Source organism: Strix uralensis, chromosome 6, assembly GCF_047716275.1.
Source record: "Strix uralensis isolate ZFMK-TIS-50842 chromosome 6, bStrUra1, whole genome shotgun sequence".
NCBI lineage: Eukaryota > Metazoa > Chordata > Aves > Strigiformes > Strigidae > Strix > Strix uralensis.
The window spans coordinates 40,614,972-40,759,150 of NC_133977.1; the positions used below are offsets into that span (position 1 = coordinate 40,614,972).

General features: G+C 38.3%; 2 protein-coding genes across 8 annotated transcripts in view; both read left to right on the forward strand.

Moving 5' to 3' along the window:
* Positions 1–4,563: 4,563 nt before the first annotated feature.
* KYNU (kynureninase) lies at positions 4,564–67,094 on the forward strand. 3 transcript variants are annotated; one of them, XM_074872337.1, is made up of 14 exons: positions 4,564–4,620; positions 12,274–12,463; positions 17,828–17,948; positions 24,703–24,785; positions 30,489–30,550; positions 31,958–32,029; positions 33,418–33,492; positions 34,821–34,967; positions 41,851–41,949; positions 42,725–42,798; positions 60,008–60,060; positions 61,567–61,652; positions 65,020–65,250; positions 66,769–67,094. In XM_074872337.1, exons 1-14 carry the CDS (start codon positions 4,585–4,587, stop codon positions 66,919–66,921), a joined length of 1,482 nt encoding a protein of 493 aa, XP_074728438.1. In that variant the 5' UTR covers positions 4,564–4,584; the 3' UTR covers positions 66,922–67,094. The 3 variants fall into 3 exon arrangements, with proteins under 3 accessions (XP_074728438.1, XP_074728437.1, XP_074728439.1); XM_074872336.1 differs by lacking the exon at positions 4,564–4,620 and adding an exon at positions 6,903–6,921; XM_074872338.1 differs by lacking the exon at positions 4,564–4,620 and adding an exon at positions 7,525–7,614.
* Positions 67,095–83,412: 16,318 nt separating this feature from the next.
* ARHGAP15 (Rho GTPase activating protein 15) overlaps positions 83,413–144,179 on the forward strand; it is a 326,332-nt gene continuing 265,565 nt past the window's right edge. Inside the window, exons 1-7 of one of the 5 annotated variants that reach the window (XM_074873787.1) lie at positions 83,413–83,431; positions 83,783–83,843; positions 100,500–100,679; positions 128,953–129,027; positions 132,791–132,852; positions 135,472–135,559; positions 141,518–141,607. In XM_074873787.1, coding sequence (XP_074729888.1) covers positions 100,515–100,679; positions 128,953–129,027; positions 132,791–132,852; positions 135,472–135,559; positions 141,518–141,607 — 480 coding nt within the window. In that variant the 5' untranslated portion in view covers positions 83,413–83,431; positions 83,783–83,843; positions 100,500–100,514. Of the gene's footprint in view, positions 83,432–83,550; positions 83,621–83,748; positions 83,844–94,240; positions 94,364–100,499; positions 100,680–128,952; positions 129,028–132,790; positions 132,853–135,471; positions 135,560–141,517; positions 141,608–144,179 lie in introns of those variants that run through there. The other 4 variants (XM_074873784.1, XM_074873788.1, XM_074873786.1 and 1 more) reach the window with 4 other exon arrangements.

Here is a 144,179-nt window from a genome sequence, read left to right on the forward strand (position 1 = left end):
TTGAAATAGTGCTTTATAAAACCAAGTTTAGTTTTGCACTAGTTTGTTTAGTCTCTTGAGAAAACCACACCAAGACATGTCACAAACATGATGTGTAACTGTTCAGTTCTAAATTATTTTAGAATTTATATATAAACTGTTTGAGTGTGTTGGACAGAGGGGGTGTAGGAGGATAACTTAATTAAAAATAATGGCACAGGTGCTTTTTGTTCTCTTACTGCAAGTAAACAGGTGATGGATTTGCAATTAAGTGTATGATGTCTAAGTGGTAAAGGTATTTATGCAAAAATTGGAAAACTAAGGAATTTAGGATCTGGTAAAATGTTTGTGATGATAGAAAAATCTGGGTTGTTTCAGAAGGATTTTACCTGGATTTCTAACAAGCTAGGACAGCTAAACATATTTACTTAACTGCTTACCTAATTGAGAGATGAGGCTTCTTCACAGCATAAATTGTTAACTTATTTCTGGAATAAGCTGGGTTTTAATCTTATTATAATTTACTAAGACAAACCCTTTTAACCTGTTGCTTGGCAGGCTTCCTTTTATATAGCTTAAAGAAAATTGGCTAAACTTCTTTGTTTTTTCTACTAGACTTTAAATTAAGTACCCCAAATGTTGGTGTGTGCCTGGTGCTTGACCACAGCATTATAACACCAAAGGCTTGTAATTACCCAGCACATTTTCTGCGTAGCTTGATATTAAAAAAATGCATAAGATACTTGCATGAGCACAGATTTTTATAAATATGTCAAATTAATACAATTTGAAAATGCTTTTACTTCCCTTGCTCCTGAATTTTTCAGTCTTATTTTATTAAAGTGGAATATTTATTCCTGTGCTGCTTTCCCCAATTTTGGCTTAATTGTTTCCAGTCTGTACAGCCCGGCTGTCTAGAGATGTTTATTACTGAGTAAATGTATTCTGGAAGGAGAGAGCCTGGCTAAATTGCTGGAAAGAAAAATTCTACAATCTGACCTTATCAAGACAGGATCCAGAAGGTTCTTATTTTTCATTTTGACTGAGGACTGTTAGCAAGGCAAAAAACAATCCAAAGTAGTTAACTAAAGTCTATCACAACAGTCATTGGAGCTGGGGGGAAAAAAAAAAAAAAACCCAAACAAAAAGAAAAAAAAAAAAAGCACTGTCAAACACTTATAATCCATTCTGCAGAATTGCAGGAAAACTGTTACATATCCTGTAATGATACAAAGCTATTTTCTTCTGGCTTTGAAAAACACAAATCTATTCCACACAAATGTACTTGGTATTTAGGGAACCTTTTAATATACTTTAAGTATATGATAACACAGAATGAGAGTACGACATCAAAGTATTCAATAAAATATTTTGAGTGATCTTTAGCAACTCTCCTGAGCATTTATGACTTGCTAGAGGGAAATGCACTTTTCAAAGATCATGTGCAGTCCCTATGGAGACCTGTAACCTTCCTCAGAGCAATTCACCACAAACTGATAGGTCTGATCACAGCACAAGTGAGACAGTCAGTTGAAAATGCTCCGAGAATGCTAATAGGAGCCCTGCGACTGCTGAGTCACTGCCTGCAACCGGGGGTTCAAGCAAAGGGTTATTTGGGGATTATAAATATCAGCAGGAAGTCAGGTACTGGCAAAAGTTTCATTTAGACCTTGGCCAGTTTGTGGTCTGATTTGCTACATAATCAGTTTATTAGTGAATCAAAGATAAAATCCTCAGTTAAGGAGGGCTGGGAGGTTCAAATCTGGGGATGGGGAGGGGAGGAGTGAGTGTATAGATATTAAAAGGCTCCTCCAAGCAGTTCAAGAACCCATGTTTGTTGTTCTAGAAAGAGTTTGGTACTTACCTGTCGTTCCCACAGAACCTGCTGGGTTTATGAATAAAGGGCAAGGTTCCTCCTCACCTCTGACCCCTTGCAAAAGCAGTGCTGTGGTCTGGTGGCCTTATTGCAGGAGCTTGTTGGTTTTCTTGTGTTATTTGGCATTAAAGTATTTTTCAGGAATTTCAGCTTTGCCAAAATGATCTACCGCTGTTTGACTGTGTGCTGTTAAACCCCCTTGGATAGAAAGCTGCAGAATGAGTTTCTTATCACAGAAGGTGTATGAATATATCCCCTTCCTAAGCCACCGCTGTCGCTTTATGGTGGCCTCGCTCGGGTGTCACACACCACTTTGCTGCCTGTCACAATCCTTTATGTCCTATTGCTTCCTCTACTGCTTTGAGGCCATCCAGAACAGTAGTGTGCTATTTAAATCAAGCATAGCCCGTCTTTATAATTTCAGCTCTTGGAGGGTCCGGATCCACGTGATGCTTCTCATTAATCAGTACTATGCTGTGTGTGACATTCTTTTTTTTTTTTTTTTATACAACACACATGTAGTACAAGATCAGCTTGTTATTGTCTGACCTGTCTTTTCTTCCTTCTTCCCTCCTTGAGTCTTGCTCCAGATGGCAACTGCTGCAAGAGCTTAAAAATAAAAATGAAAGTGTGAAGTATATTCACTTTTATGGAGCTGCAAACAGGGGGCAGGGGAAGGAGAGTAAATGCACCAGTATCGTTTGTCTACCTTGGTTCAATTAATGTCCTTAGCCATTAGTCAACCTGCAGTAGTATGAAGTGCATCATAAAAGACACAGTACACAAATACTCAAGAAAAAAAAGAAAGCTCTGGTATTGTGGGGAGCCTCTCAGTAAGGTCTTGTTATTGTTATCCCATTGCATCTGACCTGTAGCTGATTTCTGATTTCCCCTTTCTCAGAAGCTCTTTGACCACAGGCAGGAAATGTGCTACAAGTAGATGAAGAAGTTGGCAATTGTCCTGTACTGTGAGATTCTGGGCACACAGCTGCTCGTCCTTTTTTTGGGTGAGGACCTTCAGATGAAAAACTGGCTACATAGAAATACATCTGATACACAGACACCTTTACCTGTGTTTGAGAGGAACATGGAGAAAGAGCAGTTGGGAGATTTGCCATAAATCCATTCCCTAAGCACTCACACTTATTTTTGAGAAGGTTATGCAAAACGTAACAAGTAGCTGCCATGAGAAGAGGGGGTGCCAGATCCCCCATTTTGCTTTCAGTCTCAAATGCCCCCTTTGCTGTCATACTACTGCTCCTTCAGGAAGGGATCGATACATCCCCCCTCCAGTCTCTGAGTTTGGTAAAAATGGCTCAGAAAGTCCTCATTGTCCAAAGCAAACTTTAACACCAAAGGGGGGGGGGGGGGGGAAGCTCTTATCCTTTGCAAAACATTAAGATAAACAATAGTGGTAAACCATTCCTTATAGCAAGATGCTTTTAAAACACATGTGTATGTGTATTCCATCTGGAAATGTGGGTGAGGGCATCAGATGTACAGTTATCTTTTATTAGTAACAGCTGACTTGGAGAGATACAAGGAAGTTTCATCTATTCATAATATGTTGTCTTGCTGTTGCAGCTACCACAGAGTTATCAAAGCCAGGGAGAAATACTGTTCTTGTTTTTCTTTACATGGAAATCACTTGGCCCTGATTCCCTTATTGGGTATTACTATTATTAGTGCAATGGTGGAATATTTTGCCCTAAATGTTACTGCAGAGAAGTAAATGATTTCTTATTTCTATTTTTTTTTCAGAAACTCTACTTTAAAAATAGATTTTAAAGGACAAATACTATGTTTAAAGACTTGGAAATGAATGAAAATGATAACTGATACAGAGCTTGAAGAAAAACAATATTAGGAACAGGTCACATAAAAAGGAAAAAAAAAAATCTATATTTAAGGAGATGTGCCTAACAGTCCAGCTGAGAATAGGGAAAAGTTCTTCAGACAACTCTCTATAAGGTAAGTTAACTATAAATTAACTCTCTATAAGGTAAAGCTAAATGGACTGAATGAGTTTTTTCAGTCTTAACCAGAAGACAAAAGTCAGAATCACATAACCAGGATGATACACTGCTGCAAATAGGCCAAATGTGCACATTCCCTTTCAATTACTTAAGAAGCAAAATATAACTCCCTAGGGTCTGGGAGGGAGGAGAACAAGGTAAGTGAGAGCAGGTGTAAGGCATCCTGATCAAGTAGGGCTTAAATGCAACCTGAGGTAAAAGATGAGCTTTTTAGGTAGAGCAGAAGTGTTGATGGGATGGAGAGAAAAGACAAGTGGTAAGAAAGTTGGTGTGGCAAGCTCAGCAGAAAGAAGACCAAAGGGTTTATGCTATTGTTTACCAAATCATTGCTGCTAGGCCTGAGGTGAGATGCATCAAGCCATCATAAGGTACAGATGGTATGCTTTAAAAAATAGCTGTGGGGCTTGCCTTATAAATACAGAAAACCTTAGTTTTTCAAAGCATCTGTGTGCTGAGCAGAGCTCTGCTACTGGTGCAGCATGTGCTGCTTGGACACATCATGGCCTTGCTGCTTCTTTTCAGACTGTAGAAACCACAGTGTTTGCCTGCCTGAGGGTCTTCTAGGCCATCTCATCCTGGGTAAGACCTGCCTTTTTCTGTTAGAGAATCCTTTTTTGTTTGCTGGATCATTTTACCCTCTTGACAGCAAGAGTGCTCTGGGCTAGCAATGCCAAGGCCAGCTTTTGTGACCTGATGAACCAAGTGTCCTGGCATTCCATCTGGCATGAGGTGGGTGTGCTTCAGGGCACCCTTGGTTATTTGTTGTTGAAAAGAAGGCATATGTTTTGTCAAATTAATTTATTACAAGTTTTATTTGTGTTCCTGTGGAAAAGCTCACATAGTTTCTCTCAATCAAGGGACAAGGTTCCCATGGCAAGGGCTTGAATGTGCTCCGGTGAGCCTGGGGCTGGCAGTGACGGATGGCAGACGGGTAGGGTAAGTGGTTAGGGCGAAAGATGAGATGAAGCAGTATCAGCATGTTTGTGGATGTGTCTGGGAGTGTGTGGTGTGGCTTAACATGGTTAAGCACCTCTGAACAACCAGGGGAAGCTGTTAGTATGAGAAATGTGTTGTTTGCCTGTCCAGCCTTTAATTCCTTCTCCACCCCATACAGCCCACAGTTACAGGCGTGCATAGCTGTATTCCTACAAAGCTGCAAATCCTCTTTTTTTTTTTTTTGCTTTTTTTCTTCTCTAAACTGTCTGTCAAATGTCACAGCCTTCCTATCACTCTCCTAACAGCTCCTTTGAGAAGGTGACAGCAGGGTTGACCTCCGTTGCATTTTCTGCCTTCTCTCTGCCACACCAGTGGGTGCCAGCTGGAACTTTGGCCGTCTCATGTGGCCTCACTCCCTTGCATGTTGGTCTCACTGTGGCTTCCAGAGGCTCGTTTTTCTCTTCCTGCCCTCTGGTTACTTCACAGCGTCATAGAGAGACAAAAAAAATACAGACCATTAGAGTAGTTCTGCAGCTAAAAAAGGGACCAAGGAGATAGGTTTGCTGAATTTTGACCCTTGAATTTAAGGGCAAAGGTTTTTGTCTTTCTTTTTCTTTCATTCCATCTGAAGAGTTAAGAAGAATAGCTGGGAAGGAGAGGTCAATATTCCTACTCTCATGAAAGTCTACATACAGCCTTTGCCAGCACAGCTGTTTTCCTGCCACCATTGACAAGGGTAAAACTCAAGATATTTTTTCAAAGGAAAATGCAGTGGGAAAACTTTTGTTCTGCCGTTCATGTAGTCTTATTTTCACAGGCAAAATAAAAAGTTGCAGTGTATTTCAGCTTGATTTGATCTAAATGGCCAACCAAACAAGAAATAAATACCCTTTGGGGTGAGTTTGACATTGGATCCCTCTTGCCTCAGTAGCTGAAGGGCTTCAACCTCCTTCTCCTTCTTGGTCCAAATTCCTGGTGGTACAAAGTTTCTTGAGCAGCAGTCCTGTTGTCTTGCTGGTTGAGTAAACAAGACAAGTTAGTGGGAAGTCCAGAAAACGATTTGACAGTACAAAACAGGGTAAAGATACTGCAAGAACTGAAGGATAGAGGTTAGCTTTATTTTTGGTCAATATTAAGTGCCTTATGTGGTTGTTTTGTTGCTTTTTTTTTTTTTTTTCCTAGCCAAGAAGATGAAATGTTACAGTTCAAGAGTGTCAGATATATTGGTGCTTACTGAAAATGGAAATCCAGATAATAAACGAGCATTACTGCAGGGGTCTGTGCATGCGAAACACCAGGATGGAGTTATATCTCTAAATTACATTGTTAGTACACAGTTCTGACCCCTCTGCTCCTAGATCTCTCCTCATCTTTTGGTTGGGGGAGGGATTCCCCCCCCCTTCTAAAACTTCAGAATTTGATTAGAAACTAGTTTTGTTGCTTCTAGATGACTATGTTCAAGTTATGTGTAGGAATGGGTGTCATTCAAACTTGAACTGAAGGGATTGGGCTAACATGTGGCTGATCTGAGATAACGTTTATAGAGAGTAAAGAGAAATATCAACTCTGTTCTTCTCTAATTTCACCTCTAATTCTTCTTCTGTTTTCTACCCTGGCAAATCCATGTTCCATGTAGATTCCCACCACTCCCTCTACCATATGGCTGTGAACATTGTTGATTTCTAGCTGTTACACCATCGATCTGCTCTTTTGCTAAAGTGAAAGTTTGGCTTAAAACACTTTTCATTGTAATTGTGTGTGTATTCTTGTGCTTGTATGGGAGAAAGGTGCCTTCTTAATTTAATCAGAGTTTTAAATTTTGCCAATGGTGACGGGAAAGAAAAAAAAAATATATACCTGGTTTTTGGTTAACTCTCAGAGGTCACGTGTTGCTGTGTGGGTCAGAGTCTGGAGAAGCAGGCACGTGACTGTGGCTGTTTCTTCATGCAGTGCCGAGTATTTGCACAAGAATTTCATCATCCTTTCTCAGGAACAACTACCAACCGCAGAGTAACGTGGTTTCACTGTGGAGGGGAAAAGATGAGTTTTATATGTAAAATTACTTCTAACACCGTAACACTTCTTGACATGAAGGTCAATATGTGCCTAAATTACTCTAAGTAACTGAGTTTATTATAATTCTTCTCTGTCACATTCCCTTGCTGCAGCTGTGACACTGTGCTGTGTAACTTAATTATACAGTTGTGTTTGCCACTGTGTGTCTGTTGTTGGGTATGCTATGAATATTTAGATATTTTTTTTTTTCTCTGCAGTTCTGTAATTTAAACAAACTCACTGAAGTGTATTTAACCTGAAGTAATCTAGAATATGTGTTGCTTTAGGCTGTGCTTTTTAAGGAACTTCTTTCTGCAAAATTGTATTCACAAAAGTAATTTTGTTCATGCAAAGATGGGGAGGAGAATCAACCCTTATGCACTGTGCGTTTCTGTAGTTTTCTTTGTTTTTAAAGGAACTTCAATCCACAGCGCTATTGGTGCTTTCAGTGGGTGTATTTTGACAGCGTGGACCTGTACTGCAAACTTGCATGTTTATGTCTGTGCACACCCCCAGTTTTCCTTCCAAAGAGTTCATTTGGATGCTAACCTGAAAATGTCAAAGGTCTGTGGGCTGAGCTGCATTCAGCAACCTGGTAAACAGCTATTGGAGGGCAGAAAGTGCAGGACATGTGATTTCCTTGACAAACTCTTTTTCTCTGAGGATATTGATACAGATTTTTAAGTAGGGATTCATTGCATGCCTGTCAGCACTGTGCTGGGTAGAAAGACTGTGAGTAACATCTTAGAATATTTAAAGAAAATGCTTAAGGGGGGTGAGGGGACTTCACGGGTTTTTATAAAAAGTCATCAAGGTATAATTATAGACAGAGGGTAGATCTATAAAAATATCATTAGTAGATCTAAAAATAGGACAAATTATCATTCTTATAATTAAGCCTAATGGACCTTCCTGTGTAAGTTTGATAAGATGACTTAGTAATATTAACACTTTTTTTTTCTATTTAGTCACTAAATTATGCATAAAGGACAAAACAGAAATAATCACCCAGACATTCGCGTCACTTGTGTCTGACTAATTCTCATCCATTGTCTTTTATAGTTTTAAAATGAGAGATGAACTAGCAGGGCTGATATCTGTGCTGATAAAATATGTAATAATGACTGTTTTCTTAATTTAAGTTGCGTATGTTCTTTTTGAAAGTGAAAGATTGCCAGCAGTCATTGGTGAGTTCTTTACATTGAATCAGTATGCAGTACAGGCAAATTCTGTTGAAGAGTCAAAAGAGCAAAGAAAAAGTCAAGAAAGAAAAAAGCTGACTTCGTGTCATCTATACCTATTAAGTCAAAAAGTGTAATAAAGTTTCAAGGAAAGGAAAAAGAAAACACCTGAATGCTTTTTTTCAGAGTAGGTGGTGGAGGCAAGCTGTTTCTTTTAAAATGTTGATTATTTTTACTCTAAGTTGTATGAAAAAAAATCCTGACAAGGAACCATGTTTATCAAGGTGGGAATTGCATTTTGCACTGATGGGTCTGAATTTTAATTTGAAGAGGATACAGAATACAGTTTTCAGTTAAATGAAGATAATTAGACGGAATAAAGGTGTGCTGTTCTTATACAAATGTATTTGCTCTACATGTAGAAAACAGCAAATGACTCATGAATTATTGTAAAATAATTACATGGGACTCCATTCTGCAGTAATTGGAAAATTCAATAATGACAGTCAGAGTTAAAGAACAAACAAAAAAACCCCAAACCCCAAGCAATTCTAGGATTCCTTCTCTATGAAGTCTAAGTCCCATTCGAATGACAAAAGTACTTTCTTATTCTGGTCTTAGAATCAGATCTCTGGGATTTCATTCCTCAATAGGATTTTGATTGATTTTATTTTAGTAGTTTTATCTTATTTCATAATGTTTGTATTAAATCAGATACCTCTAAGCACTTAATCATTTTTAACTTCTAGATCTTTGTATTTAATATTATATTTGCTGTCAAAATTTAATATAAATAAGAATCACAATAAATGGAAGGCATTGATCAGATGCAGCAAACTGCAGCAATGACAGAGAACCAAAAGCATGTTCCAGAAATCTTTGTCTGTAATAGAGACACCTATTGACTTCAGCGGGTTTAGGGTCAGGCCTCAAATGGAAACAAAACCTGTCTATGCTTGCCAGACAGGTCAGCAGATGACCTGGAATATGATAGCCATTAATCCACTGTAATAACTGTGTGTCCTTACTGAAAAATGGTGACTAGTAAGACAAATTATAGGATGCTGCACTGTCTTCACATGGTGTAAATTCTGTAATCTACAGACCAGATGAGAGAGATCTGGTGTATAAAATCAAACTGTCCTTCAATCACCCTTATCATCCATCTCCTGATCATAAATTACAGGGGAATTAGCTGGCGTTGCCTGTGTGGGCCCCAGGAGATAAATGATGGAGTCTCCCAAACCTTCCTCCTAGGCTGTACCTAGGAGAGGATGTAGGGGATGGCAATACCAATGCTGCATGGTCCCCCTCCAAGGGACTGGGGGGGGCTGAACATTGCTGAACAAATATCCCAAACTCAAGGGAGTCGTCTCTTTAGAGACATTAAAAGGCTTCTTCCCTTACTTCAGGAGCTATGTCACTGGGGAGCAGGGAAAAATCCCCAGACATCAACCTGAGTGGGAAGGAAATTGACTGTGTAGGAAAGACTACCCAGACCACATGTGGTCCTTTTATCTGGAAGGAGATAGTCAGGGAGACCTGATTTCCAGCCCCTTCTCCAAGGATTGTTTCCATAATTTGCATTAAGTACTTGTTATTAAAAATAGAGGACTATATTTGGTTATGTGTGTAGTGGACATGCTTTGATAATGCATATGGGATCAGGACACCCATGCTAGTGTTGGAAATCAAAGAAATAAGCCTTTGGAAACAAAAAGTAGTTTTCCTTTCTAAGTGCTGATCCCAATATTGCTTGAAAATAAACCCTGATTTACTGATTAAGCCCTGTTATCTGGAGAAGTGAAACTTAAGTTACCTTACAGTGTCTTTAGACTATAACGAGGTGCCTGTATTAGTGATGCCCACAGCGTCTGTGAGCCTAGCTTGCTTTTTTAGACATTTCACAACATCTACTGGAAGAAATAAAGATCTCTAAACCATCATCCCTGATGTCTGCCAAATGAGGTCCAGAAGGTCAGTGCTATTCTGACCTGTAGAAGAACAAACATGTTGTTACCAATACCCCCTCAGGGGACCTGGCAGAGGTGAGGTCTTGGATCTGCTGTTGAGCTGTGGAGGAACTGAGGAGCAGCTCTCTGGGGAATAGGGAGCCTGGTCAGACATTCTTCAGGGCTTTCAGCAGGGTGGCAACTCTTTGGGGAGGTGGTTGGTTGGGCCAGCTCAGCCACTTTAGCATCACACCCAACTACTTGTCTAGGTGTAGCCCTCTGCTTCCTAGAAGCCTTGAAAAACGCTTGGAGAACCAAGATGTTAACTTATCTTTTTTCAACCACTTTTGCAATTTTATTTTCCTTTTTACCCTCTAAGGGGTGATTAGGATGAATGAGTGGGAATGATAGATTTGGTGACAATGAGGAGGTGTGAACAACCTGTGTGGAGACAGCACAAAAATAGAATATCTCCAATACATCCCAGGAGAGGGCGAACATTAGCTAAATGAAAACTGCTGTCTTAAAGCTCTACTGGCATTTTGGGGTTTTTTTTTGTGGGTTTTTTTTTTTTTTTGTTTTAAATCTATGTGCTGGTGGGAGAGGAAGAATTACTACTGTGTAAAATATCAAGTCTGGAGGGGGAAAAGAAAATGTTCTCATTGTAAACTAAATGATAGCAAATTAAACCAGGTAACTAGCATCATGCTGGCCATTTGGCTAGAGCATAAACAGGTTTGGATTAATTGGCACTAATGAGGATGTGCTGTTTAGGGGTTTATATTTAAATACCAACTGTTGTCCTTCCCATATGTGTTGACGAAGCTCTTCTGGATGGTGTTCAGGGCTTGGCATAAACATTTGATAAAAAACACCAATCTGCATTTATGTATTTGCAGTGAAAAGAATAAAGACAAATGTGTCATAAGGGATTTAATTTAAAAAAAAAATCTAAGACTTGGACTATACCACCACACTGACTCAGAACCCCTCTTCCACAAAAACCAAAGCTAGGTTAAGTGACAATGAGTGTAGTGCTCAGCTGGTTACAGTGCATTTAATTGTCTTGTTCTATCCACAGCTTGTTTCTGGATAACTATATGTAGTATACTATTGGTTTTAAGATAAGAGAGCTGGTAATTATGGAGGATATGTACCTAAAGGGTTTTCTTTCTCAAACAGAGAGAAAAAATGATATTCTCTGGTGGCTCTATGCTGCATATTACGTGCTAATCTATCCTATTTCAACCTATCCCCTAGAGTTTTTCTGTTGGACTAAAACTCTTGGGGATAGTAAAAAGGCACAGATTGTGTGGTCTAACTATACAGTTCCCTAAAGTGGGGCAACCACTAAGCACCTCAGTGAGCCTCTTTACCACCTTCTGTAACAGAATGCAGAAGGCAGCACTGGTAAAGTTTTGCCCTAAAGTACAGAGTAAGTGTCATAAATTTTCTTCCTGTAAAGCCGAGTGCACAAATGCTATCTTGAACACAATGGTGTCTCTGAGCATTACAGTTACAGAACTATTTTTCTTATCGAGATCAATGAGCTTGTAAATTTTGCAGTTACAGTTTTGGATATTCTGTTAGAAACTATGATCTGTCACGTTTGCAGCTTGACTTGGGCTTCTCTCCTTTCCCAGGACAAATGGAGCTAAAAAACCCAGGATATTTCTGTTTAGCTAGAAGGGAATATTAATTCAAGGTCCTGGTCTTGAAAGCTAGATTTCTAACGATGCCTTTGTCTGCCATCTGTATCCTGCCTGCTCTGCCCTTGTACGTGAGCGTGGCTGTACGCAAACACCCCCTCCTACTTTTAAGGCAGAAAAGCTGAAAGAGGCTGAACGTTGCACAGCCTTGGAAACAACTTCAGTGTAGCTGTGCACCTGCTATTTTTAGGAGCACAGACTGCAGAAACAATAATGCTGCCTCTGGCTTTGAGATCTCAAAATTGTGAATGACAGTTCAGCGTTTGTAACTGCTATCGGTCTGGTGGGAGAACTTAGAAGCTGCTGATATAGCTTAAAAAGGGAAGAGCATCGTATCTATAGAGGAAAAAAAAGCCTTTGGGGGTTACAGCAATATGTTGCGTTGGAAATACTTGATGAGTTTTACCGTTCTATTCAAATACTTCACTTTTTAAAAGCTTTAAATCAAGTAAGTTTGGGTCTTGAGTGATGCAGCTTTAGTGGCTGCCTATCAGCCTCTCGTGAATATGCATACTGCAGAAGCTAAACTGTGGCATTTTTCATTTTAAGGTGAAATTGAATGACCTGAAAATGGATCCATCTTCTTCTGTGTTACCAGAAACCATTTTAGAACAAACTGCCTCGCGGCTAGGATGCAGTCCCACAGACAAGAAACTTGCTTTTCACTTAGATGAAGAAGATGAGTTAAAGCATCTTCGTAAATGTTTCTGTATCCCAAAAGTCAAGGATCTGCCTCCAAGTGAGAATTATAATTACAGTGGGGGGGAGGGGGGGGGGGGAAGGGTGGGGCTTCATATCTTCTGCATGTGTTTATCACAAATCTTTGGAAATCACTGTTACTTATGAGATAATTGAGCAATTGCAGTCATATCTGAGCACAGTATGTCCCTGGTGTTGCTAAATCAATCCATCAACTTATTCTAGCACCAAAAGCTTTATGCTCTCATTCCCATCCTGAATAAAATGTGAGGATACAGTACTTAGATGGTGCTTATGCTGTCAGTCAGCTGCTTTTAACAATATAGTGACTGATTGAAAATTATAGGCAGAAGCATTTCTATCTAATGGTTTGAAACGGCAATGTCGCTTACAATAGTTCAGAGCAGTTGCTTCCTTGGTGTAATATAGTTTGGTATTATCTATCTAGTTAAAATTATTTTAGTTAATGAAAGAGATGGTACATATATTAACATTTATTCCTTATTGCTGGTGGTAGAGATTATTTTCTTCCTGAGGCCAAATGAAAGACTGTGTCTTAGAACAAATAATTGATCCGAGCAAATAATTCATAATGAAACCTTTTATTTGAAGATCTTTCCCACTTTCCTCATGAATTGCCCACAAATAGATGGCTGCACATGGATTCAATGTAGCCGTGAAAAATGGTTCTCGAAATTTTTCTGCTTCATTCATGGTCTGTAGGTTGTTTCAAGGAGCCTGGAGAGGACCTGTGCAGGCAGGGAGGCAGGAGGGGTGTGCGGGAGAGCTGGCGAGCTGAGGGGGAAGCATTTGCTTTGGGTCAGCACTCCCAGCCCAGCAAAAGTACAAAACACTTCCATGGTGCTTTTGTACCCACTGCTGCTGCTGTGTCTGGCCAAAGTCATGAAGGGAAACCTGGTGGGAGTACCCACCTACAGAGGCAGTATGGTTCTGGGATCTTCTCCTGCTTCCCAAGACCCATCTGGGTTTATTTTCAGCTCACATGTCAAATACATGGGGAGTAAAAGCTGAGTCTGTTCTGCAGGCCCTGGTCACATATACTGAAAGCTGAAGAAACGACATGTAATTTCCTTAGATGGTGAACATATATAGGCATAGTCACTCTCCTCCTTTTGTGCCTTGGCAGAAAACACCTATTAAAAACTGAAGAAAAAAATATAGAACTGTCTTGCAAAATATTTTCATTTTCTAATAAATGCAGATATAAATTTCTGCAGATTTTTTTTTTCTGAAAAGAACGGTACTGATGGTACTTGAGAAATTACAGGTCCATTCACCAAATTATGTCCAGTAAGGATCTGTTATAGAAAACGGTATCAATTGTCTGAATTCCTGGACATCTTTTGGAACTGTCTTTATCTTCAGTATCTTCCTGCGAAGCAACGGTGAACATTGGGAATGCAACCTGCTGCTGCCCTTAGGACATGGGGATGATAAATTTTAGTTCTCTATGTACTGGTAGTACTGGTTTATCTTTCCCCACATGTAAATCCTTGCGTTTTGCTATTTATATTATTCAGATCAGAACTGGACACTTTACAAATATTTAAACTAGTGCTTCCTCCGCATGGAGGAGATGTTCTCAACCTGTCTGCCAAGAAGCATTTTTTTTTTTTTTTTTTGCCCCCCCCTGGTAGCTTAAGAGGGTTTCCTAAGCCCCATTTGTTTGTTTGGGTATGACTATTCTGTACTCAAAGCCACTTCAGCTGCCACCATGCCATTGCAAAATGTCCCTCTAAAGCTGGAAAGATGCCAGAAGGCAGCTCACGTGGCCATTGTCCTGCTGCTCTTAATCTGGCCGTGCTATTGAAATCCAGCTCAAGTAGGGCACCTGAACTGCAGCCGTGTCTTCGACTGCAGCGTGTCGAATGTCACTCAAGAATATGAGAGGTCACTTTTCAGTGTACTGTCACAGCAGCTTCAGATTAAAAAAAAAAATCTTCTGAGAAGTACATAGAGGTTTTGATACCATTGTGACAGTTTTCATTGCTTCTCTTACAACCCCCATTATTGTTTGTTTTTCAGTTACCATAGTGTTTAGACCCAAAGACTGCTGATGTGGGTTTTTTCTGCAGTTACTATAATATTTAGTCCTGAGACTGTAGATATATATGTTTTAGTGAAGATAAACAGCCTACAAAGTAGTGCCAGTTGAACAGTACAGAGAACCCATCATTCTTGTGCTCCTAAATTGAAGGGTTTTTACCTCCTCTTTTTCCCCTTTCTCTCTTTTCTGTGCTTCAGCTGTCATCAGGAACAGCTTCCTTGCTGAAAAACAGCAGGGGTGTAAATAAATATATATTTACATTGTGTGTCTATACCATAGAGATGGATCTCTCATGACATTTATCTGAGCACAGGCGCGGATCCTAGATAACGTGTTTCTGAAGATAAATGTCATTACAGATATTAGCCATCAAATATTTATATATTTACATAAAACATTACAATGAGGTTTTAAAATAAAGACTTACAAGAAGCAGAGGAGAACATCCATAGAAGACAACTGTAAGATGAAATACATAAAAATATTTAGAAAGTGATGATAATAGTTTAATTTAGTTATCAACTTATAAACTGTCACAACAGTTTATTTGTTATATCAATCAAGTGGAAACCACTAGCAGACTAACTCCCTGGCATATCTTTGAGTTTTTATGTGCAAGAATGAGGGATGAAGCTCAGGTGAGCAAATAGGAAAAGATGACAGCAGAAGATTTAGAGAAATACTTGGATCTCCTTGCTCTCTTGGAGCTGACAACAAAGCCTTTTTAATGCTTTTTTTGTGCACTGCAGGGAGGAGGTAGGAATGACTGAATTGCAGTTGGCAGTCGGGCACCAAATCACCAATCTGATTAAGGCTATGCCTTGTGCTTTGTCATCTTGTGAAGGAAAGGAGCGTCATTTGGGTTTCTTGGGAATAAAAAGATGTCCCAGAGTGAAAGTGTTGAGCTCTATTTCCCTGAAGAGAAGGCTAAAGTTAGTGGTTAATCATATAAATCTGGCTCATTGTTTGGAGGGCTTGTGAGGGGGCTATAGGAAGGTGTGAAAGAGGTGATCTTTTATCCTTCAACAAGGGATAGGACTCAGATATGTAGAAACAGATTTAGTCCTTCTTTCCTGGTTAATAAACACCTTGTATTTTTCCCTTTTAGACTGAATATTTCTGAAAATAAATTTGCTTTTGGTCTGAGGTTTGAAAGCTAGACAAATACATCTTTAAGGTAAAGGAATGGATGTATTTAGTATACAAAATAATGTACGTTATTAGATCTGACCAGTTTGCATGAATCTAGGTGTAAGAATAATTTATAATGTATCCAATTAATCATAATGTAAATTATTGTTCATGTATTTTTTTTTTTTATTCAGGATACTCTAAGGACACATTTTGAGAGACTATCATCTCCTGTTTGTTTAGCACCAGCCTTTGTTTCATCAATTGCGCTTATTTCCTATTTGACTATTTCAATATATATTGCATGACAACTGAAGCTTCTCCAGAAATAAAAGTGGCCAATACTGTAAGAAACGAGGGCAGAGTAATCTGGGGAAAGACAAGTGCTAGTCTTAAGAAAACAAATGCGTTACTCTAAAGAATAGCACAGTGACTGAGGAAATGTTGGAGCACAACGGTGTGCTGGTCAGGACAAGTTGTGAAATGACAAAGATGCTGCAAAAACCAAGCCTAGTTTGGGAAGCAGCAGTGGTCCAAAATGAGTCTTTTAATGATGTCAGAGAGGGGGAAGTAAACTGCTTTTTGTGAAAAGGAAAAAAGGTACAGCCCAATACAGAGTTGATAACATGCCAAGAAAAGAATATCTGAAGTAACAGACGTAAAAGTAGAAAAATACACTTTGTCAAAGTGGTAAGGCCACCTCTCTCCAACAGTGACCCAAGAGGTGTTTTTATTTAGAAAGGACTGTGGTGCAAGAAAAACTAACTTGTTTGTAATTTGTCACCTGTTCAAATACTTAATTGGAGTATAAAAAGTATTAGTGAGATCGAGCTCCAAATTCTTGAGCAAAGATACTTCTCTCTATTTCTAATGAGAGAGTATTACTGTATTTCTTGATAGGAAAAGAACTGTTAATAGAACCAATTTAGGAGCATGGATAATATTTATGCCTCTCTGTTTTCATTAGTATTAGAATAGAGATGAAAAACAGACATTGTATCTGTAAAACAGATTAGGCTGAAATTGCTCTCTGACTTACGCTTTTTAAAAGCTTCCAAAGCTTTAATTAAGAAATTACCCAAGCTGTCTATACTTCTGAAAAATGCGTTTCTGGTGAAGTTCAATGAAGTTAGTGCAAAAGTTTGTAAGAGACCTTTTCCAGGCATCTAATCTGTTTTTCTACAGCCCTAACGTAATATTTTCACAGACAGAAATGCAATCTTATAATTTTTTTCAGCATGTATCTTAACATATTTGTTCATTTGATCTCTTTTCTGAGGTATATTGACTATATTTAACAAAAATACACGTAATGTTAGCTTTTGTGGTATTGTAAGTATATGTATAGATGAATGCAAATTACTTCCTACTTCTAGAAGGTCACCATCACTTGCCCCTCCAAGAATCTCTAACATAAGAAATAATAGAAAAAGGCAGTGTTTGAATTGATAGATGATGACATGGGGTAATTAGATTGTTCAGAACCTCACTAGAGCTATTATTTATAAATTTGTACCGCCTTGCTTTTCTCCTAATCATTGAAAGGCTTTGTCATCATAGATTTCCTCCTCCTCAGATGATGATGACATGAAGTGCAGCCCACAGTATATGCTGACAAGACAAGAACTTTTGAGACTGCCTTAAGATATTCTGTGCAATGACTACGTTTTTCTAAATAGTGATTTAATCGTGCAGGGAGAATTTACATGAAAGACACAGACTTACCTAGTCTTAACTCTTATTAAATTCAGGTAGTTTCACAACTTGGTGTAGAAATATATTAATGATGGAAGAAAAGTGGATAGTCTGGTCAGGTAGATGCTCCCTCTTCACTCACCGTTGGTTACAGAGCTGATAAAATCTGTGCCCACACAGCCCCAGAGACCTGGGGATTTAATGCTGCCTTAACCCACATTAGCTCCAGAACAGGTATAGATGGACTCAGCCAAAAATTGCAGGAGAATGAGGGGAATAACTGCTATTATCCTTCTCCTTGGACCACTTTATGGAGTCACCTGAGTGGTGTCCTGGGAGGAAGATCAGGATGTGACACCTCCATTCACGTGTGAGAACCATGATGTGCCAGGGAGATGTGGAATGGGCAGAGCTCAGGGTGGTGGCGTGTGTGTGTGTGTGTGTGCACGTGTGCTGTTCCTCTTGTGCTCACTCCCATGTGCGTGTGGTTTCTGTGGTTTCCCTGTGCAGCGGATCTGAGCCTGGCGAACGGAGAGGAGAGCTGTGTATACTTTGCTGGGAATTCTCTCGGGCTCCAACCCAGAAACGTTAAAACTTACTTGGATGAAGAACTGGACAAGTGGGCTCGAATGTGAGTACACCGCAGGGTATGTGAGATGCTAACCTGTGCTTCAGACGAGTACTTTATTTTAGGATCTGCCTTGGAAATGCTCAAATAGAAGAATAGTGTGTTAAAACCACTACAGCCCAGGAATAAAACATGTTCAGTGTTTCCCCAGCACTATTTATATCTCCTTTAAAGATATGAGCAGTAAAACAGGCCAAGAGAAACTTCCAGCTGTGATAACCTATGCTGTGCGTGGTGGATCTGCTTTGGCTTATCTGGAGGACCTGCACAGTTTAACCATCCCCATCCAATTCCTATGTGTGTTTATACACAAAACACACAAAGTCATTTGGTTACTTCTGCTGGCTGGTGAACATGATTCAGTTTCAGGCCCTGTGATTTTCTAATTAGTACTTTTGACTGCGTGTGATTCACCCTGCAGGCCTTGCAATGGGCAGTTCCCCTTGAAATAACACCAAGCACAGGTGGTGCTGCTGCCAGTGCTGGCAGGTTTTTGGCTTCTCTTAAACCAGGTCTCTGCCTGACAAGTTCATTTTATTTAGAAAAAAGCATTCCTGTCCTCTCAGTAGCATCTCGGCGAGCAGCTGAGGGTGGATTGCAACAAGCTCTGTCGAACAAAGCTGATGTAAGAGACAGGAGGACAAAAGAGGGACATGTTTCAGCATTGCAGGAAAGGAGCATTGTCATCATAACAAATAGGGAAATTTTTAATCTATGGGGGGAAGATTGATTGATTTATTAATATTATACTTTGTTTCCATGGAGAGTCTGTGCTTTGAGGTGTCCAGCACCTGCCTGAGTGGCTGGAGCAGGGACAAGTAAGGAAAGAGATAAGTAAAAACCAGGGAGCTGAAGGCAGGAAAGGAAAATAACATCCAGATGAATGACTGAGCTGGGACAGAGATGAACACTTTCTGAGGGTGTGGGATATGAGTGGAACAGATGTGATTTCATAGTGAGAGAGCAGCGAAAATATGGGAAAGCAGATGAGGAAAAACTAATTCTGCTAACTGGGCAGCCTTGTTTCAGTAGAAACAGTCTAGATGGAGGCTTCACAATGTAAATGTGAAAAGTCTGTAGCTGCTCTTTCACTTGTTAATATATGAATGCTGTGGGTTAATAAAAATGGTTTACTGTTTTCTATTTATTACTTGTATTCTTATAAGTGAGAAGAAAGTTGAGAATGAATGGGAATGAATGTGAACTTTGGAAGCACTCGCTCCTCCTGGTTATTCATTCAGTACAGCACTGCAGTTTCTCCAGTCATTTGAAAAAATTGCAACCCTGTCCATTTCTGTATGATTATCCTACTTTATCAGGGAAACAGCTGAGCTCTTTCAAAAGCTAAAAGTCAGATAGCGCTCTTATCTGTTAGAGTGATGCACTGGGAGTGCAAACATATTTCAGCTCCTTCACTGTATCTTTTCACTGGTTCACCTCCATTCTTATGTTTGTCTTCGCTACAGTGAAGGATTTTTTTTTTTCCTTGGTGATTATAAAATCCTGAAAGAAAAGGGTAAGCAACATGTTTCTCCAGAACATCAAAAGTGCCTTCAGCAGCTGTATCTAAGGGGGAAATATGACTGAACATGATTTCAAGCCATCAGAGGAGAGGGAGAAAATCTAGAAAGGTTGTTTGCTAAAAATACAACTTAACCCCAAACACCTTACCCAGAATAGATCAGGAAGTTCAAAAAAACCCACCCTAAAACCAAACACAAGCTAAACCAACAAAACCAACAACAAAATCCTGCTAATTGCAGATGCATCTAATGCAACTGAGGAAGTCAGGGTGAGATCAAGCTAAATTTGAACAGAGCAATTTATGCTTAAAGAAGCTGACTGGTGGTATTGGGTGCTGGAGGCTGCAAAGGGGAAAAGGTGGTTGGAGATGTACACATGGATGCTTTTATTCCAGTCACCAAGGACAGCTCAGCAAAATCCAGTCTAAGGTAGTAGCTGTTACCAGCCAAAGCCTGTTCAATAGCTTGTGTGTTGGCAGTGTGGAATTTAGTGGCTGTAGCTTAGATAAATAAGTAGTGAGAATCTAAGAAATGGCATGCAAATTAGGTACATCCTTCAAGTCAGCAATGATATAGATTGTGGCTCTCTTATAAATTGGTTTATCGCGTTTTCTGTTTGTTGTGTCTTGGGACTCATCTCAAATAGCTACTATGCTTGTCTATTTAAATGGTTTTCACTGCTTATAGCTGATGGCAAGAGTGAAAAGGAAGATTACCTGGTAGCTGTTGTCAAGGGCAGGGAAGCTCATATAGCTCTGCGTGGTGATGGCAACTCATTAGAGTAAGGCCTGGAGAGAAAGAGACCTTTTCATGCATTTCTTTCTTGTTGTGTTCTCTTTTTCTTACAGTGTCACTGTCCCTTTTTTCTCTCCCCGCCTTTAAATGGTGGGTTATAGCTCTCTTCTCTTACATCTGCCTCCCACATACCTGTTCTGGTTTTGTATTCTTTCTTTCCACATTCCTCAGTCCTATTTTTTATGCTAATGCATAAAGACTACAAATCCAAGCCACTGGCATTCTTAGTATGGATTTAAAAAGAGCCTTTGAAACTTCATCTGTCTTTCTGTTTTGATTTCAGCTAAATCCAAGATTTATTGAATGAGGGGCAAAAAGGAATGAGAGTTGTCTCTTCCATGCTTAGTCTAGAGTAGCCAATAATCCAGTTTTTTGAAATCTAAAAGACCACAGTTTGACTTCTTTGAAAGGCCAATAGGTGTTTTGCAGTGTCTTGTTTTCCCTTTCCTCTGCCACAACTGTTTAAGCAAGGTATTTTATAGAATCATTATTGCATGTGAGCATACTCGCTGCAGCGGGCGACGTCTCTCACGTCCAAGTAACTCATTAAAGTGGAACAGTTAAAACAAGGGAGTCTGACGTAGCCAGTTGTTATGCTCTTGTAAAGGGCTGGTAGGGTGATTGGGGAGTAGACAACCTGCTGAATGGAAGTCTTGAGGATTAGAGGTGTTTAGCTGAGCAAAATAAAGACTGAAAGGAAAAATGATTGTTCTCTGTGAATGTATCAGTAAGCATAGGAGGGAAAAAAGGAGCCTCTTCTGTGAAATAACATGCTGGCACAGTAAATATAAACTAGTACTTAATAAATTTAGGCTAGAAACTAAATATGTATATATACTTCTAAGCATTGAAGTAGTCTGGCAACAGGCTTCTGACATGAGTATAGTAGACAAAAAGTACAAGTCTGTGGAGGACTTTATAATATAGCACCTGCAGTAACAAAGGACTCTTTTTGGTGAGTCAAAAGGTATCTTTGTGCTGAAGGTTCTATGTGCTGAACTAATCCTGCAAGGTAGAACAGACCTGCAAGCAGGAGTGTAGCTTGGTAGGGCTTGGTCATATTCTGTTTGACAAACTCACTTCTGCCATTTGGTGGCAGGAGTCGTGTCTGCATTGTACCTTTCAACAGGTTGTATGTTAGAGCTGTAAACACCGGGTTTAATGCCCTGGGATTTTTAGTTTTGCCTTCAATCTACTGCTCCATACAGTTCTTTTTCTTTGGATATGTTTTGTTTTCTTCTGGCTATTTCTTTGCTTGAAATCATCATCAAACTTAAGAGTCTGTATTGGCTCATTAAATGCCTTGCATCATTTTTGGCAAAGAAGCAAGAAGGAAATTTTCACTTGAACAAGATCTGGATGAGCGTAGAAGATTCCTGAAGCTGGCAATTAATTTAAATCCCTTTTGTTACCTCCTTTGAAACCCTGGGATCATATCAGAAAATGTGTTTCTAGCTCCCCTAGCGAGCTTTAAATCAACCAGACCTCAGCGAATAAAACGTGGTGTTGTGATTTCTTGCCAAATTGAAAATAAAATGGTAACCGACTAAAAATTAATTTGCACAATGAGGAACTCTCACAGTAGTTTAAGAAATAATTCTGTTTGTATGATGCTTTATGATTTAATGGGCCACGTTTTGTATTCATTAATTTGGGTACCTCAATTTAAATCTCTCTCTTGCTACCCAGGGTGCAGAGGAAACAAAATGAGACGTAGGCTATCCATGGCTGAGGGGAATGCCAGCAGCACTGCAGTTGTGTCCTTAAAGATTATTACCCCCAGTGCCTACCAGAGCTGAGAGAGGGGTGGCATAATATACAGAGATATAAATTCTCTGAGGCAGAGCATAGAATTTTACAACCTAAGTGTAATAGGATGTATTGTGCCATCAGCAAAGGCTACAGAGTTTCATGTGATTAAAATAAAAAAAGGGTCCAAGAATATGCCTTTAACTACCATTTTAGCTGCAATATTTTTTGTCTCTTGGCATTTATATGGGCCATCAAGAGGGAGCCAAGCTGTAAGCTGTGCTGTAATAATAATAATAATATGAATAATAATTAATGTTGCCTCTCCCCTCTTTCAATATACTTAAATTTCCATGTTTTCTTCTCAAAAGAAAATATTCCTATGCCCAAAATCTCATATTTGTTTTCATGATAACCTGGAAATTTATTCTGAAATTTTGTTAGTCCTATGTGCTGGTAGAGAGAGCTTTCATCAGTAAATTCCCATTAGAAGGACACTAATGGCTATAAAATCAGAGAAAGCTAATGAAAGAGAATCCCATAGGTAGTTAGGGCTTCTTTTTCCCATCTTATTGTGTTCGCTATTCTCTTTCAGAAATACGGATCCCCTCGGGCTGAGAGCCACTGAAAATCTTTGGGTTTTTATTTTAACAGTCCGTATTGCCTCAAAGTCCCTTGATTACAATATTACAGTTAAGAATAAGAAGGGAAATTAGCAATAACTGTCATGCTGTTTGTGAAACACATACCACTGTCTTCAGGGAAAGCAGCTGCGTTATGGTCTGATAGAAGGGAAGAACTTTTAGCACTAATCCTGCCCCTTACCACATTTTTTCCCCTACCCACCTACTGCCTTTATTCCTCATCGATGAAATGTTCTTGTAAATGAGTGTTATTTCACACTGTCCGCTTTCTGCTATCAAGTTATCATCAGAGACCAATTCTAAAACGGAGAAGAGCGGTCAGCTAGTGTACCATGACCTTGTCCAAATTAGGGATCAGGGTCCTCCTCGTCATCTGTGTAGGGCTGGACTTGTTGAACGTAGGGAGGTTATTTTAGCTGTAAGAAATAGTCAGTTGTACCTGTGCCATCCTTCACCCTTGGACATAAACTAGTCCAAAAGCAAATGGTTTTTTGCAAGGATGAGATTCATGAAATGGTTAACACAAATTGTGCTTTTTGCAGCAGTTCTTCTTTTCTTTAGGACTGTGGTTTTTTTGAAATATCCCTAGGAGGTGTGAATTAGACTCAAGTCAATCAGTAAGGGTCTAACTGTAAAACATCCAGGTAATTTGTGTGGGAGACAGAACAAAATTCTACCTGAGAAGAGGAAGTAGGAGGTGGATAGGGAAAACCAATCTTTTAAATAGCCTTAGGCATGGGGGACTAGCTGGTAGCGTCTCATACACCCTCCTTTCTCATGTCTTAATCACCCAGATGTCTTATGATTTTGAGTGAACATTGTGGACCTGTTCTTTAAAAGGTTTATTACTTGTTCTTTTCTTCTTTTCTTTCTCTCATCATTTTAGGACTTTTTTTTTTTTTTGCTCTCTACTCAGTTTCCTCCTGCTTTTGTCCCTGTTTTGAAACAGCTTTATACTTGGTTTCCCTCAGCCGCATGCAGCCTGGCATTTCTGACTCCACAAGTACCCCGTGGTGCTCAGCAAATATGAAAATCATCCAGTGTGAGATGGAAGCCCAGAGCAATGTTCCCCTGGATTAGCACCATTATTACTTTTCTCAATCTGCTTTCATTTGCATTTAAATCTGTAAGCTACATCCTGAATGTTTAAGAAACTTTGCAACTTTTTATTTATATATGCATGGTGGCTACCTTAGAAGTTTAGTTCTCTGTCACATTTGAAGCAAAAATTATTTCAGAGCACTTAATCCAGAACTGAATGTACATATCCGTCGCTCCAGAGTAGTGATGCGTTCAGGTTTAAGGTGACCATATGATCCACTGCAGACAGGAACAGTTTGCGACATAAAGTTGTTTTTTTTTTTTAATGTCCTCTGTCAAATCAAAAAGCTTTACGCAAGCTTAGATCTAGAACAATATGGCAGGGAGAAGAGAAGCAATAAAAATTAGCAAGCACTCTGTTTGGGCAGGCGCTTCCCTGCATATACATTAAGTACCTGCTGGTTTATGCAGAAGGGTCAGTTCAGACAGGAGATTCAGGAGGATAGAAGTTGTTTTTGACAAGAAATATTTCTGTCTAAGAGCAAGGCAGTATTCAAGTCTACCATTCTCTGCACCATACAACATTCAGCTAGAAATGCAGGTGAAGTAACTCTGCAGGGTGATCTCTGCTCTCTGTGTAGGTTGTGTGAGCTGGAGTTCCAGCACCACTGTACCCTTTCCCAGCATGCCGGTTCCCAGAGGGTTCTTGTACCCGTGCAGCCACTTCCAGAGGGCTTGTGAAAAAACTATCATCTTTAATTTTAATGGATTTATAGAGGAGTTTTGAGGGCCAAAATAAATAGTTTTCAAGCAGTTGAAAACTTGTCAGGAACCAACAAACGAATTGTGTTTGCTAAGAGCTTTAATGACATAATAGAAATGTTGTGCTCAGCTTAGGCAAGTCTTCTCCTCCTCCAGGTGTGGAATCTCCACATCAGGTACGTTTCTTAGGACTGATCCAAAGGGAACAGCATATGTTTTCATTGTTTGCCTCTTCCTTTTCAGAGGTGTTCACGGCCATTTTAACGGTCAGCGCCCGTGGGCTTTGGCAGACGAGTGCATCCTGGACCTGATGGCTGAGCTGGTTGGTAGGTGTGAACTACAGGGAAAATCTTTCTCTAGAAAAGAAAACTAATTTGGTTTCTTTTAAGATTGAAAGTCCTGAAACTCTAACCAGAATTTAGTTCCTTGCATTCTTTTGCTTTAAAGCAGTTTTTCTGACTGCCTTGTGCATGGACTAACATTTTGTTTTAAGGCTGCAAGTGATTTAAGAGATGAATGTATGTGATAATATATGAGCATATGTATATCATGAAACTAATTGCAGCAAAGGGTTTCTTAGAACATCGTAAACCACTTGGTCTAACACGTGAAGCCCTTTTAAAGGGCACTTGGCATTACAGATTCTCAGACTCTCTCCTAGAAGTGAATCAATGAACTTTCCCCTTTGAAAAATTATTTCTATCTAGACATTTTCTGCTTTTCCTCCTTTCTCTGCCACTAAATCCTGTCTCATATTTGAGAACTGCTTATGTCAATGAAGCAGATAATTGGGGCAGGACCTGCTATTTGTAAGTTCCCATTACCCCACTGTACCCCTTGTGGAGTCTGCAGTGCTGCAGGACTTTGGCAGTAAATGCTTCTGGTTAGTCTAGAGATTGAGAAGGAGCCCTGGAGACTTCTGGTGAGTTTGCCAGCCATGAAAGCAGTCGTCTGAGTCCGAATGCAAATCTCCTCTGCCTTCTCTTTGCGCTAACCTGTGTGTAATTGCTGAAATAACTTTCACTGGGATTTCCTTCAGAGCTGTTGCTGTCAGAAGGGGGAAGAGAAATGATCTTGGCAGGGTTTCTCACAGACCCTTTTTCTCCACAACCCTTGCAGCCATTGCCAAGGCTGGGTTAGTAGATTTTAGTGAGATTTCGCCAGTATTTCAATTTAGCTGTTGAAGGCAACTGTCAATACTGATTGTCTGAACTGAATTATCATGTGTTCATTTGTGCCTTCACTAAGGAAAAATATTATGGTTAAGTTGATTTACTATATGCTAGATACTGTTTCTTAATTTCTCCTCCACCTATAGACAAGTGTTCAATGAGAAAGTTATGGTTTTTCTCCTTCAAGAGAAGCAAATGGAGTCTGAACAACTGGAAACAGAGACATTAGGAATTTAATGACAAGTTTATTTATATATTTATACATAAAATAATTTCCTGACTTTATGAAGTTTCAAAATAGCTAAAATACCGGAAATTATTATTGAAGCAGAACAAATATAACAAAATATTGTTATAGTTGATCTATCCATGATGTAAGCACTAAGATAACATAAATATGAATGTGGCTACTGGGCATCACTGGGCTATGCAGAGCGATCCCATCTGCAGAAGGAAATAAAAAGCAAAATGCAGATTGGTTGTTCTGATTTTGGAAGTTGCTACCGTAGTACCTGATATTGTTTGGGAGGTTAAGAAATTACTTCTCTTACTTCCATTACATTCAAGGACAAGATCAGTACATTCATCTGTTAATGAATATAGAACATAAAAATGTGAGAATATAAAGTGGGGGAGGTTGCTGAAATGCTGAATGCAGCTGATTTAGGGATTTCACTAGTTTGACTGATCTTGCCTGGCAAGTGGATGTTCTTGTTCTGGTAGGGTACCACTGGGAAGCTGTGGGCAAGTGGCAAAATGTGACCCATCACACAACTAGCCCAATGCGTAGTAAGGCCTTTTAAATTGGAAGCCTTGAATTTAATTAACTGGAGGGTGAAGAATTTATCTGACATCTTATGAGAAAGGGAGAGCAGTCACACTGCATACTTCCAGACACTTACATTGGTAAAGTACCAAGGTAGACCATCAATGCTCTCCACATAACCAGGAGAGAGAGCCAAGATCACCCAAAAGGCAGCCTGAAGCACCTGAATTATCATCCTTCTTTGCATCACCACCTGTGAATGTTTGCCACTGCTCTGTCTGCAAAATGTGGGCCCCCATGAACTCCCTGCAGGGTGTCGGGGCAGGCTGAGCACCGGCCTCCTGCTGGTGCCGGGGTCAGTTTGGCCTCAGCTTTAGGTTAAGAGTCACTGCAGAAAGCAAGGATTCAGGCTGGGATTTTTTTCCCCTTAGCCATCTGTTTTGTAGAGGCTGCCAGCTCAGTGTGCATTATAATATTTGTTTAACTAAAAGACATATTCTGGGTGTAAGGAGAGGGAAATGAGAGCTTTGCTTAAACTTGTAATTGCTTGTCAGTCTCTTTTTTTTTTTTTTTTTTTATTTTCCAAACTTTAAATGACACTAGTGTTTTTTTATCACAACGGCCAGACTACACTGAACTTATTACAATTTTATTAATTTTAAAAGTATATGTTAAAGTTTTCTATAAAAATTATGACTGAGGTCACCCTATCGTTAACCTATTTTTGTGTTTAGAATTCTTTGCTGGGAAGTGTTTCTTAGTCCTGTTTTCCTCAGCAGTAAAGGGCATGTCAGCATTATAAGCTTGGATTTTGTTCTCCAGGATTTTTTGGACTTTGGTTAATCGAACCCTAAAGTATGGTTTGGTCTGAAATCTGGCCTTCAGATTCACGTGCCAGCAGGGTTTTATTTTTTTCAGGATCTAGGTGAGTGATTCTTAGAATGCAAATGGATTAGTATTTTCCAAATAATGAATGCACTGTGACAAGTTCCAATTTTTAAAATTTTAGGTAATAATGAAAAGGCTGAGAGAATAAATGCAGGAAAAATGTTATATTAAAATGCTCTCTTCCATTACAATTGGGGACTGTTTTCCAAAAAGGTGTAATACCAAGTATGTATGAGTTGAGTGAATTCCGAATTTAGTTTTTTAGTGAATTTAATGTAAGAATATAAACAAAATTTTACCTTGTGTTTTATTCAATATTTAATATGTTATGGAGGAGGAGGAATTGTCATTTCTCACTCTAAGTAGTAGTAGTAAGTAAAAATTATTTGGTGAGATTTATTCAGGAATGGACTAAAGATTGTAAAATATCTTTAATGGTTTATAGTGCTATAACACCTTGCTTATTAAATGCAGTCACATTTTCTTGTTCAGTGAAAGTTACAGTAGTAAATACATTGTGAAATGCAGAGTCAAGGTCAATGGATGCCAAAGCTTTTTTTCTATGCTCACGCCGAGTGGCATAACGCGGTAACGGTAATCTCTGCTTCTCCTACCAGACTTTATTAAAACATTACAACCTTGGCAGGATCACCTTCTGATGGAACAAGATTAACTGTATGGCTGCTGCCGTACAACGTGCTCAGGCAGGTCTCTGTTGAGGGAAGACTGAACGCTTAGCAGATCTGTAGTGACTTTGAGTGATAAGGATTATTTGAAATAACCAAACTGTTTTCAGAATTGGGGCCCTTAGGCTTTTTTCAATCATTTTACAAAATGCTTTTTACTTACTCTGGTGAGGATCAGGCTCCCACTGCAGTCAGAGAGGAGAAGGATGGCAGTGTCTGCCTAACGCAATCATAATTGTCTCTGAAGTTGTACTTTGCAAATGCTGCTTCCTTTTATTAAAGAGGCGATTTATCAAGCAGAACATACGGGGTTTAGCCTGTCTTGGAGATATGGTATAAAGTTAGGAAATAAAGAAAGCAAACATAATTTTGTCTCCCATGTGCGGGGTCTTTGAATATTGTAATAGGTTAATTGGATCATAGAAAGGTTGTTTTCTGAAACGCAGCACAGGTTATAAAGGATAACAGTTTTCCAATGACACGGATGAGGTTTGTTTTGTGGGCATGAAATTCAATAATGGAAAGCTTTTAATAAATATATAATTTACAGAAGACCAAGACTTACATGACAAATGTAGTGTCATATTTAATTTGGGATGCTAGCATGCAGCTACAAGTGATCTACAGATTAACCATTGGTTTTATATGGAAACAGTACAGCAGGCAAAGGATTGCTTATGCAGAATTTGATGTGAAAGCCACAGATTTCATGGAAGGAGCAAAGGGAGAAAAAAGAGCAATACCACTTCTTGATGCTATCCCTTTATTCAGCCTCAAGAGTTCCATAGAAATATTAAGACTGCAAATAATACTGTTTTGAGCTGCAATCACTCTTTCTAGCCATCTTCTATATCTGCAGTAGAACAGCCACAAGGTGACCTCTTCCAGCAGCATGGAGCCTGCAGATGCAATGCTATCAGAGGGAAGACAAGAAAGCAAAGGAGAGGAGTAAAAGTGAGGAAAAGACCTTATTTTTCCCTATGAAGATCTAGGTCTACCTATATTTCTTTCTACAAACTTGATGATGTTCCTGGTGTCTAAAGGAGGGAACTTACTCGTGACATCTCTTTTAACTCCTGGCTCATTCCCTGGACAGGTCCTCCAGAGTCCCTGACAACTGCTGACAAATCCTTTTGTCTAATATTTGGAGTTTTTAGCAGCACAAAGAAAGGCCCTTGAATACCTCAACCTTGATCAGAATGATTCCTGGCTTTTCCTGGGGTGGCAGAAGCTGAGGCCGCCTTGGCAAAGATTTATGAATTATAGATTTCCATGTTCTTTGCCTATATTTTCTTGTATTGTTTTCAATATTATGAAATGGTTATGTCTTTTTCTTAGGCTGACAAAGTATAACTACTCCACGAACCTAAACTCTGTGGGATATGGTGGGAGTGTCTTGGTGTTCTTGCTGTCTTTCCCCTGTGTTGGTTGGGACCTTGTGTGCCCTCCAAGGCAGGGACAGGAGAAACCCAGGATTCACCTGTTCGTGTCTTGTGACTCTTCTTAACCCTTTTTACCCCAATATCATGTTTTTCTTTCCTCTTTATCAATCCTAAGGGTGGCTGTTGCCCTCTCTGCCTGCTTATACTTCATCCCTCCCTTTCCTCTTTCCACCTTTGGTGAACTCTACTGCTGGGCCGATGACTACAGGAAAGCACGCGAGCCCATCTTCCAGCTGAAGAAGACTCTCAAAGCACTGACTTGTGTCAAGGGTGAATTACTTCTTTTCAACAACAGACATCAGGCAAAACGGAAAGAACCAGGAATTGATTTTCTCCATATCTCAGTGGTGCCCTGCTCAATGCACAGTCCCTCATCCCGCCTGAAACCTCTCACCAGTAGTTGATAAGAGTTCAAGAACTTGTTACTAAATACTTTGTAATAACAATTAGTTTTTACTCCATTAGCTCTGCCTGTGATTAGCTACAGCCAAAAGGCATGTGTTATTAACCTCCTTGGAGCTATGTGGGTATGGCTGCTTCTTGCTAAGTTGCTGCATTAATCATGGTCTGTTATATTCAATAGGCCAATTTTGCTTGGTTTTTGTATTGGGGATGAGATGATTTAGCTTGACATTACAGTAACCACTTACAATAGACGATTGTCTCAATATGTTTTCTGACTTGCTTTACATATAAACTTATGACAAAAATAAGCCTGCATATCTTGTTTTACGTTTAGTCTTCTGACCTGATTTTTGTCTGAGGTATTAATGATAATAAATCCACTGGTGGTTTGCCAGGAAATGGAAATACTTAATTGGTTTTTGTTTTCTGTGGCTGACCTGAAAAAAATAAATATTTTCCTGCCAGTGTGGTGTAGTGAGTCAGGCAAGAAATCTTTTTACTGCACTGTGATGACACCTCAAAGGTGGGTTTTTTTTTTTTTTTTACTTTCCAGTCTTTAGAGAGACATTGACTGAAAACATACTCTTGCTTTCTCAACTCTGTACTAGATTTCTCTGAAACAATAAAGAAAACCCCTAAGCAGGTGTTGGTTTTTTTGTTATTATTTCAGGGGCCCAAAGACATGAAGTAGCCTTAATGAATGGGCTGACTGTTAACTTGCACCTCCAGATGGTATGTCCTTACAATGTTTATTTGATGTTGTGTTGAAAAATATTTTTTTCCTTTCTTTGTCAATGTAAACAAAGTGTTTCTGAGGACCTCACAAAGTCAGCACTGGATGATAGCCTAACTTTTTGTAAGCCTTGGGAGATGTATCTTGGATGATGGTTTGGCTTGTGCAAGACCTGTCTCCACTTAATATTAAGCAGAAAAGTTGAATAGAGAAGTATTTTCAGGGAGTCTATAGCAGAAGTTTGAACTGTTTTCGTATGTGTCGCATGTCAGTCTTCAGAGAAGAGAGCTTATTATTTAAGAAACATTTACAAATAGCTTCTCAAATTTTAATTTCATACCATATTTCAGAGTTTAAGAAACAAGAGCTCAACTGTGAGCAAGATAAAGCTGTAATTTCAGTCAGGCTTAAAATTCAGTTGCATACATGAGATGGCATTTTGAGTTGTGCTGGTTCATATACACCTAAAATGTGATAAAGCATCTGATTTTTATTTTTATGACGTAGTGGCCATAAATGTGGTTTCCTCATGCGCAGGTGTCTCTGTGGTTACATACAGCCTGTTTCTGGTTCTGTAGTATTTCCAAAGATTTGGTTCAACTGAATGAAAACTTGAAGATTCATTTTGTGTGGTTCACACAAAAAGATACATTACTCGGATCCACTCCTCTGTAACATGTCTCTGACCTTTGTTAAAATAAGAAACCTGAGGCAGGGAAGGATGGGGCTAAGTACAAGACAATTTACCTGGCTGCTGTGTGCTGAATGAGGTGCAATGCAGCCAGACTTGTGCTAAACTGCTCTGGGTATGCAGCTCATGCTGAACTCAGAGTAACCACTGCTAGCAGGAGGGCTTGTAAGTCTTTTCCTAAACTTCTCAGCATGGTGGCAAGCCCAGCTTGCCTCCACGAGAGGAGCTGAGAAGGAAAGACCGTTTACCTACAGGTACTGAGATGGATGAGAATGAGATCTTTGCAGAAGGCTTAGTTCTTTGGTTGGGCTTGTTTCAGAGGGGCAGATGATTTAATAACTAATGTTTTAGGGCAGGAATGGAAATCAATTCCTTTTCACTGTTTGCTCCTCTTCAGCCGCCGCTTTTGCTTGCGGGATGGAGCTGGGTGAAATCCCAGCTTCCCTGGCCGCAGTCAAAGCTTTGACATCGATTCCTGTAAGTGCAAGTTTTCACTGCTGGATTTTTGAGGCCTTTGTTATGGATATATGAAATACAGTATTGTAACACTTTCCTACTTTGATAAATGTTATATGGACAAAGAAATATTTGTAATTTCTAGGGGATTCTCTGTAGTCTGCATGAAAGTAAAACAGTCTTTATTAAGTTACATGCTGGGAGCATCTCTCATCTCTGCTTAGATACATTTTAACATTTTTTTTTTTGTTCTTAACAGCTATCTTTCTTTAAGCCTACTCCAAGACGCTGTAAAATTCTTCTAGAAGCCAGAGCCTTTCCCTCTGACCATGTAAGAAATTAATATTTCACCATATTTGTATTATTAATCATATTTTTCCAAAGAATATCTGTAGCCTGATTTGAATATTTATTAGCTCATCTTGTCCAAGTAACATTACAATAAAAAAATCTGTCAGAAGCTTTTGAGTTCAGCATATTTTACAGATTGTAGCTTTATTCCTTTTGTTCAAATAAAAAATGTTACAAGAGGAAAAGATTGAATGGGTACATTGATTTATTAGTCTTTTTAAAGACATTGAGCAAACTACTGGCCTAAATCAACTGAAGTTGTAAATGTTTTATTAATTCTTGTTGCTGTTTTACTTTATGAAACCAAATCAATACAAACTGACAACATTAACGCTTATATATCCCCAGACAGAGATGGAAATGTTTGTTCTTAGCACTTTAGATTACTAGTTCAAACATAATTTGTCTGCTGTGAAATAGGAGACAATAGCCCGTGCATCACAGCTTAGAGCAAATTAATCTTTGGGTTTGTGGCCCACTGCTACTTTATCATCAACTCCGTAAACTCATGGAAATTGATAACAAATTTGATCTCTAAGGTGAGATAAAAATGACTCAAGCTACTAACAGGTTTATTTGTAATGAAGATGGCGGCACAGATGTATAAACTTCAAATTGCCTTTATTCTAAGTAATGTTCATATTAATCCCATGTTTGTTCCAGGTACATTTGTACATTTGGACTCCATTTTCTAAATTTCTATGGCACTTCAGTAATAACCTGTGCAACCACTATCACTTCAGTCCCTGTTATGTAATTTTAAGATAGTTTATAGTATTATCCAATGATTTTTATGCTATCTCCAGAACCATTATTTATTGATAAAATCAGTGGGTAGGATTTTAAAAAGTAGCCTGAGAGTTGAGAGCTCGCATTTCCTCCCAGCTGTGCATCAAATCTAAGAGGTGAGATAGCATGGGACAGCATATATGTGCTGGCCAAACCTCGTTTGCGTTGGCAGACGTGCATATGTGACAGCCTGGGATTTAACATGTGTTACCAAGAAAATTGGGTACCCAGGGCTCCTGGAGAGGCAATGTTCAGCCTTCTCTGTGGCTGTGATCCAGGTGGACTTTGCTCACTGGAATCTGGTGAAGCACATCCACCACCACATTTCCACCCTCATTCTACTCCATGAACTTATCCTGTAGGATTTAGACTTTGACTTTATCCTTGCTGTCTGGCATCTTTTTCAAACCAAAGGAAATCCAGACAGTTTTCAGTGAAGTTGTATTAGGCTTTCAGGTGTTAATTTTAGTGAAAGGCAGGCAGCTGAATCCCTTTTCTGAAGTTCTGACGTGTCTTTTTTCTTTTAGTTGTTTTATTATGTAATTGTGCTAACAAGTTCTGCATGGAAATCTCTTCCAGTATGCTGTTGAGTCCCAACTTCGACTTCACAGACTTGATGTGGAGAAATGCATGCTCATGATGCAGCCACGGGAGGTTGGTGAGAAATATGTTCAGTTCTGCTTGCTATTGTTAAGGGCAGAAACGTATTTCATACGTTCTCAAACATTCTAGTGTCTGTCTGCAGAAGTTATAATCTGTTTCTACCAATACTTTTAGGTAAAATTGATGAATCATGTGTTCTGTTTCTGTTTATATTTTTTGGTATAAGACCCCATTTTATAATTGTCTGGTTCAACTAGTACGTTTGCCTTATAGAACAAAAAAATGTTTTCTCTGTTTTTCCTGTTTGCAAAGCAACAATGACAGCATCCTAAGAGAACTGCAAAACATAGTAGCTCATTGAGAAACCCCAATGTCCTTTTAATGTCCTAAGGTAAAAGATTGCTATAACATGAACAGCAGCAGTCTGTATCAGCACAGGCTAAGGAAAAGGTCTGCTTTGAGTAATATGCAATTCAGATTAATTTGAAAGACTGCCTTGCTTCACTTTTGCAGTACTAAGAACTTTGCCACCTGACTATAAACTGATGGTGACCTTTTGTTTCTGAAATCTGAGTCATCTTGTGAGTAAAGAGCCCACTCTTGAACGCTTGATAGATTTGCAAAGATTGTTGAGATAATAACAGTTACTTGCAATTCAACAGTCTTGCCCAAGCTCTTTTCAGTAACAATTCTAATTTAATTCTAGGTTTTCTCTGCCTAATTGATCCCTAGGTGGTGGTATATTTTACATGATCCCTTGCTAGGAAAATGAGAAGAGGATGGGGCAGTAATTTTCGCATAAAGAATCAAGAATGAGGGGTTTTATTTTGGTTGAGATTCCTCTGTATTTAATGACCCCAGGTTTGGGGATTTTTGTACTTTTGATGATGTGAGACTTATTGTTTTTGAAATATAAATATGGCAGGTTTATAATAGCTTCCTGTGGGATACAAAGTTTATCAGAAAAGTACAGAATGAACCTGATAGACAACTTTCAAGTCTTGTCGGTGCCACAAATTTCAGATGCCACATAAAAATCATTATATATGCTGTTAGCACCAGGATTTTTTTTTACTGTAAATTAAAACTGTCTGGAATATTAAAGAGTATGAAGCATGATAGAATACGAAGTGAATAGACTTTTTATAACTGGCACCTTCAAGATAAGTTTGCTAATGATTTTTTTTTTTTTTTAGGTAACTTACTCATAGGCTACCTCATAGCACTACCTTTGTATATCATTACCATGTTAAGGATTTGCTTTTGATCTCCTTATGCAAGCAGCACAGCTCATGGTAAAATATAGATTATGAAATAAGAAATGACAGTTTCATTACTGCCAGAGTTAATGTGAAATGTGTGCTTTAACTTTGTTTTAGGGGGAGGAGACCTTGAGGACTGAAGATATCCTTGCTGTAATTGAGAAGGAAGGGGACTCTATTGCTGTCATTCTGTTCAGTGGGGTGCAGTACTACACAGGACAGTTGTTTGACATCCCTAGAATAACAAAGGCTGGCCAAGAAAAGGTAGGATTGCTTCAGACCTGTCCTTTTAACATCAATTTTAGATCAATTTTCCTCATGAAATATTTTTAATTTCAACTTTTTGTGGAACAAAAGAGATCACACATAGAAACCTGTGGGTCTCTGATAAAAAGTAAAAGCATTCTGTGCCTAGATCCTTTGGGGGCTGTGTGATGCATGAAGAAATAGCCCTGTGAGAGCAATCTTGCACATGTGACTTAAATGTATGGAGAGATAATTCGTTACTCTTAACTTCTACAGGGCTTTTCCTGAAGGACAGAATTTCAAGAGGTTCAATGGAGAGAGAGGAAGTAATCACAGCTTGATTCATAGAATCATAGGATGGTTTGGGTTGGAAGGGACCTTAAAGACCATCTAGTCCCAACCCCCCTGCCATGGGCAGGGACACCTTCCACTAGCCCAGGTTGCTCAAAGCCCCGTCCAACCTGGCCTTGAACCCTTTAGGGAGGGGGCAGCCACAGCTTCTCTGGGCAACCTGTGTCAGTGTCTCACCACCCTCACAGTAAAGAATTTCCTACTTATATCTAGCCTAAATCTACCCTCTTTCAGTTTAAAACCGTTACCCCTTGTCCTATCCCTACACCCCTGATAAAGAGTCCCTCTCCAGCTTTCCTGTAGCCCCCTTGAAGTACTGGGAGGCCACTATAAGGTCTCCCTGAAGCCTTCTCTTCTCCAGGCTGAACACCCCTAACTCTCTCAGCCTGTCCTCACAGGGGGGTGCTCCAGCCCCCTGAACATATTTGTGGCCTCCTCTGGACCTGCTCAAGCAGGTCTGTGTCTTTCTGATGTTGGTGCCCCCAGAGCTGGACCCAGCACTGCAGGGGGATCTTACAGGAGCGGAGTAGAGGGGGAGAATCCCCTCCCTCGCCCTGCTGCCCACACTGCTCTGGGTACAGCCCAGGACACGGTTGGCTTTCTGGGCTGCGAGCGCACATTTCTGCCTCACAGTCAGTTTTCCGTCCACTTCTCCGCAGGGCTGCTCTCAGTACATCCTTATCCCAGCCTTGTTGAATTCCATGAGTTTTGCACAGTCCCACCTCTCCAGCCTGTTTAGGTCCCTCTGGATGGCACGTCCCTTCCCTCTGGGGTTTTGACCACACCACGCAGCTTGGTGTCGTCATTGAACTTGCTGAGGGTGCACTCAATAATCTCTTTAAAAGTTAGTTTGTATTAGATTTCTGCTTTTTTTTGGCAGACTTTAATGATGTTCTTCCTTTCCCACAGTCATGCTGTGGCAGTTCTTGCCCCCAGTGAGCAGGGAGGTGAGCTCCCCATGGAGTCAGCAGTGTTCAGACTCAGCTGATCAGTTTTCTGGAGACAGGCACAATGTGGAGCATATCAACGTCACAAGATGACTGTATTTTAATGATGACTCAGCCTTCAGAGCTTGCAGGCTCTGTAGACATAGCTGTAAAACTTCTTTAACCATCTGAATTGCTTTAGGAATCCAGGAGAAAATAGTTTTTAATTAAGTCTTCTTATCAATAGGAGGTCACTAGACTTTCTGTAGGGGCAGTCTTTTACTGGATGTAACTTATCTCATATGAGATTAAACCACTCAAGGATAAACTTATTTAGTATTACTGGATTTTGGCAAAACAGCTAACTATTTATATTTGATGTTTTAACTGTCTGGAGAGGTTCCTGGCTCACAACAGGCTGTACATCTTCTGTTGCTGTAGGTTTGGCAGTGGAAATTTTTCTGGAGGTCAGGGAGTAAGTTATGCTGCTGGAAAGTGATGGTAAAGTCTCCCCTGGGAGAGCAGAGCAGGTGTGAGAGCTAGTGCAGGGCCCGTGGGATATGAAATGGGAATGTTGTCACAGAGCAGCACCTGGCAACAAAATTGGTCCTGAACACAGTACAAAACAAGACCGACTTCTGACATGGATGCAGAAAACCAAGGAAAAAGGAAATGGGGGGAGTCAGCTGCAGGGGAAAACGGGTCTGTGTATTAGCTTCACGCAGCTCTAAGAGCAACACCTTTGTGGGGTCTTCCTTGAGGGTCTTCCAGTACTCTTTGTTCACCACAAATAATCAAAAGGCTATACTGAAATGTTTGAAAGAGAAGATAGGTTATTAATAAGATGATGCCACCCACTGATCTACTAGTTCTCACTCTTGGTGGCAGCAAAGCTTTTGTCCAGCCACCGATGCCTATAATGCTTGTTCCTCGAAATCTGCTCTGTGATGTGTCTGAGAGAGAGAAATATTTTTTCTCTACTGTAAATATCAACAACTTGGGAAAAGCCTGTCATCTTACCACCTCTCTAAAGATGCTCTCTGGACTGTGAGACGCAGGCTTAGATGAGTGGAGGTGATGCAGTTTCACTGAAAACTATAAACTACCCCAAAGTGGCTGAGAACCTGTGTTCTGGGGAAAATCAGTCACTGATAGTTCATTATATAGAGCTAAATGGATTTGCTGTTTATATTATCTGAGGAGATAACCAGGACTTGGTGGAGACAGCTTAAAATGTCTATTAAGTAGTGCAAATAATAATATTAACTCAGGGGTATGTGCTTCCACATAGATATACACAAAGACACCACATACTTATACAGAGACTGTATGATGTTACTGAAGAGGAGAGCAATTTCTGACGGCAGTTCAGTACTCCAGCAGGCTCAGATAGACGTCAAAGGCCTGTTTCCACCTGCATGCCTGTTTGAAAGGCCATAATGTAGAAGTTAATCTCTTCTAGAAATTTTTAAAAAGGGGAGAAAAACCCCCAACAATTTAATTGCCAGCCCCTTTGTGGTTAGAGCATGTAGGACTGGGATCCAGGTAGATTCATGATCTAAAATGTCATCAGTGTCTTTAAAAAGCAATTCAGCCTGAAGAACTGCTTGAGTACCCATGAAGCTTGAAAAGCATGAGTTAGCCCTGGTTTTATTTCCCTGCTGTTACACTCAGCTCAATGTCTTTACAAATCCTGTCCCCTGGGTTAAGTGATGTTTATATGTTTCTACAAACCACTATGCAACATACTGTTACACCACACTTAAACATCTGCATATGGCAAATATTTGCTTGAACAGCTACTAAATCAGCGATTCATGAAGAGTTTGCTGTCTTAATATTGGTAAAGAAGTAGTCCTGCATCATGCTGCTTCTCTTGGTCTCAGGGCTTCTAGTTACCAAAAAGCCCAAAATGTTGGATGCTCAAAACCAATTGGTCCCTCTCCTCTTTTCCCGGGTCGGAGCTGATGTTGGGACCTGCCTTTGGGTTAGAGGAGAACAAGAAAACAACTGTTGAACAAGAATCATTAGCATCTATGTAACATGTATGGGCTTAATTTTTGTTTGGTGGCATTCAACGAGTCCCTGTCCCCAGGCTGAGAAGCTTTCAGGACAGTAGGTGTGTGGACTTAAAGACCATACCTCCTTCCAGAGCTTCTGGACCTGATGAAACCAACAGTGGTTAGAACAATTGTCTTATACATGACATATTATCACAAAAAACTGGAAGTCCTTTAAAATTTATATTAAAAGAGTATAAGCCTGAGAAGTCATGTTCATAGCAAAAATGCAAGGCTCCTCTTCCTGGTGATGAAAGGTGGTGATTGACCCCATGCTTATGAACAGAAAATAGGGTGGGGAGAGCTGACAAGCAAGAAAGTCAGAAGGGGAAAATACAAGGTGGAAGTGTCATTTGAGAAGGAAAAAAATGACTTGTCAGCCAGTGTAGCAGAGAGAAAAGTCCTACACAGATGGTCTTAATAATTCTTTTAATGTACAATTGAAATAAAATCTGCAATATTGTGCCCTATCAGGGCTTGGCTAGAGATTTGAGCTGCGAGCTCAGGAGGTCTGGAAAATATCCTAGGATTCTTGAGGTCAATCATTTATGAATTAAGTTACTGATTCCCTTTTACATTTTTTAAGCCAATTTCCTAAGTTCTCTACATACGTTAAGATTCCTCCCAGAGTGAAAGCTCTGCACATAGACAGCTTCATTAAGTCATTAAATATTAAATGAACTAAATTAAGCTTGAAAAATTACCTCAGGCTATTTTTCCATCTTAGGTCTCTCAGATAAATCAAAATTACTACGTATTGTGCAAGAGACTCATCAGCAGGCTGAAGGGGATGTAACAGTTTTCCTTGTTTCATACTTTTGAGCTTGCTCTAGAGGATGGAGGGAGTTGAGTCATTTTATTCTTCAAGTGAAGAAATGGCTGACTTCTAGGACACTCTAGCTTTCAAATATAATTTTCATTTCATAAGTTATATTGTACTTTCTACTGACTCTGTACCGTATGTAAAGTATTTTAATCTCTTGAGTCCCAGTAGGAAGAGCTTTAAGATCCTTCATCTTCATTTCTTTTCCTGTCTCTCTTTCTAAATGTCCCAGCTTTGCTGGTGTGAAGCTGTCATTTCTCTTCCTCTCTCCAAATGTCATTGTCCATGCTGAGTTGTTACCTGCTGGTTATCAGCAGCTACCCAGACACTTTGCAGAAATGACTTTTAGATGTTAGAATAAAACGGAAGAGGCAGGGGAGAGCACATGTCCTCTTCTTCGCCCAGAGCAGATGGAGAGCTCTGTTTTCCCCCGAGTCTAGGGAAGCAACATTCCCACGCAGTCCTTGTTCTGCGTGGCTTGTGCAGGGAGAGCTGTTTCAGTTTGTTTTACTTTTTCCATGCAATCTGTGTGGCTAAACATTTGCTGTTTGTGCTACTCGAGTGCCAGACGCCTTCCCGGGAAAGCAAACCAGCACCACCCATCTTGCAGATGATGACTTGAACAAAATGGTACGAGTGGGTGTTTCTGAGGCGATGCAGGAAACCTGTCAGCACTGAACCCAGATTTTCAGGCTATGTCTTGTAGTAAGTTAAATAGTGCCCAGTAGGATTTACCAACCAATTTCAAAGTGTTGGGAAGCAGTTAAAGCAGTCAGGAAGACAACCTATGGGTGGTATGTTGGTGGCTGTTCTGTTTGAGGGCTACAAACCCACAGTGTGGGTGCAAGATGATCTATTCCAGCCAGTGTCAGTGCCCAAGAAAGTTTGTGTGTGTTGAGGTTACAGGTACGTAGGTTACAGGTTATAGACATGGCTACGGAGGCTTGTTACACTATCCTGACTGCGAGGACATCCAACCTGCTGGTGTCCTAAGGAGTCTTGTCTTACCTCCCATCTACTGTATTTTCCTAACTTGTCATCTTGTGCTTGAGCGTGTTTTTTAATAGAGTTTATCCTTTACTGACAGGGAAAGGGCAACTAATTTTAACACAAGACTTAGCATAGAATTAAATTCCTTACAGGCTTTTTCTTATGAACAACTACCATTTTTTGTTTGTTTGTTAATGTACTGCCAGACACATGTGTTCTGCAAGACTCTAAGCATATCATGTTTTTCCTGGTTTCTACTGCAATCAGCGAATCTATCGTAGAAGTTCTTCAAAAAAGTTTGAAAAAGTTTGTGTGGGATGTATGTATGAAGGGATAGCTGTAAATGTTGAAATCCAGTCAACTGAAGTTTTGAAGTTAATGCCTTAAAACCCTGTGAAAACTTCTCATTCACTAGCAGATTTGCTTGAGTTTGCTGTGTCTTATTTCTCTGAACCAGGGCCACTTTACCTCTGAATGAGAGCATTCCCACAGGCATTTAGTGTGCTTCAGCTTCTTTGCATTAATTCACCATTTCACTTGATTTGTCTTAATTCACTTCTGTATGTCCCTGTGAAGACAAGCCACCAAGGGTATGAAAGCTAGGCTATTTATTGGAACTTGGTTTCCTATCATTCAAATGCTATGTCACTGAGTTTTCTTCCCATCGTTTTGGAGCGACTTATCAAGCCGGTAACTTCAACGCCTCCATTAGAATTAGTGTGTCACATCTTAAAATGCTGCTTTGTTCAAATTGTTATCTAGTTTATATAGAAGATTAAATATACCAAAGTACTGTTTAAATAATTTAGCTAAGGCTCCCTTCATGCAAGAAACAGCAAGAGATTCTTAAAAGAAATGCTCTGTTTTATTATTGGACGTTGATTTTTCTGAAGACTCTGCTCTCACTCTTATTCCTACCATGCTGCTTACAAGTCGGCTGTTTGTGTTTTAAAAGCAAAATGCAAAATAGCATTTAATTTGTAGTCCAGGCACAAAAGACAGTTTTACTTCTCTGCACTTAAATAAATAGCAAAGCTTGGAAGACGTTTTTAGTTTAAAAATGCTGCCATCCAGTGGTTATTTTGTGTGTAAAACTGCTACTTTTTGATCTATACATCTATGGTCCTTACATGCTTTTTTTTTTTTTTTTTCCCCCCCAGTGCCCTATGCAAATTGTGATTATGACAAATACAACACTTTTCACAGAGAAATGACAGAATTCTTTTGTAACTTTTCAGGAACAAGTACAAGAGTCCTTAAAGATCAAAGTGTTGCGTAGGCTGCTATCTCACCAATTTGGATTCTCAAAGACCAAGATCCTCACAGTTTAAATATCAGGAAGACCTTAAATATAAGTATATAATGGAATGTAATTGTTCATGAGTGACCAGCATCATTATGTACATTACTATTTTGTCTCTGCCTAGAGCTTGTGATGCCATACAACAGTTTGAAATTATGCATTCTTTCTGAATACTTATTTCAAGTGATTCCGCTTTAATGCATGAGAAAAAAACTTAAGCATCTAAACCATATCCAAGAGTCCTTGAAGACAAGCCCACAGAACAATTAATGATTTCTACATGTATCTAGGGTATAGAAAACTTGTTTCTAGTAATAACTCAAAACAGATGGGACTTGATAGTATGCCTATATAGAGAGCAAGTAAAGCTCTAAAGATGTTTTTTCAAAATAATCTTATAGTGATGATTATCTTGATAAGTGTTATATTAATTATCTCTTTCCTGCAGGGTTGCTTTGTTGGATTTGACCTGGCTCATGCTGTTGGGAATGTAGAGCTTCATTTGCATGACTGGGGAGTAGATTTTGCCTGCTGGTGCTCTTACAAGGTAAAATGGATTCACTGTTTGAGACTATTTTCCATAATGTTACTTATATGATGGGTCAGCAAACAGGTCAGATGAATAAGAACTGTACCTGAACTGTTGATCAAGACTGGCTGAATGTTTGAACCAGCCACAATAAGGAGATGGACACTGACTTCAGTGGTGACTGCATTACGAGAGGTTCCAAAAGATAATAGTGGTAATAACCTGCAAGGTCTGGTGGATGTGAGATGGATGCTAGTGGTGGTTAAATATTTGCTCTGAAGCACACTCTGCTATGCAGCCACAGTATCAGAGTCTCTTCTCTTATTTCCCACACTGAGAAGGTCTTGTGGCTATAGGATTTTCTTAAGTGGTCTGTAAAGAAGAGAATATTCTTGCCTAAACTTAAATAATTTCAGATCACAGAAAAAGGTATCTTTAGTTCCTTTGACTTCTCTTGAGATTAAGAATTGACAGATATAGTCAGATTAATTGTTTGATGACTTTGCCATATGTATTATGACATGGGACTGTTTCAGCCGTATTTCAATTTTCTAGCCTTTTGTCTGTTAGACTTCAAATATCATATGTAAGCCAAGAAAGATATTTTTGGAACTAGTCTGAAAAAATATATCTGCTTTTACCTACATCAGCACTTTGAGACAAATGCTAAGATCTCCTGCTAGAAAGCACTAGAAATGTTAAAATTAGTCTGTTTTAGAGTGGGATGAGGGAAGGAAAACAATACGTTACAGATAATGAGCATGATGTGCACATGTTGATTTATTCTTTGCAGTATTTAAATTCTGGAGCAGGAGGCCTTGCTGGTGCCTACATTCATGAGAAGCATTTCCAGAGTATTAAACCAGCGTAAGTATATATCTATACCCAAATAAAAGGTGCTGTGAAGATTAAATTGGAAAATAACTTCTCTTTTAGTTGACATCTGAAAGTGAGTGTACAGATTCCTAGTCACAGACTACAGACATGTGTTTCTATGTCTATATGTATGTATATATGTAAAGATTTGTAGAAGAAATTCCCTGCTTCAGAAAAACCTCATTGGGCTATTATTTGTTACTGATGTCTTGCATCAATGAAAAAGATAGTGCAAGTTTAGATAATTTGGTTATCTGAATTTATTTTCTCAGATGGGCTATTTTATGTTAATTTTAGTAAATTTTGAAATTGTTAATGTACATGCTCACATCTTAATTACATTTTCTCCTTGGAGTCTGCTATCAGTTCTAAACTAAATATAATCATAAAAGAGAATGTTTATAATACTAAAAACAAGTAGCTTAAATCATGCCTATGAGACTGCTTAATGTAAAGAGAATATTTATCATCTTCCTTTAAAAATGGATTTTTAAAAATCATTGGTTGGTGAACAAAATCAAAGGCAATTTCAACTCTGTCTAATAGCCCTTTAATACTGGCATGTTTTTATTAAAATGCTATCCACCAGTAAAGCTAGGAAGCATTACATGGAGATCTGTGTTCTCAAAGGCTGTAAAATCCATGAAAATCTGTCCTATCAACTGAGGTTAGCTGAATTAAAAAAAATACTTGTTATTTAAAATGTTGTATGGTTGTACTCTGTGTATATTAAGAACAGTAGGACCAACACTTTTAATGCACCAACAAATGTAAACGTTTCTTTTTGGCTATAATGCTTGGAGAGATTGCTGGCACTTACTTTTATTTTAGTTTGAAGAAGGCAAGCTAAATCAGGTTTCAGAGAGAAATAATATTATAATAAGCAGCTTTGCTGCACTATGTGCTGGTTTCAGACCGTCTAGACTCTCAGGAGATAACAAAATAATGCCGATAAGTTCTTCTCAGTCACCTATAACAGGAAACTCATTAGGATGACATATGGCCTGTTGTGAGCTGATTTGTTCCTCACATGTGAACACTGGCAAAATATTCCTAATAACTGGACATTTCTTCTGGAAATTTTTTTTTATGGTTCTCCGTTAGCCAGGTGCAGGTATTTCTCCCATGGCCACACTTCTGGATCCCGGCTGTGGGGAGCTGAGAAGATGCTGAGCAGTGAAAAAATGTGGGCCAGCTAGAAATCACCAAATAGCAATAAGAGGAATTAATATATCTCAAGGACTTTGAGTCTTTTTTCCTCCTTGATGAAATTTTGAAACCTCTGTGAGGGTTCTAGCTTGGTATTGTCGGTAAGAGCTTAAATTAATTTTTCCTGAACCAGCTTCTTCATACATAGTCATTAACTTGTGTACTGAATTTGGATACTGAATATCTTAAATACAGTTGCCGATATGAAATAGGCTTTTTCAGCCAGGGCCCATTTAAGGATATAATTCCAGACTTCCTGCACAGACCCTTTGCATTATTTTATCATAGTTATTTCATATTCCCTGAGATTTGATAATCACTCATCAAATTGTGGTTAATATGCCCCAGTTGCATTACTTTTCTTTCTTTTCCGCATCAGACAGCCATTTCAGGTCTCCAAATAAGGCAGTGAGACAAAGGGGAATTTGTCTATGTCAAAGTATTCAATTTTATAGCTGATTTAAATGCAGAGCAATTTGCTGTATGTTGTACAATCAAATAGAGTGGAATTTAACTGCTCTGGAAGTTGCAGGTTTTATGTTGTATCTAAAAAGTCTTTGGCTGTCATCTGAATCAAGGATGACACCCAGTGGCCAGACAACTTCACTCAAAAACAGAAACACCAAATAATTTTGTTTCTTTGCATTTCAGCCCACACATAAGCAGGTAATTAAATTCCAATCCTGCTGATATCCTTTGTCATTTAAACTATCTGAAATATAGTTTTTAACTCATGGCCAATATTATGCAAGTCACTATACCCACCTATATAGATTTCTTTAATTCGTCTCATCCTTCATATTTTCTGCAAGCTATTGACTAGGTGGTTATTTTTATATGGAAATAATGTATTGTATTTTAATACAAAAACGTATGTTCTGACCGTAATTCAAAGAGGCAGACCCAGAATGTTGGCCAAGTGCCTTTGTCTGTTAGTGGCTGAGACAGGGGCACAAAGGACTTAATTGAAAACTTAACAGCTCAATCCAAAATTCTAATTTTAAACCCCCAAGCCCAGCGACTGTCCATCACCAAAGTAATTTCGATATTTTGTTTCAACTTCCCTTAATTTTGTGAGCATATTTTGTCCATGCCCAGAGCTGTGTAAGCAAACAGGCTCTCACATTGTAGTTACACCCTGTTTCAGAAACTGGGTTGCCCTCCAGCTGGTTCCCATGGGTGCTGCTCCATCCAGAGCTTGCTTCCTGGACAGCAAAACACTTGTTTGCTGCTGCTTTCTTTTAAAATGCAACTAGGGAGGGATTTATTTAATAACCTTACTACCAGCAGCTAGGGCCATGCCAAACCTGCTTTCTGCTTTGAGTCTGCAGACCAAGGTTGTGGCAGCCTAACTGCAAACGTATGCCTGGTGTTATTCAGGAATACCATGGCATGTTCCAGCAGCCAAAAGGCAACACCAATCCCACTTCTTTATGGATGTGCAAGCTTCCTACAAGAATTTTGGAAGCTGGTAATTCATGAACTTGCCCAAGAGCAAGGTTTGATCCTTGGGTCTGATGGCTGGCAGATGGAGGCTATGGACAGTACAGACGTGTATGTCCCCTATGTAACCACAAGTACTGTCCTGCACTCTCTGGCTTAATTAGGGATAGTTCTCTAAATCATTACAAGGGCTGTGGTTCTAAAAGTTACATGTTGTAACCATCCTAATTAACATCTGTACCCAAGTATATTGGGTAGTCCTTTGTTAGTCCCCTGTCTTTCTTCCTAGAGCAGTAAAACTGAATGAATCTGCCATATATGGGTCCAATATACCCCTATTCTCTCATGATCTTACCTCCTTTGAAGTCTTTTAATACTTGGATAGCTTTTTTAATACCTGTTCTATATATCACAATGCAATATATTCTTGGCTAATTGTGCTAGAGTGATTTCTCTGTGGGAAGGTTTCAAATAAAAAAAGACTTGACCAGGGCAGAGCTATGAAACACTACTGAAACCGTTTGGTCAGTGCAGACTGATCCTGTGCCACCAAGTTTCCACACAAATGCAGTTATGTTGCAGAGGGGAGGTTTCCAAGACACAGAGAGCACTAAGGTGACCTACTAATACTGAAATTTTGCTTGACTAGCTTTTTGGGCTCCAGAAAAGTGGCTTTTTTTTTTTTTTTTTTCTTCTCCTGTTTCTCAATTTCTCCATTTATAAAAAGAAGGACAACTAAAATCTACCAAGCAAGTTAGCTATACAGAAAGGTGAATGTTTGTGAGCACACAGGATAGAAGGTACAGGAGAATTCAAGTGTTCACAACAGAGTATCTGCAGTTGCAAATGTGCAGTGAGTTCAGCTCTGCTGTCAGCTGGCATAAGGAACAGGGAGGAACAAACTCAGAGTCCTGAGATAGAAGAATAAAAAAAAAAAAAATTGATTTAGTCAAATCCCTGTATGAAAAAGTAAGGCACAATTTAAAAAGATGAAAGAGAAATAAATGTATGTAAAGCAGCCAGGAGAATAATAGATAAGCCTTGGCAGAGGATTAAATGAAAATTGTACACAGTCTAGTGTTTAAAATGAAAGGATTTATCAAGACTTAACTTTAGCACAGACTAGCAGCAGGTAGAGTTTAAAAATAAAAAGTTTGTGTGATGTGAAGAAATGCTGTATGTGCAGGAAACAGCTGATGTCCAAAGAACGTGTCAGCTTTTACTATAGGATAAAAAAAGTATCAAAGAACAAGAAACAAAAAGGTAACTATTTCATACCAGCTTTGAGAAACACAATGTATCTTCAGGCAATTTTTTCACAGAGAGAAGTGAGATATCAACCCTTTCTCTTAGACCATTTTCCTTTTTGGCATCTTGATTCCAATGAAAATGCCAGAGCACAAATGGCTTCCTATTACTTCTTTGTAGAGACCTGCATAGTTTTTTGATATGGGAACTTTCACCTTGGCATGAGATAAACAAAAGTACACTGTTCCAGCTCCACACATCTCCTCCTTTGCATTTTTCTCAGGTGCTCTGGGTCACCCCCCTACTCCAGTGCAGACCCTCTCTGCCCAGTAATTTTGTTTTGCAAGAGGTTGCTCAGTGCCTTCTAGGGTTGGTAGCTCCAGTTGAGTTTGTCTTTATTTATTTTCTTGATCTATGAGGAGGTACCACATTATTCCTTTTTGAATTAGAGACACATAATCCCCAAACTAAATAGCTGAAGCTTCTCTGAAACTCCTGAAAAAAATGGAGTTTTGGAGCAATGTGAGTTGGGAGCAAAGGACAGTCACAAAAATGTTGGGAAAGTTTATGTCTACTGTATTGGAAAGAACTAAAGCTGCTCTTGTTTAAAATGCCCAGGATGGTCCAATTCTCACTGGTCTTTGGATTCTACCAGCTCTGACTATCTCAGCATTACTGAAGGTAGTTTTAGCAGACTGGAGCACCCTGGCTTGGCCAAGGAAAGGATCTGGGGAAGCAGTGTAGAGACTTCCAGGGAGCTGTGCTGAATGCAGCAAGGTGGAAATTCAGTGGTCACAGATGGAAGTGCACACACTGCTGTTTCCAGAACGGTTTGTCCCTGGTCCTGGTGGACTCAAATTGTGGACTATGATTAAAAGGATTATGTATGGATAAACTACTCGTGGAGTGCAACACGTGTCCCCCGAGTGCATAAAGTATCCTGTACTAAGGTAGAAATGAACTGTTTCTTTGCCAAGGAGATGAGAGCAATTTAGCTCCTTGAGCTAATTTAGAAACCAAAAGTTAAAACCTCTCTTGGGAAGAGACTGTTTAGGAATAAAGGCATCGGCTAATTAGGCTTAATTGCATTGTCTTGGGACAAGTGATTTATTAGGCCAATCTAGACCCATGATGGGCCTGCAGGGGTGTGTTCTCGGATTCACCGACTGAATGGCAAATATCCAAGAGCATTTTTTAACTTTAGAGTGAGTCTCTGGGAAAAAAAAAAAAAAAAGAGAGGTTAATGTGCACTCACATAATCTATTCCCATTCTCATTTCTTCAGCTCTGCACATCCTTTTATGTGACTCCCATGATTGTCTCCTTGTTCTCTGTCAAGCATTTTCTCTCTGTCTTCCTTCAAATCCTCCCCTGTAATTAAGCTGTATCTTCAAGCAATCTTGCTGCTTTTCTCATTATAAATAATCTTCTCTTTCTTCTCTGAAGGTCTTCCCTTATATTTTGTCATCTTTGCCCTGGTTAGGTTTTAAGGTGTTTGAAAGAGGAGCTGTATTCCTCCTTGTAAACTCACGGGTCTATGTATAAGTAAATGTGCTGTATATCAAGTCTGCGTCACCTATAGGACAGTTGGAGTGAGTGTGAAAGTAATGTGCTGTTTTCATTCCCTGTATGTACGCCCATGCTACCTAGACACTCTTCATTTTGAAAACTCAAGCCTTAAAATGGAGCATGTAGAAAAACAGAGACTTGGTTCCTGTAAAATTTGTCAAATATATATAAGTAGTGTTTTTAAAAAGCTTGGTGCTGGACTGATTCCTGCTTTTCATGCCTGTTATCAAGGCATCAAAGTGCTGGAATAAGTGGAGATAAACAAGTAAACAAAAGAACTTAGCTTTCATGAGTCATCTTCTCCAAAATAGTGCTTATAGCATAAGTGTGTTTGGCTGCAGATATCCTGGGGACAGATTTGAGGACTTTATGTATATTTAAATCTTTGCCTGACAACTTGAGCTTTCTTTTGTCCAAAACTCCACCAACAGTATGAAGAAATGTCATTCAAAGCATGATATTTGTCACAGCCCTTTTTAAAAATCACTTTTATTTTAAGACTGAGGCTAGTCAAATTCTTGCAATAAGTCTTTGATGGTATTCATTCTCCAGTAATCACTCACTAAACTAGTGAGTTTACATGTTAGACCTGAGCAGATTAAAATTTCTCATGCATCTCTCCTTTTGGACCACTGTGATGGGACATACACCACTTAGTCTGCTCTGCCACGGCCCTTTCCCACTCCCAGACTTGGAAACGAGAGGGGGGTGGCTCAGTTCCTTGTGGATGCAGCTTCCCATCTGCCGACTCTTGCTTTTCTTATCAGATGGTGTAAAACACAACCTCTTGAACACATGAAAGGAACCCAACAGGCTTAGCCTGATGGAAAGGTGACTGTAGCCTGGGGGCAACTCTTGCATCCCTGTTAACTAGCAAGGAAGAGATCCTGGGGCTCTCCTTGGAGTCTGTATGGTTGCTGTGATATTTTCTCCCCACTTCAAAGGAAGTGTGTTATTCGCTGCCTGCTCTTTGTGCCTCAGTTCTCCACTCTGAGACAGGTATTTTTGAAAGCACTTTGTTGTGTCTCGACTTTTCTCAATAACGGAAGGCAGTAAGTTAGTTTCCCTCCTGCTGAATGAACTTCCAGAGATACAACATTCGACCTCTAGCAAAATGGAGAGAAAACATTCTTTGCCTGCCTTTTTAATAAGTCACAAAGAGAGACATTATCTCCCTTCTTATGCTTATCTCTTAATCTGTATGTTTCTGTATCCGCCTCACAGAACCTTTCTCTCTTAGGGAGGAAAAAGTTTATTTTCAACAAGAAATGTCAAGTAAATCTTCTGCTGTTTCCACTAGGAGCTCACTTACCTCTGTGCAGAAATGTGCTGGAACTAATGCAATTTTGCATTTGGGATTTCTTACTAGATGTTGACTCACTTTCGGTATTAGATCATTTTTCACTTTTTCTACTTCAGATTCCTACTTTTGGTACTTTCAATGAAGATTTCCTCCTAAGATTCTCAATTAAAGCTGTAGTCTACGCATCCTTTAAAAATGAGATTTGCTCATGCTTTTGTATTAGTTCATTACCCCACAGTGGGGAATTGTTTCTAATTTTTCCTTACTGAATGTGCTTCGAGATCATGGTATGCCTTGAAATTGCTCTAAGCTGAAAGTACCAGCAATAGCCATTATGCTTTTGTACCATTAATACAGTTGCCATTTTTTTTTTTTTTTGTTTGGTCCCCCCCCCATTTATGTCCCCTGAAGTGTATTCCTGTAACTGTCAGTTGCTGGTTCAGATGGGGTTTCCTGCACTGTATGTCTCCCAGAGATATTCGTGTCCCTGTCCTGGTTGAATACCCCTCTGGCTTCAGCCGCAGCTTTGGGATCACACATACAGCTCATACTGTGATTCATATCACAGCCGGCACCTGATTCAAACCATAAGCATTTTTAAAGGTAATTGGAAGGTCATTCCCCAGGTTAAGGAAATAATTCAGCCTCTATTTCTTGCAAAGTTGGTGTGTGTGCACTGGAGGGATTGTGTGTGAGTTTTCTATTTTGCTTGGTTTACCACTTGTGACTTTTTGTTTCCACTTGTTCATGGCATTTCTGGTCCTCATACCCCTTCTTTCTCCCGGCTGAACCTTCATCTCTCCAGTGCTCAGCCAGGAGAATATGGTCTCACCAGGGCATACATATTCATATTTTTCTTTTCCTTTGGGCTCCTTTAGTCAAATCTATTTTATCTTCATCATTGCTGTGGGCAAGCTAGACCATTTTGTCTGTCCCCACATCAGCTGCTTTTTTGGAAAGCCCAGCAAGGCAAGTCCACAGCCTGCTGTCCTTTACTTCTTGTTCATCTCCACTCATCCTAGAGACAGGAGCTTCTGAGAAATCTTCATGACATATATTGTTTCTTCCTGCCCACTTGCTTTAAGCCATCCTTCCTCTCACTTTCTGTTTGTGAAATATTTATTTTCACTGCTGTTTGCTGCTGATGGTAAATTCTTACTATCACAGTCACTACTCCTCATTTATCATTGAAGTTGTTGGCAGTGTGTGCTGGCAGTTGCCTCTTGTTGCCTTCTACTGTGGAAACAATAAGGCAGCTACAGCAATATAATGCTCACTCAAGTGTCTGAAGAGCAGTTTCCAGTGAGATACTGGGAGGGGCACTGTATCCTTCTCTCTTTCTCTTCCTTTTCCAAGTTTCTCAGTCAGCATGGCATCAAATTTGGGACCTAATCGCATCAGTGCAACAATTTTGGGAAACTTTTAGGTTCTTTCTGTCCCATGGCATGAAAAACAGCTCCTCGAAGTGAATAATTAGTTATTAATTTCTTCAGCTGTGTATGGTTAATTGAGCAAAAGTCTAACAATTTCCTAACTTAATCTAGTTTTTCAGCATTCCTCTGTTTTCATGACATTATTCTGACTTGACTTTCTAGCAACCTATTGTAAGCAAGTGTAGAGAGATTTGGTCAGTGTTGCAGATACAGTTAGTATGTGACAGGAGAATAAGCCCATAGAGCATCCTTATCTGATGGCTTCTCACCTGCTCCCACTGTAAGAAGAGCCTGGGGGCTCCTGAAACTGGTTTTGGATCTCATGTCAACATTTGACCTTGTGTCAAACTTATTTTAGGGCCCAAAATACTGGTAGTTTATGTGCTACTGAAAATTAGGACAACTACAGCCCTGTAAAGAGATGTCCTTAAGTCACATTTCTCTCACGTTCTCTAGTGATGGATGAAATTTCAACTTTTTGAGCAGAGGCTCTTTAAAATAACTTGTGAAAATTACTCATTTCTGTTCTCCCTTAATGATTTCATGTCTTAGACTTCAACTCAATAGACTCCATTTGACTTCTTTTCTCCTTGAGTTAGTAGATGCTTTGTAACACAACTACTGGATTCTGTGGCAACTCTGCTGGCACTTAAAACTTTGAATTCAATTAGTTCCAGCCACTGACATTAAAAAAAAATAAATAAAAATCTCATCTAACGTGGATTGCTTCTTGTTTCAGGCAAAGAGCAGAGGTGATAGCCCTTACATTTTAGCTAATAAGGATTCTAGTATGATAAAGGTCTTGCATTAATATTGTGATTGCTGTATTCAAAAACAACAAAGACCTGAGGAAGTGCAGCTTCCCAGATCTTAAAATTTTTATATTATAGTTCAGTCAGAAACATGTATTATTTAGAGATCTATCTAGATATCATCATCTCAAAGATTCATCCAAGGGATTGAGGAGACTCTATAGTTCAGTAAATGCATCATAGTAATCAAAACTATCCAAGTCTCCTTTAAGTCAGAATTCACATTTAGAAGTAGCTCTAGGAGGGACTGTTGCTTTCAATTCTAGTTTAATTTAATCTATTTGAAACAGTCTAAAAAAAATTACTGAATTCTTAAAGAATGTAATATGCTTTTTTATCACCATAATATAATTGGGAACTGTTCAATACTTTATAAAAATCACTGAGAACTTTATTAATACCTCTGTGAGTAAATTGGCTCCCTGCTTGATTTTTAATTTCTGGTGTTAGGCAGAATATTCGATTTCCCCTTACTAAATGTGCTAACACACTGTTGGCTGTATTCCCCTTTTCATATATCTGATATTTGGCTAGTGGAAGTGATATATGAGCACTTTGTGATAATAGTTGTTTGTAAGCTGATTTAACAGTTTTTAATTCAACTTCATTAGCCTTAGAGGGGTTGTTTTTGTGAGATCTTTTCCTGGGATTTAATTTAGGTTCCAATTTTGTCTGCTGCTTGATCATACCTTTCTTTTGCCTGATCATGGCGAATGAAATTATCATCCCTCATTGCAAGCGCCTTCAAGGTTTGGCGGAGAGCTCTGTGCGACTCCAAGGGGCCCTGATTGGATTCGCAGCATTGCAGCCATTTCTCTTTCTCATGCCCTGATCACAGCAACTTGTTTCCTGCTATAGAAGTGAACTCAATCTCCTTTTGTTTTGACCTGGAGGGGTAACATGGAGGGACATGTTGAAATTGGTGTATTCCCACTTGTGTTGAGTCTAAAAGACTAACAAGGAAAAAATCAATTCAAGAAGAGTGTGTGTGCCCTCTATCTTCAAATACCTATCAGCTGTAAATCACCTTGCACTTGATTGACCAAACAGCCTAGGTTTTTCACCCAAGAATCTCTCTAATTGTGGCAACAGTTGCATCAAATTTCCCACCTCGGAGAAGCAGAGAACTGCGCAGCTACTTTTAGAAAAAGGATGATTACTCAAATCTAGAGATTTCTTAATTTCACCCATCACAGTTGCATAGTGAAGTAAGTGTCATTGTTTAGATTATGAAACAGTTTTTCAGGATTTTGGTCTTTGCTGTTAAAACTTGCTGCTAGGCAGAAAATGAATTTAGCTATTTTTTAACAAAGACAAACCTCAAAATAGAAGAGAAAAATTGTCTCCCTTTAGATGGTGCTGAAAATGCAAGCTATTTAACAGAAGAGGAATGTCATGCTATTAGCCTCTAATACAATCGTATTACTTTGGTCTTTTGACAAAGTAAAGCCTCATTGATATTAAATATGAAAAGTTACTACTTTCACAGTAGCAACTTTTCATAAGGAGTTTTGATTTTTGCCACCGAGTTCTAAGAGGCTGGTCCATTAATAATGTATGGCATTGCTCACAAGTCACATATGCTTAATAATTAGGAAATATTTGTAATGAGTTGAAAAGGGTAAGGAAAGCATCAGAGTATGTGCAAGTCCAAAACTGCAGAAGTCTGAGGCTAATAATTACCTGGGCTTCAAAAGCTTTTCAGATTCTAACAGCAGATCCTACTTAAAATTAACAACAGACATTGCACAGAAGAGAGTAATGAAAGAAGTCCAATTGTACCGTTTGGGATGAAGGATATCTAAATAGATATGAAGGAGAAAAAAAAAAAAGCCTTTAAATATAGCTTCTGGAAATCTTGGCAAGGCTTTCTGAAGGAGACAGTGAGAGTTAGGTTTCCAAATATTGCTAGAGTCTAACAGGGGCTAGTTGTTAACTCCCTTAAACTCCCATGCAAATTGTGGCCCATATATATATATATATACATATGCACACACTATGAAGTACACGCCATAACTAATAACTTCACAGTGTATGAAGAATTTCACCTGCACAGGAGGGTTAAAATATTTGAATTCTGCATTTCAGTGATGAGACTGGGAGTTGCTTTTCAATTATTCTTTGTTTTGATTAAACAGAATGCTCATCACCACAGCAAATATGGTTTGAAATAATTTTCTCCCTTCCAGCGAGCTGTCAACAGGGGAGCCTGGGTCAGAGCAGGGCCTTCTTGTGGGGCCCAGTACGGACAGGATGGAGTTGCAGTGAAACAACGTTGTCCATCCACTTGGCTTCAGTTGTGTTTCAGCAGAGCTGTAAAACACCAGGTGGAATTAAGCAATAGAAATATTGATTTTTATTTTATTTTCCTTGACTTAAGAGCCAGATAGGTGACGTGGATCAAGAAAAATATTAAGGTCTGAAATCAGGAGAAACCTAACACTAGAAACATCTTTTGAGCCTGAGAGGACAATTTGGGGAAAGGTTGAGAAGAGGGAAGAAACCTACTAGCATCAGCCATTACCTCCAAATCCCCTTTCCCTATCTGTATTTCAAGAAATCCAGTGTAAGATACTGCAAGGAAATCTTTTTTTTTCCCATTCTTACATGGTCCTCATTGCTAAGTATGTGAAAATATTTTAACAAATTTATTCTCACCACTCTCCAGAGAGTTAGGGCAGTACTGAGCAGCATTTCTACAGATGAGGGCTTGAGGCATGGAATGACTAAATGACTCATCCATGATCAGACAAGTCTGTGATAGCAAAGAAAATTGAAACTCCTTCTCAAACTCTAGTCAGTGAGCCAGAAATATACTATGTAAAGCAATGAGAGTTTTCTTCTGTTTTCCTGGGTGGGGGGGCAGAGGAGGCAGTCATCCTGAATTTTGGCATTGAATATGAAGAAGCACAATCATGCTCATGTTCTTGCAATAAAAATGAAATTAAAATATATCAAAAAATTGCAGTTAGAAAACTGCAATAAAATTAATGCAGAGTAGAATGTAAAGACTGTGCCCCAGCTGTTAGGCCTCAGGTCTGTGCTCAGAGTTTGTGAAGAGCTGTTTGCAAATCTGGGTGAGAGTAAGGTGGCTTTGAGGGGATGATACAACTGTTTATATAAGCTTGTCATCTGGGATTGACTTTTGTCTGAGTTCAGAAACATTAAGAGATGTTCCTGCTCAGGACCTGAGTCCTGGCTACTTTTTCTATCTATATTGTGCTATGTGGAGCCCAGGACACTGGATGAATACACCTCAAGATATGGAATTAAACTTTCAGTTGAACTGGAGATTTATATATGGATGTAAGACATGATAAGGGATATTTTTAGTCTTTGGGAGCTGACTGTAACTTGTTGTTTTTTTTTTTTTTTTTTTTTTAACCTGCATTTTGAAACATGAAAGCTGTGCAGAACTGGACTTTGGATGTGGTACCACCACGTTCTCCTAGGCAGCAGGGTGATGATCAAGCATGGCCAAATCGCCATGACTGAGGTCAGATGTAGTTTGTTCCTAGCTTCAGGCTGGCTCCAGCCTCCAGGCTTTCTGTATTCTTTTGTAGTCTAATTCCTAAAACCTCCTGGGTTGTTTATTTAACATGTTTCCTGCTGATAGTGTGATATTGGAGACACAGTTAACCTTCATTCTCTAAACTTGTGTCACACCATGTTGTGGCTCTTAGTTGTCTGTTATAGGTGTTAAGAGTGTCATGAGACATAAGCACAGGGCATGGATGTGCTCTTCAACCAGCCAGTTGTGTCATGGACATAGAGGACTGCAAGAAACTCAATGAGTATTGTTGGCCTTTTCTTTTGTTTTCCTGCACGAGGCTGCCTTTGCAGATGTAGTATAATATCTGCCTCAGTTCTGTGTAATAAACTTTGGGAGCAGGGAGATGTCTCATTAACTCCTCAAAGCTGATTCTTACTCATAGCTAGAACAGCAGCATGAAAACTCAAACAAATCTTTGCCAACACCTGGAAGTTTTTGCAAAAATAAAACAATGGGTGAATGAAGAGCTTGGCTGCCACCCGGTAGATATATCAGCTGCTTTGTGGACACAGTCCACCCCAAAACTGCCTGCTTATGATTTAGCTTAGTCCATGGTTTCATAAACAGAGCATGCTTTGTTGGTATATGCTCCTAATATAGATATAATCTAAGTAATTAATACGAAATTTCTAGATAGAGTTGTGACCTGATAACGGAGAGAAGACAAACTGTTCCATGCCCAGTGAAGCTGGCAAGTGTAATATAAAGTATTACTGATTTCACACTGCATTCCTGTTGTAGCTTTTCAATGTGCTTTCTCATGGACATGAAAATATTTCTCACACAATATAATGACAGTATGCTTCCAGCGCATTGCCCTGGATTGTGAAAGTTGGGCCACATTAATGGTATTTCCCTGTTTTCTGTATCACTCCTTTCTTTTTTTTTTTCATGCCAAGAAGGGAAATGAGGCCCATGTTGCTTCAGGCTGTAAATTATAAATGAGTAGCATGATCATCTGTAACTTCGAAGCAAAGGTCAAAGGAATTTTTTTTGTATTTTCTTCTGTGTTCTTTAACTGGATCTTCTTTGATGTTTACACTACACATATATCATGATCATTATATCCCCCACTCTTGCATCATTAATGCAACTACAAACGAGATGACTCAAATTATGAACAACCAGCATTTCAGTCTAAAGCAGACAGATACGAAGAAGGAAAATGAACTAAATAAAACTACTTATTGAGGGGATTGTTCCCTGGTGTAAATGCACTTAAAGAGAGCATGACTAAATGAGAGGATACTGTTCCCTTCTGGAGTCATTTTCCAACCCAGCAAATTTTTGTTCATTGATTTGTGAAATACGAGAACATTTTTGGGTAAAAATAAGGAATTTGAAAACCTTTCGGCAATATTTCATTATATGCTCACTTGTTTTATGAAATTGAGCTAGTAACAGATTGCTTTAAATTTAATATGGCACTTCTAGTGGAAGGTGTCCCTGCCCATGGCAGAGGGGTTGGAATTGGATGATCTTTAAGGTCCCTCCCAACCCAAACCATTCTATGATTTAAAAACTAGTTCTGTGTATAGACTGGAAAGCTGCAGAATTCCCTATTTCAGTGTTATCAAACCATGAAGACATGCGTTTTATCTGAGGCATGAAATAAAACAGTGCGTTATCTATTTTAAAAGTTATTTTATTATAGAAGTGGGTTTGTAAAAACATGCACACCTAGCAAAATGTCCCACAGCTGATTCTGCATTAATCTACTCTCCTTTTTGGCATGATTGCAATGGGTTTCATGTATGTTTTTGCTGCTGGATGGAGAGATGTTAGCTGCAGGAGCACCTCTGCTGAGCAGCCCTGGGAGGCTGAGGCTACCTGGGCCTGTCAGCAGGATGCCATCGGGGCACACACCACAAAGCTGGCCAGCACTGGGATAACGTTTATATACTGGGATACACTGACATGTCAAGGGCAGTGACCAGTAAAACGTTATTCTCGAAGATTTATAGTGGAACACTTGCAAAATTAGATCCTTTTCTCCCCAGACACTGATTTTTAACACACTCCACAAAACAGGTTTTATCTGCAATGAAAAGGATGTAACTCTAGAGTCCTGTTACTAACAAGTTTAAGGGATTTTTAAACACAAGCATATCATATCAGACTTTTCAGAGCCTTCAACGTTATGGATTTTGTAAAGATTATGGTTTGGAATTCAAAATCAATTTAGATCTTGGTGCCTTTGTTCTTGAAGCAGAGATAGTCAAAATGGTGACTGCATTTCAAAATACTCATTTTGCATGCAGAGTAACATAACTTTAATAAGAAATTTTACTGCAGTATCTTAATGTGCAGTTTTATTGCCTATTATTTTTAGCGAGCATTTATAAAGCCTTATGTTTGGGGTTTAACACCTTAGTTATTTCCCATCATAACAGGTTGAAATTTGGCATAGCAGTGGCAACTTCATTTCAAAATTTTCACAGAAAATTGTAAACAGCAAATTGCTAATTTGAAAAGATTTTGTTAATTTCCACACTTTGAAGCCTGTCAACTTAAATGTCAAATAATGTGACATCCATATGGACCATTAGATCAATGAGAGTGTAGGACCAGAGCTGCCTCAAAGTGCACATCCTGTAGTGACACCTCTGAAGTTCTAGAACAGCCAAAAAGAAAAAAAAAGAAAAAAGAAAAAAGCAAATTGTCAATGTTATGGTAGGAAAGGGCAAGACAGCTAAAACTGTCTTTAAAAAAATCCTTCATTCTGTCATTTTGGAAAAGTTCTGAAATTTCAGTTTCCAAGTTGCAAATGTGGTGCTGCAGCAGAGGGCTGGTTTTAAGCCAGCCTCAGAGTTAGTAAGTTTTGAGTATTCAAAATGCAACCAGAGTGCTTTTCATCAGGCTGTATCTGGGTAATATTCTGGTTGATGTTTATTATGTCTTTGACTTTAGGATGTGGTCTAAATAGAACATAGCATTGTATTCTTCTTGCTATAGAGTAATAGTCCAAATGTCATACTTCCCATGGATTTTTTTCTGTTTAAAACTTTTGGAATTAATGGAATGTGTGTGCCATTGACATTAGTATCATGTTGTAGTAACATACAACATTCAGGGTTTATAGTAAAATGTTTTATATATATTATACAGTTCATATTAAATAGCTGGAATATCTTTTATGATTCAAAGCATCAGTAACTGAGTCACTTGGGCAGAAGATGCATTATACTTTATTTGGTGTATACTCATTTTGGCAATGTAATATCTCATTTGAAATGAATGTATATTGCACTATTGATTTTCATGGGTCTTAGAATAATAAAAACATCACGCAGCAATAAAGAAAAAAGTACGCTTTTTTTGTATACACTATGTTTGGATGCAGCTCAGAGCCTTTCATAGAAGTAAACATAAAACCTATGTTGTTATACAGAAATATGAAGTATTTTATTTTACACTATGCGGTATTCATATAACAAGTTTTTAACTCAAACGTGGTTTAAATTCTGTAGAGCTAAGCTCTTTTAAGCATACTGCAAAGAAGTGTTCCTGCTTTAGAGAGGGGCAATGACTTTCCTTTTCCTTGTCTACCTCCAGGAAGGCTGATCTACCATGAGGTTTACTTATAGATTTTTTTTTTTTTATTATTATTACAAATTTTGAACAGTTGCCAGGCTTCACTCCTAACAACTCTGCTAACTGGCATAGAGAAAACTGAGCGAAGCCTTGGAAGAAATGGTGTCCTGGAGACTGTGGTTAATAGCATTGATACATGGGAAATTTCAAGTAGCACTGACATTATTAGTCACCAATATTATCATGTACTGAGTTAATAATTAGAGAACCCAAAGGAGGTGGGGAGAGAGTCCTTGATTTTACAATATTGACTTTATCCGCAGCGCCTTGGGCTCTATGTGATCCAGCTGCTTTGGAAAACTGTTTATTGCTATCTCCTTGAGCATATTTTTCAGCAAATATGAGTTGTTAATGTAGTGTCATCATGATGTACAAGCTTGGATAAATGATTTTTGAAATAAATTATCTTTAATTATTTTTTTTCCAGAGATGATCTTAAAAAAAATATTTTTCCATTAAACTCGTTTGTTTTTTACTTCAAGGAAAGCTTTTGAGGAATAAGTTCAGGAGAATAAAAGTTTACTCAGAATTCACACTGCTGTCTCGCAGTAGGGAAGAGACAATGCCCACACAATCCATATTCTGAGGTCCTATTGTCTGTCTGCTGTCCATCACTATTTTCTTGGTGAAAAAAAGTCAGATTTTATAACACCTTTTAGCTTTCAATATTCATTAAACTAAGTGGGAGGGTTTGAATTTAATGCCTTGAAAAAAAAACAGTGGAAATACTTCTGTTCTATTTTTTGTTTTGTGAAATGAATTCAGAGAAAATGGATATTGTTAGAATCAATAGTTAATTGAAAGATGTGGTACATTTTACCACTAGTAGTTAAAAAGAAATTCCCAAATAGTAAAATTAAGTTTTTAGTGCTAGCTATTTATAGAATTTATTGCATTTTTATGTCATTGTTAGAAATACAATGTATTAATAGAAGTGCATATATTTCTTAATCTTATGTATTTCTTAACTCTGAAATCTAAATTAAAAGATATTATACCAAGATTGATATTAATTTGCATTCTTTACAAAATTTTAGGCTAATTGGCTGGTGGGGTCATGACTTCAAAACACGATTCCTCATGGAAAACAGTATGTACTTTTGCACTTTCAATTTTACCTTATTTGATGTATTTATATACAACCAGCGTCACTTTTATAGTAGTCTAAATAGAAGGGATAGAACTTTGCATTTCTTCACTCATGTTAAAGTTATTAAGCAAAACTCATCCTAAATATTTTAATGCAATAGAGTTAACAAAACAAATGTGGGAATAAATTTGGTCTCTGGGCATATGGGTCTGACTGTCTGCTTCTAGACATTTTACTAAAATACCTTCAAAATGCAAATCTAGAATACGGATGAAACTTTCAAAGTATCTCAGTGAATTAAACTCATAAGTCTCTGAGGAGCGAGGATCTGCTATCATTCACTTGGGTAATATCTTTTTTTAGGATTAGTTCCACTAGAATTAATGAGAAATTATATAAATAAAGGTAAGGCAACCTGACATAAGTCACGAAATACCACTAATGTTTCAGCATCTCCTAATTCCTTGCACTAGCAAAAGATGAGTTATAAGACAAAACCAAATCTGCTTTGAAATAGACAAGTATGTATTGCCCCAATATGAAATGAGGACTCCTTTACAAATCTGACAGTTAGACTGTTCAGCTCCATTTTAAAATATGGCAGACAGAATACCCTGGGGATGAGAAGGAGAAAGGAGCTTTTTGGTTTGATTGGTTGTTTTGGTTTTAATATATTTTTAATTTTCTGTGGCAGTGCCTATTGATGTGACTTTGGCTGGAGAACACCTCTCTTAATAGCTTCAGTCTGCTCTTTGTTTTCTGACCAAATGTAAGAGAGTGGCATTATGGAAAGCCAGCAGGAGACACAAATTACCTTGAAATACTGTTAGAAGAAGAAAATCCTTTATTCGTTTCTATAGGCAGTTTATAGGGGAGAAGTTGGGCAATGATCATTATAAAATTAGCCAGTCTGCTGTGCATGAAAAGCATTTCCTCCACAGCATCCAGCTCTGGTGCTGGAGCATAAAATAGAAACGGTGACACAGAACTTACAGCGAGGCTTTATAGATTTATTAAATAGATTTTGTGAAATTTCACAGCCTAAAGTCTATACAACTTCTCTATGTGGCCTGAAGCTACACTTAGCTGCATACGCAGTCTCCCATGTGTCTCGTCATTTTAATAAAGTTAAGGAACATGATTCCCTGCTCGTGCACCGCAGCTTCTCATGAGCGTGCCTCTGCTGACTTGGAATTTCTCTGGTTTGTGCCAGTGTTAAAAGAGATTCAAGTGTAAATGTTGTTTTAACACACACCATTTAAACAAATTAATTGCAGTTCTCTAGTTCCCATGAAGCTGCTAATGAGGTCTTCTGCTGGATAAAATTGGGCTTCTCTCAAAGTTAAGAGTATTAGCTGTGAATAGATTGCTATTTCCTTTTAATGACCGATTCCTACAAGCCACTTTAGTGAAATATTTTATTGTGTGAGGATGGACTTCAAGATAAGGTCCAATCCATTAAAAGGAAGCAAACAAAACCACTAACATAAGTTATTCATTTTCCAGAATTACAACTAAGTGAAGGAATTAATGGATTTCGGTTATCAAATCCTCCAATTTTACTGGTCTGTTCTCTGCAAGCTAGTTTAGAGGTAAGTGACTGGTTTACTTTGAGCCTGAATTTAAGAGTATTAAAATGTTAAATGAATGTTACATGTATTATTGCTGTCTCCCTTAAAAAAGTGCAGAATAGTTAAGAAGCGAAGGGGGAGGGGAAGGAATGAAAACAAAAAAAAAATAACCCCACAACCCTGAGAAACCCAGGCGTCTAATAAATATACTCATCCCTTCACTGTTCTCACAAACTTTGCTGTTGGACCCAGTATACATGAGGTTTGTACATCCAAGCCTGGCCGCTAGCACTGTGCTTGTCCTGGCTTTTCAGGGCTCAGTACAAACAGCAGCTTTTCCCATGGAGATATTCAGAGCTTGCCTCAGTGCAACTCGTGAAGGATGCTGTTTGAGATCTTCCTATGAAGGAATTGCGTTAACTCTGGAAAGTTGCATCCCAAGTTGCTTCTACATATATTTCCCTGAGCAAAGCAGACTTAGCTCCTTTATGAAAGAAAATGGATGTGGCCACTGGGTGTCCTGGAGCCTAAGCTGAACCAGTGGCTCAGGGAACCTCTCATCTGCTGTAGTCTCTTTGATAACAAACAGAAAAGACAGAAGCTGTCTGTGAACGCTTCCTAAAAGGGGAATTGATGAGTGTAGGATAGCTCCAAACTGTTTTTTCCTTTCATCTCTTCATTAGTGTTCTGGTGGCCAAAGGAGCAGGGCCCATCTCTGACCTATCTTGGTCCAAATCGCTGAGCTGTGGAAAGGCCAGTCCTGCTGTACAGACCTAATCCCTTCCTTTCTAGGAAGGTGCGACCCATGTGCTGAAAGCCTCTGGTCCACCTTGGAAAGCACAATTCAGCCCCGTCTGAAGGCATGCAGCTGTTCTCCAAACACCTTGTATCGTGTTGCGTTTCATATTGAGACGTAGCAGCATTTCTCTTATGGATTGTTCACCTCTGAAATGCAGGACTCTGCGGGTCTTTGTGGCTGAAAGGGATGTTTTTCAAAGTGTTCAGAGAAGAGAAGTTGTGTTTTATGTAGATTTCCCTACTATATGGTACTATATTAAAATTTTTCCTAAGCTGTTTTTCAAGCCAGCCTTGGTTAGCCAGGTTTTGCCACCAGCAAAAATGGGAGAAATTTATTTCTGCTAGCATTCCATTAACGCTAGTGTAACGGCAAAGCTGATGCTGGAACAAAGGGCAACGTCCATACGCCGTATGTCCCTCTTCTTTATTTACTGAAAAAACAGTATCTCAAGCAAATGAAGTCAGAAAATTGCCAGTTGTGCGCTCTCCAGCTTACGTGCAACGCTGAAGGACTGCAAAGGGCACAGCAATGCTTCTTGTTCTGCCTGACAATTTATTTTGTTAGTCCTTAAACATCCAATATATTTTTTTAAACTTTATGTGACCTTCGAGATAAGCTGAAAGCTATTCTGCTATGACCCAGATTGTCAGTGCTCCAGTTTGTGTGGGTTGATGTCATTTAGCCCACTGCAGGGAGCCTCAAACAATGAGGGCTGAGCAGTTTCCATCGCCTCCCCTTTCCGTGCCTGCATTACCTTTTGGCACAGCCAGGATTTCCCAGTGCTAATTGCTCTAATACAGTGGGAAACAAAATAGTTTTCATGTCTGGCAAGAGATGGCTAGTGAAATTGCATGCCACCTTCACTGGGACACATTAAGCAGAAGGCAGTGTTTCCAATGGAAACAATGAAAACTGCAAGTGTTAATGGATGTTATTCCTCAATAATGCTTAAAGTGACTGTTATGGCAGTGGCTGCTCCCTTTTATGGAAAAAAGGGGAGCGCTCTACAGCCACATTTAAAAGATCTTTTTCAAAAAATGTCACTCAGGAGGCCAAATATTCCTTGCACAAAGCCTGAGCAAACAGATTTTTGCATGCAGCCTAAGGAGATCCATCCCTCATACTGCTGCAAAGCCCAGAGGAATAGGAGGCAGGTCTCCATTTTACCTCCAGTAATGAGCTGAATAGTCCTATGTACTCTTTGTCTGTCTGTATGGTGAGGGAAGCACCTCTAGATTTTTGCTGACCTGTGCAAGTACTGACTTCTGACAGCTCTGGTCCCTGTCACATTCAGTTCTGTGACTGCACTGTCTCCATGCAAAGTCTGTCTTACAGCGGCCATATTTTGTTTCACAGAAAACACACGTAGGGGCTTTCGGCTTTGTGCAGCATCTAGTGGTTGTGATGACAGCATCATGGAGTAATATTTGGGCTATTCTACAAAAGAGTGGTTTCCAGGTGCTACTGGAAACCAGACTTTGTTGTGTTTTGAGTAGGATTTCTGTTACCTCTTTATACAGTCTTCCAGGTTATGATATAAGTAATCTTAAAAGTGTTACTCCTTCAGTGCGGAGCAGTGTTTTCTTGAACGTGAAGATCATAGATTTTCATACGGGACCTCCGCTTGCCTCTTTTTTTGCAGCCTGCAGTCAGTGAAGGCATAATTGCCCATGAGCAGTGATATTGCATTGATGTGCCAGAATGTGATCGGAAGTGACTATTGGGTACTTGCATGTCTATATTTTATCATTTTTACCTGCTTGCATGAGAAGAAAAGGAAGGGTTTGAGGAAGGCAGAGGTAAATTGTTTCCTGGGTCATATTTTCCATTATTCCCTGTAACTGAGCCTTTCCAGAACACAAGCAGAAGCTGTCTTGCCTTCTCCTGCTCCCAAACTCTTCTGCCACATTGTTCTTGTCTGTGTGGCGAAGTAGCACTGCCATTTTTAAGCAATTGCTTTTGCACATCTCAGGATGTTTTGAGTTTCTGCAGCTCACCAGTCCCTGTAGCTGTGTAAGAGCATAGATCTATTAAACCAGAATCACATGAGTATTTTTTCTTCATGCGGGCTAGCAGACACTTACAGAGACTGTACAGCACTTAAAGCAGTAAAGTCAATATGTTAGTATAAATTTTGTGCTTTCAAAGACAAGAATTTGTAAATCAGTCAGGATGTTTCAGTCTCGATCCTTGGATTTTGAGGTACATACAAAGGAAAACTTGTATATGATTTTTGAGTTTCATGCAGCCCTGTTGTATGTATACAGAATTTATGGGTCCTCTTCAGAGATGCAGATGAACGCTCTCTTAGAAAACTGTTTTTGTGTGCTAGTTCATTTATGCAGATATGGATGTGTGTAAAACTTTTAACAGTAGACAGAAATGTCTTTCATTATCTAAAGTAATAACATTTATCCTGTGTTTTCAAAAGCCTAATCCTGCCATGTTTATGTATAATGTCTATCTGATATTACCACTTGATTTCCGTGATAATATACAGAGAAATCTGCTACCCATTTAGTCTTTTTTACTTCCTTTTTATTTTCTATAGTAACGCATTATCATCCTAATGATTTGAAATCATTACAGGTTTTTGGTCAAACTACAATGAAGGCATTGAGAAGGAAATCCATTCTACTCACCGGTTACTTGGAATACCTGATAAAACATTACTATAATGAGGATAAAACAAATCCAGAGAAGCCCTTTGTTAAAATAATCACACCATCTCAGATTGAGGAAAGAGGTTGCCAACTCACACTATCTTTTTCCCTTCCAATCAAATCTGTGTTTAAAGAGCTGGAGAAGAGAGGAGTAGCTGTGAGTAAATCAAATTTTATCTTCTTATGCACTGTTTTGTGAACCTGTACCATAACAAAGTAATAATTTTTCTTTTATTCAAATATAGTCTCATACAGGGCCAAAAAAGACTGGGAATGATGAAAATTGCTTACGTAGCATCTTCAATCTTTACTTGTGCAAATAATCAAATAAGTAGAGTTATTTTATAAACTATTTGTTAGTCTGTTTATTGTCCTTTCTCTATTAATTCATTTCCAGTAGTTCTGTGAGTAGCACCCAGGAGTCACTACTGAGGTTAGAGCTGCTTTATGGGTGCATTATGGTGGGAGGCATTATGGATCTGAAGCTGGTGGTCTGAACAGGAAAGAGGAAAAAACAGAAAAAAACCAAATCACTGGAAAAACACAAATATGTTAGAGCTGTCCAGTGCAATGTACTGCCTGCCCAGGCTTCCCCTGTTCAGCGTGCTTGTCCAGGTCCCCTGCTGTGGGTCCAGACATGAGACCACAAAGAGGGGGTCCGAGCCCCCCCAGGGTGCTGGCAGTCAGCAGCACTCCGGTGGTGCTCACCATCCTCAACGCCACAGCTCGCACACCTACAACCCGACGATGACAAGGAGCTCTGAACCTCCACCAGTCCCTTTCCTGATTTGCAAATGGTCCAACCCTTCCTCTTTGCAAGGCATTGAGGAGGAGGTATTAAAAAGCTGCCATTTCCTTAGAGATGTGTTTTAGGCCTCAGAAAAAGAGGCTACTGAACGGCAGTGCCAGGTAATGGCACAGTTACTGGTGAGCACTGCTCAAAAAGAATAAAAGCTAAATTTAAGGCTATACATTTGGTGATTTAGAAGTGCTGGGAGGTGAGGCTGATAGCATAATGCCATATAAATGATATATGAGTTTTATGTCTGCTGGTGACTTGTATCCCCAAAGGGGAACTCTTCTAGGCTAAATATGCTGCTGTTTTGGTGCTGCCAGGGAATTCCAGGAACTGCTGCTTTTAAGAGGGCATGGGGCCTTACACTGTTGGCTTGTCTTCATGATGCAGTAATATGCTTCAAATATGAGAGATTATTCTATTCAGAGAAATGTTCAGATTCACAAGGGGGGGGAAGAAAAATACTGCAAGCTCTGCGACATTATTGTACCTGTATTACAAGACGCTCTGTTCTACTGGCATTTTTCTGTTTTGTGGTGTTTTTTTTGTCACCTGTGTGCTTCTTCAACTATGGGTTGCTATAGGTGTTAATGTAAATTATGGAGATGCATGGCTGGTTTGGAACCCCTCAATGACACTGCTAGAGTTTTGCCCATCCTGAGCCTTGCATCCTTTTTTAGGTAACACACTATTCTTCTTGCTGTTCTTCACAATAATGCTCCTCACAATAGTTTCTTGGGGGACCCAAAGTTTTTACATGTGTCTCCTTGTTGGTCTAGTCATTCTTCCTTGAAGACAAGGATGACATTTAAAAATATATTCTGACAGATAAATATGAAGTGACCTGAATTTACGAAGTGTTCCCTTTCTGTTTTGCAGTGCGACATGCGAGAACCAAATGCTCTTCGCATTGCCCCAGTTCCTCTCTACAATTCTTTCCATGATGTGCACAGATTTATTGAAATCCTGGGATCTGCAATTACATCTTCAAAACAAACAGCAAACAATACTGCGCTATCTGGTTCTTATTGATGGCTCAGCTGTATCTTTTAATCTATTTCTGACTAAGATGCATTTATCCCGCTGAGCGATTCTTTGCTTCAAGTAGACTGAGCTATATCCCATGCAATTTGCAAAAAAATGACTGTGCTTGAATAGTTATTTACAACAGACATAGTTTTATTAAAGCTCATATTTCCACTCTGCTTTGACTTTGACTTCATGAATTAGTATGCTTTGTATATTTTAATGGGGCTTTTCTTAAACATTTTATGTAGTTTTATTACATTAGCTTTGAGAAGCATGGAAGAATTGCTATCAACTAGAACAGGAATGAAAAAAAATCCCTTCTTTATTATAAAAATGATGCATAATAAAAAGTGGAAAATAGACAAATCACCAACTGTTAAAAGATATAGTCCAATTTACATTTTTAATTTATCAATTCTATTTAAAGTACATAGTATAGCTGAAAAGTAAAAGTTGAACAATTAGTTGTTTCAAAACTGTTAACTGCTGCGTACTGAATTTTTCAAAAGGCCCAACTTTTTAAAATTCTAGTTTAATTAATGGTTTAATTGAAGAACGAATTTATATTGCAGATACCTTCTTTGGTGTGATAGTTGGCTAAAACAAAATATTAACTCTTTATCTTTCTAGGTAGCCATGTTGGAGATGATATTCTTGAGAAAGCTGAGAAAAATTTGAAATTTGTGTAAGCCAGTGTGAAGGGCTGTATGAGCACTTAACTGCAAGTGCTTATTTCAGATTAGGCAAAATGAACTCTGAACAGTTTAAGCAAAATATCTCATTGCAAATTTACAGTATGGCCCAAATTTTTACAGAGATTTGCACTAGGCAGCTAAGAGCAATGAAAAAAACCTGTTTAACCAACATTTTACACAGGGTTGTTTTAAGACTTAAATAACACTTAGCATAATAGGCAACAAAGCTCCTAAGTCTGTAGCTATTCAACACGTGCCCTTTTTCAAGAATCAACTAAAACTTTGTCTCTGATGATACTCAGTGTGTCTGATTTTTGATATAAAACTTAGAAAATTACTTCTGATAGAATTTTTTTTTAAACTCTACTTCAAGAGTGAGAACAGGTTTGGGGGAAGACGTGAAGTCTACTCCATTTTGGCTCAAGGACATTTCTCCTAGTTGAAAGTTTCACACTCTCTGAGTATCTCCTGCTGCACAGAGAAACCCAAGGGCCTTCACAGTATCTGCCTGTGCTCTAAAATTCCCCAAAGATAAGTAGTTTTAAAATCCTTGCTGCAGTAATAACTATTTCATTAGTTGTAATGTGGAGGGGAAAAGTGAAAGAACAACAAATAAAGCATTTGTTGGCATTTTTAGCACCTGTGAAGAGTAAGAACAGCTTCTCAAACTAGAATACTGTTATAAAGAATAGCACAGGAGTCTTAATCAGTTGGAAAGCTCTGGCTCACTCAAGAAGTTTTGATTATGTTGACGTCATTGCTCTTTAATTCAGCTGAGACTGTATCATTGTATGGCAGACCAGGTATCTGCATTTCAGTGGCTGCAGTTTTATTTTTACACTTGCATCTGCAGCACAGTTATTTTCATCTGTCAAGCGACACGATCTTAGAAAAGGACCATTTTCCATAAAGTGACTGTTGATGAAAAAAGCACTGAATATAAAACTGTGATTGTCCACAGTGTTGAAAAAGTTTTTAACTCACTGCCAGTGCCTATGAAGCACTTGTGTTGCTGTACAGTTCTGGCTAGCAGTCACTTATGTCTTTCCTATAAAGTTAGGCCAGCTTAATATAAATCCAGATAGGAAGATAGGTCATACTATAAAATACCTTATTTTCATATTTGGTTATGCGACAAACGCAGGAAGAGTAAGAACCTCAAAATCTCTTTATAACTTGCACCTGGACATCAGGTTTGGACTAGCTGTCATGAAAGTTACAGGGAGATGAGTGGTGAATTCTGAGGTCGCAGTTTGGTATCAGCATTAAATTCACAAACTGTGAAAACAATTCCTTGTGCCTCTGAGGAAAGTGAAACAAGTAGGGTAGATAAAGTGCTTACTGTATCTATACAGCCCAGGTTTTGAAAGATGACAGATTATTAATAAATGTTGGAAAGTGTTTTGTCTTTTAGTAACATTTCAGACTACAGGTACAAATATTGACTCGATAAATAAGCATTTGTGTTCCATTTGATGGATTTGATTAAGTGCATCAAAACTCACTTATTTCAACTTTTCTGAATTAGTCTCTCTTTTTTACCTGTGAGCTGTGAAGATAAACGTGAAAGCTCCCTGCTTTTATAGGCATATATATAAATTCAGAAAATTATTTCCAAAAAGTGAGGGAAGGCTATATTGCATTTTACTGAAACAAAATTGCAGCATAAACACCATTTTCACACGGTCTTTCCCTACTTGTAGTAAAAGTTTTGCAAAATGAATAATACTGAAAGTTAACATTAGGTGTCAGCATTTTACATATTATTTAGCGAGAGAATATCAAGTGAAAGAGCTGTGCAAAAAAAAAAAAAAAAAGAATATTACAGTCTGTTTTTTCAAATGCTCTAAGTTATCACAGTTAGAGTAATATCAGGAATAATTATGTGTGAAATAATTAATTGTATATACCCCGAATGCTTCTTCCTAGTTACATCTCTGATTTAAAATTCAGTATTAAGTACTACTGTTTTCTAAGTGTGATAACATTTAGTTCTTGAATTGTCTGAAGAAATTACATTTTTCAAATTAAACTGCAAGACATGAGGGTCTGTAGATGGCAGAAAATTGATACCCAGGTAGAGTGATAAAATGCTTACAAAATGAAGGAAGGTAAATGTGAATATGTGGATCCCTGTCTGTATGTGATCTTTCTCAGCACAGCAAAATTTAATTCTACACAGATCTCTTAAACTCACTGCAACTGTTGAAAAGATGAGGAGAAAATAGTATAGGATCCATTTGTGCTTTTTTTATCCTGTTTTGACATGGGAAGACTAAAGAGAAGGCAAAGTCCTCTTCCAGAAGCAGAAAAGGATTTTTTTTTTTTTTTTTCAAAAGAACGGTATACTATGAGTGAAGAGAAAGGTATGGCATATATTTATTTTCTCATCTGAGCTTGTTGCATGACTGAGGATGGGAAGGATGTAACCCATCAGAAGAGTTTAACATACAAAACACTGGGAGCCCTTAGTCTGACTACTGGATAAACCACCTTGGTTTTGTTTTATCAGTAGAGTATTATACATTGGTAGATTGAGCAAGAAAGATAAAAGGAGAAAGAAGGGATGGAAGATAATAGAATAAAATAATTAACTTTTTAACCCATGTTACATTATGTTATGGTCATGTTCCCAAATACAACTGGGTACAGGTGGGAATTCCTCATGAAATTCTAGCTCCAGGGGTAGGGATGGGCCTTGTCTGTGTTCACAGAGGTGAAAATAAGCATCTAGGGCTAAATCTGCAGAGGGACCTTACCAGATGTGTAAACATAAAAGCACTGACAGCAATATAACGGAGACATGGCCAAGATAGATAGGTGTGTTATTTCATATAGAATCATAGAATGGTTTAGGTGGAAGGGACCTTGAAGACCATCCAGTTCCAACCCCCCTGCCATGGGCAGGGACACCTTCCACTAGCCCAGGTTGCCCAAAGCCCCGTCCAACCTGGCCTTGAACCCTTCCAGGGAGGGGGCAGCCACAGCTTCTCTGGGCAACCTGTGCCAGTGTCTCACCACCCTCACAGGAAAGAATTTCTTCCTTATATCGAATCTCAATCTACTCTCTTCCAGTTGAAAACTCTTACCCCTCATCCTATCCGTACACCCCTGATAAAGAGTCCCTCCCCACCTTGCCTGCAGGCCCCCTTTAAGTACTGGAAAGCTGCTATAAGGTTTCCCCAAAGCCTCCTCTTCTCTCACTTATACATACATACATATATATATATATACACACACACACTTATAAAACCCAATCGTTCCAGAGGCAATTAACATGTCATGATCTAAAATGTTTCAGAGGGAGCTGACCTGCTCAGAGACCCTTAAAAATCTCACCAGGTTCCCATCTGGACCTCTGGGGGCCCAAAGTGATGGAAATATGTTTCTGGAAAGCCAGTAACTCTCTATGACAAGCTGAGACAGTTTTGCATTGTAAGCTTAAACTTTTGTCAATATTTGTGAAATATATTTAGAAAGCTCATTCAGAAATGAATAAGTTATAGATCAGTAATTCATACTTCTTATATTCCAAGTTTTTATTACCTAAACTTACTCTTCTAAGCATCATTTTATGTTTCTAGTTAAATATAAGTGAGAATTGATTGGGGTATTTCTCAATGGAATTCTATCTTTATTTCATCATAATTGCTTCATATTTGAATAATGACAGATGAACTACTTCATTCAATTGCAGTTTTAAGGCTTTGAAGTCACAATAGCAGCAAAGGATTTAAATCCTGAAGCCATTATTATGGCAGAGAAGACATCAGGGAAAAGGAAAACTTATGGTTGTGTAATTTTCTAGACAGAAAAATACTTCTGTGGTTGCAATTTTTTTTTTTTTTTTTTTTTTTTTCCTGGACATTTTGTTAACATTAAAAGGATCCACTAAACTTCAACAAAATGAAGTAGCTGCAACTTCTAGCAAAACAAATGGCCTCCATCTACCCTGGAAGAAGACATTAGAAACGCTGAATGAGAGTCCATGCTGTAAGTAAACTTCTGTAGTTATTTTTCTTTGGAGCTAGCTACAAACCATTTAAAATTCTAGGCAGCTTCAATATGTAATTCACCAGTAAAGAGTTCATTAGATCTTTTTTCTCTCTGACATTTACATCTAGTCCTGAGTACGTGTTAATACTCCAAGGTATGAATTTCAAAGTTCCCTTTATCTTTGTGTACAGTTTTAAGCAATTAATCAAATGATAAAAAATAGCTTTAAAAATAAGAAACGAATTGTGAATTTAAAGTTTATGTTCAAAGAGTCATTACATTATAATTTGTGAGGGACAGGGCTTCTTATCAACTGAACTAAGTGCAGAAGTTCTTTTTTTTAAACTTACATTTTATTGAAGGATTTTGAAGAGTTCATCAAATTGTTAAAACATGACCAAATCGTGTGTAGATGGTAGTTCTTTCTCCTAGGAGGCTACATCAAAGTGGGAGAGATATAGGAAAATCATTATTTAATACGTTCAAAATTACTCCCATGTGGGACAAGATTTATCCAGGCTTCTGAAATAAACATGGGGGCAAGTAGCACTTGAAAACCCTTCATTTGAAATACAAGCAAATGACAGTCTTATCATCACAGTACCAGGTCTAAATATGAAGATGTATATGAAAACTTTTCCAATTCTATCTTCATAACAAAGCATGCTCTGAATGAAAGAAAAGCATCTGAGTATTAGAGATACCAGTGCAGCTGGAAAGGAATTATGCCTTCTGGGATGCCACCCACCTGGCAGGGTATAGATTGTGTAGATATCCATACAGATTGCAAGATGGCTCATGGTCTCACCTAGTGCAACACAGAGCAAGTTCTCTGCTACTGGAGAGACTGTCTTTAGTGGAATAGTTGTTAGAATATGTTTGTGGTAGCCAAGTACGAATTGAGCCTCATGGGTCCAACTTGCAACTTTGCAAAGTTTCCTGGTGCCTCAGTTTACCATCTGAGAGAAAGCATATGATGTGGGGTGGTTGTTGCAAGAGTAATTGGGAGCGGACATCTGCAAAGTTCACACGGATACTTGAGCACAAGGTATTAAGAACTGAGAGCTATTAAAATATATTTCTTCTTCACCCCTGCCCTAGGTGGAAGGTGGAGTGTCACAGCTTACAAGAACCAGGCAGAAAACTTGGAAGAAATTCTGTGCCAAATGCTCTAAGATGCAAAAGGCCTTTCTAAGTGAGGGATGTGTAACTAAATGGACCATCAAGAAAGAAAACTAGACATATTCATGTTTCAGTTGGCAAGTTCTTCCCATACACTCAAAAATAAATTTGGAACTATTTAAAGGATAAAAATGTCTTTTTCTGTTTTATTTAAAGGATTATTTAGGAATTTCAGAGGGCTCTTAAAGGGTTTAAGCATTCTTCCAGCACCACAGGGTAAAGCAATAATTAGTTTTTCTCAGCCAATCTGTACTTCTGAGCACTAGAAAATGATGAAGTATGTTCCATATGATAACTTCCTTCCCCAAGTGGTAGAGGACCCAATGAGGAGAGGTGCTATGCTTGACCTTGTTCTCACCAACAAGGAGGTGCTGGTGGGGAGTCTGAAGCTCAAGGGCAGTCTTGGCTGCAGTCACTATGAAATGGGGGAGTTCAAGATCCTTAGGGCAGCAAGGATGTTGCACAACAAGCTCACTACCCTGGACTTCAGGAGAGCAGATTTTGGCCTCTTCAGGGATCTGCTTGACAAAGTAGCATGGGAGGGAAGAGGGGCCCAAGAAAGATGGTTGATAGTCAAGGATCACCTCCTCTAGGCTGAGGGAGTTGGTGTTGTTCAGCCTGGAGAAGAGAAGGCTCCAGGGAAACCTTATAGTGGCCTCCCAGTACTTAAAGGGGCTACAGGAAAGATGGGGAACAACTCTTTATCAGGGAGCAGAGGGATAGGAAAAGGGGTAACAGTTTTCAACTGAAAGAGGGTAGATTGAGATTCGATATAAGAAAGAAATTCTTTACTGTGAGGGTGGTGAGACACTGGCACAGGTTGCCCAGAGAAGCTGTGGCTGCCCCCTCCCTGGAAGGGTTCAAGGCCAGGTTGGACGGGGCTTTGGGCAACTTGGGCTAGTGGGAGGTGTCCCTGCCCATGGCAGGGGGTTGGGACTGGATGATCTTTAAGGTCCCTTCCAACCCAAACCATTCTATGATTCTATGAATCTCAACAGAAACATGTTTATAAAATATTTTTTATTTTAACAGTGAAGTATGTCAAGAATACTGACACTGTGTTTCTTTTTTATGAATGTTTTATTTCAATTTCCACTTGGGAGGTGAAAGGAAGTGTTTAGAAATATTCATCCTTCAGATAGGAGATAGAAGCAGCTTTAATATCTTAGTTGAAAGTTTATACAAAATGCTCGGGTGCTCTCTTCTGCAATATCTAATTTAAACCATTCTGGTCAAGAAATAACATATTCTGCCCAACATAACAACTTGCAACTGGGTAACTTGTGAATGTGAGGACATTCCACTTTAAGGTTGCTTCTAGACCTTCCTGTTCTGCTTCTGTCTACAGAGAAAAACAGGGTGAATGTCTTCTAGAGAAGTTGTTTGTGAGTGAAAGTCCGGATTCACCTGCTTCTGAGTTCTCTTAATTGCCTCCAAAGGCTTATTTTTCCTGCTTCTATGGCTGAGTTCCTATATCACTGAGACTGTAAAAATGGTTTTGATGTGACAGCTAGAATCTATAAGTACAAGGCTCTTTGGTTATGTGTAGAGAAAAGAAAACTTCAGCTTAAGAAATGAAAGGCCTCTTTAAACTGATTTTTCTGGTATGATTACAGCAACAGCAGTGGTGTTCCAGCCTCTGCCCGCAGCAGATGCCATGCACATTAGACTGTATAATTTTAAAAACACAGCTCTGATTACCCCTTACTATTCTTTTGTTTTGTTCTTCTTTAGGGTCTGAATATGTCAACAAGCTTTACTGTGTTTCTTCCCTTAAAGAATTTGAATTTTGGAAGAGTGAGGGGTAAATATAATGGCTAATAACATAAATTTTTTACAATAGGCTATCTCAAAAGTTCTTCATCACATCAGCTTGTAAAAGGCTTCACCCAGTAGAATAGGGGATTGAAGAGTTGACCCTTCATGATTCAGGACCAAAGATGTGTTTTGATCTCCTGAGCAGCCAAGTCAAAGCAAGTATTGAAAAAACATTCCTAGAACATCCTGACTGGATAAAAGCCAGCAGTAAGTAAAGCAATACTAGTTATACTAGTAGAAAAGTGTGTAGTGCAGCCATCAACCTTACTAAGAAGAGCTCAGTGGTGGGAGCACAACCCTGAGAACCTAAGGGAATTCATTTTTTTTTCATTTTTTAAATAGGTGCTAACCAACCAAGTGTGTACAGCTGTGGTGACAGAGGACAGGTAGGTAACATGTGAGCCTCAACCTATAGAGGTGTGCTGCCAAGTGTGCCAGAACCATTAAGCCCAGCAGGAACTGGCCAAAAGTTTAGAGATACTTTTCACTGCTAAGTTTAGGATAACTCTGCTCAGTGCAGGGGTTGTGGAAAGCCCTATTGAACCTTACTTCCCTCCACTTGTGGTGTAGCCTGCCTTAGTTGTGCCTCCCCTCCTCTCCACCAAGTAGGCAACCTCAGAACACAACTTGATTTCTATGGTTCACCATCCTGGTGTCAGGTATTTCAGTTTTATTGATTATGAAGTTGTACTAAAGTGCATTTTGAGACTTCACACTTGGTTTCTAGAATCTTATGGTTGATTATGCTTCCTCCTTTCCTAGATCATATCCTGTTTAATATACAGTTGTGCAAAAAATGGCTTATTAAGATAATGGCATACATCATGTAGAGTGGCATACTAAAAAATAGTGGAATTTGACTCTTAAATTGATGAGAAAATGCCATTTGTTATCATTGTTTATGACTTCTAGTTTGAACATAGTTCAGTGGCAAATTAATGAATTTATAAACCTCTTTATAGTAACTAAGTTTCATCTGTTGTTGACAGAACTTGAGTTAGATAAGGTAAACGCCTCTTGGACCAAAGCAGGAGTGACAATTACACTGAATTTTGGAAAGAAATCACTCTCAACTTCTCAAATTTAACTAATAAATCAAAGACTATTGCTCTGTATCAGATATGGGTGAAGGATAACACTATGGGTCAATTTTTGGAAGATCATAAATTCTGTGAAAGTATGGACGTAGCATATGACTGCTTCATTTTCATTAGTATTCTTATTTTATTCAAACTTTCTTGCTTTAACTGGATATTAAAACTGAAGTGATAAAATACCAGAAAAAGTATGAATCACCAAAATTACATGCTAAAGTCTGTTATCTTGACATTTTTCTGAATGAATATTGAAATGCTTAGCAAAAAAAAGATCTTGAAGTTCCTCCATCAGTAATCAGACCCAGACTTCACTTGAAAAAAATTCTTAGTATATTTAGTGATGAAAAGCATGCTCTTAATTATAATGATGTTCATTAAAACAAATGCCTTGAAAGACTACTATTTTCAATTCAAAGGCTTTTCAAAAAACATCTGAAAAAACCCATAATCTACAATAAATCTATCCTGGAAAACTATTAGGTGGAAAAACATACCAATTGTATGTATATGAGATATATATGTACATCTTTACGTGTGTATATGTGTGCTCTTCAGAGAATCAAGAGGTTTAGTTCTGTCTTTCATTTTTTTTCCACACTTATAAAAGTATTAAGAAGTGGCTTAATTTGATGAAATCAAACATTGAATGAAAACAAAGATGTTAGCTCTGAAATAAGACATCAGTTTTGCAGGGCTATAGATTCTTTGAACTCGGATGACATTGTCTCTGAGGACAAGATGTTTGATGAATTTTAGACTTTAAAGCATTTAGTAGGAAAAATTAGTCCAGAATCTGTTTCTGTAGGATGGGAAAAAAAATATTTCACTCTTCAAAAGATCAGGAAAAAAATGATGTCATTTTCTATTTCTCTTAAGTACCTTTCCTTCAGATGCTTATATTGGAAGAGGCTCAACAGCCATGAATTTAGGGGCTTATGCTCCTAGTGATCTGGGCATTTATGTCCTCTCTGCACAGAATATTGAGGAGAAAAAAAAACAACCCTTAGAATACGAGGATAAAGGGATATATGGATAAGATTGTCTTAAAAAAAAATTGTTAACTATTTTTAATCTATTAATTTAATATAATGAACATAATAATTTGTGTAAAATTATATTACCCCTGTTATATGCCAAATCTGTTAGGAACAGCTGCTTTGCATTCAGTATATCATAATGACATACACTGCAGAGTTATAATGTTTAAACTTTTTCATTAAGTCCTATTTTAGATTTGCAAGCTTGTGCATGAGGGGAGAATGTCTGGTGCCTCCATCACACTGTCGCTGCTAAAGGTTATCAGAAAACCCTGTTTCTGTGAAGAAATGAGTAATGAGTGCAAGTTGGTTTCGGAGACCCTGTTCCAAGGGAAGAATAAACCAGGATTAAAAAGTCTCATGGAGAATATTTTTCCGAAGAAGTTTATTGTTCAGTGCTTTTTTGCTCAGAAAAACTAAAAGGGTCATCATAACTGAAGCTTGAAATGAAGGTGAACTGATAACACAAGTGGGGAGGTGGGCTAAAAGGACAATAATTAATCGAGTCTTTGTAAGCACACTGAGGCTGCAGCAGAGAGGTGGTTCTGCTGACACTCCCGTCCAGGTGCATGACCAAGGAGTGGGGGCTGCTACCTGCAGTGTTATACTTAATGTCATAAACTCCCTCTTTTCCTCTTTCCTAAATCCAAAAAACTCCTAAAACCCTAAAAATATTCCCTAACCCTAAATACCACTTTCCTTTTGAACTGCTAATGATACACTTTGTCCTACTGTACAGCTTGTCTGCACTAATACAAGTAATGGATCTGCATGAATGCTTTTCACAGCTCAGAAGGTACAATTTTGGCTGGTAAGAAATCAGCATTGTAATTTTTTTGCTAAACACTCCCCCACATCAGGCAAGAGTGGACATGATGTAAAACATGGTACTAGGCACCCACTACTGTAGCGAAAAGGTGATTTTTCTGTGATAACGTACATAGGTAACTACAGCATCAGAATTACATGTAGACATGGTGCTTAGGGACATGGTTTAGTGGTCGACTTGGCAGTGTTAGGTTAACAGTTGGACTTGATGATTTTAAAGGTCTTTTCTAACATAAATGATTCTATGATTTTAATATGACAGTGCTGTGTACCTGCTTTAGGGGAGTCCCTGTTAATTTTGGCAGATATAGAATTAAAAAAAAGGTTCATAAAAGCAAGATTACAAGCATGAATCAGAGGAAAGAGGAAGACAAAATGGTCTTGAAAAACAAAGGAAAAGGAAGTATATGACTTCAGAGACCACAGACTATAGAGATTAGAAGGAACTGAAAACCTGGAAAAATCTCAAAAGTTATAGAATGAGGGCCATCAGTTTTCTATTTTTGCCTGCTTGAAGCAAGCTGAAATTAAAAATATTCATGCAGACATGTTGGAATGGTCTGAGTAAAGACCTCCTTATTTTCTATAGGTGACTGCTGTGAAGAAGTCTTCCAAGAAGTGCAAACAGCCAACATATGTAATACTCAACCTGGTGGCTATTGGCTGCACTGGTGGTGTAATTCTTTTTTTCTTTTTCTTCCTCCTCCAGGAAGGAGGTGTACCCCTGTCCACCAATAACCAATAAGATTTCCTGACATCTCCCAGATCATATGAGAATGTATAAAGCAATTGCTTGTCAGAAGGAGGGAGCTGGGGAAAAGGGCAACAGTGTACAGCCATGTACAAAAACTAGAAGTATCCTTGTATTACGTGGGCAAATAAAATCATAGGAAGTGATTGGAACTGACATACTAAATTATTTAATTCAACTAACTGCTTCAAGTGTTTCATAAACTGATTCATATTTTTTTGTTTCCCAGTCCATTTCAGGCAGCAGTTTCCCCTGAAAGCTGCTGGACATGAGAGAGGACAATCATCTGTCTGCACAGGAGTTTTACTTCCTACATCTGACTTTCTCTTGTTTTTCTTGACTTCTTTCTTCTGGCACAACTGCCCGGGCAGTTCTGACTCACTGCAATGACAGCGTGGGAGGGAGCAGAGTGAGAGCAGAGTCTACCGCACGGATAAAAGCTGTGTTAGGAAGAGACAAGTAGTGACCAGTAATTCTTATTTCCACTAGATCTGATGGGGGTTACTTTATTTTTGTGAACGCTTTGTGTTATTGTATGCTTACATTTATCTTTTTGTGAATGTGGAATTTGATACTGTAGAAATGAGTCTCTTTCCCCTCAAGGGCTGAAGAAAAAGAAGAGAATATCCCAGAACATCTCAGCTCTCTCCTGCAGTCATCCTCAGCATGGGATTTTACAGGGCTTGGTATTTTCCCCACTGTTATCCACCATGTAGCTGATGCTTTTTTAATAGAGGTAGAAACAACACTGGCTGGAGTACCAGTTTTATATCAAGGACAGACACTTCATACTTCCTTTACTGTGAAAACACTGTCAGTTTTTGGAACATCTCCAGTCAACAAGTTATTGGCGTGGAGAGTTCGGGTCATACCTGAAGCCAGTAGTGAATAACAGAGAGAAGAACTTTGAAGAGGGTTTTACTGGCACCACTTTGTAACTCTGACTTGATCATGGGTGCATAGATTAAGATATTGTCACCCAATGTGCATGACTCATTTGTCTTTTTAAGGTCCATTATTGTGTGATGTAAAACCACCTTTTTGGCAGTTTGGTATTGTAGCACTTTTAGCACTTGGAGGCCTAACACTCCAGAAAATGCATTTACACTGCATTTAAAGCTTGCATGTAACTAAATCCTGTCAAGGAAAGTCTTTACATAATGCATCAACATATGCTGGGTTTTTGTCTCTTTTTTAGTACAGTATATCTATACAATGGGTTGGAGTGGCTTTTCTGTTATTAAAAATAGCCCTAGTCAAGGCTGGCCTTTAAAATAAGTTTCAAGATCCCTAAAACACCTGGGAAAGAGAGAGAAAAAGAACAGTTTGGATTTATGTAGAACTTTCTTACCTAGAAGTTTTTGTCAACTTCAGCGTTCTTTTTTTTTTTTTTTTTTTAAGAGTGAAAAATTACATTAGGTAGGCTTGAAAAATGATCACTGTAAAAATAAAGAAATATGTTATTTCTTTAGCCATGAATATTTCTAAATCCAAATGTCATTATAAGGCAAAATGATCTCTAGTAGGAAGCAAATGTCCAGAGAATTCTGTTCTAAACTTCTCTGCTGCTTTGTAAAGTATTTCTGTTACAAACTTTTGCAGCTCAACTATTAGGAGATGTTTTAATGCAAGATCATTTGTCTCCTAAAATTTGAATGTTGTGGGTTTTAGACCTCAAGTCACAGCGCATATGTTCCTTCCATATAGTCAACATTAAACTGCTGGAGAATCTCTAAGGATCTATTTTCTACCACCTGTGACAATTTTTGTAAAAATATCTTTTGCGCTTTTAAGACTGTGGTAAGTAAAATGGACTGTTTAGGGGAAAAATCAGCTCAGAGTAAAAGGTTTTGGAAGATGGTACCAGAATGTTTATAAAGGATGTTATGATTGAGAGGGTTGTGTGAAATTAACCATTACTGTATATTTACATTGACATTTACATACAAGCTCCTACATAATAAGCATTTATTGCCCAAGCAGGTAATATTAGAGACTGCTCTTAGCTTGGACTATAAACTATTGGAGCTGTTACATGGCCACGTGCATGCTCTTCTCAATACATAAGAATGTGCTCCTAGAGATGTTTTTGCTGGGATTGAATATTCAAAGTCCTTATAGCAAAAAAAATAATGACTACTGAATGGACATCAGCTCTCTCTCTGAGCAAACAATTGCTGTGAGCAAGAATATGAATTACTGTCCATACATACATAATTTTTTGTTCTCCTTTTTAATTTAAATATTTTAAAACCTACTACAAATATGAAGAATATTTCTCTGATGAACAATGTGGGAAATAATAAATTATTTCTTCATTATCACATATTCTACTGAGTTCCTAGGGTTTTTCTCAGTGAATTGCAAAGTTTTGGAACTTTATCCATTTTCATTAACAAAAAATTATTTTTCTTCTGGAACCAGCCATTGGATGCACAGTTGTTCTTCCAGGCTTATGCCTGCATGCTGTCCAGGTTTGTATTGTCTATTATGGCTTGATTTACCCACTGAACTAGATTTGCCACTGGATGTCTGCTATACAAGCCAGATTATGGGCTGCCTGTTGGTCCTCCCAACAGAGATTAAAGGCTGAACTAGGCAAAAAGAAGAAAAGTCAAGTTTTCTTTCCCCCTCAGGAGACTACTGGTCCAGAACAGGTCTTGGAATCACTGTTCAAGCACTTGATGAAACTTATGACACTTCTTGAATTTATTATAGCAGAGTTGGTAACAGCTGCTGGGCATTCAACATCCTCAGTCAACTCAGAGATTTTTAAAACTGCTGTTTTAGCCTTAATGCTCTGTGCTCTCAGTTATGAGATGTGGAAATCTGGATGTTCACCAACTTGATGACATGTCTCATAAGCAATGACGCCATGAATCACTGAAATAGGGACAAGAAATCTGAGCTTCAGAAATTATGCTCTGTCTTTAACTTGCACAGCAAACACGCAAAAACCAACCTACTGAGCAGCAGTCTGCTCCAGGTAATGTCTATGCAGGTTCTGTTTCCTGTTTAGTTTTACTTAGATTAAACGAGCTCTTAGATTTTGCTAAACTGTTTTTTTTGCACATCTAAAGTATTTTCAGCCTTCCAGAGATCACACAGGAAGCTTGTGCTGCATAAGTTTAAGCAGTATGCAAAGCTGCCATCCTTTTATAGAATTTTGTCACTACTGACATACTGTCAAATGAATGCGAAGGAAATCAGACAGAGTATGCAACTTGACTTGAAATGTTAGGTGTACAGTGAAAGACATTTTCATGAAAAATGTCATGTCCCCGGTAATCTAGGTTTTGGGCAAGGTAACATAGGCAAGTTGTTCTGCAGTATTTTAAAGGTTTGCTGATGATTTCTTCACATTTTAGTGTTGAAGTTCTGTGGTCCACACTGTTCACAAATATTTTGTAACTGTAAAAATGTTATTGATGGGTTTATTTGAGAAAAATCTTAAGATCTACACAGCTACAATTTTTCAGATAAAATTTATCCCATATGACGAAGTTGAAACAGATACTGTTTTTATAAGAGCTAACAATTAATTAGTGCTGCTGCAGGTTCTTTAAGCACTAGCTGTTGTTAGTTTACAGAAAAGCACAGTATTGCTTTCTCACCTTCTCACACCCAGGAGAAACTACTCATCACCATTCATACACAACATCCACTTTTTTATTCCAAAAGTCCATCTTTTCAGTACATCCCTAAAATGAAGTGCCTACAGAGAAATGATATTTTAGTTTAGAATGGTGAAGACCAACTGTCACGTTGTTCAACTCCCTCTGCTGTCTGTACATGTGTGTTACTTCTTGGCATACGTGGTAAGCATGTGGGAACAAGGACGGGCTTGGTTCTGCCTTTGTATGGCCTTTAACACAGTTGGAACTTTGGCTATGAAATAGAGGTTGTAGAAATTTCTACGAAATCAATAATAATAATGTAAAGATTACTGTGTAGCCTAATGACTCTGCCATTCCTTCAGCGGTGCTATGTTCCCAGTTTTTCTTTCTGGTCTTCTTGAGTCCCTGAAGGTCTTGCTTCCCATATGCTTCAGTAAGTGCATGATGTACTAAAGCTGTTCTCTACAGGAACTTTCTTGAATCTTTTTTTTTTTTTTTTTTTTTTTTTCTGCAATACAAAATGATTTGCCTGCAAATCAGTCTTTTCTTTGCAGCCTTGTAAGATTTTTCATGATCCCTTTCTAGGTCTTCCTAAGGTCCACTCCATTCTCAGACCCAGCCCTTGTTTCCTAACTATCTCTGCCCTTTCTCCATGGGATGTTATGCAGGATCCTTCTTTAGGGCACCCAATGAATTTCTTGCTGGACATCTGCACAGATGGAGCACATCTTCTTGAGGAACTCCATTGGCAACCCCTGTCAATAAGGTTTGTTTTACTTCACTATTGGGAAAAATCCCTAAAATTCAGGACGGCCTTGATTTTCTCAGTTGTATGGCAGCTCTTTGCTTTACTGTGGGAGACAACCAAAAAAGATCCCCCTATTCTTCCAAAGCATCAACAGAGGGCTCTGCAGCCTGACCAGCATTGTGATGGTTCTCATACACACAGCACAACCACCCTGCCCTGAAAGGGAAACTCCACTTCACTGGGGAGATGAGCCCTCATTTTGTAAGTCAAGCTAGAAATGCCAGAAAGATACTACTGTTCCTTGCTGAAAAAAAAAGCCATGGGGGAAAACACTGGTGAAGGGATATGAGAGGAAGCAGCTTTTCTATAGATCCAAAAGTGCAGAGCTGCATCTGAATCTGCTGGGTTACCCTGCCTGGGAGGGACCGTTACGGTGTGAGATGCTGCAGGAAACGAAGCGGGGCAGCAGCTGTGTGTGCCTGTGCTTCTCCAGGGGCTGCTTCCTGGAGAAGTGTTAAAACAGAAAATCAAAGAAACAGAAGTGTTTATCTGGGCGACCTTCACCAGGCAATAGTACAAGTCATGCTTTTAGTAGCAAACTCTCTGATTGGCTAGAACTTGTTATTTTATAAATCTAAACTTAAAGTATGGTTAAGTGTCACGTTTGCTAAAGCTACAGTTCAAAATAACAAAGCAGATTTGTTGCAAGCTATTTATGTCAGTACTCAAAGGGTTTCATTGAAGGTAAGAAAAGGGAAGTTGTCTTGAGGCTTAGAATCGTAATTCCTTTCAGCATTTCCTTTTAAACCTCATGTTTACCTTCTGCAAAAACTAACCCTCCCAGTTTGTTGCAATTTTAACAGAGGAGTTGCTTTCATACCTCAAAATTTTGCTTTTTATCCAGTCCAGAAGAGTTTTGCACTAAACCTGGGTGTAAGTTGTTCACTGGTGTGATGGTTAGTTTCTGCTGTTGCAGGAAGTGGTTTTATTTTACTTTTTTTTCCTGCTTTCTTTCTATCTTTATGAGCTGTAGGAGATTAACCCAAATGCTGTCTATAGACATGTGACCTAGATGTTTTCCGTTTTTTGAAATAGTTAAAACTGTTGCTGGTTGATGGCAGTTTGAGATGAGACGACGACATCTGTGAGGCTGTAGGTAAGGAGCCTTAAATTTGTCTTAATGTAGTTTAGGAAACCTGTTGCTAAAGTTTTTAAAAATAATTATAACTGCGTGTATTTTGTATAAGTTCAATATGGATTATGTTAATTACACAATTATTTCATTTCTGTTGGCATTTGTGAATTTGAAAGCAATGAGCAGCAATGTAGAGGGTACAGATGTAAAATGATGTTTTGAAGGCAAAATTAGTATTCAGAATCTAGCAAAGTTGTTGCATCCTATGCAAGCTATATCTGACCCTTTCTAGTATCCCAAGACACTAATCACTTCTCTTATCCCTGCTGGTACTAGCTAGTTGTCCCCAAAAGGTAGAAAAGGCTGGTGACACTGGCTGGGAAATGAGATTAGATCACGTTTCCCAGCATTTGCCTTTGCCAGGTGCAATTTAGCCCTGTTTGATTAAGTGGCTTCCCTGCTGGTAACCACGAGGGAGGTGATTAGTAGCAGTGGCTCCTGTAAGGGTTAGTGAATGGTGAGGGGAGATATTTAGTTGATACACTAGAGACTGAAGAGATCAATAGAGGGATCTCTTGCTCTGTTTGGAATCAAAAAATTTGGTCCCACTCTATTATTCCTCAGTGGTGCTAATAGGAATAGGACACGGGAAGACAGGAGGGACACTGTACAAAAGGTATCCTTGGTTTGTCTACGGAAACTCTCAATGCCGTTCCTCATGGAGCTGTTCAATGGAGATGTCATGGTAGCATGTTTCCTGCATGAGGCTGTTTAGATCCAGACTAATTCCTCCTCTGCTTCGGAACTGGTCAGAAAAGGTTTGTGTGTCCTGAGTTCCCATCTCACTCAAAGCTTTCCATCAGAAAAGATTACTTTGCATTGCTGTCAGTGGGCAAACACTGCTTTCTGGCCTTCAGAGCTTTGAAAGGAAATATAATTATAGGAAGATATTCAAATAGCACAATATAATGCTTTGATTATGGGCGACATAAAGGAGAGACAGAATTAGCAAGATTTGTTCTATGGTGAAGATTTGTTTTCCTGGTAACATGCAGTTTGCTGCAAACTTTGTGACATGTACTCGTGTTTGTAACTGATAGCCTTATCTTAAGAAGCAACTTGTTTTTCTTTTGGAAATATGGGTCAGAGTTGAGAGATATCACACGTGGCTTGAAGCTCATTTTGAAATCGTGCATGCTAATTGGAGACAGATTTTAGTGTAGTGTTGTAAGATTACATTTCAAATTTTCTGTACTTTTTGGAGAAAAAAAGCTGTCCTGCCTGCATACCCAAATCAGCACAGACAGGGAAATTGTATAAAAAGAACATGTTCTCTTCCTGGGCTGTGTTTGTAGTGGTTTTTATGTTACTGCTGCAATGTCTTAGTCATTTGAAATGCATTTTCCACAGAGCTGTGAGATTTGGTAAAGTAGTTTGAATTCTCAGAGTTATTTTTCTTTATTTTCTCACTTCCCCACAACTTACCTTTTTGTGTCCAAAGGAAATTAATTTAAAAGCAGCATCTCTGGTTCACTTTACCTCTCAATCCAATTACATCTGTAACATACATTTGTTCATTTTCTTTTCTAAATAGAGTGAACAGCTGAAGCACTCTGTATTTTAAAGCTCCTGCTGTAAACTATTATTGAATTACGAAAAAAACTTTGGCTTTTTGGCAGCATTTGTTGTAGAAACTTCCTTTTGCTTTAATACAAGAGATACCCTAGCTTTGAAGAGATACTCCATCCTCTTCCAAAAAAGCATGAGTGTGTGGTCCCCTTGATAGACCCTCTCACCAGGGCTGGGATAGCCAGAGCCCCAAAGGAGACGTCTGTGTCAGATCATAGGCTTGGGCATGTTCATCCCCCACCTGCAGCGAGGCAGGAACCAGAAATTAAAATGGTGACTGACACATTTTGATTCTTCTCCTGATGTTTGGGTGGCACAACACCACAGCCTCCAATGTGGTGCTAGCTTAACTGAAACAGCTGTACACAGCTCTGGTTTGGATTTCTCTATCTATTTCTGGTCCCAGAAGTTATTATTTCTTTTCAGTGATGAGCTTCACAGTATCCCATGCAAGTGGGATGGAGCACCTATCGTGATCTCTAGTGCTGCAGTGAGGATTGCTTTTGTTGTGCTGCTCAGAGACTTCAGCTTGGTTCTCTGCTAAGCAGTCCCAAAGACTTTGAGCAGTGGAAACTTCTGTATTATGGCCTGTTTCTACTAAGCCACACAGGGCTTAGTGGGTTATAGACAGAACCTTCTGAATTTTTTGAGGCTCACAATGTGCAAGTCTGATACTTGCCTATTCTTCTTGACTTATTTTTAGATGCCTCTGCGCTGTGCCAGTTCAACTGGTGTGAGTTGCTAACATTTAATGAGTTGTTAGAGCCTGCATGTTGTTAAAAACTGTCTCTTGATGTTGGAGAAATCTGTTAGTGCTTAAGTGTGTTCTTAACTAGAAACCTGAAACATGGCAGTTGTACAGTGTACCCTAATCCTGTACAGGTATTGTTTGGGCTGATCTCTTTTAAAAAACAAAGCATCGCTTGAGCTCTAGCTAGTCTCCATGTTTCACTTTTCTCCTAAGTAATACTTCCACATGGATGCATCGAGCCTATTTCTCAGTGTCACAAAGACTGGTGGATACCATCCATATGAAGAAATCATTTTCCTAATTTCAATTGTTGATAACATTAGTTATGAAGAAAAAAGATGGACTAAAATTTTGGCCCTGCTTTTGACCATGTATCTTCCATGATAATTCAAGAGCCATTCAGAGCACAACAGCAGATTTCTTTACCTAGTTACACAACCTGCACAAAACTGTCTCCTTTTCCATCCTGTGGTGGCTTCCAACAGCTTTTATCACCATCAAACTAATTGCTGTAATATCCTCTTAGTCTCAGAGGACGCTGAAGGCCCTGCTGCCTTCAGCTTGCTCACAACAGCACACTTCCCTTTGGGTGTGCATTTGGGAACCTGTGAACTTGGTCTAGGTCAGGAGGCATTGGTGTCACCTGCTCTGAAACCTTCTCATAAGGTTGGTCTGCTTCAACCAGCAATCTCAACAAATCTTAATTTCACTGACAACTGTCTTATTGACATCTGAAAGACAGAGGTGGTTGTTGTTTTGCTGTGCTGGATGTTAATATTGTGCCTTCACACACTCAACAGGACTCTGTCAGTCTTACCTGATTTGAGAAATACTATGAAAAAGTTGTTTTGGAGACTCACTACAGAACAAGCACTGTTAGCAACTCATTTGCACAGGGACTTCCTCAATGCAGATCTATTTTCATTTTAAGAGTGAGACCTCTTATTACAGAGTCTGTGGACTTCCATCATCTTTATTACAACTTGAAGCACCTTGGGGAGCAAACTTCCAGGCTGTCTGAAATAGAAGCAAAAGAAATTCTACTGGATTTTTTTTTTTTTTTAAGAAGGCTGTCTGAATGAAAAAAGCAGGCATTAATTTTCTGGGCATGGATATTTAGATGTTGCAAACTGACCCTGGGGCAAATCGAATTTATGCTGGAGCTCAGTCTGTGAAGGCAGCCAGGTCATGCTGGAGCAGATTTTCAGTGCATTACTGGCTCATGCTGAAGTCACCTGGAAGTGTTGAGGTCTGGCATGTATAAAAGGGAGTCCTCTTTGCCAGAAAGTAAGAACTCATGCAGCTTTAAAATTTTGGCATTTTTCTCTTAATTTCTCTGTATTTTCATTCACTTTAGCATGAGAAAGAACTGTTTGGGGAACCAAATGGGAAAGTTATCAGAGGGTTAAACAGATATTGGTGTTCTCCAAATTAGCTTCTAAACTTCTGGGGGTATGTGCAAGTTACGTTACAAAATACTAACACAGACACAGGTACCTACTAAAACATTTCTTCAATGAATTAACTAAATGAGTTTGATATTGCTATGGTTAGTGGTTAAGGTTGTTTAAGACACAGTGTAACACTTCCTGCCATTTGAGACTGACAGGCATTAAATCATTCACTTGTTGGTACTGTAGGTTTTCATGAATATTTCTTCCAAAGCCTGTGCCTGATACACTGAACAGGCATGGTCCTCAAACAAATGAACTTAAAGTGACTTCTGTCTCCTTCTCCAAGATACCCACCAGTTTTCAGCACAACTGCAACATGATAAGAGGGGAGGGGGAAGTAAGGAGGAAGGAAAAACAGAAGTGAATGTGGCTTAGAGCTGAAGGGACGTGCTTTAAGTACGTGCTTGCTTTTTGTTTCTTATTTCTTTTCCTGCCACACCCTGAGCAAAGTCACCACTGTATTTGGTGCTGAATCAGATACTGAAATGCCTATCTGCACCAGATACCGAAGCCTCTCCTAGGCAAGGCACAGTGCTTACCACCTGTACTTGTTTGTCTTCTGCTCAGGATGTTGCTCAACTCCCTTCCTTTGTGGTGAGGAGAGAAATGACAGTTATTTTGTGAAGACAATTGAAGCTCTGGAGTTCTGTCTCCAAGAGAACCACCTCCATGGCTGGTGGGTCTGTCACCAGCCTGCTAGGTGTCAGGATGCTCACCAGCATTTCTGGTGTCTACAGCTGTGGCTCGGGAGGCACCTGCTGCTGAGACAGTCAGATGTCTGCTTGGGGCAGGGGACTTGGGGGAACTGAGCAGCCCACGGTGGGGGAATGGACCCAACAGTGGCAGCGTGTCCCACTGGCTGGGGGAACCCCAGACCACATGGTGATGCTGGTCAGAGCCAAACCCCTGCGCACACTGCAGGAGAGCCTGAGGGTAACGCCAAGGACATCCACAGCAAACAGCAACAGAAGCCTCCCTGGGCTCTTTCAGACAAAATGCATTTCTAGCAAATAGCTTTGCTACAAATGAATCAACGTTTTCCACTAGGAAGGTGTTACATCAGTCTTTCCAACTGCCAGAGCTGCTCTGACACATGCTGCCTATTGTGCTTTGGGCTGATTAGCACTGAGGTTTGATCTAGAAAGATTAATGTTTCTATTATCAGCAGTATGTTGCATGCTTGGTTACATTATTAGCAAAAAAAGCAAAGTATAGTAACCAGTAGTAATAAGTAATCAAATTCTTGTGGTGATTTTTGGACTAGGAGGTGGCATTAATCCATCCACTCTTCTTGGAGTGGCAAAGGAAGAAGAAACAGTTCAAATAAAAGCAAGTCCTCCTTGCTCATTAATCCTAGGCCCTGCCTAAGGCAAGGAGTGACCCCTGTCTTAGCAGAGGTTTAGAGAAACTGGGCTTTTCAACCTATTCTTGAATTTCCTTTGGACAGTCTAGCACTGGCTCTGGATTGAGTAGTGTGCAGTTATACAGACCTGAGACATTCAGAATTGCTGCACAGAGATTTTAATTGGAAAACTTCTTTTCTAATTGTAATTTTCATCTAAAGTTTGGGTCTTTTTATAAAATCTTTCCTAGAGTGCAAGTGAAGAGAGGGAATCTATTAAGATGTAGAGCAATAAATGTATAAAAATAAAAGAATGAAAAAAGCTAAAAGCAGAGATTTCTTACCAGACCTGTATCATGCACCAAGATACAGATGTTTAGGGAATAATGTTGATGCACTGTAAGGACGTTTTAACTCAGGTATGTAGGACTGCAAAGACTCACTTGAGCTGAGTGCAGCAATTTCAGCCAATAAGGGATTTGAGGAGTCCATCAGCTCTGCATGTTACCACACTACCTAATAAACCTACAGCCGACAGAAAATGTAATATTTGTTAAGTATTTTTGCTCTTAACAATGCTGGGGGCAGATGAATGGCTGCCACTCTTCTCACTATGGCTGTTGGTGTTCACACGTGGATCTGGCACCACCGCGCTCCTGCTGTCACTGCTGACTAACTGTTCCTACCAAGTGCAGCACGTCTGTGGTGGGACTGGTGGTACAGGTGGGCTCTGGTCTCCTGGCCCACAGAAAGCATGCATACGAGGTTTCTGGAGTCATTAGTGAAATAAAATTTTCCTTGGTCCTTCACAAAACCATGTACATTTGCAGTAAAAATTTTAGATATAATTAACAGAGCCTATGCTCAAACTTCTGGCATAATCAATGATATTTTTCACACCACAGTACCCTTGGTATTTCTCCTTTGCTGAAAGCAGACATGTTAGCTACACAATGTGATATCAGATGCTATCACATAAAACAAACACCTTTGTCTTCTCCCCGCTTTGCCACGTGGTGCTGAGGAGCAGCGTCGTGGGACAGGCACTCCTGCTGCCTTCTGCTCTGCTCTGGGCCAGGGCAGAGGTGGCTGGTGAAGAAAGCAAACCAGGAGCCCCATGAAATGCAGAAGAGGGGCTTGCTTGATGCAAGTCACAAAGAATTTCCCCTTCTAGTTCCTGCTGTAGCTGAAAAGTTTTCTCCTAAAACTGTAGGTGCCGGCTCTGCTGCATTTCACAGCAGTGTCTCTTACAAGAGCAGCACCGGGAGATCTGCAAAAGAAAGTGGAGATGGAGTGTGGGAACAGATTAAAAGTGTCTGGAGCTTTTTTTTTCCCCCCTCAGATGGGAAGTGGGAGCAGTGAGAAGAAGTAAGGGAGCAGCTGCAGGATCACAGCACAAAAACTGCTGCAGATATGTATGGAGGAAGATTGAGAGAGGGTAGGAGGGACTGTTTCATGTGCACAGCATGGGGAATTGAACATTATCCTGGGGACTGGGAAGGAGGGGGTCTTGTTATCTGCATAAGAGGTAAACCTCTTGTAGGCACTAGAGACAGGCAGTGTCAGAGATAGTTTTGTTGTAAGTTTGAAATAAAAAAGAAAGGAATAGTTTTATTGTAAGTTTATTCTTTTAATTTGTTTTTAAAGTCTGAGGGGCTTTAAAGTCTTTCCTATTCAATAATCTCAGTATCTCAGTTTGATAGACAAGTCTCCTCTAGGATGATGGATATATGGAACTGTAAACGGATTAAGACATGGAAAAAGTTTATTTAAACTACTAAATTGAGGGACTCTAAGATATTCTAAGAGATTAAAACAACTGCCACAGCTTCACCAAAGGCTTAACAGATCTCAAGAAGGCTTTTTTCCTAGTGATGGGAATGCTACAGGCGTAGGGACTAAGGACCAGGAGGCAAACTGAGGCATGACTTACAATTGCTCCAAGTGCTCAGTAGTGCATAACTGATTTAGAGGTAGAGTGGGATAAAACTTAGTGATGAACGTGAGGTGCTTCCTCCACTGTGGATCAACCAGTGGAGCATGTGCCTGTACATGAATGTGGTGCAGGTCACAAAGGTGCTGTAATGTCCTAGCCAAGCTGGCCTTGTGAAAGCTTCTTCATATAACCACTGTCAAACTGAAACTCAAATTTCTGTTGACAAAGCTCTGAAATTTAGAACCCATAGGAAGTTTGTTTCTTTGGCTATTTGCAGCAAGCTTTCAGGCGTTTAAAAAATATTTTTCTAATACATCAGTTTGTCTTGTGGTACTAACTCTTCTACTTCTCTAGAGAGTTTGGGCTGTTCCAAAATTACCATCACCACATGTCTAGTTCAGGTAAGCATGGAAAGTTTGGATGAATATCCAAATCTCTGTGAGGAGTTCTGCAAAATTGAGCTGGAAGTATTTCAAGCAGTCTTACTTTGAAATTTCTGTCACTTCTGCTTCTGCTTGTATCTGTAAATACTGCAAGAATAACCTTTCCCATAGTATCTCATCACTTCAGATCTGGCAACATTAAAAGTAACAACACTTTTCTGAACATTTAGGCTATAGGAACAGATTTCTTTCAAGCACCGGAGAAAATTTGTGATTCTTATGTGATCTTCCTAGAGAAAACATTGGATTTTTTTTTTTATTCGGAATTAGACAGCTTTAAACTAAAAAGTTACCGTGCGACAAGCATCATATGCAGGTGTAAAATGTGTTTAGAGCTGGTCAATCTTACTTGTGGTGGTTGGAAAGCCATGACTCTACTCTGTACTTATCTGCAGTATATAAATGTATAGCAGAAAGGAAGGAGGTAGAAGGAAATTATCTTTTTCCTCTTGTGTTAGGTAAGGGCAGGTCAGGAATAACCAAGCTTTCCCCTCTAGCACTTCTCAGGTCTTATTTGTGTGAAATCAGCTAAGTTGTGATGAACTTTTATGATGCTGTAAACTACTTGGTGCCATTGGTTTAATGTCTAAACCATACTCATTCTGCTATTCAGTGACGTAGGATGCACCAGAAATGTTACATATCAGATGATATTCCTAGTTTGTTTTTTTTAATACTGTGTATATATGACCAGTATTCTTCATTTGAAGGATTGTAGTCTAGCTTGCACAGCATGGAAAATGGAGGCAGGTGTCGCAGATCAGATGCACTCCAGAAAGAAATGAAATGCGCTGCCAAGCAGGAAGACCTAGAAGTAGCAATTTTTCCCAGGCATGTTCTTTTACATATTCAACTGAATTTCTACTATGGACGAATGTTCCCAGAACATATGCAGGCCAAACTGTACACAAAGGATACTTTTAGCTTCAAGTTCCACTTGAAACCGAGATATTAAATTGACATAGGAGTGGTGAAAATAGACTCCATTATGCTATCCCATATGATATATTGGGACAGACGAACTTTTGAAACAACTGTTACCTTTCCTGAGACCTTCACATGTAATTTAATTAAGAAACTAAGTGATGCGAGAAGAGACATGACCATATGCAGTCACCTGCTGACTTGAAGAAGCTCTTCTACCCTGTTGCAAGTGTTTTTGTTGTTTACAATAATATTCTAGCGATATTTTCTAGCAAGTTTTTATTTGTGCAGGGAAGTCCTGTAGGTAGCAGGTCATGGAGGATTACAGGATTAGAGTAGAGCTGGATCTGAAAAGTTGGATCTGTCGTCATTAAATATGGATATAAAGAGTTCATCATACCTGCACAACTTTGGAACACTAACTGTCTCCCATTCTCTTCCTTTTCTAAGTCTCAGGCCATTTCTATCCAGATAGGAAAGCATTTTCAGAGACAGAACATCTCTGCCCTATAAGGTACAAGTAGCTTTTCCAGATCCCTGTTTTTCTTTGTCATCTGATCCTGCTATTTTTAAAGGTCTACATGTAGCAGGGAACAGATCCCAGGGCTTTCGGCTATCATCTTGTACAAAATTTCAGAATTACACAAAGGAGGACCTTAGCCCCTGCTTAAAACCTCATTGATAGCCATTGCACAGCTAGTCACACTTTCTGTCTTCATGACTCTCTTCATCTAATCCTTGAGTCAAATCGAGCAACAGTTTATAAAGATTAATAATATTTCCACTGAAACTGTGTATTTGGTTAAGACATTTTGCTGTCATCTGCTAGGAAGTGGGACTCAACATCAGCCTTCTATTATTTTATCCTTTTAATTTTTTATTGTGTAAGGTGCTATTACTAGTTGAAAAAATAGAAAAAAAACCTACAGTCAATCTTCATAGCAGAAAGCTTCTCATATTTTTAGTGTTTCAGTCCATGAGCAGGAAATCACTGAAGCATCGAACTGTAACAGTATGTAAGTTATTGTGCGGTGTAGACCCATGTGACGTACTGTAAGTAAAGAATCACATCTTCCTAATATGTGTGGTAACTACCAGGAATGAGAAATAAAGTACTGCATTTTAACACTTTAATTCTTAGGAACTCAGTCATGAAAACAACCTTACAGTATGTTCTTAGACCCAAAATTGAACAACATAGTTACTGCTATACAATGGTGCAATTCTGTATCCTTCCCCCTTGCAGCTTATTATAAAGTGTGTTTCTATACCTGGCTCAGTAATTCAATAAATGTTTTGGCTTTCCTCCTCGGGTGTGCTTGGTATTACTTTTTCTTGGCTGTAATTCCATCAACTTCAGTGGGTTCACTGTGAACCTGAGATCAGGATCAGGCCTTTAAGACCTGTCTGGAATCATATGTCCTGTATTGCACCAAGTAGGAAGAAATTATTTTAAATAATAACACACTTTGTTCCTACTTGATATTAAGCTGGTACATGAGATTTCAATCATGAGAATTGTGTCGTTATTAACCAAGTGTTATTGTAAAATATAACCCTCTTTTAATATAAGAGAATAAACCAAAAAGTTTGAAATGATCGTCATATCAAGGACCAAGTTAAAATCTCAAGGATAAAAGATTCTTTAGCCTAAGAGCTCTTTAACAGCAATGTTTGAAAATGCTTTACTTCTTGTACTGGGCTACTGCCTAGGAAGCTTGCTATGATTTGGGCCAAGCTATGTCAGGAAATTTGCCTTTAGGTGCATCCTCACAGAGACTGGATTATATACCTCAGAGCATAAATAAAATAGTGAACAATGGGCTGAGCAGCGCATTCCACACATGGTAACAGAGAAATGTTGGGCAGTGAGATATTGCTACAAACAAAATGGAAAAGATGTTTTACTCTTCTCTTTGACCACAGGAGAGGCATGGGTAACTGTACATGTAAATTAGAGTTGCCTGAAGAACTCTGTGGGCTATTTCTGCTTTTATTTGCAAAGTCCTCAAATACTGGACTAGAAAACAGTGACTACAAAGCCAGCCTTTAGACACATGAGGTAAGATGACCCCCGTGATCCTTGTTCAGTGTGTTGTCTCTTCTGAGAGACACCACCGAAGGTCTAATATGGTTGCAACGGGTGAAAAAATTAAAAGGGGCCGTGATAATTAATGCTGATGAGCATGGCTTTGGTAGGACTTGGGTTGTATCGACTAACTCGCTTGATGTTTGCTGAGATTACAATTTCGGTTGATAAGGGAAACTGTGCTGTTGAGTTTAGGACATTTAACATTTTACAGCAGACTGAACTCAGCACGAAATTTTGCTTTATTGTCTATCATCTGGTATAAAAGGATAAAACTGGAGTAAAGACCCAGACAATGGTGATGTAGTGTCGTTCCTGATCTCCTACTTTGACTAGAGATATGACTGATGGTTGAAATTAATGCTAGTTCCTAAGTACAAATTATTCCAGGCTGGATGACATCTTTTTGCAAAGGAAAAGGCATAGGAATGTTACATCTGCTTTGTATTTTCATTACAATGGATTTTTCTGTTTTTCTAGTACTCAGATAAACTGGCTTCAGGACACTTCTGGGCACCAGCCCAGCACACCGTATCCCTCAGCAGCCTTTGCTGTTTGTGTCCGTGCCCTGGGCGCAGATGTGTGACGTGTTAGCTATGAGAGCAGTGTGGTGGGGATAGTTGAAAAAAATAAAGACACAGCAGAGTGCAGATAAGAATAATTGAAAAAAGCTCTGTGGCAATTTACTTGTTACCCTCTCTCTTTACCGATATTTTTTTCATCTGTTCCCCTTTATTTCCATCAGTTGTGTGTTTAAGCACTTACTGCCCCTGAGCTGTACTTCAGCAGAGATAACAAACAGTGTAGCAAAGGCTAAGAGCAAAACCCAACAGCAGAAATATTTACGTAGGTGTGTTGATTTTAAACGCTTCTTTCACAGACACAGCAGTACGTTTTCTCCTTTAAAAATGCTCTGACTCACCACGTGTGTGGCATTAGCTTGTTTTTTCATTTGTTAACTCTTACTTCCTCTTCCATTTCTATGTTTTTTCAAGCTCACGTGTCTAAGTGTAATGGTGAACCTAGTGTTGAATTTTATTTTTCTGTAATATTGTTGCATTAGGTTTCAATGGATGCTTTTCATATACAGAATGCTCTTCAGCAGAAGAATGGAGTTAGTGAATGTAACAAGATGTGCTTTAATTTTGCAGTGTTTTCACGTTACTATGTTGAGCACTTTCATGTTCATTATGCTTCTGACTTGATAGTGGTGCATATGTCATAAGGAAAAAAGTTGAAGAAATTAAAACCTTATATTGAGAAATTTTGAAAAATATACACAATGTTTTAGACCTCATAATCCTGAATCACAAATGTAACACATTATATTAATCATGGATAGATTTTTTCCTTTCTTAGATAAAAATACTTGTTACAACTACTTGGCACAAGTTGCTAATGAATGAACAGTTGTATTCTGTCTTTCACTGTACGTAGCTGTAGGGAATGTAGGCATAGCTCAAGCCAAAATTTTGAAATACTGCTACCCTCTTGTTTCTTGAAGAACTAATGCTTTGCTTTGCTTTGTAGAAAACCTATATGCTAACTTTATTGATACTGTACCAAAACTCATGAAATACAGTTCTTGGGTAATACTGGTCAGTCCACTCATTATATGATCAATTCTGGACAAAACAACATGTCAAAATGGATTAAAAACCTGATAAATGCAATATAAAAGTTCCTCTAGCTCCATGATTTGCTGTAGGAGAGGAATAGTTACTGTCTGCTATCGTGAGACAGAAACAATAATTAAGCTACCAAAGACATAAGAATGAAAGTGAGATAAACATGATGTCTTAATTTCTTCAAACAGCTAAAAAGTATATTTTTACTTTTTTTCATGGAAATTATAAATACCAAAAGGAATGATTTGATTTGTTTTGTTTTTCATGGGGAAGTTAACAATGTTACTTTGGTTTTTTTATCATCACCTTTCTCTTTTCGAAGAGAAAAGGCAGAAAATAATTTTTCCCCATCAAAGGAAAATGAGAAATAATTGAAATATTTTTGTGGTTATCAGGCATCAAGATTTTCTGCAAGCACTGTTTCTAAAGGAAATGTTACAGAAAATGTTCTTGAAAAATAGTTTTGCCAAGACGCAGCACTTTGTGAGGAAGACTGAAATCTGATCTCCACAATTTGCTGTGTAACTCCTTTAACCTGGACATGATTCTCAGAAAAGGGATGTTTTTACCGTGTGTGCGGATTTGCATCTGCAATAACCTTTCTGTTTTTCATCTCTGTGATACTCATTACTTCCATACTACGTGTGTGAAAGTCAACTGTACATGTAGAAATCAGGGGTTTAGGATCTTAACCAATGATCTGCCAGATAAGTCAAATGCCACTTGGCTATTTAGCAGCCACCTCACACCTGAGGTTGGTGTCTGAGGTCTGTCTTCAGCTCAGCCTGGTTCACTGTGGGGATGCTGTGCTACTTGCTGGAGCAGGCTTGTCTCCTCTCCAAGCATCCCAAACACATGGACCAATTTGTGAGGAAGGTGACTGCAAGTGTTAACCCACTGAGGTTGTGAATTTCAGTTAAAGTATGAACCGCTTCTTCCTTCAGTGAGGACTCTCGAACTTCTGAGGTTATCTTCAAAAGTGGCTGTCTGTGTAGGACTGGATTGCTTTTGTTGTCCTAGTCAGAAAGATGATTTTGTCCCTTCAGCTCAGTGGTGTTTCTTGCCCCGTAAGCAAGCTGATTTACCCACTCTCCAGAAATTAAACTTCTCCTTTCTCATATCCAACATAACCTTTTTTCCCTACTCTGTGAATCAGTTTTCCCTTCCTGTATCATCTGTCTAACCTCATGTCAAGAATTTTTCTTGTACCTGTACTGTCCAACAACTTTTCCCCACCCTTATACAACCTGCTGCTTCTGTTCCACAGTGCCCCAAAACAGGTACTTCCAAGAGGTTTTTTTCAGGGTGTTCCCTGCTCCCCTTCTCTTAGGTGAATGCCTTAAAGTTATGTTGCTCCTTTGCTCCAGAAACCCTATAAACAACAAGGAAGGGGGGCAGGGAAGGTCTGTCTTGGTTTAATGCCTTTCTCCAGCAAATCAACTGTAGGAGGTTTCAAAACTAAAATTTATATCCAGATGCTAACTATTTGCCAAAAGGCAAATTAGCTAATTATATAATGAACATGGAGTGCCTCACAAGCAGTTGCACAGGGCTTGGCAGCTCTGCCTTCCAAAGTATGTGAAACGAATTCCCCTGCAAAACCGGTCCAAACTTGGCCCTGGTGCTAATAACAGTTTGGAAGCACCAAATCATAAAAGCATCAGATAGGATCCTTTTTATATTTTCTGTTAATATTTGATCTGTTTCCTGACTCTCTTCCCCTCTGTTATTTTTTTAAAAGTTTTAAAAATATAATTAAAAAAAGAGGGCTGAGTGTAAGTACTACTAAATTCTTGCAAACGTGAATGCAATGCCGTTGCGTTTGTGGAGCTCATATTCAGGGTGCCATCTACTGGCATGCAGGGCTGATAACGCTGTGAGGAGTCTTAATGGATTTTGGACAGCAAAGGACTTCTACCTGGAAATCCTAAGGGAGCAACTTTTGACACATGACCTTTCTTTTCATAGTCTGCAAGAACTTGCCATGCTCTACACTAAGACAAATAAAATCTGATGGTGGAAATGTTGGGGTTTGGGCGTTTTTCTTTTCTTTTATGTTGCTCCCTGTAATTTTGGTGCCTCAGAAAATCTCCTTGTAATACTCTGATGTGTGTGAATTAGTGGCAGTTTTGTGGAAAATTAACTAAGGTTCAACGAGATCAGAATAAAAATTTTCAGAAGTCTTTGCAGACTTGTCATTTACTGACTGTGTTCCTACTTGAGATCCAGGGCATGACTTTGTCATACTATTAAACTTTTTTATAGCACATCATGTACTGACAACACCAGACAGAGACTACCCAGTTAAAACTCATAATGCTCCCAAGAAGAGATATGTCAGAGTTTTATAGGTGGGAGATTTCAGAAGAAAATCTGAGAGATGTGCTCCAGCCAAACATTGGATCAGTGACAGAGCCAGTGTTGCTCTCGTCTCTCGAGTCTGATCAGCTCTCCAGCCTGGAGCCTACTGAAAATCTGTTGAGAAGCAATTTTGATTTGATACCAACATGAAATACAAAATGGTTTGGCTCTCCAAGTTTAGAAGGAGGAAGAAATCATTCCTACTTAGACCTTACTGCCAAAATGGCAAAGTGTCCCTGAGACATGGGCTGGAGTAGCAACTGCTCCAAAGGGTTGTGAGAAGTGTCTTGCGGGGAGAACACACAGTGTCATCTATCAAAGGTCCACGTAAAGAGTTTTCCCCGGTGTCCTATACCAGCTCTGCAGCAGAAATAGGCATGCATACTCCTGAGTAGCAGGACACAGCTTTAGTCAAATTTTTCTCCTCTCTTTCTGTGGCTTAACTTCTGTAGGGATCTTTGAGTAACTAATTCAATGCAAGAAACAGACAATGAGCATAAGATTTATTGTTGCTGTTATTAAAGTTAGTGTTTCTATCATGGCACATAATGCTGAGGGAGTAATGGCTAATATTGAAGCACTTTCTTCTTCTCATTTCTCTCTTGAAGAATGCTGTGTTTCCTCCTGTTTTCATATCTCTGGCTATATGAGTTTAAATCCCCTGAAGATATTAGAAAGCCTCTGGACATGGTCCTGGGCAACCACCTCTAGGTGGTCCTGCTTGGACAGGGGGGTTGGAGCAAATGCCCTGCAGAGGTGTCTTCCAACCGCAACAATTCTGTGTCTGCATGACCTCTCGTTATCTTCCTCTACATCTAAGGCAGTTTCCTGTAAGGAATTGATTTATCAGGGTCAGGAGAGGGCAGAGCTATGAGAACTGTCCTTTCACCAGCACAAGAGCTGTGGTCCTACCCAGAGACATCCAGTAATGCTTCTCATCTCCCCCTCCCACCTTCACACCAGTACCGTATCTTCCTCTACTCTAATGCCTTCATAGAAATGGACTTTCCTGAAATCAGGGAATTTCATCTTTTTGAATCTTCAGAAATCGGGGAGATGTTGCTAGAAAAACTTGTGCTTTTCAAACCCATTTGGAAAATGCTGATTTTCAACAGTTTATGTTATAACTGTGCTTAAATGGATTTCCATTTCCCTGGCTCCATAGTTGGGAAACCAGCAATTCCAGCTTATATAGTATCTCTTCCTTACACATTTTCTCATATAGTTACATCACAATATAAATAGCAAGTTTTCTTGTGACTTTTACCATACTACTTCACCCATGATTTACATATAGTAGTGCCAGGGTGAACTAGGGGAAAAGAAAATAGAGCGAGTGTTGTACATCACTGTCCTGATGTTTTGTACAGGTAATATAAAGCAACTCTTGCTGATGAAAAATGTTTTGGGACTTTGAATAGCTAGTACAGAGTTTGTTGAGTTGTACTAATGCCGAGACAGGAGGTTGAACAGCAGCACTGCTAGAGAAGGTACAAGTTCCCCCCCAGTCCCTCCAAGGCCTTGAGGGCTGATGTGCTCAGCCATTTATTCATTTCAAAATTTTTAAAACGAACAGAAAACCAGAAATCTTATCTGCACTGTTGGTAGAACAGTAAAAATTAAGGGAAGTTTTATCTGATCTGGGTTTGAATCTAGGACGCTTGCCGAGTTGCAGCGTGGTCCTGTAATGCACTTGTAACATGCATGTATCGAACTGTGGAGGTAAGATATGTTAATTGGCTTCACAGCATGTCATTTTCCTTTGCAAGATTTCAAATGTGGAGTGTGAGCGGGGCCAAAGACAAAGTGTAGTGACTGCCAGCTGGACGTGACAGAGGCTTGCAGGGAGATTACACCATAGAGGAGAATGGCTTTTGAGATAAGGATAATCTTTTACATAAACTAACTCTTCCAAGGCAGATTGGATGGGTGAGTGATAAGGACAATAATAAAACTACAGGTTGACACAGATGATAGTTATCCTGGTGTTCAAAGATGATCAAGATCTTGCCAGAAAGATAACTCAGCTTCTTCTCCTGACTACAGTGACATATAACTGGCATTGATACATTTCTGTATGAAGGGTCCCTAGATTAATGCTCTTATTTTATGTTCTTCAGGTTATCCAAGTAACCATGGAAAGGTCTACAACTTCTGATACAGCTTCTGAAAAGCCTAATCCTTCCCACCACAATACGGGGGCTGTTCAAATGAGGATCAAAAACACCAACAGTCACCACGATAGACTGAGCCAAAGCAAATCTATGATTCTGTCCGAGAATGTGAAAGTTGCTGAGCCTGTAAGTAAAATACTGCTAATATTTTCTGAGTCTTCCAATTTTTTAAAAAATACAGAATTATTTTAAGTGTGGTTAAAGATACTGGTTTCATGATCAGCCCTTGCAAGGAAGGATTTAATGGCACTAATACATTTTTAGGAATATGGCTAGGCATTGGAATAACAATTTTTCTTTAATGAAAGACAAAATTTGGCTTTGGTGGTCGTGATCACAGCATCTATTCATCATTTCAACTCTGAAGTGTTACAGTACTTAAGTATGGCTGATGTAGAGAATAATACAGTATCAGATATGTGTCATGATTTCTCAAAAAACAAACTTTAAAAGCAGACAAAAGAAAAGAAATGGAAATTACAACTCCACAAATAAAGGACAACTTTGTCCGTAAAAAAACCAATTCTTGCTGTAAGAATGAATGAATTGTAAAACATCAGGCTCTGAAGTTCCCTTATTATTTTAATAGTTGACAGAGTTGAAAGAGTTGAGTAATTTTTTATCCATTGCCATCTTTTTTAGAAATTAAATAGTTAGTGATGAACTCTATTGCCAGTTGCGTCCCTGCCCCTGTACTCCTTCTGAGCTACTAAACAAACTGATTGGTATGAGTCTCCCCTGGTTAATTTTCTTCCATAATGGTGGCAACTTGCAGCTGAGGCCATATGATGTTACAAAATTATTTATGCAATGTTAGCCACTTTTTGGACTCCAGATCCATTTTGTTCTCAGAGAATGCAAATGAGGGAGAAAACTCTGTTAGCTGGGGACAGAGTCCCAGGTCTCAGTGACTTCTCACAACCATGCCAACCATTGCTTTTTTGTTTTGTTGAGCTAATGGATTCCTATGAAATATTCAGCTTTCTAACAAAGTTATTAAATGGAGGAAGCCTACAATAACATCTGTATTTTCTTCCCTGTTTACTCATAGTTCAGACTTAAAATTCAGACTTATTTAGAATTACATTATTTTAAACATTAATTTCTCTGGTATAACATAATTCATTTCACCTTATATTTCCAGGGAGAAAATTCTGCTTAGATCTTAGCAGCTGATAAGATACTCATTTACCTTCCATTTAAACTATATTGTTTGCCTCAGACACACTGTACATGTTTCTTCCTTTTTATCTGACGTGAAATGTTCCTCCATTACAAACCTGAAACGATGCTTATACTAATTTACTGGGAACACTATAATGTATTATCAGGAAGAGCTGTACCTTTGAAAAAGTTTAAAAGTTAAGTATATTTAATGATGCCTAACATATTTTATTGGCTGTGTTTAACAAAAGGCACTAGGCTGCAGTTGTTTTTGACAAGCATGAAAACATCACAGCATGAGACTGCAAAAGGAATTATGTAGAGAAATTACAAGTGATCCATCTCTCAATGAATTATCCACCTCAATAGCCTGCAGAACTCAGCTACCAATTAACACCTACTTTATTACATGTTGGGATGTACTTAATAACTTTCATGTGTTTATGCACTATTACCTTGACTGATGCCTCTTGTACAATTAGGCATAATTGGCATATCAATATGCAAAAGTTAAAAGGATTAACCCTCTTAAAACTAATGAGCATTTCTGTATCCAGCTGCTAAATGAGACAAAATTAGCATTTTTCACTTTTGGGCAGGATTTTATCATGCAGTTTCTCATTGTTGATATTACCTTGTTACATAACTTTAGTTTTGGGGATAGTATGCTGGACTGTTACAGAGCAAGGGCTCTAAAAAGTTAAATTAGACATAAATATTCACTGCCGCATTCCAATAACCATAGCAGGTACAATATATGTTCATTGGCTGAGAGCTGAAAAGTTGCTTTGTGTTATATTTGTTTAGTAGCTAATTATATAAAAGTGGAATTTTACTGAGTATATGTCATTTTACCAAGCAAACTTGGCTCCGACATAATAGATTGAAAGCTTGCCATGCTACTAATTTCCTTTCTATTTCAATTCTTTTCATCTCTTTTTGCCATGCAGAATATTCTGACTAGATATTGACAGACTGAAAGTGTTTTGGTGTATTTGCTTAAATAAGCCTCTTAAAGTAGTTTGCTAACACCCAAACTAAAAGCAAAATTTCTAAGGATCCAAACGTTTTCAAAATATGTGCTTTAAATGCAGTGAGATTCAAGTTAAAAGGCCAGTGAAAATATCAACTGCGTGTATCAATTGCATGCTGACATATCTGAATCCGTGCATGTGACTTGTGAAGGATTTTGGGGAAAGTAATGGAGGAGAGTAGTCTCTGTGTGTCCGAGTGTCTTGAAAAAGCAGCGTCCAACTGATACACACACATGCATATATATTTAGTAATCTTGTTTTAAAATTTGTGATGCTCTTTTCCAGTGCACTTATAGACACAGTTTTCACTTTTGGTTTAAAGGCACGCAGATCCCTGCTAAAAGATACGTATTACCAGTATGTTAAGCAAAGCTAATTATTTTGTGCTCAAAGATAAAAAGGATTTATCCTGATTTTTCTATTTGGAAATTTGTTGTTTTCACCAGTCTGCATCTGTTTAGATGATATATATAATCTACATGGTATCTACTGATTATGCTTATTTTCTATTTTACATTGACTGAATATTTTTATTGTATCATCAGAGATATTTTTTCTCTTTAAAAACTAGAAATAGCTGAATAAGGGACTCCATCTCACTCTTTTGCCACTCATACTCAGCATGTGCACTATACTCTATGTTCTATTAATAAATGGGTCAAATCCTTTTTACTCGACTAATGCAAAACCCACTGACTTCAGTGGATTAAGGCAATCAGCATTTGGCACATTTTGAACAATCAACAGAAATATATATTTCTAAAACATATTTGGGAAAGAACTGAACTCTCCTGACAATAAAGGGCAAAAAACAGGCAAAAAAACCAGAAAGATGACTGGTGATTTATAGAGAAGAAAATACATAATTTTCTCTAAGGGATTTGTTGTATTCTCAAACATTTGCTGTGATGCTTGTAAGCACACCTGGGGCTATACTTCTGAAGGTGGACAGATTATTTTCTATACTGTGACAAAGAAGGATATGCATCATACATCAGTAGGGCCATATGCACTTGTGCATTTTATAGTAGTGAAGATGCAAATGTGGAATGCATAAGATAACTGACGCAAAAGCCAGATTCTTGGGGGTTTACGTTATTTATTTCAATGGAAATGCTTGAGCTTTGTGTAAAGGTTGAAACTAATATTAATGTAGAGTTTAAAGAGCACAAATCATGAAGCTGGACACAGACTGTGGTAAGCAAGGGCTCTTTCTGTGCATAATGTTAGTGTCTGAACTAGAAATGTAAATGAATATTTGCTATTTTCATCTGTTAAACCCCAGGGAACTGCATTTTGCTTCATTCAGAACAACTTCAAACAATGAAATGTCTTTTTTTATTGGTGTCTATATTAAGAATTAGAATCTATTTAGACATTCCAAAATGTTAATGTATTAGAGCTTTTTCTGATTAGGTTAAACAAACTGGTAGGTTTATTTATCTCTCTAATACATTATCAGGGAAACGGGAAGCAATCTTCTTTTGTTTCTTACTCCTGTGATCATAGAACACTTGCCAAAGTTATGGCTAGCCAAAAAAACAGAAATAAAATTGCTAAAAATATAAGCCTTCTGTTTAGCAGAGTTTTTGAGCCATATTTTGAAATTGCAGGGCTTGTACATGTTTACATCAAATCAAGCTTATAGTCAAGTTTGAGGCTTTGTTTGTATAGATTGTCCTGAAGTAGATCCTGATATTTAATTAAAATGACACTAAATCACATTGAATTGATAAGACTTGGCATCTCAAACAAAGGTAATTGCCCGTATTGGTTTTGTACAAAAATAGAGCTGCTTGGAAAATGTGCAGCCAACACAGACTGTCAACTCCATTTATAGATCAATATGTGAAAACCATTGATCAGGCAGGCATGTGTAACAGTAACACTTTGCATTTATTTGTTGTTTTTATACCATGTTAAGGCTTACAGGATTATCAGCTTCCAAAATATTTTGACTTCCTCGTAAATATGTTATCTGTTTAATGTTAATTACAAGACAGTCTCCAGCCCTCTTTTTGAGTATTTTCAGTTTCATTGCTATGGGTAGTTTTAGCTGAAAATGGATTATTTCAATCTCTGAGAGATCATCAGAGCTTCTTTTATAGTACAGTGTATTTAGGGAAAGTTTCTGAGGATTCCTTTTTCTCCCCAGTTTACTTTTTTCCTGGATGAAAAAATAAAGCTTGACAAAATATTTCTAAAAGCAGAAAACCTTCTCCTGTCATAGCTGTGTACATCTGAGGTGGAAGTGGAAAAATATTCCCTTTATTGTGTTCTAATAGTGACTGCCCAGACTTTATTCACTGAAAATTTTATCGTCATACACTAGTCCATAACAGATGCATCTGCTTTTGTCACTGTAAGGAAATAGCTGTGTTCCCTTCAAGGTGTTACACAAATCATATAATAACACTGGGACAGATGTAGAAAAGTATATGAGCTTCCCATGACAAGTGTGGTAATTGTTAATAAATACAAGCTTACACCTTGTTCGCTCCAGATATTTCAGGGTGGGTATGAAAGCAGTGAGACTATAAACACAGTCCATTTTTACTTCATGAACATGAATATTTAAAAAAAAACCAATAATTTGTTGAGTAACGTTAGTCATTCTCCTTTTTAGTGCAGAAAAATGAGAAATGAAAGGTGTCATATGTCCCCTTACTGTAATCAAGCTGGTTTTGTGTTTCCAAAACCTAGATCTACTCTTGGACGTGTGTCGTGCTTGCAGACTGACTAGTTCGGCCCTTGACTCCAGTTTTTCAGCCATTTCCTACATGTGTCCCTTGCTCCCCACCTGAGGAGCTGCTCTGGCTCCAGGGCAGGGGCCTTCAGCCTGCACTGGGCACCGCTCCCAGATGTGCCCCTGCATGCTCATGTATGTCCTACATACTAGAAACTTCTTTGACTTAGAGGCTGAACATAGAATATTGATGCATTAGAATAATTTAGGGTTCAGCTTACCTTCAAGAAGCATTTTTTCTCAATGGAAAAACTCAAGTTGCCTCCCAACCCTTTTTCAGGATCAACATTTATTGTGCAGGTGTTTTTTCAGGCTCAGAATGAGCCTTTGGTTTTCTGAATATTTTTTTCCCTTTTTTTCTTATATATGCCTTGTGAGAAGGTATTCTTCATTGTATATTTGTACCATAGTACTTCATCTGAAATAATCTTGGCTAAAAAGAAGTTAATTTTATTGTGAAACTCCCCCTTTATTTCTCTTCCAAACATTTTCACTGTACCATTTCAGCTTGATAGGCAGCATCATAATGAGATCATAGAAAAAAGAAATAACCAGCACCTATTTCTTCTTAAAAGCGAGGATAAATTCATTTCAGCTCTATTAGGGGAGTGGTGAATGTGACTGGTTTGGCTTCCTTGTTAAACCACACTGAAGTTCAGACGAGATATTATATGAGTTGGAATTGCTGATTTTGACTTTTACTCAGTGTGACAGAAGGGTAGAAAAAAGGTTCAAAAACCTCCATTTTTTTTTTTTTATTTTTTCAATCTTACATTATCTCATGCTGTGAAAATCTTTACTCTATTTACCAAGCACAAATTAGTCTTGCCAAAGGTTCTGAAAGTTTGCTACTTCAGCTTAGATCCTAAAACTTCAAAGAGAGATGCAACTCTACAAATTAGTCTATGTGCTCTGCCATGGCTATTTTAACTGGAACTTAACTAAATTCGTTTATAATTTAGTACTGATTGAATGCTGCCATAAATGTACATGGGATACATTTTTTAAAGTTAGTCCTCTGATTACTAATTTGAATAAAAAACTCTAACCTTGTTAGCATCTGGACTTATTTTCATAATAACAACCCCTTCAGAACCTACAAAGTAATGAATAATTGACAACAAATGAAATGTTTTGATAGTTGTCGGCACAAAGCATGTTTAATGTTTTGTGTTGCTTCCTAGCTAATTATGTAGATGACACATTTGTCAGACCTTGACTGCCATTAGAAACGTGTTTCCAGAGGGGAGAAAAACAGGCTATTCATAGAGTAATTAACTAGAATGCTCAATGACCTGTGAGAGATTCAAATGGCTGCCAGTTCAGACATTGTTTTGTTACAGAAGCAGAGGGGTAATTAAAATTCCAAATTACAGTGCTATGATGAAGCATTTGTTTGTTGACAGTATACTCTTACTCTAGTTTGTTAATTCTTTTTTAAATTGCTTCTAATCCATTTTATAGCTTTAGGAGTTCCGTCTTTGAATTTACTGACAACTAATATTATGGTAAATTGTTCTTCGGCGGAGTACTGCGGGCTTGGCAGTTTCATGGGAGCACAAGGTGGGTGGGATAGAATTGCTGCTCTTTCCCTAAACTGACATACCATGTGCTGTCATCGAGACGTGGCTAACGCGGCACATCTTGTGAAATGATATGTTCATAACTCTGCATTAGGGAAGATGTCTAGTTAGGGGAGGAAATGGTTCAGATAAAGTAATAATAATCAAACAAATTGAGGAAGGTGTCCTAAAACGTTAGAGGAAAAGCCCTGATATGGCTAGGGTGAGGATGACCGTGGGTTAGGTAAGGACTTCAGGAAGTCGAGGTCTGCTTGATACGGAGAATTGGAGGACAATCATCTGCATGAAGAAATCAGGCACAAAATATGAAGAATGGGGTATTTCATAAGACTCGACTGTATCTTTGCCAACACCCTTTGCAGGCAGTAGTGGACATGACGGGATAAGATGTCTTTTCTTGTATAAATGTGGACTCTTTGCAAGTCCAAAGTGTTAAAGTCCTCTAAACAATGAATTAAATGCAAGCCCGAGTGAAATATTTATTTACTTTGCCAAAAGTGAGAATATGGTTTTGTTAAAGAGATCTGACAGAAGTAACATGGTGTTTGATGCAGGAGAGCTGACAGCGGCATGGAGTGAGCGCTGATTATCCTGAAGACACTGTCAGCTAGGATTGATTTCCACTTTCTCCGTTTATGTAACGGTTCCTGTAATACAGCTGACCCCAAATCACGTTACCTTGTCATTTCTCTGCATGGATCAAGAAGAGATGAGCTGAAAATAGCTAGGCACTGACCTTGAACTTGCCAGAGAAGTGAGAAGTGACAGTGGGGGCTCTGCAGCGTGGGGTGCCCGCACAAAGGCGCGGGCGGGCGGCTGCTCTGCGGTTGCAGCAGCACAAGGGGGCAGAGCAGCACTAGAGATTACAGGTGAAGCAGCTGATGCTACAGAAGCACAAGTCCATGCCAAATGGCTTGGCTTTTTTTTTTTTCCCCCTACCTTTCTTCCTTTTTTTTTTTTTTTTTTTTCTTTTCTTTGAAAACTGGGGAGATGCTCGCTAGAAGAGCTGTTGACTCCAAGGTGTTGATGTTCCCATCACTCGTCACTTGAAAATACAATTATTTGAAGTGATGCTTAATATTGAAATACCTTCCTAACTGAATGCATTGCTGGGAAGTTTTGCATCCTCTCTATGAATATCTCCCCGTTGTTTTCCTAGCTTTTAATGAAAGAATGAAACATTTGTATTATCATTAATAGAGTTGTCTACAATTTGGGAGGTAGATCAATGCATGTAGATCTTTCTGGGTCAAGATCAATGCATTCCTCAAAGCCTGCAAACCCCTTTGGGTTTCATAGAAAGCAGGGTCTAAATATTTAAAAAATATATTTAAGCTGTTTCCCTGGTCCCATCTTGGACATTGGCCTGCTGAGAGATTTTTTCTGTTTCTCTACCTGTAAAATGGGACTGAGGATGATTCATATGTCCTTTGCACACATCACAGAGTCTGCCTCAGAGCTGGGTTGACCGTTATGTTTCAATCATGCTCATTACATAGCTAATTCTATTCTCATCATATTAACTCTATTAATTGAAATGGAATTATTCCACAATTATGGTAGTGTAACTGAGATGGGAACTTGGCCCCAGGTCCTATACATTTTCCTTATCTATATTCTCTGTGCTTAACTGTTTCACTATTTTTCATCAAAAAAGTCTTGTTTTGGCTTCATCATTAATCAGTTCTGTTCCCTTGATTCTATACCCATGTGCTTTTTAGCGGCATTAGGTTTCTCGGAGGGCTTTCATGTTTTATAGTGTATATTTCAAAAAGTATGCTTAAAAGTATTGTTTAAAAGAGTCTCTTTGTCAATATGTGTCAGTGCACACCGTGACAAGGAACATAAGCTGTGGAATTATATTCCTTTTACGCTATCTTTATTAAGTACTGTATTACAGCTAAATTGTGCCATCTAACACATTTCCTTTCAAAATGCCATAAGAGTTGAAATATGTAGGTACTGAAACTGAGATGATATCAAACTTCCCGTAGCTAGTCTTGGGCACCTGACCTGCATAGTTTCCCACAGGGGAAAAGTAAGCTCCATTTCTTTAAATTTCCAATGAGAAGGGACATGTGTCTCCTTGCATTGAGTTACATTATATCACATCATGTGACACAAAGTGACCCGATGCAACATGACAGGAGAGGTAAAGAACCAGGGGTTTATTTTGCTTTTTTATTACTGCAGTGAAATAATTACACTACTGATGCAATGAAATGGGGATCAAATTATTTTGTGCATGCCCTAAATACATGTGCTATTACACAATATACAGACATGCTTATTAAATATTGTTTAATACACTGAGAAGAGGTTTCAAAACACACAGTAGAGTGTCCTTGTTAGACAACGTGCCTATTCTTAGACAAATAGTTGACAGCAGCATTCTCCTGCTCTAAATCAGATCAAATCCCCTCTGAAGTCAGCCTTTTTCTTTTGCAGGATCTGATCCAGTCATGCTAACATGGTAACATTTTATTTTCTGTTTGATTTCTTGTTTGGCGAGGTTCATAGCCTTATTGGAAATAGGTTTTGATCATCTGTGATTTTGTTTTTATGGATGTGTATGCATACATACACAGCCATGGCAAGATTGGAATTGAAACCTTCCCCTTCAAAGGGCCCAGGACCCTACACCTTGAGAGAAAGAAGGAGCTTCATTTTTCAGTATACAGCATGTGGAACAAAAAAATATTTTTTTTTCTTTGTATTTTAGAGACCAATACTAGTAATTTATGTTTGTTACTTTAGGACAGTACTGAATATGCATAAACTTTAGAAACAGTTGTGCCTTTCTTTTCATGATTATTGACTATCTGAGCTGCCACATATTCTGACAGTTACAGTAAAAAGTTGCATTTAAGAGTATAGCCAAAACCCAAATAAAGCAAAAAATGTGCTATCCTTTCAAATCTCTGAATCTTCCCCCAGTTTTGGAATAAAATTTGAAAGATTGTGAAATACCCTATCCCATTTTCCCTTACTTCCCTCCACTCCCCCAGAGCTCTACAAGAAAGATTGTTTTCCTGGATATTTCATCCATGGCCAGAACTGGAAGTACTGCAGCTGTGATGAGCGAATCTGTTCTCATGACATCTCTAGCCCCAAGGCAGGTAGAAAACCCAGATGAGCATCCAAACTTTTCTGTGTTTATTTGGACCAAACCTGGGTTTTGGACCAACTGAGCTTCACATCAGCAGCTCTGTCATCCTTAAGAGCTCATTCTTCTTGATTGTGGTCCTGAAGTCAGACTCTTACTTTATAACCTCATTACACACAAAAACCAATGTTTAAAAATTAAAGTGCCAGGTGCCAACTCTTTTCAGTAGTTGGCTACTTCAACTTTGAGCTTTCCATTTTTTATCAGCAAATGATAAACTGAAAATTCAGTGTTCCCAGTTTAGATCTTTCTCAAAATTAAAGTGTAAATCTAAAGTGGCCACCTGTAAGCACTAAAACCTGAAGACATTTGGACACAAGTTAAACAAATTGTTTAAAAAACTGCCAATTTGTTGCATCAGGTTTTAAGAATAACTTTGCAGGGAAGATCCAAAATTTTTGTTTTAACATTTTCAGGCCTGGTTTTCTTTTTTTTAGGGGAGTGATTTTTATTGTTTTTTAATGAAGACATTGAATTGCTGGGAAAAGAAATAACATGATCGTAGATAAACTGTTGCAGAAGAATAAGGATGACACCACCATGCAAATCTCAAAAGCCTGGGAAAGGTTGGACCAATGGGCTGGTGACTGTGAAAAGCACAAAGCAAGTAGGGAGCTGAGGGATTTGGAGGCAGGTAGGCTGGAAGAAATGAGGTGGGAAAGGTGAATTTGCTGCAGCTGAGTAGAGCTGTAGGTCCTAGCTAGAGGAAGGGCTGTGCTCCTGGTTTGCAGTGTTGGTGCTTCGCTGGCAGCGTGGGAAAAAGCTCCTCATCTATTCTGTGGTTTAGCTAAAAGCTCTGCAATGTGCGTCCAGGTAGGTGTGGACTTCTACGTATGGCTGTTTGTAGGAAATCTTTAATTGCACTGAATTTGGCTGAAATTCCTAATCCTCCATTCTTATGGTCATATGATTTTTACGATGATCTAAACAAGAGAGACATCCTAATATACTCTGAGCACATTATGTGTCCATGGACCACCAGTTCCTTAAAAACTGCTGTCATTTTCCAAGAGTCTCTTTTGGTTTTACTTGTGTTTTTTTATGTAAATTCTTTTATGGTTTTATGGCAGATGAGCCTGATTACATGAAAGTTTACCTTTAAAATACTTCCCATTTATCATACAATTTCCTTACCTAGAAAATCCCAATGCAGCCACTGCTAATGTTTGATAAGATTTGTACCTGGTAGATTCTAAATTACATTAATGCATAAAGCCGGCGATGCCAGGCTCCCTATTGTTACAGTTATTAAAGCTGTAACTGAAATGATATCTTTCATATTGATCTTCAGCTAGCAGCTCTTATCCAGAAGCTTTGTTTCACATTAAAGACACTAATGATTGTCTCCACAAAATGAGTAGCTTAATAGTTAGAAAAAGTTAAATGGAAAAAAGAAAAAAACTTTGATAGCCACCTTTGATAGCTCTTCATTCCAACATCTCTCATAGCCACAAAGTGCAAGCCAAGCATTAATAGACCTTTTAATAAAATGACTTAAAAGAAATCAATGGGATTTCTCACAAAGCCTAATTTCCAGCAAGTTATATTATTTAAATGTTTGTATTTCTTCCGAACAGCGCGTGTCCTCCCATAGGTGCCAGAGTTTTTCCTGGAATTTCTCAGGGTATCTTCCTAGGGTTTTCACTTTTTATTTTCAGGGGCCTGGTTTTGATTTACTACCTTACTGATTTTTTTTTTTTTTTTAAATGGAGAATATATAAGCCCTGTACTCTTCCAAGGTTGGCAAAATTTCCTGTAGACGTAGAGACAACAGCGAAATGTCTATTTGTGGGATGAAGGGGGAAGTCTGGTTAGATATATACTAAGAGCCTTTTTGAGTAGTCACAGTCACTTTGGTTCCTTCATGGACTATAGGAAATCTTTCTCTTTCCTTACCTTCAGGGAAAGATGGTATATCCTACCAGTACAGCTCTCCAGCTGCAATTGTGATAAATGCATCTGCAAGACAGGAGGTTTTGGCTTAGGTTAGAGTTTGTGGGTGAAGAGAAAATTATTGCACTTGCTTTTTTTTTCCTGGGACTTTTGGGTAGGTTTTCTGTTAGTTCTTAGTTTGCTTGTTTGCTTTGGCTTAGGGTGAGGAGCAGCTGCTGGATTTCTTTTTGTGTTTAACTAGATTATTTTTTTTTCCCTATTTTTGGCTATGGCAGACAGAATGCAACATAGGTGTTTTCCATGAGATCATGTAGTGAAAGCAGAGAAATACACATGCAATTTTTATGTTCTCTGAGCTCATTTATTGTAGTTGATATGTGGCATGTATCTATTTAATGACTGATATCAAAGGGAAGGGGTTTTTTTTGGATGACCGGAAGCAAATCCACAAATTGTTCTATTTGGGAAAACCAGGTCATATTTATTATTTTACATAAACAGAGGTATAGTATGCTGGCAAGGTAGAATATAAGGTATCAAATTCATTTGCACTACTATAAACTGTAGTTCAACAGAGACAATTCCCTACATGTTTGCTCTGGCATGGTTTTTCCCTGATAAGTTCTAGTCAATTCACAGTAATGATTAAGTCAAATACTTCATACATTAAATGTTCATATAATAAATCATGGGGATGAAAAGAGAGAAGGCAAAAAAACCACACAGAATAGACTAGACTATGCAGAGGTCCACAACTACAAAATATTTCCCTCTTTTCTCAATATTATGTGCGTATTCAGCCCTTATTTCTGCTGCGTTTTTCCCAGGCTCCAGTGGAAGAGCCTAGATTAAGCTAATGCAGGGACATGTTTTGGCCGCTTATTATTTATTACAATTTTAGTTCCAGGTTTCAAAAACAATTAGGGAAACTGCTTAATAGGAAAATGACTCTAATTACTCGTTAATTGAGGTTATCTGCTTCACATTATTCAAAACGTAAATTGTGTTGACACTTGTACCCAGATATGATTACTTAATAAACAGACTGAAAATACATCATGAATGCACGCACCCCCAAATGAAAGGTATTTTATTTTTTGAGTCTTGTTTGCTCATCTGAAAGATGTTAAAAAATATATGTATATAATTTGCATTAAGATCAGTTATAGCATGTTAGTTCAAAAATATAAACTATATGCTTCAAATAGTGGAAAGATGAAGTACTGAAATTTAAAAGTGAAAGGGTTTATTAAGCTTATATATGTTTAGGTAAGGTTTACACACAATAACAAACAGAGTCACATAAAGTATTGTGTTACCTTTGGAATAAATAATTTAGCTGATAAATCAAGTGTCTGGAGCCAAATAAAAGACCAATGTTAATGTTTTCATATTAGTATTTACTCTTGTGTTTGGTTTTAGGGATCTATAAGAAGAGGAAGAGTGTTATTTTTTTGAAAAATAATTTCATTTGGGGATGAGAGAGACAAGATTCTGAACAAGATTGTATTTTCTGAACAAGATAGTTCTAGAATGTGGGAATAGAAACAAATTATCCCCTTTTCCTCATACATTAGTGTGCCCTGTGACCTCTACTTTTTTCCAGAAATATACAATCCCTATTTTTTTTTTTTTTTAAAGACTTAGGGCTTGAATTAGATTTCATAGTAACCAAACGGCTAATGACATCTAAGACCATGATTCCACACAATGGAAATCTGTGTGTTTGTCAGCCAAATCGGTGTGGGTAAGTTCAACCCTTTTTAAAATATTGGGCATTGGGTTTTGGTTTTTTATTTTTTTATTTTTTCAAATGTAGGTTGCAAAGATAATAATTTCCTTAGAAAATCAAAAATGTTTATTATAAGACAAAATCAATAATGTATGAAAGGTAACATTTTTGTTCTAAAGACAGAACTAGTGAACTTGTTGAGAAGAGAGAGATTTCTAGTGTGTTTCACCTTGAAATTTCCCTGTTTGAAATGATAGAGGCCTCAATTCAGGCAGAGAAGCTGTGATTTCAGCTGCAGACTCCATTTCTGTGTCTTAGACTCAGGACTATAATTTGCTGAGATGTTTTTGGAAATGTGAGCCTCCAGAAGCCACGGTGGCCAGACAAGGAAAAGGGGAAGGCAGGAGAATGGTGGGGAGTGGAAAAAATTTAATGCTTCTGGTAAAAGGGAGCTGTTTGCTCACTTCTTGGGATTATTTATTCCTTAATATGTAAGCATAACTCTTCCACTTCAAATTTTTTTGACTTGTATTTTCCTTAGCTTAATATCTTTTTAAGGCATTTTCTGCACAAATACTATTACTCTCTTCTACTTCAGATTTTGCCAAGAATTGACGGAAAGTTGCAGAGCCCACAAGAATGAAAGTTTTAGGGCTGTGTTTGTGCCCATTAACTTTCTTTTCTATGATATTTTCCCATTTTCACTCTGTTTGACATTGAGCCTGAGCTTTGTTCCTGACTTGTAGCCTATGGCAGTGGAACGGGGAGATGAGACGTCACGGAGATGTAGAGCACACATAAAAAGAGAAGATGTGTAAAAACTGAAATGACATGGCAGCTGAAGCAGCTTGTTGCTCAGCTTGGTTGCATGTTTGAGTGGAGAAAGCGAGGTAAATTGTGATATGTAAGAGAATAACACTCGACAGGGTGTATGGTTGTAAGGTATATGGATGCTCAATCATGTGGTGAGGCAGAAGGCTAAAGGACAAGCGCCTTCAGTATCCACACAGTCTGTAGATATCCATATGACCTACAAAACAGAAGGTGTTAGGCTCAGAAAAATATCACTTACAAAGCATATGCGAGCAATTTTAAGAAAAGTCTATCTATATCCTGTGACTGTCTCTTAATCTTTCAGTAAATATTAAAAGAATAAAGTTTAGGGAAAGAATTCACTATCACACACTTCTGTGTGCATTTGCACCACAAGTAGATGAATTCTCACAGTAGTGTATATGCAAACAACCCTTTCCGCCTCCCACTGGTTATACTTAAGCACCTATTAGAGTTACATGTGCCTTTACGTTAATTTTTCTGAACATTTACAACAACAGCTATATCTGTGCCTGAATGGGTCTGTGTAATAGATCTGATGATCTTCACATCTGGAGTAGGATTTTTTTAGGTCGGTCTCCATTTACAGCATTTTGGATATTTGAGCTGGGAAGAGAATGACCCTTTGTATACTGACATTTGAACATTTTAAGATGTTTATTCAAAGCATTGTTTAAATTTTGATACTTCTACAACCACATAGAAAATAGTTTGCAGATTAGTTTCTATGGCAATGTGTAATAAATTACTGAAGGAATTATAATTTAGGAGGATTTGTCTTCCATTGTGTTCCATTTTAACACATGCACATGCTTAAACCTGCAAGAAGATATAAGCAGATATTTTAAAAATCAGCATGATGCAGTATGCCAGCTTGCCTCTGCCTTTCTGATTGTATGTGCACCTGTATAAATGAGACAAATTATCCCATTTTTGATCTGGCGACTTTCCTTACAGTTAAAGAGATGATTATATAAAATGCAGTGCACTGCAAAATCAACTTCATTATTTTAGCATGAGGAAATCGTAGATTCCAGGTAGTTTCATTCCTTCTATAAGGCAACGTGCTGTGCATTCACCATTTTATAAATCTATAGTCACTAGGTAGTGATAAACTGAGATATATTGACTAATTGACTGGTTTTTGTAATGGCACCCGTTATAGAGATAGACAGGCCCTTTACACAGTGAAAAGCAGCCAAAAGCTAAACAGTGTATAAAATCTTCCCTGTAATAAACTTCATCCCAGATATTGTATCGCTGAGGGGAATCCTGCAAGAACTGCAATGTTGGACCAAAATGATGCTTTTACTGTGTTCTGGGGTTTTCCAAATTCTTTAAGTTCTGAACTCTGTGCACAGGAATAATTTCAAGAACCTTTTTTATCTCTAATTTTGAGAGCTTAATGCTGTGTTGTTACAGGCACACTGTTAAGATGATGCAGCTGTTAATAGTGATAAAGGAAAACCAGGAACAGTCAATAAATATTTGTGGGGTTTTGGGTTTGTGGTTTTTGTTGTGTTTTTTTTTTTTTTTTTTAATCATGAGTGATTTGCTTACAAAAAACTGATGATGAACTTTCCATGCTATTAATGACTGAAAATATGTTGAATGGTGTCTATTAATGATATTTGGCAAACTTTTAGGAATCTTAAATAAATGTCATGCTAGAGCCTTAAACAGTTTTCTGAGGTGGTCCATGCCTGTTGATATTAATCATAAATATTGGGTTGTCATGGAAATTACAAAAATTTCACAAAGGGCAATCATTATGCCAATAAGCAAAAAGGGAAAATGGCATGACTCAGAAAACTTTATAGGCAGATTAACCTAACAGAGTATTGGGTCAACTAATGGAAAAATTATTGCAGGGTTTAGCTTCAAAAAAAGAAAGAAGTTAGGAATATCATTGATGTCAATAACTGAATAAAAAATAAATTTAAAAAATCCAAGGAAATGGCATTACTTTTTGATGCAAGTCTCATTGAAAAAGGCAGCCATATTTGTGAAGTGTGGTGAAACTTTGTAAGTCACTCAACTTAATAGTACGTGACATTCTGATTAAATATTAGCTATGTGCTGTATCAGTGAAGCACACGTTAAATGGATTAAGAACTGATTAATTTACACATTTCGGGAAGTAGTCCCTGGGGAATCATGATCAACTGGGTGAATTTTTAGAGTTGTTCTCGAGGGACTAGTATTAACCTTGACACTAATCACTCTTTTTATCCATGATATGGAAGTAAATAGAACAGTTCTAATAACATTTTAAAATAAAGCAAAGATTGATGGACTGGCAAATAGGTCTGGGTAAAGGCACTTGTGGAGAATGATCTGGATTGCTTAATGGCTGAAAGTGCATTTTAATTTATCCAAATATATGTATATATGGGAAACACAGGCCATGCTGTTCCCAGAACTAGGAACTGTATTCTGAGATTTTACTGCAAATGTAGCTCCTAGGGCTGTTCAGGTGTCAAAAAGTTTGAGCTGACCCTTGTGAGTGATAATGAAGAAGGAAGGTGACAAGCGTTCCTGTCTGCCAATGACACTGATGCTAAGGAAACTAGAGTAATGATACTAAAATAATGAAGATTATGCAAGGAAGAAACAAGAAAAAAAACAAAAAGAATGAGAGGTTAGGAAAATTGTCTTGCCAATGAAGGACCTACAGACCTCAGCATGTTTAAATTATCCAAAGGAAATTGAAAGGCAATTGATTTCCTACTTACCTAATTAAGGGACAACACTGGGCACCAAACAGTTCTTTAATGCAGCAGAAAAAGGCAATACAAGATGAAACGTCTGGAAGTTGGAAGTCCCCCAAAATAAAATGAGAGTTACAGTACATTTTGCAAAGACTGGTGGGAAACTATCAAGAGAATTGGTAAATTCATCATTTTTTCATGCCTTCAAATAAGAAGTGGATCCCTTCCAGAGAGATATCAAAGAGAAATTTCCTAGGCGAAGTCCAGCATAGTTTGGATAAAATATTTATATAAACATTTCTATAAACAGTGCCATCTTGATTCCTCATCCATGTCAAGGGGTGGAGAAGCAAAGAGATACAGTGGCAGGTGCTATTTGAAAGCCTTCATTGGACTGGGGACAAAAGAGGAAGAAACACAGCACATACGTGATAAATCAAAGCCTTTTTCCCTCCATTATGTGATGTGTATTTGGAGCTTTGCTGACAGTGTGCTATATGTGCATGTTCAGCGTGGTATATATACACTGAAATGTATACTCCAAATTCTATTTTCACGTACCACCAAAGCTTCTAATAACATTTGGCTCATTTGTTTTCTTGAGATGCTGTTTGTTTCTTTTTTAAAAAATTATTTTATATATATATATTTTTTTTTTTAAATAAGGTCAACGACTTCTCTGGCAGCGTACCTGGAGTAAGTACTGCCTTTATACGCTGTCCACATTTTGGATGGCAGTGGATGATTCTTATTTTGTTTTGTTAGGGGTTTTTTATTATATGTAGGGTAGGTGACTATCAGAACAGAATGAGGAAAATCAAATCAAGGGCAATTTCCAGTCTGTCTAGACGCTTCAGAAGTTTCAAACAGGATAATTCCATTTCTCCTTTTCTTTAGCTGCTGTATTAACGTTATATGGTTTGCTGTCAGTGTAATGCCACAAGAGTAAAACCAGGAGATTCAGTGTGCTTGGATCAGAAATATGCACTTCCCTCTGCTACATGTTGTCTTGAGCACACGGACCAATTTGTAGAGTGAGCACAAAAGGGACTGTCATATTATTTTAAATATTTCTTTGCCTATGAAAGGCAAATAATGAAATAATATTGAAGCAATATGGACAGCATCATTTTGCAATTGTGGTTCTTATTTTGCCAAGATGCAAATAGATGACATTTTCCTTTTTTTTTTTAATTTTTATTTTAAACCTGTGTGACAAACAATCAAATTAAGAACCTGGAAGCCCAATACAAATTTGAAGAACTAATTTTGATATTTAAAAAAACCCCAAACAAACACTAACCTTTGAATTATAGTACTTTTACTCTGTCAGCAGGTTTTGGTAATAGTGCTAGGATATTCATTTTGTGTGAGATGAAGGCAAATTGCAAGTGGAGAATCCCAGAGCTGTGTAACAGTATTAGCAATCACTGCTGTCCTACCTGCTTTTCTGCAAGGTTGTGATTAAATATAAAACTGAGAAATCTCAAAGGAAGAGTGAAGAAAAGTTAAGCTTTTAAATATTTTCATTCTTTTCCTAGCTGAATACTCTGATGTCAAATAGAATAAGAAGGAGTCGTCCTGCTAATTGACCTTTGCAAAATTACCCATTTGCTTAAAAAGCTACTTGAAGTAGATCAGTTATTATTTTGATTACTCTATTTCTTTCATGCTAGTGTTTATAATGGCACCTGGGAAAGTCTGTTTGAAAACTTTGCTTCATTCTTTCTTCTGCTGTGTATGCACTTTGGTGCTCTGAACAATGTTAATAAGCAATACTGGGGTTTTTTAAGAGATTACAGGTTGTGATGATATGAGACACTAATATGAGCCAACACGGCTGGAAAAAAAAAGCATTCACAAGCTTACTCAGGTTATTAGAGCAAAGGGAAGGGGAGCAGGTGGCAAGTTAGATGGCCATCTAGATATTACCAAGCTGACAGGTATCCAAGTGGCTCTGTATTACAGTCTTTAATTTTGATCTCTGAATAGTTTTTAATAAGATTTAGCTATGGGGTTGTCAGCCGTGACCTGTGTTAGAAGATGTTCCTTCCAATCACATTAAAAATGTACTTTGTGAAAATTCCTGTACTGACAAAACCAAAGGACTTTAAAAGCCAGTGTTTTACCTCTGTGTTGTCTGGAATCAGCAGCGTAAAAGTTAGAAAGGAGGTAGTCTTAGTGGCTTTTTTTCCCTTCAGATTAAAGAAGCTAAACCAAGCTTGGAAGTCAGAGCAAAATAGTTTTTATTCAGATTCTTTGATTTTTGTCACTGGATGTTCATAGCGACTTTTTTGGCTTGTGTTCTTTATAAATCCAATTTCATTCTGGAGCCAGGACTTTTTCGGCACTGCTCCTGTGAAACTTGGACACAACCATTTGACAATATGTCCAGACAAAAACAGATCAAGTAGTCACACATGACTGATTTGGTGGAGCATGCTCAAAGATAAGACTGATGTCTCCACACAGCAAACAATTCTTTAGGGTAGGGACAGCACGCTCAAATCCAGTCACCCCAGAGTAAACACTAAGTTAGACACAGCTTAAAAGTGCCTTCGAGCACAGGCTTCCACTGCTGACTAGATGAGAGCCCCAAGCCAGGCTGCAGATCCAGCCATGCCATAGCTTTTATATCTCTTTTCAGCCTGCTAGCAAGCGTCCGTAATAGTTAGAGCAGTATTGGGGTGCACTCAGCGAGGGGAAGGGGAAGAAAAAAAGAGAAAAACACTTGTTAGAATAATTTTATTAATATGTTTCATGAGTATTTGCAACTCATTTTATTAATTTTCCATGAGTGTTTGTAAGTGTGATAGTTTGTTCGCCAGAGTGTTGGCAGAAAGGAGGAGTCCTGGAAGACTCCGTTGGAAATAGTCTTTGCTGCAGTGATGTCTTTGATTTTCCTCTCACTCCTTTTAGAAGTTTTGGTCATCTAATCAAAGAGCAGAAACTATAGCATGGAACTTTTCTAATGACTCGCACACAGTGTATGAAAGACAGCTATAGAACTATGAATGGTCTGTAAAAATACCATGGGATTTATGTACACATACAAAGTTGTTCAAATAATGTCAATTAAAATTTTAATAAAATATATTCTTTTGGAATAGTTAGCAAAAATATTAATTTTTAAGTAACACTATTATGTGCTGATATGATGTTGGTCAAAGTATATTTGGAAGAAAATGGTATTTTAATTTTAACATTGCTGCTTTCTCTTAAAATATCTGCAATAAGGTTGGGTTTTGGACTCAGAAACACCCCCCCAAAACAGAGAAGCTTTTCTTCTCTACTAATTTTTATAAAAAGAATCCCTTGTTACCAAGTAGGAGGTTCTCAGTTATTATTTCAGAGGGCAATGACACAAATTAAAAAGGATCTTTGTTAAAATTACTTTTTTCTATCCACCTTTACTGGTGCCATTGTTTATCATGGAATATTTTCTGCAGTATGGTATATATGGAACGTGCATTGAAGGTAAACCATTTTAGTGAGGTCTGGATTTGGTTCACACTGGTTTCAGAATGATCTGCCTTTGATTTTTATACACTATGGTCACTGAGTGATGTGCGGTGCCCAAGGTAGTTTCAAGCTAAGTTGGGTACCAGAAGCACGCTAGCCTGGGAAGCAGGATAAACCAGGCTGTGCCCCGGTTCATGTGGCCGTGGCTATGCTGCTCTGATGCTTCAGCCAGTTTGTTTCAAGTTTTAGCCCGGGTATCCCTCCACTGCCATTAACAACATAGAACATATTCTTACACAAGAATCCTTGCAATTTTTTTGTATCATTCCATTTTTAATTTTTTTTCCCCCCAGTATATTCTCCCCCTCCCTTCGTGTTTCTGGCACATATATGTCCACAGGTGTTATTAAGTGCAGGGTAGCATGTGGTGTCCATGCTTCAGTGCTATCACAGAGGAAGGACTTCCTACAGGAAAAAAATGATCACTTTCAGTATTTTGCAGGCTGCCCATCTAAGCCCATCATTGCCTGGCATCTACACACTAAGGGCAAGGATCCAGCGAACTTGTGAGTGGGCACCATGCCATCTGAACAGATGGGCATGGAAGTAGGCAGCCAGTAGACCATGTATGTGCATCAACTGTGGGTGTTGAGGGCAAGATTCCCAGTGGAGAATGTCCAAACAGCTGTCTGGCCTGAGCCAACATGCCTACGACCAAGCAAAAGTGCCATCCCTAAATCCTGCTGAGTTGGATTAACCTTCAAAAATAAAAATTGCTTCTGCAGTAGCATAAGGTGAGTTTTTGGCTTGTTTAAATCTGAAAGAAAGAATTAGGTAAGCAGGATAAAGAGATATGCTAGCGTAGAGTCCACTAGAGAGGAATGAGCATTTGTCTGGAATAGTAATAATATTTTATACAAGGGTATCTATATGGTGTACAGTAACTGATGACTTGCAGGAGTGTGACATCAATGTTAATTACTCTCTTTCTGTTAAGACAGTCCTTTCAGGAGAGACTGAGCTTTTGAATGAATTTTGATTTTAGTGTATGTACTGGATGTGATTTTCTAAGGGCAATTCTTTTGGATTTTTTTGCACATTTACTAAGTTTTAATGATTTTTTTGCTTGCCTCTTACCCTGTGAATACTGTTCTGGGGTATAATTTCAAGTCAGAGTTGCTGGCACAATTTGCTGCCATAACTAAGTTCTCACATTTATTGTCTTTATTTTTCTAAGATCCAAAGAGGACGTGAAAAGATAATCTATCATTACCCTCTGTCTGTATTAACTTTGATTTTTACCTTTGATAGACATAACATCAAAGAACACATTTTTGCAGATGTAGATGTCAGTGGCAGTGAATTAGTGATATCTATGACAGTTTTATTCCTACTATTTTTACTCCTTATTTCCTCTATCATTGGTGCACTACTCATCTATAATTTTACCAAAGCACCTGCAGTAGTTAAGATTAATATATTCTAATATCATGGTGAACCAAAAGTAACAACTGCATGATGAATAGAAAACTTATCAATATATTTTATTTTATAATACACATTTTTATGTATGGCTAGATGAATACTGTCACACTGTGCACATGGCTGTATTTTGTTACGTATTACAGGCTGTAACAGAAAAGGCTAGTACAAATACATAAAAAGTCTCACTTTAAATGTTCTTTTCTTGAATCAGAGTATTGTATTTAATACAATTAAAGCATATTGAAGCTTTGAGACCAGGTTCCAGTTTGATTTCCAGTTGGAAATCCCGAGGATTAGAGGCAACACAGCTGTTGGTCTCTTTGTGATAGTTGGATCCCCAGGTACGCAAATCTGAGCGACCCGCAGTCAAATTTAGAGCAGCCTTAGGATTTCTTCAACTCCTATGGGTGGTAAGGACCTTTTGTAGCTGTCTCCTCTTCTACATATGGTTTTGGCAGATGTCCTACTCCTGAAAAGGCTAAAAATGAAGCCAACTACATCAGCTGGGACTCCCTCAAAGCAAGGATCAATTGGACAAATTTCAAAGTCCATTTGAGTAGCTAGAGAGGAACAAAAGGGCTCCCACTCTAGGGAAAATCTGCTCCTGGGAAACAGTGAGGCATTAATGGAGAAAAGTACCTAGTGCCTGATGTAGGCTTATTCTCGGAGTTAAAATATTACCCCAAACTGGATACCCCAAATTTGGATCACCCCTGAACAATTTTGGGAAAGAAGGTGACATAGTTTCAAATAGACCATACTTTGTAATCAGACTCATGATTATTTATTCTCTGATTGCAGAGAATCAGTTCATCTTAATAGTCACTGAAATTTAAACTAGGATCTGAATAATTATTTTGCTCTTATTTCATGAATGAAGCAGCTGAATAAATCGAGATATTCCCGCAGTAAAAGCGCTGCAGTGCTTGTCTAAAGCAAGTTCTAAAGGCAGGAAGCATGCCCACATGATTAAATTGCCTTGATATCAAATACCTACCTTCACAGGCTCGAATACGAAGGAGGACCCTCACGCTGTGGGAAAGGTCTATAGGATTCTGATTTATAAGGGAGCAAGAGGTCAAGGGAAGCAAAACCATTATCATTATTTTCACAGGCTCTGGAGATCTAAACTGAGTATAGAGGGCAGTGTGCTCAAAGGGAGACATGCAGGGGGAATGCAACACAAACTGGCTTTCTTTCCCCCCCCCCCCCCCCCACTGATTTCAGTGTGCAGATTCTGCTGAGAGTATGTCATATGTAACAAACTCAAGCCTGTAAGGACTGTGAAGTGGTTTTCTTATTAAATGATGCATAGAGAGATTATCTGGTCTGTAGTCAGTGCACAAATACTCCATCCATGCAAGTTCCTATTCCCAAGCAAAACGTTTGGTCACTTGTATAATAACAAGTTTTTTGGGGCCTAGGGATGGGGATGGAGGGTGAGGAAAAAATGAAAGCTGGTGGGGGCAGGACTAAAACTGTACTTCATGCCTCTTTCTCCCTGCAAGCCTTACAAAAAACAAAACCAGAGTGAGCTAATCTCTTTGGGACAATCAAGGAGGAAAAAAAATCCAAACATGTGGTTCTAATGTAACCCTCTGGAGGGTGATGATAGGAGGGCTCCAGAGCAAGCCAGGAGCACCAGTGGCCACAGCTGCAGGCAAGGAGCCCACTGAGCCACAGGAGCTTTCCCTGGGGCAGAATGGGGTCTTCTGCTGAGCTATTGCACAGCTCTAATGCACCGAGAGCATCCACAGCAGCAGGTTGGGTGGGCGAAGGGAATTGCTCCCGCTGTCTCTTGATAGCTTCCCTTTCTTGAGGATGAACCAAAACCCCTTATCTGCTGAGATGACAAAGAAACATCTCCAAGCAGGCAGCCTTGTGTGATTTTTCTCAGTGTCTTTCAGCAGAAGAGAAACCTACTACAGCAGAGCTGTTTCCAAATAACTTCTCTAGATACCAATGGACTTGCCATACTGCCAAAGACTGGATCTTTAAAACAAAACAAACCACTTTGAGCATGGCAGTGAGTGAAATGTTACAGGATTTTTCCTTTCACTTGCCATTGCCTAGGTGTCTTTCAAGGGATGGGGCCATTAAGAAATGCTACAATACATTTTTGTTAAGTTTCTCTATCTAAGCAATTATGAGCTGTCACTGCAGTACGGGAGTGACTGGGAACAAAATGACCACAGATATCACTAAATCAGGTATCACCCCTCCTTCTCTGTTGAGGGAATGGTTTTCACAAAAGTTTATGTGACCAGTTTGTACTTTTATTGCAAACTTTCAAGCTGCCACCAGTAAGTTCGATCCTATAAAGAATGGAGTGTTCTGGCCCTGATCCAGAAAAACACTTAAGCCCGTGGCAGAGTGCTTTGCTGGATGAGGTCCAGAGCAGAGCACCATGGAGAAGTAGGGGTTCAACAGTAGGGGATTTCTCTCTTTTTTTTGGGTGTTTATACAGGAATCTCCACATACATGATTGCAGTGTGGGTAGGATGAAGAAAAACAACAGTTAGATCCCTAAAAAGAAGGGTCAGAGCATGAACAGTGGCAATTTTTTTAGTAAAAATCTAACAAAACTTCCATATCAACCTTCTCCTTGATGGAGCAGTACAGCAATTGATGGAGAAAACAGTAGGTAGATGTCATTCTGGAGTTTCTCATCCAAAGCAGAGCTCTGCTGCTCCAGGTGCTGCTTGTTTGAACAAATTATGGTTTTCCCAGGCTACTTGTAGGTGGTGTTTGTGAGTAAATAACCTGTCATGAATAACTTATTTGATAATCTTGGAAACTACTTAGAAATGTCTTACAATTATCTTAATTATTTAGGGATACAAGTGAATTCAGAATGATGTTTCAGGAAATAATTGTCTGTACTTTACACTAGAGCAGCCTGCCTAGGCGTTTTGAGAAATGTTATTTGATTTTTGCTAGGTTTGGTTGAAATCAAAAAGAAGTATGCTGCTTCTCTTTGACTAGATGAATTAGGTCAGAAATATGCTTGTAATGGGAAATAAAATCCAAATCAGTCCTCCAAGTCTCTCTTTAAATCAATGGCACACTATTTGAAGAGAGTAGAAATGAGTTAGTTGTGATGAATTCCCACAAAAAGAAGGAGAATTTAAAGAACAAATGGGAACACAGAAAGAAATGAAATTAAGCATCAGGTTATTGTATTTTACTTCATCAATGTTAAAACAGCAGTTGTCAGATGGTTGTCCCTTCACGCCAGGATACCAGGCATATGTAATGGAGGCTTTGCCTTTGTAGAAAGGATGATGACGGATTAGTGCTTAGATGCTGAAATAACTCTGGTAGGAGATGGATACCCTTTAGCTAAGGGAAAGGGGGGGCCTGCTGAGGCTGAATTTAACAAAACCAGACTTGCCCACAGACTTGCAAGCGCTCTCAGAGTGGATTTTTTAGTGCTGCAGGTGACATTGTTGCTGACTGAAGAATGTTCATCAAATCAGAAAACTGCTGATAAGCTGCCTTTCCCAAAAAGGGATCTCACGAACTTCTCCTGTAAATCTCTGCCTTTCATCATACCCTGGGAGGTGAGGTAGAGGACTTGTGACAGATATTATTTAGGTTTTTCTTCTCTTTATTAGGGTAATTGAATGGAGCTACAGAGAAAAAAAAAATCTCAAAGCATCTCCTTTATGGTCTGTCTATTAAAAACTGAATGAAAGAATTAAAATAATTGAGCCTACACTTCCCTTTGAATACTTTGGTACACTACTGAAAATTGTGAATATATTGGAACATAGGTATATTGAGTACTGTCACCCAGGATCTTCTAAGAACATTTTAACATTGAACTAAATATTTCATAAAGAAAGTGATATAACTAACTCATTCAGCAGTATTTGCAAAATGTATTTAAGACCAAATTTGTGTAAGGCCTGCTGGAACTTTATAAAATTGGTTTTAAAGACTATATTGTCTCTGTTGCTGAGTTTTTGCAAGATGTTTTGATTCATTTTTTAAAAAGTTCTATTTCTAAACCAAAAGGCTGGTAGAAATGAGTAAGAACTTTGTTGAAGTTTCCGTTACTTCCATTTGTAAGCCAAATATTTGGGGTGTTTTTCCAGAAGAGCTAGATCTTGGCTTACATAGTTGTGGATTTTGGTTGTATTTCTGTAACTAGATTCAGACTTCGGAGCTTCTTGTGTGAGGTTGCTCATTGCTGGGTTACAAAGTAATGCAATTTCTTTTATTTTTGCCCTATGAGAGAAACATCTTTTTAGCAAAAGTATCACATTAAATAATCAGGTAAGAGGTCTATTTTTTTCTCCTTGTACACATGCAGTTTTCCTTAACATTTCTGCTTTGCATACACTGAAGAGGTTTGTAAAGCACATAATATCATCCATAACAGGAATTTAATTTTTTTTTCTCCTTTCATATTTCCTGGAAATCTTACTATTGTCTTTTTACTACACTACCACTAATAACTTGTTAGTACTACAAAAATAGTACTTTTTACTATCTCCTATCTTCATTTGGTTGTGGATGGATTTAATACTTCTGATATATTCTTTTTAGCATGTATCAAATGTAAGCATTTCTATTGCTAATGCTCTGATCATTGAACCAAAGACCAGACCGAAAGCTCTGATCGCTGCTGTACACTTCACAAAGTTGCATATAGGGCCCCCAACAGACACATATGATTCCTGGAGAGAGCAGCTGAATGTTAAAATAGATACTGTGGAGTGGTGGTGTGCCTTGTTATTTAATTTGGATGAGTGAAGACTATATTTTAGAAAGCATTGCTGAGCAATATGCTCTGTTGTATGTTAAGGAATAATTAGAATGGGGGATCTGGGTAAGAAAGACTTTCTATGATCTAGACCTGAATAGTTTAGTTATATGTCATGAGCACTATAGAACCTTCAGAGTTGTTGAACAGTAAAGATAAAGAAAAAGATAAATTGAATTCATTTATTTTGAATTTATATACATGCCTCTGCTTGCATTAATATTAAGTTCCTTCCAAAATCTAAATAGAAAGACTGTAATCTTAAAAGTTCTCTCAACAGCATCAGCAAATCATTCTTGTTTACCCTACATGCTAATAAAACAGGAACATGACACTCCTGAAAACAAGATTGCAAAATACAGAAAATGTGGTCTGACATTTTTTTTCTCCCCAAAGGAGGGACTGCCACTAACTAAAGTATTTCTTATGAAAGCTCGATTGCTTAAGATGCAGAATATTAAGAGAGAAAAACACTTTAGGACACAGCCATGTCACCAGCTGTTACTCACCCTTAATGAAATTGTTAAGTGATATTCTTCATAAATAGGTCAGAGAAACTTTTGAATTGTGAAGAATGTTTTATCTCTTTCTTTGAAATGTTTGTATTAAATTTAGAACTGGTAATTCATTAAGCTCATTAGCTCTGACTAGGAGAGTAGAGCAATATCTAGGATATAGATTTCAAGGCTTAAAAATGTTAGTGCTTACAAATAAACATGAAAGCAATGTGTGGAGAAAAAATATGGGATCATAATATGTTTAACTGTTTTTTGAGCGTGGCCCTCTGGATTAATTAAGAACATTTTCTATATTCAGACACTTGAATATAAACAGAATACATTATGACTTTTGGTTAACTCTGTTTTAATAGGGAAAAAGAGAATGCATTATGATGAATACAGTGGAAACTAGTTGAGACTATATTTTGTTGCTTGCTTCTTAGCTTCAGTTAAAAGAGGAGATAATAATTGAATTTTACAGGATCTCAACTCCAAATTATATTATTATTGACTGACATTGAATTTAAACAGTAAAAGTTTTTAATATATATACACATACACATGCACACACACTTGTGTGACCTGTTCTTTGTTACAGATTTGTAAATTGAGCTCTGCCAAACGCTTGATTTGTGATGAAACTTTTATTTAGTCTTAATAATTTCTGGTATAATACAATAATTTTCCAGAGTTTAATCACAGATTGTTATACTGGCTTCGTCCTAGAAAAGAGGGAACTTGAGGAAATGAAGGACTCGGTACTTGGGAACAATTGTAGAATCAGAGTCCAGTATTGCTGTAGCCTTCCAGTCATGGAAACTTTAGAAACACCCTTTAAAGCAGGTTAAAAGTATGTGATATGTTATATGCTTGTTACCAATTATTTTCTAGTTTCTTCATTTACTTGCTTTGCGACCTTGAGGTTATAATTAACATCTTTCCTATTTGTGTAAAATGGGTTTAAGAGCACTTAACCAGTTAAGCAAATTTTGAGATTCCTGATGAAAAAGTCATAATTTAAAATTATTATTATCAGTTGGTTAATTTTTAGGTAATTTTGCTAATGTGACATCACAAAGAAACACATTTATACCAGAGATGTTTAGAGTATAGTAGCTCTACATTTCAAATACACAGGGCTGAGAGGAACACCAGTTTTCACAAAAATGCAGTGCTGAAGGAAATCAGGTTTCCAAAATTCCATCCAAAATATGCTGTCAATGCCCAGTAATTAAATTTGTTGGTCCATCTTTACCTGTGTGTATTTGAATCCTCTCTGAATTTAAATCCTTGATTTTTTTTTTTTTTTTTTTTTTAGGTAAATCGTCATAGAAGAAATCATTCTCAACATAACTTAACGCTTGCAGACATCATTAGTACACAGGACCACACAGTAAGCAATTGCTCTATAGAACTGATAAATCACTCTTCCTATTTTAAATGTTTATAATGTAAATGTTACACATGCTTTACTAAAGAATAAGTACATGAGACTTTGGATACCTCAAGACGTTAAGGCATTTGAGGGGTTTTGATTAATCAATAAAAAGAATAATTTTTTGAAGGTACAAAGCAATTTATAGAGCTTGACTTTGTTGTTGATTCAATTGTACTAGACTGATGTTTCATTGGTATTAATACTTGATATAAAGGAATGTGACCATGTCATTGTCCTGTCTTTGCCCATATTAAGATATTTTTAATATCAATTTTTATAAATAAAAGTTATCATGAAATTTAACAATTTTCCTTGACATTAAAAGAACCTAGGGGGAATAAGAAGCATAGAGGTTTTCCTATCAAAAGAAAATGAATATGCAAATACAAATTCATCAAAGAAATTTTGGTATCAGTGGTATTTTTCCTACACAAACTTTTCAGGATTAGGTAGGTTCAGAAGCTTTGAATTCTTCTAATTAAGAAAACTATAGAACCTATATGTGATATAGTAAAAATTACTTTTCCTTATAGTTTGAAATACTTTTAGCTCATGAAAGTCTTTTTTTTATTATTTAGAAACTCAAATATTACACATACGTACTTTCATCTTTAATATTCTTCTAAAAATAAATAAAAAACTCCAAACAAAATCCCACACAATAATTCTACTTTCTTATTTCTATGCTGATTCTTCAGGGCATTTTGGGTCATTTTCTCAACCTCTCATATGTTGAAAAGGTGCAGGAAGGGCAGCAGCTTAATAAAAAATGATATTTAGTGAGACAGAAACAACAGAGTATATCATTAAGATATATTCGGTATTCTTTTTACTATAATATCATCCATTTGCAGAAGTATTGTAAGATGATCTTGAGCTATCTTGGAAATATTTTCTTGAAAACAAGGAGAACAGAAAAGGGGATATTAACAAATGTTAAACGAAAGGCATATAGCACCCCAAATAGAGGTTATAAAAATATTGGGGTCATCCTAGAAATCTTTTTATTTGTCTTTGTGGTAAAGTTGTTTTGTAATTCCATAAATGCCCGTTGTACTACTTACAGAGAAAAATGTGCACATTGTCAATTAATGAAGACCATGCTAATTTTTTTTTAAAGGGAGCATCTGTACTAATTCAATTAAAGCAATATATATGAAAGTTACTTTGCTTAGCACTGAGAGGTCTCATATGAACTGAAGATCTTGTATTTTTGAGCTGTTTAATTTAAATCAAATGGCAGATTTGAGCTATGTAATTTAAATCGGGATATTTATATGCCCAGCATTTGTTAGTGGATTTGCTATTCTAGCTCAAGACGATTATAAGGAAAATATGACTGAGAAGCAACATTTTCATCTGGAAGCACATTCAATTTTTAACTTCCCAAAATGTAAGGACAGAGGTGATTTAGATCTGATGTTTAAAATCACATTTGCCTTTAGTTTTGGATTGGTTAAAATAACAGTTTGGGAAGGGTGGTTGGTAAACTTTGAAAGCATGAGATTTTTGGGTCTGATTCAGAGAAGTAATAAACAGCTTGAATGGTTAGCCAATGCTCCTCCCAATTTCTGTTTCCAGATGGGTAGAAATATTAAAAGAATAACCTTTCTCATATGTTACTGGGCATCTCTGGCCCTGGCCAAGCACCAGAAGTTTTATGCTACAAAAATGAAGAGTTAGAATGGGAAGAAAAATATTGAAAGATGTAAAATAAGTTTGATTTAAAAAAAAAAAAAAAAAAGTAGGTGGAGATTGGGATTTAAGTCTTATTTTAGCTGTAATAATTCATCCATCTATCACTAGATAAATAGTGACACAACTCTGCACAATAATCCCTACACACTTTCTCTCTGGGTTTTCTATGGCAATGATATACATGACAGGAATTTGCATGAATTAAGTACAAATTATAGAAAATGGACACACTAATCCTCATGTACCCATTTGAGATTGTCACTTAAATCATTGTCCACAGACCTACAGACCTTTTCATATGTACAAACAGATATTTACAGAGTATATATTTCATTATATGCTGTATATGAGCAACAGACAAAATCTAAGGAAATAAACATATTACACTGTTAATATCGTGATATTTTGTATAATCACAATAACAGATATGTTTGATTTAAAAATCCTTATGTTGCATGTTAAAGCATGTTTTATTGCTATTTAATGGTTTTGCAGATGGCAAAAGTCTATTGAAATTGTTACAAAATCTCCTTGTGACACAATTGACTGTAAAGACCACGTGGTGTTTCTAATATCCAAGTCAGGCACTGACTCAGTAGTGTTTGAAAGGAAAACAAACCCATTCTGAATCACAATTTTTCTTCTTTTCCCATTACTGACACGGTTGGGACATCCTTAGCTAATGAGACATGATGAGATGGCAGGTCAATGGGTTTGGCTGAAGACCAGTCATCTTGTTGTGTTTGGTTTTTAATTTTTAAATATAAATTTACACAGCCAAAAATAACCCCTATCCCTAATTGTATATCACAGCTGTACAAGGGATGTTTCAGCAGATCATAGAGAACCAAGTGTCTGCAAGGGCCTCTGGCTTAAAAAAAGTGTTCAGAGATGTGGAGCAGCACAAATTAAGAGAGAGAAATGTAAACAAAAGAGCAAGCCTAGGACTTGCTTCTAATGTGTCAAAACTGAAGCACAATGTTGGTACCCTACAACCAGGTGTCTCAGACTCATGCATACCAGCAAAGTCCTTAGCCTGTTCTGACACCACAGAAGAGGGACCAGGTTTCAGTAACAGTAATAGCAGTGTATGGAATCTACAAAGGTGATATCTGGTTGCTAATGTCATGTCCTGCTTGGTATAGGTAATAGCTAAGGACTTTGCCTTTTTGGGTGTGTTTTGGAAAACGCACAACACAGCTTTGTCTTCTCTCATTATACGTAGTTCCCATTTCAGCTTGTATGTTGAGAATTGAAAGAACTGTCCGATTTCATTTTCTGCACCATATTATGAGATCATTTAGTTCAGCTGGAAACTTGAAGAGAAGTTCTCCCTGCACATGGACGCGCACACTCCAATGAACTGTGACCTTTTAAGGGCTGTGAGGGCTGAGTGCCTCAATACTGAGGCTCATTCAAAAGGCAGCACAGCTTAAAAGCATGGTGCATTTTAGCATCTTGCATGAGCCTTGATTTCGTGCCAGCTCAAAGCAAAATGTGGCACCTATGAAGGCAATGTAACTTTTCCTGTTGTACAGATATTTAAAGTTTCTGTGACATTGGTTACCCCTAAACATGACTATCTTTAGAAGATAAGAATCAAGAACCTTTTACAGAAGTATGGTGTGTACCTCATAGCTATCAATGAAACATGTACTCCTGCGACTCAATATATGAAATGATACCTTGACATAATTTACTTGCAATATATTTTCAATTAATTAATTTTTCACTTATAGCTAGAAATTTTGCTTGCATTAAAATGAGTTTCTTCTAACTCAACAAATAGAATATTATTGGGGTTTTTTCAATATTAATAATGTGTACTAATTGACTTTAAACATTGTTTGCAAATTTTCAAAAGAACTGATGGTATTGGAAAAAACAGGTGACTAAACTGAGAATTAGTGATAAAATGTTCCCACACTAGAATAGCTAGATGCAGACTCTTATGAATGTACTAAGTGGATTCCTTCTTCTGAATTAATGCTATGGTTATGTTCTTTTCTCTTTCTTGTAGGTAGTGGAGAAAGAAGGATATCTTCTAAAGGCTAAAATAGCAGATGGTGGCAAGAAATTAAGGTATTATCTGTAAATGTTACAGAACTTATCAGCTGCAAAATTCAGAGTTGATACATGTTTAAGTATTTGTAGTTATTATCGCTGCTAATTGCCATTGTTTCAGTGTTAAGCCAATGTATGATTACAGCCCGAGAAACCAAGTGACAGCAGACAATGGGCTCATTGCATGCAATGAGCATGTGTCATGGTTAGCCTCTGTATTATATATATATAAAAAATACACGTTTTAAGGACCAGGTTAAGGCACTAGGCAAAACAATAGTACATTTTCCAGCAGGCAAACTTTTGGTGCTGATTATGTGCTTGAGGGGTCAAGGATGTGATGTAGGAACACACCATGTGGTGATGCCACAGGGATGCCAAGACAAGATTATCAAAAGCGGTCAGCACTTACTCACTCAGCACTGTTTGCGTTGAAAGTAATGTGAATATTAGTGCTGTCTTTTATGGAAGGATTTGCTATGGTTTGCTGTATTTAGATGCCTGTAAAGGAGTAGCAGTGATGCGACTGGCACTGTATGTTACCAACGAGAATGAGAGAATAATATGAAATACTATATTTTCTGCCTGGAGAAAGGAGCCAAGTAATAAGTTCTCATACCTATATAGTGCTAAACAATAAGGAACCTAGAAATGCTCGTTGAAAAAGGTCACCTAGTCCACCCTCTCACTTGAAGCAAGAACATTGTCAACACTTGATCAAGCCCGCTGCAGCTGGTGCCATCAGAAACTGGTGTAACTTGCATTTTGGGGAAAGGCATTGAAGTCAGTAATACTCTATCCCCCACTTTTGACAGTGGCAGAAGTTTCTGCAGAATGTGCATGTGAACGTGCCCAGACATGGAGCGTTTTACCTTCCCAGTGCATCGGGTGCCCTTAGCACAAAGCATCGCCATGGCTCGGCCTTGCGTGTGGGCTCGGCATGGGTGCAGGGAGGAAGCAGCGTAGCTCGGCCACTTGTATTTTTAAATAGCCCTGAACCATATCGTATTTTTAAATAGCCTCAGAGATTGCGAGCACGGCTGCAGCTATAACGTGCTGCCATCAGGTGTCCGTTTGACAGAATGCAAATGCAGCCGCAGCGCTCGGGGCGCCTTTTGCAGCCCCCATGAGTCGGGTCACACCCTACTGTTTCTTTCTCTTCCTCAATGTCTCTCTCTTTATTTTTTTCCCCATTAATATGGCATAAAAAATGCAGTCCTATTTTCTTCAGACGTACTAATCTCCTTCACAGAGAGCTTCTTTCACTGTTGGCTCTTGTTGGCCATATTTTAGGGATGATCGTTAGATCATGCTGGGTGAAATCCTGCCCACCCTGAAGTGAGTGCAAGTTCCTCTGATAATGCCAGTGGCATTAGGGCTTCATCTGTAATATTGGTTATGCGCCTTAAGCTGACGACTGAAACATATTGAATAGGAAAGTCATTAATAGAAAAACTGCCTGTTGTTATGCCTGATGTGCAGTTTGATGGGATATTGAGTGCAGCAGAGCTTTGCGATGGATCTGGAAGTGAGCATTGCGAAGACGACCGACAGGCTTTTAAACTCAACAAAGTCAGGTTTTGCTAGAATTAAATATGTGTGTGTTTGAGTTAAGAATACCCAAATAGAGAAAACTCAAAAGGACTAGGGAAGACAGAAGAGAGAGGAAAACAGCTCCTCCATGGGCCCTCTGTGACCTTACAGGCATCTGCCTCCCTTTTAATACACTACAGCATACACGTGAAACAGCCTGTTTGTCACAGGCACTTTTGGATTTGTTCTAAAATGTTCACGTTTGTGATTTGTGTTCACATAAAGCAAATAAATAGTGGGTTTATGAGTATTTTTGTAAATATCAGATGTTATGACCCCCAAACTGGAGAGTCAAACTTGAGATGTTGATCTAAAAATAGTTTTCTATGAGATCCATTTGTTTGTGATTATGTGGTGGTTTGAGACATCATGTTATATGTAATATAATAACATTTTCTTCTGAGTTGATTATTATGCTCTTCTGTGTCAGGGGACACTGTTTCACACATCCATGTGCATTTTGACTTTTCCCTGGCCCCGGCAGTTTGCCAGGTCTCAAGGGCTGTACCGTGAACTCCTGATGTTTCATGGTTACTTAAACCTCTCTCAGATATCATTCTTATCTTCCTTGTTCACCTGCAAATTTTTAATTTAGAGAAAGGAGAAAGTATTTCTGATGTTTCAAAATAGACCCCCTGCTGAGCTCTGTATAGTGAGAGAGAAATTGCATTTTCCTTCTTGGTTCCATTTTAAGTATTAGTTACCAGAAGGGCACCAGCTATTTTGGGTCCTTTAAGTATATGTGAACTTTAAGCATGTGTGAATAATCCCAATATTTTCCTCTGGTTAAGGTACCATGGTGGAAAAGGAACACAGATAGGCTTCAAAACATGAGTGAGGAGAAGGAAGGCCTTCAAGCCTTGTTAGGCCACATTCAGGTGTAATAAAGATGGTGCAACTCCATCAATATTGGTGGAAGTGCATTGATGATATTGACTTCAGACCATTTTTGTTTCTGATGGGAAATAATTAAAAACATATAGAGCATCTTTTACCTCCTGCTTGCATGCCTTGCTATTTTCTTAATTTTATTTTATTTTTAAGGAAAAACTGGTCCACGTCCTGGATTGTTCTCACTGCTAGGAAAATGGAATTCTACAAAGAATCCAAGCAGCCGGCGCTGGCCAACCTGGTAGGTAATCAACCATCCAACATACTCAGCTTCCTTGCAACTGTTATTTCAGTATAAAAAGTTTGGTGTTTACATAAGATAAATTCAGACTGAGCTGGCAACCTTCAAAGGTTTGAGAGCAGCTGAAGGAAAATGCCTTGATAAACTTTTAATCAGATGTAGTGTATGAGAAGAAATAGGACTTAGCGTGTCCTTTATTAAGAGGTGCATTTTGAGAGTAATTGCAAAGTGAGACAAATGGTGAGTGACTATCCAGTAATGTGAAGGTAACACTTTAAATTAAGGTGCCATTTATAAATGCTTTATTCTTATTTATGAAAATGATCACTAAATGCAGCTACTTCCTCAAATAATGTATTATAAAGTATGTTATAAAATGCATTAGTAATAAATGCGTAACAGATGATGCGATGAGAATCTGTTGCAAAGGATATTGTGAGATGTAAATTGTATTAAACCATGTATGTGCATCTTTAATACATGAATTTAAGTTGTTATCTACCATCCTATAAAGTGGCTTATACATTAATAAATAATAATAAATTATTTATAAATGGCACCTTAATATAGGGTGTTACCAAAGCAGAAAACATTACAAGTTAGCAAAGTGATTTTTTATCGTAGTATAAATGTGACATCTACCATATCCTGCTAACCTTCCTGAATATTTCTATGACTCCATCTAATGCAGCTAATGCAATTTCTGTAGCCTGTAGTTACTACAAAGTGAAATTTGCAGTACCTTTTTATTGTGCCCCAAGGAAAGACGACCGATCTTAGTCTTCAGAGATGTGACAGCTACGTTGCGCAAGCAATAATGGCATGTATCCCTTCAGTGCTAGTTACTGCCGAGTTTGAGCCTACGAACCTGAATGTGGGCAACAAAAGGGGAATTTGGGAAATGTGTGACACTGTGGGCAGCGAAGGGACAGATTTGACAAAGCCTTGTTGTGAAAGACTCTCAAGGCCTGATCAAACCTGCCAAATCTCATTGGCATGATGGGTGGCCACAAAGGTGCTCTCTTTGGCAGGAGTCACAAACAATAAGCTATTTTTTTCCATGGCAGGTGATACAAATCTTTTCTTCTATCTATTCTTGATCTACCAATGCCACCTGTCATAAAATCAGCTTTAAAGGACATCTTTTCATGCCTTGCTTTTCTGGAAAGAAGGTGAGGGTTGTAGCAAAAATAAAAACAATAGACGAAACAATAAAAGTAAATAAAGGGTGAAATCTGGCATGTTCTGCTTGTGTTTGTGCTAGTACAGCTGGAAAATACTACTTTTCTGCAGCCATGAAAACAGTATAGATTTAATTAATATTTTTTCAGAATTATCTGTTTTTCTTAAAGTTGAATTTGTTATTTAAAAAAATAGTTTCAGGTGAACTTATTAGAACTAATCTGATAATTTACTAGCTTGCACTTCTATCTGCTACCTCTTCTCCTCTCTCTTTGCAAGCCCTCACCCAAATCCCAGGAGATAAATGGACTACTGGAAATTCAACATGCAGGAGATGCGATTCTTGTTCTGAGACTCCTCCACATCCTCATAAGCTCTTTGAGGATTTAGATACTAAAATAGACCTGCCTGGAGCATGGGATTTTGGCCCAGATCTCTGTTGAACTCAAAAAATTAAGGTGTATTATGAGAAGGCACCTTCTGAGGAGTCAGTTCCTTCCCCTGAAGTCTCAGTCATCACCAGTGTTTACAGTTGGTGAGATAATACCTACTGCCTTCTGCGTTAGGAAGAACACAGACGTATTGATCCCATATTTTGCTCATTATGGGGGAAAAAAAGTGAAAAGTGGAGGTATTTTTTTATTCTACGTTAGATCTGAACACTGAGTCTGTCAACGTTCACTAGGGCAGAAAAAGTTGATAAAGTTACATTTTCTGTCTGTTGCATATAACTTATATGAAATGGTAAATAAACATTGGGTAAAGCTTGAAAACAACAAGACCTGTCAGTATTCAAAATCTTACAACCCAATTTCTTAAACCCAAATTTCACACATCAAAAAAAGCTAAACTGGCATGTTGATCTCATCAGATAAAGGGAATGCAGTGCTTATTTCCTTTGTAAGCCATTTAACCAGATATAATTTTGATAGTGGAAAGGGAATAATACAAAAAGGATTCATTAGAAATAATTTGTTTACTGATTTTATTTTTTTATCCAGCTGTAGTTTACTTAGGAAAAACAGGAGCTCAACCGTTAATTAAATAATGCAATAGAGGCAATGTTCATTCACGATAGTATGACTTATAACAAAGGGGTTTTATTGTTAGCAGGAAAATGATGTGACTTAACAAAAAGAATAATGTTCCTTTGTATTATAAAGATATTAATTCATTAATTATTAACTATTAAATATGGTACATGAAGTGAAAATTTAGAATAAGACAGCATCATTATAAGAGGAATGATATTTCACAATAAAGGCAACAGGAGAGAGGGAAATGCAAACACATTCTAATCATACCTCTTTTTCTGATGATAGGATAACATTTAGAGGTGATTTAAAGTTATATTTACCAAAATCTTTAGTAATGTTCTAATGCAAAGAACTAGAAATAGCTAAAAGGAGTTTTTGTTTTTGCTTTGTATGATTGTAGATGTAGGACTCACTGTAACAACTTTCCTATTGATTTGCATGGAGAAGACTGGGATCCATAGCTTTCTGGTGAGGCTAGTGACAATATCTGGTATTATTATTAGCAATAGTTAGAGCACAATAATTAAAGCACACAGAGGAGAGATTCAGAAAATGAGCTTGTTTACAAATATTACTGAAAATGCAAGTTTACATCCCATGTAGCTAAATAATTATCTTTTGTTGCTGCCTTGATCATTTGTGGTCATGCTTTTGATACATTTTTTTTTTTTTAGCATTCATATCAATATAACTTGCTTTTTATTTTAAATTAAGGACATTGTGATCTAAAGGGATCACAGCTCCATTCTTTCTTACCATTGTTAAATTCTATTATCAGTTATCTTTCTGACCAAAAGAAAGTAGTCTGTTTATTCCCTGAGATAGTTTATTCAACAGAGGTTATTTTAACCTCAGGTTATTAGCCCATCTGCAAAGTAATTTAGTGAGTGAAAATGCCACCGAAATCCATATTCATGTTTAGGAAGATTTCACTGTAGCAGACACTTGTATCAATTTACAGCATAACCCCCCTCCAACAACACTGATATAACATAATTGCTCTGACTGCAAAACACAGAGCAAGGACGCTGAGTGCTCAGGCTTTCCCGATAACCTTAACTTACTCTCTTGAAGTGTCTCTGGGTAACGCTTAAACTGGGAAGCAAACTATGCAACATAACCATGTTTAGGCCAGAATGAATTTCTAGGCAATTTTCCTGGGGTCCCTACGGATTCAAGCAGGGGTCCCCATTGTGTGGAGCTCCCCAGGTGCTGATGTGCATGATGGACAGTTTCAGGCTTGATGGATCTGATGGTTTTGCTTTGTACACTATGCCATATCCACGAGTCTCATATGGTGTTCATGGACCCCTCGTATCCCACTGTGGGCAGAATTGCTAAATTCTTCAGAAGAGAAGATTTCTAGTTGATTATTTTATATAGCAGAAGGGTGTTCAACCTTCCAACACCATGAGCTTGCATCCCATCTTTTCTGGAAAAGGAGATGCAAATACTTATAATTCTGTTTATTATGAAATCAAAGTTGTAAACAAATTCTAGTTTATTGCAACAACAAAATGAAACTGTGTGTGCACTGAGTGCACAGAGGAGTCCAAGTTCTGCTGCTGCATATATTTTTGTACAATCATAGAAATTAGAGATGGTAAAATACTACAGAGTTCACTATTCCATCTTCCTACAAAACTTCCCTGGGCTTTCCATTGTTTTTTCCTTACTTCAGTGTGAAATGCCATGGCAGTCTTCCTGGAGAAAATATTCTGTAGCCCAGTTCCCTTCACTATCAAGAAACTATTTCCTGTTTCTTTGTCTACATTTTAATCTCTTATTTTAATCTCATTACATGTTTTCAAAATTTCTCAACTATTTCTGCTGGTGGAATAAAGCTGCCTGTCTTTATTAAAGTATTTTCAGGCTCAGACTATCCTTTTGGGTAATTTTTTCAAAGAAAGGAAGGTGACCTACTTTGACATGGCTGTGTTGTGTGCTCATGATGGGTTAACAGAACTGCTAGCTCTGTGCGGTGCACACCTAGTCTTTCCATGGAGTCCTGGGGAGGAAACTTCCCTGGGGTATCTCCTGGCCAAGGAGAGTGATCTAGTCAGAGGAGGCACTATAGCCCTATTTATAAAAGTATAGTATACTGGAATTTATATTTTTTCCCCATTTGAAAATTTGTTTGTATTAATAGGTTGATGTTTGTCTAGATTTTTTTCAACTTTGTCACTTTTGCCATGCAAATATTAACTGATTAAATTTCACAACTTGATTTTACAAAGATGTATCAATACTGCAGTTTTGATCTGTTATTAAAAATTCAGAAGGATTAAGTTCTTGTCAGAGTCTAGGCAGGAAGTCTGAGGCAGAATTGGGGGGAAAAATCCAAACCCTGCTCTTCTAGTGGTTTAGTCACAAGAACATCTTTTTGTTTTGAACAGCATATTTCTTGTATTTAAAAAATTAAAAAAAAATAAAAAATAAAAAAAGGAGCAAAGGCACACAGAACTGTCAGTTTTAGAAGAGCTGAACCATGGTGGTTTTATGGTTTGGCAAATGGAGAAAATAATTACAACTCCAGTACTGAAAGCTGCCAGAGACTCTGGCTGCAAATTACTTGATGAGGATACCTTACTCTGCTCCTTTTAACCTAAATAAGTCCTTTTCTACCCCTCTCAAAAGCGCTCTGGAGAACACACGCTTTTTTTTAACTAATAGCAACATCAGAGAAATTCAGTGAGCAATCTTTGGAAAGCTGATTATGAGGCTGATGCTGGACTGGCCACTGTTAACTTCTATTAAGTCTCTTTATCACCAATGTCATTTTTCAAGGTAAAATGGCTTAAGAACAACAGAGCAAAAAAGATGCATCGAGGTGATTAATTACTTTATGTGGATATTACTCCATATCTTACCCAAAAGGGACTTATTAATGCTTTGTACTGTTAACAGTAGTATTTTTATTGTCTGGGATGTGCAGTAACCTAATCTACAAAGGCTACTCTAAACTACCTGGGCTTTGCCAGAACTACTGCACAGGCAGAGTCCCTGGAGAAGGAGCTTAGATGGCAAATGAGGATTATTGTGCTTTACACCAACTCCCAGCAACATAAATGATACAGGCAAACAAATCTGGTCTTTGAATTATTTGCATCCATACGGAGGAGCTGGGAAAGCAGAGCTGTGTCACTCCGGGATGCACGGACTGACATTGTGACATAACAAACTGTGTGGAGCTACCCTAGTGTTGAGCTCTTTCGGGGTGTCACATGTGCCCTCGAAGCCTTTTTTGTTAGGAGCTAGAAATGATAATTTGTTTGGAGAGAGGAGATAGCTTGTCCTACAGATACGATGTATGTTCTTGTCTAATTTCTGTCCTTTCCAGCTGCATCAGTTTAAATTTGCACTTAGAAAACCCACAAAATTTTACCTTTAAACCCCATGGCTTTTCAAGAGGTTTTGCAAAGTAAACATTTAAAATATCTGGTCAATGTGTATGAATTTGTGTTTTGATCTATTTATATTAGACTGTTTTTTAAACCAGCTAATTATTTTTAAAATTATGTATGTAGTACAAGAACCTTATTTCTGAGTTAAGACACCTCAGGAGTGGTTATTTGATAATGCCAGGCAATAATGAACTGTTTTCAGTAATATCAGCAGCTGTGCTACAACAATCTGTCACCTGAACTTGATCTATTCTTGTTTTATCTGATACCTGTCCCCATTTGTGAAAAGTCAGGCCATATTCATGGTTGACTTTTTTTTTTTTTTTTCTTTCCAGAAACCAGGATATAAACCTGAGTGTGTGGATTTGTGTGGTGCTCGTATCGAGTGGACCTCAGAGAAATCCAGCAGAAAGAATGTCTTTCAGGTAAGAGGCAATGCATGCATTTCATTACTCATTTGAGTATAAACTCTGTTAAGTTAAGAGGTAGGTTTTATTTCCTTGATTTTAATAACTAGAGACTGATTTAATCCAGCATTTTTTCTTACCAATACAGGAATGTAACATTTTATCAAGCATCAGTTTACTATTTTTCTAAGAGAAGGATTTCTGATGAGTGAGTCTCCTAAACACTTGAGAACCTGTTGATTTATTGATTAATGCTCTATATTCAATTTGTTTTAAAACTTAGTAGGTAATTGCTTTGGGTTCAGGCCTAGAATCTTGACCTAAAGGACTTCCATAAACACAGCTTCTCCAAACTGCTTATACAAGCATTGCTCCAACACAGTGTGGTTACTCTGTTTATTTTTATTGCTGTTCAGGGTCCTCAGACGGTGATGACCCAGGTTCATTTCTGGAAGGGGAGGGGAGGACTTTAAAAGCTTGACTCTGTCAAGGCCAGCATAGAAGGACATGTATTACTCATAGGACTATTCTTCATTGATGGAAAATGATATTATTTAATTACTCCATCTAAATCCCATTGAATAGAAAGGGAGGATCAAGGCCCAACAAGATGAAAGGATGAGAAAAGCGTTACTGCAAGGTTAACATTCCAAGATCTAGGGGCTAAAATAGTTTATTGCAACATCTTCAGGTTTTGGACATAATCCAGCTCCCATGAATATCAGTAGAAAGGGGTATTTTTTTTGTTTCACTGAAAGTTGCATCAAACCACATCAAAATATTATTCTCTATGAACGGATTTTTTCCCAGAGTTCTAATGTTAAGAATTTTTAACAATACAAACAATAAAGGGAGGAGAGATGCAGAAGGGAACATGTTAGGGTCAAGATACTGTTAGTTACCAGATAGTCCTTTGGCATCATCACCAACGAAACATGCTGGAGGAACCAACTGTGCCTGGGTCTGGAGTTTAAGAAAAAAAAACCACCACACACAAAAAACCCCCTAAGGGACAATACGTGGCTTCTTGAAAAGAAATCTCTTCGGGTCAACTGGGTGTTACAGAGACTTTTCAAGGTTTATTTTTCTAGACATCTTTCTAAAGTGCATGCAATATTTAGAAATATTCCTCCTCTTCAAGACAGTGAGACTTATGCTTCTATACCCCCCACATCCTTCAGGTTGTCTTGAGACAACACTTGGAGCTTTGTCATTTCCTAGGTATTTTTAGAATAAATATTTTGGTTTTGCTGTCAATCTTCAGCTTTTTCACTTGGAATGTGATTAAGTATAACCTTAGCCTTCACTCCTGCAACCCCCTGAGCACACTGACAGGTCTTCTGAGCTTCTAGGGTTTATTTCCCATTTTGCAGTAAGCAAAATTTCTGTTTGGAAATGCATATCGGAGTGGTGATTCATTGCAGCTAATACATTTCCAATGTAAAGACAACTGAAGCTCTGTTATTGATTTACCAAACTGGTTGTATGAAGACTTTGCAATGCATTTTCTTCTCACTTCTGTTAGCATGAGGTGAAACTCCACTGAATCAGAATAATGTGAGAAAGGAAACTCATGCACTACTGTTTGAACCCATTAAAACGTGTCTTCATCAAGCCAATAAGTGAGTGGGAGAGACATTAAGAAGTAGAAGCATGGGAGGAAGGACATATGTTAAGACACATTTTGAAAAGGGATGGAGCATTGTTTAGACAGAGAGCTACAAGAAGATTATGCCAGATGGTAAGAGCGAAAGAGGAGAAGGCTTTGGCATCAGTAGTGGTGACATTTTGGGAAAGGAAAGGACTGAACGAGACTGGTGCTACATGAGCAGATAGAGTGGGAAGGGGACTAGAGAGAGAGCGAAGATTTATGAGATAGTCTGGAGGGAATCCAAGGCGAGTTCGAAAGCAGAGAGGTCAGTTTGTACCTGGATACTGAATATTTCAGGAAACACTTCTGATGATCTAGTTATCCCTTAGCGGGTGGGAAGAAGATTGATAATGTATGTTTACTTATTCATAGATTTGCTCAAATAAAAACAACATTGGTGATATTTTTAAATTCTTTTTTTCTTTTTGTGACCTAAATATAGATGCATCACATTGCTATTTGATTAAATACTTTAGCTGCCTGACTCTGAAATGATCAGAAATAAGTATGATTATATCTTCAAAGCATGGCAGCAAAGCATAGTTGGTGGGTTTTTGTTTCACTACTTCCTGAATAATACAACATTCTTTTCTGATTCAAACAGAGCAATGGTTGCTTTCTGCTGATGTGTTGTACTAGAGGTAGATGCAGAATTTTGAGTTTGATTTAGCCCGGGTGCTCAATTTGAGTACGTGAATTATAGATTAGAAATAGAAAATGACTATTGAGATTTTGGTTTGAAGAAAAAGAAGGAAATCTTGAATTTTAAAATCTAAGCATACAACAATTAATGGATGGTAACAAGAAGATGGAGTATAGGAGTATCATAAAGAAAACTAATTGGAAACATGATCGATGCAGGGGGGAAAAAAAAAAAAGAGGAAATAGTAAGTAAATGATATTCAGGCAGGAAGATTTGGGTTTCTGGTCTTGATCATG

Coding starts and splice junctions, on each gene's coding strand:
- KYNU (XM_074872337.1), top strand. CDS start 4,585: ATGAACCAAGTGTCCTGGCATTCCATCTGGCATGAG. Junction 12,464..17,827: donor AGTCAAGGATCTGCCTCCAA/GTGAGAATTATA, acceptor TTCCCTGTGCAG/CGGATCTGAGCCTGGCGAAC. Junction 42,799..60,007: donor TTCCAGAGTATTAAACCAGC/GTAAGTATATAT, acceptor ACAAAATTTTAG/GCTAATTGGCTGGTGGGGTC.